Below are 138,445 nucleotides of genomic sequence, written 5' to 3'. Positions count from 1 at the left end.
CCATTACACCATCTGGATTAAGGGAAGCACTAATAAATAGGGTGTTAGCCTCAGAGGTATTGTGTTAAACCAGCAATGGTTGTTGATTGGTTGGTATCCACACCATGTTTCATACCATGTCAGTGAGCCAACTAGCAGACAGGAATTTATAAAGAACATGTTTGATATGTGAACTGCTGTTCGTCATGTTGGTAGACTTGCACTAAAAACTTTAAGTGAAGAAGTTATTTGAATAAAATTGTTCAGTGTTTCATCTTGTGAGAAAAAGGGATGAATGCTGAAAATCATGGATCCCTAAACTTCACCCACACATCATTAGTGTCCACCATCGTACTTTATCACGATTTACTGTAAATTGCCTACGCATTAAAAAGAAGAGGTTTGGTCAAAATGTTTGCTTGCCCACATGATAACACAATGTGACAAAACACACACTTCCTCTGACCCATCTTAGCTCATACACATGCATGTGCACGCCCACATACAGGCACACACAAAAACAACAAAACCATAGTAAATGTTAATGGTTGAGGGAAGTTGTGTTTTTAGTTTCAGTACAAACTTATTTACAAAAGTATACAGTGTTGTTTCTTAAAAACTTCTAAATGAAGAACCTTTTTATTCGGAACAGCTAGAGCTGGATCAGACCTTTAGTCACACAAACCTTGTCAACAGCTAATATGTGGAACAGTAAGACTTGTAATAACAATTGTTGTTACAAACAGGAACATTAGGCACTACACGAGTGCACCTATTCTGTAATATCATTTAGAGGAAACACAAAATGAAACTCATTTTATGTTTTGTTTTTCTGTCCATCATGAGGTTAGACATGTTATTACTCCTGCTAATTACTTTATGCCTTCTCCGGAGGCCAAGACATATATAGATTACACAAATTGCAAACTGGCAATCAGGATGTGAGATGTGGCCTTGCAGCACGTCTCTGCTTCTCCCTCCCGCTCTCTTATCTCACATCAGAGTCATCACCCCTTTCTATCCACAAACTGGGAGTAGCTAAGCAGCAGCTACACATTGACAAATACTAAAAAAAATTCTTTAAGTGAGAGTGGACAGTTACACTCTCACAAATACATGCTTTTTAGTCAAACAGAAATTATTTGGGGAACAGTTTAAAGAGAAAGTTTAAGGGAGACTTTGATCAAAGTTTGTTTGGCATTGAAGCCTCCTGAGCCAGCAGGCACACGTGAGGTTCAAGAGCCATAGATACAACCACTAAGCCAATGTTCGTTTATTCTCTCTTCATTTCATTCACCCTCAGATAAAATCTCACTTGCACAACCAACCTACTGTAAGTGCTTGAATCGAAAGCTGACATCAGTAACAGCACACATGTTGCTGTATGACAGTATGGGGGATGACACAACACAGGTTATTTTGTGAGAGGTTAGATGCAACTGGGGGCCCATACTGTAGACTTTGACACAGTTGTCAAAAATAAAGCCCTTGTATAATAGTAAGGAAGGTTTCCTGTGGCTACGTGGTTGCTGTGTTATTTTGAAACCTGTCCATCAAATGATTCTCATAAGGTGTCAGAATTACGTCACTCTGGAAAGCCAGTTGAGAAAAAGCACACATCATGCAACTTTAAACTTCCCTTTTCTATCTAAATGCCCAACAGAAAGTCCACAAATCAACCGTCAATGCTTAATAATTTGCTAATGCTGGGAAATGCAAAGTGGTCTGGTGCTGCAAAAACAACATGCATCTGTCTGCACTTACCACATTGTCAAGTCACATCCTGTGCCTTGTGGACATGTGACATTTAAAAATGCCATTGTAAATGACAGCACAGTGCATGATGGGTCCCTGAAGGGGAAACATTCCATATACTTTGCATTATTACCAGGCATTTTCCAAAGCAATGAGGAGCACAGAGCTTTTTGAGTATCTACATGTTAAATTACAGCCAATTATGTTTGTAATTTTCTCTGTGTGTGCCTTAGATAAAATGTGCATGTCAGAAACCTTTATATTTTATTTTTCTGTAAGTCTGTAAGCCATAATTTGCACTACATTTGACTTGGTACTACTGAGATGCCTAACCAGAGATATCCAGATAAAACTCAATCAGTGCTGTTCAAGTCAATTTGATTGTCAACAAAATTCAACATATTAGCTTTGCCCAAAAGCCCTAAAAAAATATTTTCATAATCTGCCCTTTACAATAGACATTTAAAACTTTACGTTGAGCAATAAACTGAGAGTTCAGACACTTTCATCACTTTACGTCTTTACTGAAAGACACAGAGTTGCATGACTCTAATTTTCTATAAAGGCAACATTGTAGGAAAAAGTTGTCATGCACACTACCTTTTTTCCAGTTTGAGAATTGCATTTAATTGTATTGCGCATACAATTCACTGTGAGAATTGGGACAGTCTAATAAAATACTTTAAAGTAATTTAAGTGCTCTCTTTAGTAAACAGGGAGTGTTTTCGGACGTATCGTAAGAATCAGAATCTGAAAGTTTTGTTTAGTTTGTTGCCTGTGTTGCCAGGGAGATGCCCCTGTCAATCAACTATGATGTAACCACACCCACACAGTCATGATGAAGCCAGAATAACAGGGCTTAACTCTTGTTTATGTATAACTAAATTGTAAATTTATCTGTGACCTCTGCTTAAAGTATTTAATGTTAAAAAAAAACAGTTTTCTGGTGCTTTAAAACTGGTCAACTGTCTCTGAGACCAGTATTTAGACACCTACTCAACACTTGTTCCATCAATCAGGTAACTGTCAGTGATACCTGAAGTCCAGCACGAGGCCTTCAAATGCTAGAAGATCCCCTGCCAGCTGTGACTGGTTAAGACACACTAAGTCTCTGGATCAGCAAGCTTGGCCTCTTTGTTTGTAGTATGACCGCGGTGGGTTATCATCAGCATTGTAAATCAGCTGTTCCTGCACTAATATACGACATCTGTCAAACAGAACTACAAGGAGACTGACACACAAAACAATTTCTCTGATGTTTTGATTGACATCTGACATTATTTGTACAGCCCTACATCAACCACATGCAAACCAAACATAGGAACACACAATACATTTCTATATATGTCAATAAACAGGCACAACAGGCCTTACTGCTCATACACTGTTCTGCTTGTGAGTAGACATCATGCGATATTCAGTGGGAAATGTGTTTATGCTGATGTGTGCCTAATCAATGCATGGTATGTGGTTCCATAGAGAATCAACAGTTGTATCAATGTGAGTCACTATCTCCTGGAAAGAGAGCGCACCCTGACTCTGCTAAATAATGAGCTGGCAGGAAAGAGCTGCTGTTCGGGCACAAGTTTCAGCTCACAACTCTCACCAAAAACATTGTTGTAACATTTCATTTTCTTCCACTGCAATTTTTTTTTTGGTAATGAATGTATTTTTTCCACATGAAAGCAACTGAAGCGTATAATGTTTGCTTGTTTGCTCTGAAACTCTGATCTCCTATACAAGGAGACAAATGCTGGTTCTAACTCACAGAGAAGGCACACGTGACTGACAGGCTGTTTTGCACTCCTACTCTCCTGTTCCTCTCTTTGACAGCGGATTAAACTGACAGGCCCCCAACCCCCAGCACGCACACACGCACACACACACACACACACACACAGGACAAACAGAGGTTTATGACAAGTCCTGGCAAGTCATCCGTAGTTAACTTAATGAGGGTAGTAGAGACCTCAACACACACACACACATACACATACACACAGACACACATGTACGCACAAGCGCATGCTATCAAACATGATTATCATGCCGTTGAGTGATTACAGCCAAAACATCATATGAGAAGGCTTGCATCAGGTTACCTCAAACTGCTGCCTGAGATCCATAGCTTCACATCAGTGTATCACAACCAAAGAACACAAACATGTTCATGAACATGTTTGTGTGAACATGTTATTTATTATAATCCAGAAACTTAAGTTTTGATATTTCTGTTTATTTGCAGGTAAAAGAGGATTAACTACTAAGCCTTGTACATCCCTAAGTAAGCGCATGTATTTTTACTTCCATACCACAGACACAGAAATCAGACTGGTGCATTGAAAACATTCAAAAAAAATCTAGCGTTAGGAGAAAATAAGAACTAATCACCAACAGTAATGATTGTCTGTGTTGAAAGTGTTAACATGTTAATTTGGAAGCAACACATGCACGTACATAAATAGAGAGCAATAATGTTTGTTTGACTCTCTAATGCATGCTGCTTATGGCAGCAGCCACTTCAGTCTATTTCTGATGCACTTGCTTAAATGGCAAAGCAGTGACACAAACAACAGTGGTTTACCCTGCTGGAAAAACCGGATATATCAAAGAGAAAGGAGATGTAACCCACCATAGGGATCACATTCAAAGCTTCTACCCAATCCAAATTATCCATGGCAGGGTCAGACTTAGGCCCACAAGACTCTGGCTAGAATAACTGAAGTATTGTACAACATTGATTTGAAGAAGAGTAATGGATGGGGGAAGGGAACTGAAAGCATATATGATATAGGAAAAATCTTAAAGAAGTAAAAAACTACACAAAAGAATATCAGTACAGTTCCTAACTTTACCCCCCTGCTGATTCCACTCCCTCCACAGGAGCCTGATGGCTTTCTTCAGTGTTTGTGATGCTGCTGACAAAAGGCTTTTGACTCAGCCTGGCACAAAAACAAGAGGAACCCAGAGGACCAGCAAACAGGAACAGAGAAGCATGAGCAGGACAACAAGTGCACCAAGCTCAGTTGCAATGCCGACTGCTGCAAGCCAGTCAGCAGAGGAAACTCCAGCACAAGCAGAAAAGCTGGTTCCCAGTGCATGTCTGCAATGTGTCTGCTTCCCAAAATGCATGTCTTATGTAAGTTCAATAACATTGTTTCACCAGAGGACTGACTGAAAACAACACACATTTTTTTTGGTTCTGCAGCCTGTTGTATTGCCAAGGCCTCTGGTGACAAAATGACTGGTGAGAAACTGTTAATAAGGGTATCTATAAAAAGGGACTGACTAATAATGCAACATGCCCAACTGTGCCATACCACAAACAGCTTTTGAGGATTGCACTTTTCTGTATCACACCTGCTTTGGTGACACATGATGAGAGCGTGCCTGTGAGGAGTGAGAACGCTTTTTCAAACACCACTAATTTGTTATTTTCTCTTACTTGGACTCTTGGAATATTTCTCAAGTTATCTGGTCCACCCTTCTTCTCCTCCTTCCCTTGCAGATTTGCTGCTGCACATTTCAATCCAGTGAATGCTTTGCTGGCCTGAGTCCACCACTGACTCTCTCTCGGTTTTCCCTTCTCCCCCACTCTGCTGCTCTCTATTTTTTCATGGCTCTCTTTTTTTTCTGGAGTCCTGAGACACAGTGACCCACTTCCAGTTCCTTCCTCTCTGCGAAGCAGAGTGTGTCAATGTTAAAGCTAACGGTTTTTGTTTTTGCAGCATTTTTGCTCCAGAGGCCCCCCCTCTTTCTCCCAAACAATACACCCACCCCCACTCACTGCGCTCTCTTGGCATAACCCAGGGAGGCGTCCTGTTTGCAAGTGGGAGTGGATAGGGATGTTTGCCATGAGTCATTACCAGGGGACCCCTGGCACTCGACTGTACCCCTCCTCTGCATTCATGGAATGCTAGCTAGATGCACTCCAGCCTTAATGAAAGGGGGAACTCATTCGGATGCAGACAGCAGAACTGTATGAAAGTTTGATAGACACCAGGGTGTTGACAAAGAAAAGCAATTTTGAAACGTGAGGATTTTCCAAAAGTAACATGTCCAGCCTGAAGAACAGAAAATTGACGGTCAGGAGTTTTTTTATGAGTTATTTTTCCCTCTTTTTTTCTTTTTTAGGTGTGCACAGCTGCACTTCAGGGCTGTGGAAACATTTGCAGACACACACAGGGCTTTGGCCATCTGACATACTCTGTCATTAAACATGTATGCACGCCATGCAACCTGTGTTAAACCTGTACCTGCACAATCCATTATCACATAAAAACAGAAATGTAAAAAACAAAAAATTGTTTCCAGTCTTTTTTTCTTGTTGTTTCTTTTTACCCCTCTTGACTCCAGCTTCTCCTCCCTCTTGTTTTTCTCCATCATTCCCTTTACCTTCCCCCATTGCTGAGTCTGGCAGGGCCACGGGTTCAAAGACGTGCAAGCACCAGAATGTAGGTCAGCCATCGGTGCTGAGTTACCGATTAGAAACAGCTGTGCGTTTGTGGGCCATTCTCTCTGTCTGCTGAGGCCAGCAGCCATTGCAGAGCCGCACTGAGCTATAACTTCACTGTTCAAAGCCCCCCCTGCTCTGAAACCCCTGCACTTTGTTCCACTTTCCTCCCCTAAAAATGATGAATAAGGGGATTGCGTGAGCACTTTGGTTTTGGTCAGCTCTTATGAAACATGCTCCTGGATTTAAATACAAACAAATCTTGTGGAGCCTGCTCATCACTGCTGTCCTACTGATCTCTGTGCATGCAGCAAAATAAAAATGTCTTCCCAACATGCATGTTTCCTCTCTTGTTGCACTTTCGGTTCCTTCAAAAAAACACCCCTGGAGGTTCATTACCCTCCTCTTCTCCGAACCCTTAGAAACAGCTGGGCATATCTGTGGTTCTGCCTATTGTTTTCGGATGAAAACATTGCTCAACTGCAGAATGTGTTTCCCTCCTGCTACTCTGGACAATTGCTGATGTGTTACATGAATTAACCAGTGAGTGCCTGAGTCAAAGCTGTGGTGGTCCTGAAGGTGACACCAACACTAGCATGTCTGGATTAGCCCTCAATGCCCCTTCCAGACCTGCCCTAATTGCCAGTGCTGGTATCACATACTTATACACATACAACACCTGGGGATAATTACCTACACGGCCCATGGGGACGCCACCTGTCAGGGGCCTCAGTGTGTGTATGGAGAAATGAAAGATGACTTATTTTTGTGGAGAGGAGCTCCTCGCATATCAATCTTCACATTTAGTATTACACAAGTACACACAGAGTCCCCTCCCCAAAGCCAGAGACAAAACCACACAAGGAAAAAAAAAACACAAAACACAGTGGAAGAGTACAGCAGGGAGAGATTCGTGATGACTTTTCACAGTCCGGACCCTTTAACATCCCTCCCTCCACTGCCAGCTCAGCACAGGATATGAGCCAAACCCTGTACCTTGCAGCTGTGGGTCTAAAATGCCAGATGGGCAAAATAATGCACACAGACACCCGAACACACACATCCACACGCAGAACACTCACAATGCAAGTGTGCGTGCAAACCTGCAAAGAGCATAAACAAAGGTTCACATGCATGTCACAAAAACACATGTCGCACTGTATGTATAACTCCTTTAGATGGTAGTAATTACACTGGCGTGTTGTCTCTGACATTTGTCCGTGCCACGCACATGTCAGCTTAGGCTAGACATTTCAGCAATGCAGGTATTCCCACACATAATTATCTTACTTACTTTCCAAGCTAAGAAAATCAGACCCAAAGTTTCTTCAAAATATGGTGTGTAATACTTAAAGGCTCCATTGCGATGAGATGACTGCTTTGTGCGACTGAATTGTCTTGTTGTGATGTTTTATATTTGTAATTTGTTCTCAAGAGGCCTCTCTTGTGGCATATTTAGCTATATTTTGGCAAGACATGACATGACTTAGTAGGCGTAAAGGTTTACAGTTTAAACATAGGTTATGCAGCAGAAGTGGTTCAAGTTTTGTGATCGGTTAATTAAAATAAAAACATTTCTTTGTCACATATACAATAATACACAATATGAAGCTTAGCGAAATGCCTTCTCTGACTTTTACCCATCCTAAGTATTAGGAGCAGCCTAATGACCAACTACCGGAGACTTAACCTAACCTTATTAACCTTTGATGGTGGCGGAAACCAAAGCACCCAGAAGAAAACTATGCCTGGGAATCAAACCTAGGACCTTCTTTCTGTGAGGTGATATTTCTAACCACTGAGACACCGCTTGCTTGCTGGGAATTATATGAGAAGATCCGTACGACTCTCATGTCAGCATTAAGTATGGAGCTGGAGCCAGGAGTTGATTAGCTCATATTAGCATGACGTTTGGATGCAGCAGTGCAGCACATAACTCCCCGTAAAACAATTTGTCATTTTTTTTGTATTTTGGTTTGTGTACAGATTAAACAAAAGAGATACAGTTGTTCATATTTGAGCCATAGGTGTGTTGGTAGGCTTATTTTTTAACTTTGGACAGAGCAACGCAAGCCTTTCCCCTGTTTTCAGTTTTTATGTTATCAATCTTCTCATCTAACCCTCAGCAAGAAAACAATTGAGATAATTTCTAAAATGTCAAAGTATATTATTTATGTTATATCTATGTTTTTTCCTAAAATATGGTAAGGTTTGGAATAATCAACATCCAAGCTGACCACTGCTAGTGTTCTCTATCAGAAAAACAACAAACCTTTAAAGCCACCTTTCAAGCCTACAGGGGGTGATAGTTAAAAGACAGATTTCGGGTGGAGTATCACTTGGACTGAATGTGCGGAACTGCACAGTAAACAAGTCACAAAGGTTGGAAGCAATAGCACACCAGGGATTTGGAAATCCAGACATCCGGACAAGGTCTCTCAGTTGGAAATCAGACTCAAGTCTAAAACCAGGACGGTGGCTTTAGTTCTGCTTCTGGCTTCATCTAAAGAGCGCTTTCATTTTCTAATATTCATCCATTATCAGAAGAGAACCACATCCATTGGTGGGTGGTCTGTCACCACCCTTCTCTGCTGCCCACCCACAAGAGAAGATAGGCCTGGTTTGCATATTTATAGGGAGGATGTTTGTTGTTAGAGACCCGCTGTTTGAGTGTATGAATTAGCTTAAGTTCGCCGGTTGCCATGGCCACGGATATGGTTGTTGTATTTGAGCCCATTCACACACACCCCCGTCCCTCCCATTTCAGTTGCTGTATGGCTTTTTTTACATGATGTTAGTGTCTGTGTTTCAGCCTGGTGGGATTTTTCCTCACTAGTTAACCAGCGCTGACATTGAAATTTAAAGTGAAGCAAAAAATGCATACAATGTTTTTATTAGTGTCGCTGCTTTTCTTTGACAAATTTCCCATGATTTCCACATCCTCAACTGCATATCTGAATGCAGAAGCCCTGTGCATTCATGCTTTAACATCACTTGAGTTCCTGGTCCCATGGAGGACATATGCCACAGCAACATGGTGTTGTCATGTGGCATGTTGAGCACAAGAGAGGATGGAGCAAATGATAGTCGTTCTACTGCAGCACCCATGCCAGGGAAGGCAGGGGAACTGAGGAACCAAGGAGCCTGGAGAGAGTCCAGGTGACCAGTGCCAGACACAGAAAACAGTCCAGGTGCTACTGCCACAAAAAAAGAGAGGTTGGACCACAAGACTGAAACAGCATAGGACGAATAGTTTGCCACCTTTAATGCTCTTGCTGTGCGAACAGCCGTCAGGTCTGTGGGCCACAATGATCGAGAAAACAGGACAGAGGAGGGGATGCAGATGGTAGAATGCGTGGGTGGAAGGGGAGGAAAGAGTGTTTAAGATGGCCTTCATGCAGAACACACTTCTGCCAAATCAGCTATATGCAAATTGCTGGGTCATCATATCAAAAAGGATAAAGAACGGTTAATGAAAGCCAGTAATGTAATGAATATTTACAGTTTTTATGTTTCAAATTGACATGACTGCCAACATATTGAGGCTGGAGTTTGAAAGTTTATTGTCTGTGAAAAATCTATATTTAAAAGTTGATAGCTTTCTCAAGTGACCTGATCTGACAGGGCCCTACCCCAAACACCTTATGTTGCTGCAAAACGTAAACATAAAGTTCAAGCACAACGATTGTGGAGGGAAAACATTTAGATTGGATGCGCAAACGTGGGAGTGCGTGGGAGGAGTGCCCTATACATATGAGATATTCTGGCTGAAAGAAAGAAACGTTTGAAGCCTAGCAACATCAAAGCTTTCAAGTCAGGGTTGACATGAGTCCCAGTTATAGAGATTTCGTGATGTGATGCAAACTGCCAGCTATGCCATGAGAGAGCCCTGCCTTAAAATCATAATGACATGATGCAATAGTATTCTGCAAATGCATACTACCTCTTTGTGCTTGTTGGTGCAGAAAGATTCGTTTGGTTAATTAAAATTGTTAGGAAATTAGGTTGATAAATTGTACATTGTTTTGTACTAACCCTAACCCTAACCCTAACCCTAACCCTTATTCTTTTATTATTTTTTCTTTCTTACTGTTTCTACTGTAACAAACATTGGAACACGTAATATGATGTTACGTTACGTTGTACAGTAGGTGGACACACCCCACCTCGCCCTTTTGTAACATTTCCAGACGGTTAACTCTTATTCTCTGGTTCGTCACCATCTATGACACATGCAGACGCTCCTGAAAAAATGCAATAGGGGAGGGATGGATGATGGGACATGTAATTTCGGTGACTAAGTTATTTGTGTCAGTGTCTATACACAAACCATGTGGTTTATTGCAACAACCTGAAGCTGAATGGAAAATTGTGAATTGCAGGTGTGAAGCCACAAAAGCAGGAGCACATATTTGTCATGGGACATAATTAGTCCAGGGAACAGGAGATGTTGCTTGCGACCAATCAGAGCGTGCTCACACTAATACATTGTTACCTTTGTTCAGTATGGGCATAAACACTGGATTTCTGATCTTGTAATAGGCTTTAACTTTATCAGCTCAGGGTTTTAGCATCTATTTCAATGCAGGCAAAACCTATATGGCTTTCTTCTTTCTGTACTTACACTAGGTCGTAGTGGCATTAACAGGCCCAATCCCGATTACATGTGGGACCAAAATGGCTGAAACTACAGTAACTGACCTATAGCCTAAAGGATGGAGTGGAGCGTGGGAGGTGGAGGGTGCCTGCGAATGGGAGGAAGGTAGTCAGTGTCAACAAGATAACAACTCCTCAACTTTGCAAGGTCTCCTCCCTCGTCTCTCATTAGCTTTCTTGATTTACGATCACACTGGTGTCACATTAGCGCACTGTACCAGAGCTGTGATTTTCCACAAGCATGGACCCAAACAATGTCAGGGTTTAACAATACAGCAGACACTGGAGAAAAAGGGTGTTTAACATTGTTCAGTAAGTAGACTTTTTATTTATTTCATTAAGGTAACCAAGGCACCAGTGTCTTTCTTAAGATGGTGGTGATTAGGATTTGAATTTAAGAGACCGTCCTGGTTAAAGAGGGGTCAAACAATAAAGGAATAAATGACACAAGCTGATAGCAATTTCACTCAGACTTTGCTTGTCTGTCCTGGCTCCAGACTATTTATTGTTGTCTTTAAAGACTAAAAGACTTCGTAACTTCTGAGTCTCCAGAGTATTTATTGTTAAAGAAGGTTTTATGAGCCACAAGCATGACTGTAAAGGCAGACTGACAGAGGAGTCTCATGTAAAAAGGAACTACCCTCCACTCGCATATTGAAAGCATTTGGGTTATTTCCTGAGAACATCACTTTGATTGGGGGATTATCACTTTGAGACTGCCTGCTGTGGCTCAGGAAGCAGAAAACACATGTTGCTGACATTTTGTTCCTCAGTCATGCCTAAAAATGGAAATTGACTGAAGCAGGAGAATGAAACATTTTCATTTCATGAAAATTGATTCCTTTTATGATTGATGACTAATGCATATGGCTGAACTGCATTGATTAATATACTTTAATTATACTATGAATAACTTCAATTCTTACAAATAAAGACCTTAATTTATTAATAGTCTCAGTTTTCTGTGATTGCAAATGAAAGGCATCCGCAGAGTTGCAGCACAGGCCTTGGTGTGAGTATGTACTAAATGTGGCACCACATTTGCCCAGTAATATTCAAGGGAACAAGGGAAAAGGGAAATGAGAAGATTTTGAGGTGGACTTTGTAGCGGCTTATAAGACCACAATAAAGAACCTTGCAGTTTCAGTTAATAACTTAAATAATTTTATCAGTAATGAAACATATAGTCAATGAAACTGACAGTCTCTTAAAAAACACAAATGTTTTATGCTCACAATAAGCATATATTAATATATAGCAGTGGAGTGAAGTGTTTAAAACTGAAAACTACACTACAGAACATGAACTACAAATCCTAACCATCGATATTCAAATTATTATAAAAAGCTCCCTCCATTATGGCCTAAATTTCCAAGAAAGTCATTGCTATTATTACTGTGCATGTTTGGTCACTGATGATCATCAGTACAAACCGTATAGTTGAGGCCAGCTGGTTGCTGGTGGAATCAACAAAGCGAGGTGTTTGGCTAAGATGGACTGATAGATAGAAAGAAACCAAAGAAAGAGTGGAGAGAACAGTCATTTGGCTGACAGGCCTAAGGCAATGAGCAATGCAAGGCCTGAGCCACTATGATCAGAGAGCACGCACATGATAAGTCTATAAATAGAAACATGCAGCGGGAGGGACAAAGGCTATTTTCCTTCATATGATGCAAAAGGATGGTTGAATTTCTGTACTGTAATGAGCACTTTAGAACATGACCTGCTATCATTGCATTTCTTTCCCATGTGGCTCAATGACATAAAACACATGAACACAATGGTATTTTTATATTTAAACAAAATATCACTTTGATTAGATTGCTAAACACATGTCACCAGGCAGGGTTTTGAAATGTTGACACACCAATATTTTTGTCAGTGGTAGAAAATGTGTCTATAAAAAAAAAATAATTCATGCATGCTGCAAACACTACAGCACAACACATACCATTAATGCTAAGTTTATAGGGAAAGATCGGGCATTTTTATGGTTGTGAAAATGCTCCTGCTGATCAAAAGGATTGTGTTGATTTTTTTCTGGGTTTAAAAATTTGTATACATGGCAGTGGTTCAGTTTCCATTTTCAAATATATTTTAAATGTGACACAGGCTGAAATCCTAAAGGTTGAAGTAGATTAACAAAACCAGGTGTTATTTTTTTAATTCTTTTACATTCTTGAAGGAACAGAAAGGGTTGAGTTTTTCTTTCGTGTCAGCTTGATCAGCATTCATTAACCAAACCATCCAATTTTTTATAAGAACTCTCAGCTAAAGCTATCACTGCAACTGTGATGACTGTCAAACCATGTCACTGAATGAGCAAAAGATAGCAGCAAAGAAGCCACTTTAGTAAGAGAGGAAACAGGACTTCTAAAACAGGGTGCCGGGTGAACAAGAGCAACAACCTCAGAAATTATAACATGCACAAATTGATGAATGCTTTCTTACAGAAAAGATCCATGTAGGGTCAGGGTCAGCTTTCTCACAGGCATTTGCTTGATAGTGTCAAACTCCCGTGAGGTCAAATGAATGCTCACACAGCAAAATTTGAAGGGACAAACACACCATGTGGCTCCATAAAGTTCTGGCCTCCTGCAATCTGAAACAAGCTACAGATGTACAAAGTTCAGTGGCAGAGTGAACTGACATCACTGCATACGTTGGCATATCATGATAAGTGTACAGGTGGCATAACTTCTTATAATTACCCCAGGAATAGTCATGAGGAGTAGCCCAGACAATGCATCAGGCTTGACCAGAAAAGCAATAGCTTAGTTGTTGTGAAACACTTGCACTGTACATGCGTCTGGGTTATATTTTCACTATGACTGTACACCGGCTGCACATTAAACAAGGATGTAGTGAGGCTAATTTCGTCTCTTGTTTACTGTGTCTTCACATCACCACAAAGAACGTACATGGAGGCAGCAGAGCAAATAATATACCCCTGTGAAAAGCTATCAAACCTCCTCATAAATAAATCATCATATTCTATCAAGCTTAAACAGTGGTACAAAAATGAAAAAAAATCTCCCCCTTTCTGATCTGTAATATAATATGATTTAAAATTGCATGGGAGGAGAGATCATTAATCATTTCACTGGCAAGCAGCCTAGCCTCGTAAGTGGGTATTAAAAGGGCAAACAAAAGATAGCTAGCACAACATAGAAACCATCCACATGATCTTTGTCTGCTTCTCGGCAACAATGAATTTGTGAGTTACAAAAGAAAACAGTATTATTACGCTGAAATGGATAATACATACATACATGCAAATCGAAGGCAGCCAAAAAACAGGAAATAAAAGCTCTTTATATACATAAATTCATAAACAGTTTCATTTGCAGCTGAATGTGGTTTCTGCTTGGCTTCAGCTGGGAGGACCAAATATAATCACAATTTTTGTAAACGTCAAACCATACACAATCACCTGCATCCTGAAGATCTTGTAAAATTGTGAGTGGACTGAAATTTTTTCTCTATTTTTTTTTTTTTTCTTGACACACAATTAACATTCACTCAGATGCCAGTTCATTAGGTACACCAAGCTGAAGCTAATGCAGTACAATACAGTACTGCAATAAATCCTACTTTTATGACATTGATAATCTTCAGTTTTTGGTGAAACTGTTTTAGTGAGGTGTTGATTCCACTTCATGACATTTTGGGGGCTGCAGTTTGTGGTGCTGATGTGTTGTGTTGTGGTAAGAGCAAGAAGGATTTCTTTTATTTTGCACAACCAATCATCAGTAAGGGTAGACTAAACATTAGAAACACCTCTGAGTATAACACATTCATTTTTTGCTTGATGTAAATGAACTGGCAACTAAGTGTACGTGCAAACAACATACTTCATTCAGTCTTTTCACAATGTGTTGTATACAAATGCATACAGTACCTAAGCACCACCAGTATAGTCTCATTGTGTGTGGCTGCTAGTGGCAATCATACACAACTTGACAGATTTTAGGTAATTTTTTAATTTGCACACCCCTCATGCAAACTTGTTCACATGCACAAAAGCTGACAGCAACTATTTGTGGTGTCTAAAATCTTGCAATCTATGATAAAGTGTTTGTAGAACAGGCCCCGTGAGGATCCCGTGTGACACTTATCACCAAGAAACTGCAAACAAAAACAATGTTTGTGGCTCTAGTCCTCAAGGGCCTTTTTCCTCATCATTCACATTAAGAGTCACTTACCTCATCCTGACGCCTCTGTGATTTCTGCAGAATGTAGTCCAACAATTGGAGGCACAAACATCTGTTAGTGACATCAACTGCCTGCCTGCCATGCAGACCAACCCACACTTATCCTCTGCAAGCACTCCTGCTGAGATATTCATAACTCTTCCATTACATTGAGTGACACTTTGTTCATGCCCACAATTCAGCTGCTTGCATATTACACATGTGAGGGTTCTCTGTGATTATTAATTAAACAACATTAGGCCACATTCTGATGGGATTTGCCCTGTGAAAAAAAGCACTAGTATTGAGTCTGAAGCCTGCTCTCAGCAACCAGAGGTGTACACTCAATTCACGAGTCACACTTCAGTCAGACTTGAGTCATGAATCTGATGACATTAGACGTAATATGACAAAATAAAAACATACTGACAAACAGACTTTGACTGTAACACCAATGAATTACTTCACTTGGAATTTAGCCTTTCCGGAAGCCCATGAACTAAAAATAACAATATTTTTTATATTTTGTCTGTTGTCATTTCCCTAACAATGGATATGACAGCAGGAGGGAAATGGCTTTTTTTGGCATTGCAAACAAGCAGACAGACAACAGGTAAATCCTTGGGTTATCACATTTGAATGTAAAGACTGACAGGTTGACAAAAAACAGACGGCAATGTGCAAAACGGCATCACAATATTCCATTGCCAGAGTTGACTTGTTTTGCTTGACCGACCTATATACATTCACATTTGAGAAGCTGGAAACAGAATGAATTGAAATTGAAATGAATTCTCTGTCAATCATCCCATTAATCAACTAATTGTTTCAGCTCTGTGTCACAGGAATAACATACCAAGGCACACCTAAAAATTTAAATGTTGGGTACATATGACTTGTCTAGGAATCGAAGCACAAAGCTTAAGGACTTGGGCTTCACTTCAAAGCCACAACTTGAGACTTGTTTGTTGTGACCTGCAGAACAATGACTTTATCCCAGCTCTGTCTGTTGTTGTATTAAAAGAACGTTCTCATTACAGCTATGCCACTACCTCTATTCAAACTGCTTTTTAAAATGAAGTGGGTGATCTTTAGACTTTTAAAGGGAAAAAGTTTTACATGTTCACAGTATTTTTTTCAGCACCATGCAAACAGCTCTGCAGCTCATTTTATATCTTCAAAACTCATAAAACAATTCCGTTTCTGCAGCCTCATATAAGACTTTCATAATGACTTGAACAGGAAGTGAACACAGAACACAAACCCTGTGAGTAATTCTGCAGTATCACACTCTTATGGGAAACAGCTGAGGTAGGCTTGTTGACTGAATGGCCGTTGAGTGTCACTTACTTCACAGTCTAAATTAAAAAAGCATACGTTATATTAAATTAAGCAACAAAAACAACATCCCAAGCAAAGCTATAGAAGCTATTTAGGTTCCTTGCCCCAAGTTCAACTACCACACACGACCAGAATTCATCCCAGCCAATCAGAGGCCGCTTGAATACATGTCAAACCAATCAGCTACGGAGGGGGCGGCAACTCGGACTGTTGCTAGGGTATGTCCCTGATGACTTTTACTCCGTAGAGCCAATCAAATCCCACCTCATCGTCTTCAGCCTGCTCATAGGCTAATACATGCACGGAGAGCCCTCCCTTTGGCTTTTCTTATTGGCCAGAGGTCCGATCACTCACTTCCTCGAGTTTTAGTAAGGTGCTGTTGATAGTGTAGTTTGGAGTCACCAAGACTCAGAACTGAGAATAGCAGGCGCACATTCATCGCCCTGAAACAGTTTTTTAACTCTCCATTCCAATATTTCATGATTTGTATATTTGTGTAAATAGATTACTTCTATTTTTATAACGAGACAACAACAAGATGGAACTTAATTCTCTCTTAATTCTGCTGGAGGCTGCAGAGTACTTGGAAAGAAGAGACAGAGGTATTTCAAGCTAAACTGACAAGTTGACAGGATTTCCAGGCTTAATGATTTGTTTGTGAATGGAGCATTAGGACGGCAGCTGGCTTAACTTTATGTCAGATGTGAAGTTTTAACGTGTCCTGCCATAGTGCAGGTATGATGTCACTTTACAGACAATGGGACCAGGCGATGGGTGCAAACTGTACCTGGTAGCCTTAGCTATGTTATTACTAAGTGTGTCATGTATTTATAAACTGTGATCGCAGTGTTTTCTAATACAGGTCATGTGTTGTAGTATATACTCGGGAAACCACTTTGTTTCTGCATTAGCTCTTCGGGAATGAGTAAACAAGAGTGACATTGAAAATATGAGCCAGTATCGTAATGACATGTACTCATAAATGTCCATGTAGCATTCAATGTTTGAAATATAGAGCTTGCTGAAGGCTATACAGTGCTATATGTGTATAGGGGCGATTACATTTATGATCGATCACGTTTTGTTCCTCCTGAAATGACATTTAGGCTCTACAGCTATTTCATGTTTCACCATTTCCCTAAGCGCCTCATTGACAGCTTATTCGTTTTTTAATTCTTGCAGACGTCACAGTAAATTAACAATCTATTTTTGTTTTCTCTCAATAGAGGCAGAACACGGTTATGCGTCTGTTTTACCATACAGTAGCGACTTTTCCAGAAAGAAAACGAAAACCTCGCCTATTTCCAGAAAAACTCAGAACAATAGGTAAATATAAGTCCTGCTTTTTTATGTGTTCATTTGTTTGTGTTATGTGCAAGTTTAAGAAACACAAATAGTGGAGGAGAGCTGTTTTCATGCACACTGCCATCTTTCTGCTGCCTGGGCTGGGCTCTCTTGTTTTGGTCTCTCCCAATAAACACTGCCACGCGTACACTGTCAACTCTGCTGCTCCAACTCTCTCTCTGTTTCACACACACACACACACACACACTTAAAACCCTCCCCAAGCTGAGACAAAACACACCCGACATGCACATAACCTTTCGTTTCTGCACCCTGCCTCAAACGGCTATCGTGCTGTCACTGTGAAATGGCGTTTTTTTCATGTGGTTAGTGTGTTTGGTGTGTGTGTCTGATGTTAAATGAAAGTGGCCTTTACCAAAGGGGTCCCCTGTATGGAACCATGGCCCTCCACTTTCTCCACACACATACACACACAGAGTTCATGAAGACACCATAGATCGAGGCTTCTGATCAGACTATTGATTGCTCTCTCCTCAGGAGCTCACCCCTAGTTTGACCTCATTCACATGCTGTCACAGTCTGCATGCTAACACAGACGCTGCAGTGAGGCCAGAAAATGACACACAATTACATTACATAAGTAATTACATTTTAATTTCAGTTTCGGGTTCTGTCTTGCTCTGTGGCCCGGTGGCCTGCAGGTTAGATGGTCATCTAATCGTTAGCAGGTTAACATTTAAAAGGCCTGTTCAGTGGGAGGGCTGCTAATGTCACAGTTATTTTCTTGAAAAATTCAGTGTTTACCTATAAAATGTCAGAAAATAGGGGAAAATACCCAAATTAATTTCCAATCCCTTGTTGTATCTCTCCATCAATCCACCATAGTGGACCTTCACTGTGTTGGTCTAAAAAGAGGGTGCATATTGATTGGATCAATGTGGGACCCTCCCTTATCAGGAATCCCTTTCCTCTTGATGTCATATGACTCAAATTCACTTCTATGTCCAAGGCTACATGCAAATCAATTTTGGCAGGGATATTTGGCCAAGTGTGCAACAGCGAACTCTTTCATCTGGTAACTAATCACCTGATGATTTGTAGTAAATGTGTTGAACTTCTCCAGAAACATTTGCATGATGTGTCTGTCCAGTGTCATTCCCAAGAGTGCTTGCAAATCAAGATCTGAAAAAGCTCACAACATTTCCTGTTGACTAATATTAGTTTAGGGAAGCACAGCGAGCCCGATTTACGTCACTGCACGCACAGCATGTTGGCCCAGTGGTTCCACTATTGTAATTACAATATTTTAGACGTAGAGTTGTGTAGAGTTGAAAGTGATTTCTGTCACGAATGAGAATGTGTTCCCTTCCACATTCCTTAGATATGTCTTGAAGGTGGAGAAACAGCAATTATTAAGTATATATATGTGTGTGTGTGTGTGTGTGTGAGGGTGTGTATGGGGATGTGGCAGGTGGGTGCGGTGGCTAAAACAGACAACTACACACTGTGACAAACACCAGCCCACTAGACTTCATGCACCAGACTTATTCCCCTCCTTTTTCTTGGGACTGCACTGAGGGCAAATACGCCAATTCCCTTTATACTCCCATACCGTTTTTTTAAGCCTCAACAGGATGCTGGGGGTAGTGAAGTAAAAACATGTTTCATGTTTGAACTTCAACCATATATTCAGTTTAACAGAAGCTGGCTGTTACTTAAAAAGCACAATGCGTTGCTTTGTAGTACCAAAAACTGGTGTTATAGCGTTTGATGTCATAATCAAATGTGCAAATTAAAACCAAAAACATGTTTTGCAATGGTGCAAAATTCAGAGCATGTGGGGAAAAAACAGTAGGCAGTCTATTTCTGCACACAAAACGAAGAAACCCTGGTGGAGTTCTCTTCCTATTTTTCTTTTTTTTTTCTTACACTGTTGTTAAATCAAAACGCTGCTAAAACAAAAGAGGGAGACTTTATTTTTGAGAGTTTTTCTGCTTCACCTCTCTGTTACACTAAAAATTAAAAGTATAAATAGCACAGACGACAAGAAAAATCCTACTTAACTTCTTTTGCATCCTTGAATCCCTTCCTGTGAATGTGGGCAGTTTTACATCCCATAAAAAGAGTGATAGCTGGCTAATTTATAAGCCTTTGATCATCAGGGCCAAGTTCATGACGGCGGATCACAGAGTCGTTTGCATGCCACACCATTCTTTTACATAACATGTAAAGCTGGGTGTTAACCTGCTGTTATTACAGGTCTGTGTGCATTCTCTTCCTCTGCAGTCTTGCGTATGACTTCCTGGTCATGCCCTGTATTTTGACTGGCACGTTTTCCCAACTTGTGCAGGTTTGGCACAATTTCCTCCATGGTGGAAGAAAGCTCTGGGTCGGCCTTTTGGATCAGGTTATTAGCTGCAGTGCAACATCCCGTGCTCCTCTTGGCGTGATTTTGTGCAGACACCACGTTATCCCATTCTTTGAGTGGCATCGCCGCTCAGAAGCCTCAGCCTCTTCGGCACAGCTGTGGGAACCACTGCTTCGTGAACACAAGGGCTCTCAAACAGCGGAAAATCTGAAAAGGCTTGTTGTCAGTCCGGCCCTTTGTCGTTGCTGTTTTTGTTTTTATTGCTGCAGTATCCATGGTGGTCTCATGAAGAGAAGGCCTGTGTCAGATGGACCGCAGTGGCCTTGCTGCTCCCCGGCTGCACATCATGATAGGGGCTCTCCTCAGAATAGCCCACACGCTGAGGAATTCTGGAGCGTCTAGGCCTCCAGACTACTGAGTGTGTTTTTCATCCCATGTCCACGCTGCTTTTCAGCCAGCGCGCAACAACAACTGCAGTGTGTGCATGCTGTTTGTATGTGTGTGAGAGGCGGCGGGCGGGGTTGGTGTATGGGTGTTGTGCAGTGTCACCGATATGGCTCTCTCTCTCTGTCTCAGGGTAATTTTTGCCCTCTGACAGATGTCACACACACACACACACACACACACACACACAGGTCTATTTCCAGAATGTGTGATCAAGCCCTTGCATTGCTTGTTTGTGCCCTTAATTTGACTGCAAATCAGAATGAATGTGCAGCTGAAAAGGCTTGTTCTGGGGTATTATAATATTCTCTGTCTGTGGTTAAAACTTTGTTGCGCCACAACAGACAGAGAAAAAGAAGAATTGAGGCCGTTCTTTGATGCCTGACACATTTTTTTCCTAAGAATGTTTCTCAGATCTGCTGTTTCTTCCAAACATGTCTCACAATCAGATCAAAACATTTTCTAACCAGCCTCTCACCTTGGGATCATTCATTACATCACATTCTAACTTGTTATGTGATTTGTCAGTATTTTAGCGCTTGCTGCCCCGACTCATCCTTGTCTTTTTGTCCTTTCAGATCGTCGCACAACGAGCTGGAGAAACACAGGTAAGGTCACATCTGAGGCTCTTTGCCCCCCCCCATTCCCTCCAACACATCGCTCATGTTTGTCTGATTTGCACGCACGTCTTTGCCCAATACCCTTGACTTCCTAACATACCGAGCGAAGGGATGCTGGCTGCAGGTAAAACGTCAGACATTTTCCGCTCAGTCAAAAGAACCAGATCGGATAAGAGGTCATCTTCAAAGAGATCTAATCAATTCATTCCTCCTGTCTGAAAATGGACAATAAGCTGATTTCAAAGAGCACCTTCATGTTGATTAGATCTGTCTCCGTTTCATGGATGAAACGCGTTACCTTGTATGGAAAGGGAATCCTGTCAGTAATGTGATAATCCTGCCCAGACTGACGCTGTGAGCGGAGGCGGGGTGAATTCCGGGGGGGGGATTTGTTGCTTTTTTTTGCATCAAAGTCACCCAAAAGCTGATTCTTACAAAACTGCAGAGGATTTAGCAAACAGCTGCTGTGACTATCAGCATGTGAGCAGAGGCAGAGATGGGTGTGTTGGGCTGCACGTCACCCGCGTTAAGGGATTGGGGTTTGCCAATCACGTGTCTGTGGAAGTGAGTAATGGATGTGTGTAGAGCGAGAGAGAAACAAGTGCAGACATATTCTTCCCTGAGAGAGAGAGAGAGAGAGAGAGAGAGAGAGAGACTGAGGGCCCTGACCGATTACACTGCAGGTGTTGAGACACAACAGTTACCTCATGTCCGATGATGGGAGTGGTTGGTTACAAATGAAGTGACGTCCACTTAAACTGACAGAATGCCAGTAAAGTGTTCCATAATCAATTTACTCACTTCCCTTATCATCACTGCGGCCACAAGTTTCTAAAAAATCACTTTTACATCCAGTGCAGTGTCATGAACATGTGAGTTCTCCTATTTATTCACCGTTGTGTTGGCCATGATGTAAGCACTCTGACAAATAAATACTAAAAAAATACTTTAAATACTCTGCAAGTCACACTGCACTGTCCCTGGGTGATAAGTGATTCATTAGTTCCTATTTAAAAAGGGCTTTCCTGTTGTCATTTACTTTTATCCACGACTATTTGTACGGAAAGAATTTCAGCCTGCTTTGTAATGACAGGCCCTGCAGTGACGAGGAATCACTGTGAGCCATTGCAACAAAATGCATCCTGATTCAATCCCTGTCTGGACTTGCGGCCTCAAATTACATGGTCATTACTCCAACGTGCATTACAGGTGTTAACCTGTGACTTAAGGCTTTAGTATAATCATCTACAGTGCGTGTGTATGTAGTTTATTATACCTGCTATAATTGTGTAGCTAATACATAGTGCTGAAATTATTAATTGGACAGGTTGCCTACTGGAAAGTAATCGACAACAAGTCATTTATAAAGCAAAAATGCTAAAAATTTGCTAGTTTAAGAGGATTTTCTCACACATATTGGATATCTTTTGATTTTGGGCTATTGGTCGGACAAAACAAGCTCTTTAAGACATCTTACGCTCTTGGACAATAATCAAGAGAGTGATTGAGAGCAAATGCTACTGGAATTCCCAGTGTCCTCTGCTGATCTGTCTGTCTGTTGCTGACTCATAAGAAAACCAAAAGTGTCCAACTGTCCTGTTCAACCAGTTCAATGAGTGTGTGACCAGTTCGGAGCATCCTCCCAGAGCTTCAGCCCTGTCTAATCTTCGGTATCGCTCCCAAAAGCCCTCCCTCACGCCCTCAAACGCCCCTCCGGGGAGGTGCTACTGTTTGAGCCCTGACTCACGGTCTTTGTTTGGTCATGTGTCGGTGTTGACGCTGGTGCAGCACAGAGCCATCCTTGTGCTCAATGTTCACGTGGTAGACAAGGTGACTGATGAATGTCTGGATTAGATGCTGGAGGGCATTAAATGTATTGTGAATAGTGAATTAGTGGTTTATTAATGTTATCTAGCAAGCAGGGCTGACATGCAACTGGAATATCTTGATACCTGATGTTCTGTGGAAAAACCAAGATGAAGGTAGAATGTATTTCTACAAAGCCTATTTTTAAACCAAAGGAGCCAAAGTAAATAACAAAAACATCAACATCAAACATTCAGTACCATCTTTCAATACTTGACTTGACTTTTTGTGCTATTGACACATTTTGGTATGTATGGAAAAAATTATCCAAATCTGTCCATTTTAAGCCAGGGTCAGCATCTAATGTGACAGCTTTTTATTTTTTTTTTGTTTCGCCTAAATTTGTTGCTGTGGACAGCATCAGGCTCACTGGCTGCAGCTTAGTGATCTCATGCGTTCTAGGTGTCTCTGCCTTGGCAGCCGTTCAGGAGGCACCCTGCATATATTTGTGTCCCGTTATCAGAGTGAGACGTCTGGGTAGGTGCCAGCAGTGTCCCACAGGGTCGCCAACCCTTACACAACCTGCTTATCTGCTGCAACCTGAATGTCGCAGTGACAGCTCTGTATAGGCCATCTTGAGGGTGACTTTATTTCTTTCATCATTGCATTGGCGCAGGCCGGGCGCTGCAGAACATCAGCTTGACATTTCCGTGAAACCAAAAGCTACTGTGTGGTCGGCCTCCGCTGGCATTGCTTCCTTCCCATTTCTGACCTCAATAGCTCTTGATCATGGTTATGACGACTCGACCGTGCCGCAGGTTTCCTTTTCTAGAAAGGTTTTGTTTTCCCATGTATCACCTGTTTACAGGAAATCTAACTCCACTTGCGTAAGGCTGGGTATCTGGTGTGTTTGTGCTGCTTCCCTCAATTGCAAAAAGGATTTACAGCTCTATTTTTACCTCTCTAGATACGGACACCGCCCATGGCTGTCAGGTGCTCTTGGTTTCATTTCTGAGATCACTCAGAATGATGCTCCAAGTATTCTCTTACACTATATATCATACCGGAGATAATGAACAACAACTGTGTGCCACCTATTGATCCTAACTTTAAATTTATATGCGCTTCATGGACACAGGAGCAGGCACTCATTTTGTCACGGTCTAATCTTCTCTCTAATTAAATTTACTCTCGCTGTGTCTTCTACTCCCAGCTGTGATGAATGACTTATTTGGCTTTGAGAAACTCTTTCCCCCTGAGTAAAGCTCCTGTGTGTGTGTGTGTGTGTGTGTGTGTGTGTGTCTATGGGCTGGGCCGGGCAGCACCTCTCTCCGAGCAGTTTGAGTTATGGCAGTGTGTCAGTGGGAGGGAGAGCCGCCCACCGCCCTGTTACTTCACCTCATTGCCTTCTACTCTTTGTCTCCTTCGTTCTCCAGAGACCACATCTGTATTCTCTTTTTCTTTCTCCTCCTTATGCTGGCTCTCCTTTTTTCACCCCCTGAAAGTGTCAGCAGAAACCTGAAGTGGAAAGGAGGAGAAATCCAGGGCTCCCTTTTCACAGAGGGCCTTTATCACTCCTTACTGGTCCTCCTGCCAAAACTCATATGAGCCAATTGCTCTTCTTTTGAGGTGTACATCTTCTTTTGTGTCAGTGAGTTTATTTTGAAGGAGGCCAGGCTTTGATGGGCCTGTTAATCCTGTTAATCTGCATTTTAATGATTGTTAACTGCACAGCCATTGTGAATACAACAGAAGTTAAGTTCATATTATGCCCACATCCTGCTTTTTAACAGTTAAATGTCAAATGTTTGTCTCTTAACAAAGCCTTAAGTGTTAAGTCAGAATTCCTTTCAGTTTGGGTTGTAGTGTGGCATTCCCATGCTCACATGATTGCACGTGGCTTTTGTACTTAACTTCCTCAAATGTCCCACTGTCAGTTACATTCCTCGTGTGTGTGACGACCTGGAGTCATTAGCTACAAACCCACAGAAATATATGATGCACTGTACATGGTCTAATTATTAAGCCATGTAGTAATGTACAGCAACAAGTACTGTATATTTAATGTGAAATCAGTGAATGTTGACCTCACATTACTGTGTATTTCAGTGCCACATGGGTAAATGTAATTTTTTTATTGCGATGTAAATATATGTAGGACTGCAGCTAACGATTATTTTCATTATTGATTAATCTGCCAATTATTTTCTTGAGTAATTGTTTTGTTTGTTTAAGGTCCAGTTTGTATTTAGTGGCGTTCTAGCGGTGAGGTTGCAGATTTCAACCAACTGAATACCGCTTGCTTCACCCCTCCCCTCCCAAGCGTGTAGCAGAACCCACGGTGGCCGCGAAACTCGCGAAAAACACGAAAGGTCGTCTCTAGAGCCAGTGCTTGGTTCGAAATATGGCAGTGCAACATGGCGGACTCCGTGGAAGAGGACCCGCTCCCTCTGTAGATATAAAGGGCTCATTCTAAGGTAACGAAAACACAATTCCCATTTTCAGGTGATCATGCACTAATGAAACATCCTTATCAGAATCAGAAGAATCAGAAGGAGCTTTATTGCCAAGTAGTGTTTTATACATACGAGGAATTTGCTGTGGTGATAAGGTCACGTAGACAAACATACATTTGATATAAATAAATGTAGAAATATATAAATATGGAATGGAAGAACAACGTTGCAGATATATACATGTGCATTATTCTGGGTCTGTGCCGTGCAGAAGTAACGTAACAAAATGAATATTATATAATATATAATAATATAATATATTCCATTTCTGCCATATTCCAGATCCCCCTAAATGTTGCACACTGGACCTTTAAGTGTCAGAAAGTAGTGAAAAATATCCATCAAAATGTCCCAGAGCCCAAGCTCACTTTTTCAAATGGATTTTCAGTTCACTATCACATAAGACTTGCAGAAAGAAAATGCAGAAAATCCTCATAATTGAGAAGCTACAACTAGGGAGCGTTTGGCATTTTTTACTTGAAAACTTAAAATTACTTAAATGAGCGATAAACTAAATAGTTGACAATTAATATTTTGTCAATCGACTATTTGTTTCAGCTTTGAACTTATGTAGTAGTTTTTCAATCGAGACCCTTTTGTTAATAAAATAACCAGATTGGAAAAAAAATTAAGGTATTCAGACAAGGGATATCTTTGTTGGTTTTCAACATTTCAGACGGCTGAAACATTTCTGTCCTCTCCTGGTACATTTCATCTTTTGTTCCAGTAGTTTACTGAAGTCAGTGGAGAGTCTGGTTTGTAGCTGTTGTGGACTGTATGTGGACAAAGAATAAGAAACTGGCTACAGCTGGAGGTCAGCAGCAGAGGTCACATGTTGAATTTCTACACCCTGAGGTCACCGGGTGCTGAGAAGCTCTCCGGCTCACTGAGGTCATGATAGCAGAGCAGCTGCGTATACTGTATATCTGCGGACGAGAGTGAATTTGCTTAAGGGCTGTGGAGATATTTGAGTATTGTGAACACGACCGCGGTAGACCTACATTTTCGGTGAGAACGTTCCTGCTCCCTCTCAGGTGTCACCGCTGCAGGGAACACCATGTTTCTGTGTCAGTAAACTTGGGTCACAGCCGCAGAGCAGCTGATGCTTCAGGGTTGCACTTTAAAATGGTGCGTGCATAGCTTTGGGTTAGGTTTCAAGGCCAACGAAAGACATTTAAAGAAAGAAGTGAAAACGTGGAGAGCAGGGGAGGAAAGTGAGTTGAGTGAACCATTCACGGTTTGGTCCCGCAGGCCTGAGGAAGAGGAGGAATCGGGACATTCTTGAGCGTTGCCGAAAGGGAGGGACGGGAGGCAGCGCAGGACGTGGCTGCTTTGTGCGCTGTCGAGCAGCCAGCCTGAAATTCAGGTCAGCAGAGTATGCACACATACGCTGGAATGCAGAGTTAAGTAAGAGAGGCGGTTTGGGGGGGGGGAGTCTGTGGGTGGAAGGGGGTCACGAAACTAGCGGGACGAGTAGAAAGCTCTGCAGCCGCATCCACGTTTAGTGCTGATAATGTTTTTGGCAAGCAATCACAAGCTAATATTTGTTTGATGATGCATTGATAGAGTGGATTAGAGCTGAAGGCAGTTTGTAACTCTTTTGGCTTACGAACCCTAAAATGACTCCTCGGCACATGTGACTCAGTTGACCAATATACTGCAAGTCACAAGAAAAAAGCAAACAACTTGAGGAACAGATTTTTTTTTGTGGTAGAAATGTCTCCTTTTCCGTTTTGCTATCTCACAACCCCTCAGATTTATCTTGCGGCCTTTTATGTGGGCCCAGACCCTTTAAATTGGACCCCACCCCACTGTTCTAAAACCTCCTTTCAGAAGTAAACAGCCGCACTTTTGCAGTAAACATGGGAGCTGAAGTCGTGTCTCATGCCACCAGATTCCTGTGTGTTAAACATTGACAAGGATTCATTATAAAACCAGAGCTCCCCGTGTCAGGGGAATGTGTTTATTGAGCTTGCTGAACTTGTCTCTGCTAGTCCGTCCAACATTTGCAGATGTACTTTTCAATGCACGCAGCAGAAGGCAATTAATGTTCAGGTCTGTCATTTGACATTGTGTTGAAATGATTCAGAGATGCACAGGGAAACGCTTTCATTGGTCCGACCCCCCCATCTCTTTTTGCTCACACGCTCCCCTTTTTGAATTCTATTTGACATCTGTTTTTCTGTTAACACCAGTGTAAGCTGGCTGAGCTGAGGAAGGGATTTTGTAATGATCCACGCTTGCACAGGGGATTGTTTCAGTACAGGAAAAAAAATCAAATGAATCTAATTACCAGGCATTCCCTAGCACGCCCAGTGGAAATTCCAGTTTGTTTTGTGGAAATACTACTACAACACAGAGAACAACAAACTGCCTAATTCTGTAGTTTCCTGTTGTTTAATCACCAGTAAAGCACGCAGAGTTCATTCTTTAGAGTAATTCTACGAGTAGTGAAGTAAGCAGGCCCCTCCCTCTGCACCGCTGTTGTGATTGTTTGCTGCTTGCGTGTGAGAGCAGAGTCATGTGAGAACAAGCTCCATGTTCCTGCTGTCAGGACAACGTGCTTATGGGGGACTTGTTTTCTGTCTGCCTTGCCGTTGTCACTGCACACAGTGGGTGGGTGTGGCGTCCTCGATGACAGAAAACAAATACAGCCCAACCCAGACGATTGACCTTTCATATCAGCTGTGATAAAAGCCTCTCGTGTCTCCCTGCGTGTCTCTCACATCGCTGACGTGGGCAGCGTGGCCAACCACTCTGCAAGTTTCACACGAGCTGCTTCAGCGGCGTAATATTTTTCTACCCCGTTGTTTTTCAGAGACGGCACATCAGCTTTCTCTTAAATGTAAACATGTTCAGGCCAGGGCTGGATGAACAGTGAGACTGATGAATGGCTGCTGAAAGGCCCAGTGCGTGTGTGTGTGTTGTGTTTGTCGGCAGGCCCCTGGGCTGGGTTCCTCACCACCTCAATAATCCCTCCATCTGCCTTGTATTCCCTAGAAACCTGCCAGCCAGATGTGGAGCCACTCCACTGGCAACCCCAAATTCCACCACCCCAACATGATGATCCACACTCACGCAAACACAGCCCCAACTTTCACTGCACATAGCAGCGCTGTAAACACGGGAGCCAGACGAATAAAGGGTTTGTGTCGGAAAAACTTTAGAAAAACACTGATAAACCGATGCTTTGAATAATGTGTTTTGCTGCAAAAAACACTAGTGTTAGTTAGCGAATGGTTAAATTACCCAAACTGACTTCCTGGTTCAACTGACTTCCTGGTTCAACTAAACCCCTGTATTTGGAGGTAAAACTTAAAGTGAGCACTAAACTGTGTGTACAAATACAGCAGGTCAGACCTGTTTTACTGTTAAGAAAGATGGAAGATGATGAAAGATGAACTAAGAAAATAAGATCCAAATTTTAATGAGCTGGAATGATCCCTTAAGACCTTAAAAACACAGTTTAGATCCTCTTTATTTTGGAGACGTTGAATGGCAAATTTAATTGCGTTTTGAGATTAAATTATTGCACTCTTGTACCTGCTTAAAGCTGAGCAGGCCGGGCAGTGAATCCTTCATGCCGATGTCTTATGGGCTCAAAACAACACAAGAGGGCTCGTATCGCATTTTCTTTTCTTTAAAGCCAACAGGGAACAAACCGAGTCAGCCCTGGCAGTGAGAGGAAACATTGCCGCTGTGTTACTGATGACCTTTGACCTTCGTTTAGCAGATTCGGCTCTGTGCCAGACAAGCCACTCAGTCCTGTGTGTATGGGTTGAGGAATGCGCTGGGCTGCAGCAAGCTCATTAAGCAGTGCAGTGAGTGAGGGGTGAGGGCCCGTTGTTTGCACTGGCTTGCCTTCTCAGGCCCTGCAGCTCTTTGTGTGCAGATAGATCTGCGATCCCAGAGCTCTGGATGGTCCTGGGACCTCTTTGGTCCCAGCATACATAACTGTCCTTCATGATGCATCCATCAGACATACAAAGGCTACTGCAGATACACTGCTCGCCTTTGACTTGAGCAGCAAAACAAGATATTTCACAGTTGTTCTCCTTCCAAGGCCCAAAGTGTGAGCACATCCAGCAAGAAATACCTGGTCTGTACCCAGTAACCTTGGAGTGTAAGTCAGCAGTTTAAATAGCTTGTTCCAGTCTGAGCAGCATGCAGCCTTCTGAGCAAAAGTTCCTTTTTCCCCCCTCCTCTGCCCTTGCTTTGTTTTGTCGCTGATAGCAAAGGGAAGAGGTGTGGGAGGGGAGGTCGGAGATCAGACACAAATCATCCTGTGGTGCTTCTGCACGTGAGAATGGTCAGGTGGTCATTTCCCCGCAGACGTGACCTCCGAGCAAATCAAATGCAAGATTTACAATTAAATCCTCAGCTGCAGGGAAATTACTGGCTGGTTTTGTTTTTGTAGTTTCAGCAATTTTCAGTTTTATTAAAGTCACGAACACTTTTCAGTGCTAATACGTTGCTGTTACACCAAAATAATGCAGAGTATCACCTTTTCTCTTTATTTTGCTTTAGAAACAGTAACACTTTGAAATGAGAGGATTTCAATTTTAAAAACACATCATTATTGTGTCCATCATATATTGAAACCTTTACTTTTGGACTTGTTGACACACAAGCCAGAAATCAGCCTTAACTACAAAACCTTATGTGACACCACACCAACAGTCTCACACTGTGACGGTATTCATGACTGAAATATCAAAGACTATTCTATTTTCAACCCAGACAAATTGGAAAATTTTATGTGATTCAGAACCACGTGGGCCAGACTGCGAACTGTCTGCTCTTCAGGCCTTCACGTTCATCTGGTGCCACACTTTGCATGGATGTTTGTAACAATCTGATAAACACTGCATGACCAGGGCTTGGTTTAGAAACAACAAATGTGCGCGAGGGAGGGTCCTAACCTCGCTCCAAATCGGCTGTGCGCTCTTGAAAAGAAATAGCAAGTATGTCTTGCGAGGGGAGACCGTGTGCTGCTGGGAGGGAGCTGTCAGGGACACACTGCCCTGTTTAACCAGATCTTGTCTTTGCATCAGAAACACAAGGCTTTTCTTAGAAATAGTCACAATAAAGACAGAAGGGAGGTGTGTGTAGTATTCAATACATGGCTCAAGACAGAGGCTCAGCCCAAACCTTCTGAAACTTAAGTGACAAAAATGTTAAAGTTGGTCATTACCAACTATGAAAGAAAGAGCCTGTTTGATGTCAATTTAAAAGCAACAACGAGCAGCCGTTTAGTTTAGCTTAGCTAAGCATAAAGACTGAAAACAGGTAACGAATCACACCTCTAAAGCTCACTAATTAATTTGTTGTATGTTGTTTGTTTAATCTGTAAAAATCTAAGTTTAAGGAGGGACAGGAGAGGCTAGCTGTTTCCCCGCTTCCAGTTTTTGGGAAAAACTAAGCTAACCGGCTACTGACAGACAGCTTCATATTTAGGGTGTACCATACAGGTATGAGAGATGATATCAAACTTCTCATCTAACACTTCACACAGTTCATGTAAATAATAGTTCAAATCTTTATCAGAATAGGTCACAATTGGTAAAGCCATTTCTCTTAACTTAGAGAAAATTTAATACCAACATTTTTGCTGTTTTTTTTCTCTTTTCTATATTATGTATAATCTCTTCATTGTTCCCAAGATACATTACAGAACAATTGTAACAAACAAATATTCCATAAAAAATTATTGTTCTTTTATGCAGGTCCAGAAACATTGTTTGCCTTTAGGTCATTAAGGTGGCAAGTTGTCTGCTTTTGATTTAGGGTGTAGCGAAAAGAAATGGTATTTCTGAAGGCTTGAATACCAAACAGTGCAGACATTCATTTTATTTTCATGTGGTAAAAGCAATGGTGAAAGTGCATCTGTGCACATTTCCATCCTCTGCATGCCAGGTAAAATATGTGGTGGGCATATAGGTGGGGCTTGTAATGAATAAGTCAGTAAAAACAAGAGTTTTCTTTTGGGGGGGTAGCAGTCAGGCAGAGTATTCAGGGAACGCCTTGTTTTTGTTTTTCATTACAAGAGAGGGAGAGAAGGAGGAGTGGGATGCAAGATGGTTGCCCATTGGCTCAAGTTACCCTTTGGATGATGTGTATGTAGCGCTGCCCTGTGCAGCTGAGCACACTGCACTGAAAGAAGCCTTTTTTTTAAACCCAAGAGAAAGTCATCCACTAGCTCGGACCCCGCTCCCTTCCAAAAAAACACTCGCCCCCCCCCCCTCTGCTGCAGACCCCAGCTCCTTCCTGCCCGCTTCCCCTGGCTGCAGCCCAAGTGCTTAATGTGGCTCGACTGGGACAGGTTGGAGACGGGCCCCCACCTCTACCCTCAGAAGACACTTGTTTTCCAGTGGGATGAGGGTGTATTGGTGTTGGCAGGGTGGAGCAGAGGAGAGGAGGGGTTCAACTGGTGGGGGGAATTGGCCCCTGGGAGAGGAGGAAATAAAAGAACGAGAGCACTTTCACACGCCCTGTTTTTGGAAACGCCTGCATGCACCTGTAGATAGGTAGAGATGGTTTAAAGGGCACATATATACATTAAAATCCGGTGCATATTTTTTATAGCTACAAACAAATCCCTAGAAATGTAAGATGCAACTATCACTTAGGATTTTGGATTATGTTATGTTTGGCCGTCTCTGGCTGACCTCTAAATGAGACAGATGGGGGTAGTGAGAGGGTCTTACTTTATGTGAATAACACAGGCGACGCCCTTCCTGAAAAAGAAACAGGGAAAGGCCTGTGTGTGTGTGTGTGTAAAGAGTGTGTTCTTGTGTACTAGCTGTGTTCTACCGTGTGTGGGGCTCTGCAGCCGGCCCTAGAGAGCTTCATTTCTCCGATTAGGTTTATTGTGGTTGCAGCGATGGCCAGTGGAGACCTTGCATTGTTGGAGTTTGTTTACCATTCAGACAGAGTTAGCCAAAGGAACGAGAGAAAAGGGGGAAGGCTAGCTCAGAACAAAGAAACGGTTCATGGACAAGCTTGACTAATGGACGATTGAAAGGCCTTTATGAACAATTTTGAATGCACCAAGGACAGACAGGACAGGAGGTAATCTGCTGATAAAAATGTGAATAAAAGCAGTCAATTGAAATAACATTAAAAAAAATCTATGCATCCAGTACATCCGTCCAGTCGGTGTCCACACAGAGATTAACTTTGCCTTCTTGTCAGTATCACTGAAACAAATGTCCAAATGGTAAATCAAGTGAGCTGTTTACTTGTGGATTCAGGGTTGTCGTCCTGCAGGGCTTTGGCAGGGAAGCAGGGCCACAGTTTGTGTCTTCAGTTCAACCAACAGAGTGACGAGAACAGATAACCTCGAACAGAGAAACTCGTCAATGGCAGTCTAGCCACGTTTTACGGACTCTCCCTCAGTTTTAGGGTATAGCAGGGTTTTCATTTGGTCAATCAATCACACGATTTAGTAAAAGTGAAATAGACAGCAGAGATGGACAGTGGTAATGCACCACTACACAGTGCACAGCTAAATTGAGGTCAGTATGTTGCACTGAGGCATTCTGCATATACATTAGTAACAGTGAGTAGTCGCAATTGTGCAGTGCAAGGATGTTTTTGTGAATACACAACCAAACTTAACACATTTTGTCACAGAGGCAGGCAAAAACCCAAAAAACAGTTACATAAATATACTTTTTCTAAAAACAGAAAAGTCTCGAAGCCAAGGGCCTGTTTGTCTCTTTGAATGTGTGTCACATGTGGGTGGGCAGTGAAAACACATCTTATTGATGAGGAACGATGTAAATGTTGTGGTACTTACATGAGCACTGGCTGTATGATAAGAAATCTATAATGATAAATGACCAGACTTTCCCTCCATGATTCTAAAAATAGTTAAATATTGTGTAGCTATATCAGTGTATGACATTTACGTTCTCATTCTGGCATACTTTTTATGGATTAATGAGTTATTCCAGATTACTGGACTGGACTTTGGGAACATTGGTTGGTTGAATATCTGGTTACACGTCGTTGGTTGGTGTAGCTATTCTCAGCTTAATTACATGGGATTCAGACTATTTATTGGAAACGCCAATATAATAATTGAATTTAGATCGGCATTTGGTTTGCCATTATCGGTAAAAGCTCTTACATGAACTGTTCCTGCTTGTTGTTGTGAATGAGGGTGTTTGCATTGCAGATAGACGAGGATGTGATTCCTCACGGGGGACTTGAAAGTGTTTTGCTGGAGCCTCAAGCTCAACCATCTGAACATGTAACTTCTCACAGTCAAGCCCAGAGTCACAACTGAAACCAAACCTGCAGAGCACCAACCCTGATCTCGTAGTATTCAGTCGCCATTCTCACCGCTTTAGTACATGTTTCTCCAGCACAAAAAAAGAACATGACAGTCATACAGGAAGCACAGCGTTTCTGCCCTTCAGGGATGGGCGAATATGCTCTTATCGGTCGGTTTGTGTAGGTGCCTTCTCACTTTTCTGCTGGTGGATGTCTGCTGACTCACCCTGTGCTTGTGTTTGCAGACGTGCCAAACTACGGCTGTACTTGGAGCAGCTGAAGAAGCTGGTGCCTTTAGGTCCAGACAGCACGAGACACACCACACTGAGCTTGCTGAAAAGGGCCAAGATGCACATCAAGGTACTAAAATAAAACAAACATACATGCCATGTTCACATGACTGATGTTTCTCTTTTCATCTGCTTGATAAGTTAGCCTTTCAGAGCTATCATTTAAGTTGTTTGAGAGATCACTGATGACGATTTTGATTATTGTTTGTTATTTATCGAGCAAAAATGCCAAACATTTGCTGACTCCACCTTATCAGATCTTGTTTTCATTGTACATGAAATATCTTTGGTTTCCTAACTGTTCGTCAGACAAAACCAGCAGTTTAAAGAGGTCGCGATGGGCCCTGGTAAATCATGAATGACATGTTTAAACATTTGATTAATCAAAAAATTATCAAGGGTCCAACTAATTGTGAGTTGCAGCTCTGGTGTGGAGGAGACCAAGCTGAACGTCTCCTATGAAAGCCCAGTTTGTCTTCTTCTTGAGCTTCACGAGCACCAAACTCTTGCTCCACTTCTCCTGTTTCTTTTAGCTGTTTGCTTTTCTTCCATGCCTACTTTAAGTACTATATTGTTTTCTAATCTTTCAATCACCACAGTTCAAGTACTCCCAAGACTGAAAGGAAACACAAAATGAGTCAACAAAGTTGAACATACAGGACATTTGGTGGCTGATCTTTAGATACATGAAATGGAGATAATTGGATGTTAGGTTTGTTTAGAGCCAACTCCTCCATCCGTGGTTCATTAACTCGTGCAGCTCACACACACACCATGTAAGATACTTTTCAGAACGGTTTAGGACATGCTGTGCTGATTTTGCTGCTTACAAGCAGCAACAGTGTGGTTGATGGAAAATCCAGACGTAGCGAGTTTTAACCCTTCATTTCCTGTTTACCATGCACGTCCTCTCTGCTCAGACGAATTCCGCTAATTCTCGTCACTTGTGTTCTCGCATCACAGAGGGGCCACATATGTTTTAGACTTTGCTTTGATTCACCACTGAAAACTTTCATATGCAAATGAATGCAAAATCGAATCCCACGTTGAGTCAAATTATTTTACAAGAGTTTATGTTTATTTTTACTTTCTAACCTAAAAACCTCACACAGTCACTTGGCCACTTCCTTATTTCATGATGAATACTCTCCTTTGTAACTTTGGTGGAGGTCTGATTGGCAGGAGATGATAAGAAGAAAAACAGCATCTGCATAGTCAAGCAATATCAAGCTTAATAATTAATTAAAAATAATTATAAAAGCAAGTTATTGAATAGAGTTAAAAAGATTTTTTTACTTTCTTTTCTTTTATTACATAGTATGTGGTGGGCTGGAAATCTTAATTTAAATGTGGTATTATTGTGTGCCTTTTATACAGAGCCCCCAAAAGGTCACAATGGGATTGTTTTTGTCTGAACTACTTTTCTGCGCCCTCACAATAAGTTTTGGTTTCCTATTTCAAAGGTAACACAAAACATATTGCGAGGGAAAGAAAAAATATCCCAGAAAGAAATGTGACCTTTCGAAGGAACCATACATTGTTTCAACGGTACGAAAAAAAAAGAAAACGAAAAGATTACAGCTATACAGTTTTCACAGTACTCAAAGATGGGGATGGGTCCGGCGAACATTATCGTTGATTCTTGGCATTTATGTGTGTCTCTGCAGAAGCTGGAGGAGCAGGACAGAAAGGCTTTAAACGTGAAAGAGCAGCTGCAGAGAGAGCACCGCTACCTCAAACGCCGCCTGGAGCAACTTTCTGTGTCCGGATCAGTTGAGCGCATCCGCACTGACAGCATGGGCTCGACCATCTCCACCGACTCCGAGCAAGGTACATTGGCTTAACAACTTTATAGAGTGGGTAGAAACGTGCGTGCCATATTGTGAAATGCTTTAACTGAAAACGTACATGTCACTCAGAACTTTTCTCAATTGACAATGTGCAGCTCTAGTGCAACGTGTGGGCAGTCCTGGGCATTGTTGTGGTCAGGGCTTTATGTAACTATGACATGTAAGTCACCTCCACATTTGATGCAAATCAATAACAACCCGGTATAGCTCTGGCTGAGGCTGATACATACACTGTACACCCTGAAGCTATAACAATAACTGCTCACAACACCACCATTAGCCCTTTCATCTACATGTGAACCCAGTCAGAGCTACTTTGGCTGTCTGTATTCGTCTCGCTGTCCACTGATGAACTCTGAGCCTCAATGTGGTCCAAGTGAAAAGCCACTCGATGATTAGCCCTGGCCTTGTTTGCAGTCGAGCCCCGGGGTCAAGGGTTAACAAGAAATCTAGGTCTCCTCTTTAGCTACTGATGGTGGGAGATTCCATGTAAAGTGTTCTTCTGTGTGCTGGTGCCAGTTGTAGCAGCTCTACAGCTTTGTCACGTTTCATCTGTCAAAAAAAAGTCGTTGAAATGAGGGGGCCGCTCAGAACAGCTATAAACACTTTTGCCCTTGTCGATGTGGTCGGACAACATGCCGTGTGAACTTCTTTTTTTAAAGGGGCCAATCTGCTGTGTCACCAGCGTCAGAGACTCCCCTGAAATGCTTAGTTTGGACGGTTACAGTATGTTTACTAATCCTGGATGAGGTAAACACACATGCAGTTGTTTATCAATGGATGGGGATTAGCTGTGGGAGCACAAAGATCTGCCTGTTTGCCCAGAGTTAATGGCTGTCTAAATCCGGGTTTAATCCACACGTGCAGCAGGCTCCCTAATAAATATGCCCACAGTTGGGTGTTTTTTTAAACAGTACTGAAAATAACCCGGTGTGTTTTCTCTTTTCGTGCAGAGGTGGACATTGAGGGCGTGGAGTTCACTCCTGTAGAGGCGGACAGCGTGGACAGTATCAGCGACGGCGAGGAGGAAGACCACTACAGCCTCCAGAGCAGCTCCAGCGACACCAGCTACACAGCCACACATTCCCACAGACTGCAGCCGCACCACTGTTAAGACACCATGCGGCCATCCATTTCCCAACCAGCTTCCTCCAACATGCTTCCTTTCCCTCCCCGACCATTCGCGATCATCAACGCCGCCCACTACCTTCATCAGACCAGACAGCAGCGGTACACCCTGAACCTGTTCCTTCTTTTCCTGGCCCTGGCTCTCCAGGAAGCACATGAGGCTGAAATGCCACTCCAGCCTTCCTGACCCCCCTGACCACTGACCCTACCTCACCCTACTGTATCCTGCCTGAACCTGCCCCTCCTGACACGCCCTGCCCTCCCACTGCCCTCACAACCCCTACCTAGTGTTGCCGCAGGCTAAGAGAGAACAGCGCAGTGTGGTGTGGTGGACAGCTTTGACTTGTTAATCAGAATTTTGTGAAGTGCGTGTTTGTGCGGTGTGTGTGAGAGACCAAGCCAGGAAGTTTAAGAGAGGTCAAAAACAAAATATAAGCTTCACGTCATCTCCATGGCCATAACACACAGGCAAGGCGTTGCACTAAGTTTGTGATGTAAAAGGTAAAGACCTTCTCTTTGTTCTGCAATATATGCAATAGAGGGACCTCGAAAGTTATTTACAACATACAGTATCTTCCCTTGACACGTTAAGACTTAGAGGAATAGCTATTGCAGTTCCTTGAAACATTTGACTGCTGAAAAAAGGTCAAAGATTAAAGGAATAGTTTGACATTTTGGGAAAAATAAACAGACATGAGTGGCATAGATCTTCGGATTCCAACTTCCCCAAGCTATTCTTTTAATTGGTCCACTTTTTTTATGTGCAGCAGTGCTTCTGCAACTGCGTGACCTACAATGGGACTTTTTCAGTGGCTACTATCATTACTAAATGTGGCCGATCTTTGGCCAAAAACAAATGAAAAAGTTACAGAGCTGTAGCAGAGAAGAAAGAATGTATATAAATGTACAGTTACTATCCAAACCGTCAAGTCTCCCTCTGGTTGGGTTGCCTAACCACTACTCCACACTACTGACCACTACACTATACCACCCTATGGTGTGGATGGACTACTATGTCGAATAAAAAAAAAAAGGAGTTGCCTCAGAACTAAAACTCTATTACTTAAAGATTGAATAAAATCTTGTGTTTCCTCAGTAGCGAATTGATGTAGCAATAAATACAAGAGGGCTTCCTCTGAGTATTTAAATGATTCTGGTGGAGCATGAGGTGTCACGGGAGACTTTTCTTTTTCCTTTTTACCCTGTAGATGGCAAGTGGGTGCTTACGGAGAGCAGACCTGCAGAAAAAGGGGCAGTTCTCCTTTTTCTGTTTCACTAATGGATCCTTCTTTCTGCTCACGGTGCCATTCACCCAGAATTTTAATTTCTCTACAGCTCTGCTACTTTTTCAAGCAGTGTTCATGCGTGTGTGGATTGTTTTTGTTCTGATTACCAAGTCAAAGCTGCATATGTGGAGAAAAAAATATTAAAAAGGAGGGAAAAAAAGAAGAAAAAAAGAAAAAGAAAAAAAAGGGCCAGCTCTAAAGATTGGTTCTCTATAGAGGCGTTCATTTTAGCTAATTTAGCAAAATAATTACATTTACCTTCTTTCTACTCTGTTGCTTTTTTTCCTGGAGGTTCTAGGCACTGCTGAAGACCGGTGCAGAAGAAATTTCTTCTCTAACCTGTCTGTAACTTATGCACAATAGTCACTATTGACGGAGGAGGCGCTTCTGTCGCTCTCTGACTATTTAATAATCATTAGGCCTCAGTCTATGGCAGTCCTTAGAGCTTGGCGTCCCAACACTTACAAAAATGAGGGCCGGCCCACCGTGGCAGGTCTGACCAAAAAAATTTTAAACTACGAAAGACTCAACGAAAAAAAAACTTGCATACAAAAGAAGCTGTGTCACAAAAAGTGATATTAGTCAGTGTAGTCTATATTTCTTGTATTAAATTTTGTATTATATTTTCCTAAATGTTCTCTTGTAATGAAAAGACAAAAAAAGAGTAAGTATATACAGATATATATAGAGAGAGACATATGAAAGACAGACAGACACGAGGCCAGGCTTGTTGTAGGGAGAGTGGGGGCAGGGGAGCTGATACACTGGCCCCTCTCCCTTTGAGTTACTCTCCTGCTGTCATTCTGTGCCTTGGTGAGCCTTCGACTTCCCTTCTCCTCCTCCTCTTCATCCCATCTCCTCACCCTCGGCCCCTACTCAGGTCACACTCCCCTCCCTCTTCTTGTCCTCTGGCCGGGCTGAAAGCTTTGATTTCAACCCTTACCATGCCAAAACACTTCCATGAGCAAGGGGCACTTGAAGAAAAGACCTCATTTTAAATAAAAAAAAACAAAAACAAACAACAAACAACAAACAACCCCAGCCCCTTTGGTCTCTACTGAGAAGCCGCTGATGTTGTACACCCTGTCGAGGCACTCCCCACCCTCTTGACGCCAGTGCCGCCTCTGTCACAGAAAAATTTAAAGAAAAACCACACACTGGTAAACTCCCATGGCAGCTTCCAGTCACCCCGAATGGTCACCAATGGGGTTCAAAACTTCTGGGCTTGAAGCGTGTTTTTCTTTTTTGTTGTTGTCATTTTACTATTATTAAATGTTGACTATGTGTTTGTTCAGTGGGAGTCACTGGGAGAGGAGCGATAAAAGAATAATCCAATCGATGGCAGCTTAAGGTGTTATCCTCTGCACTCCCAGTGGTCTGTCCCGAAAATAGTGTTATTTGATCAGGGGACCTCGAGACACAGCAATATTACCATCTCGTGCTTTCTGAGGGAGGGTGGGGTGGGCAGGGTTTTTAACACAAGCAGGTGGTTTTGCTTTTGACTCTGTGGTGCATTTTTTTGGTGACCAATTCTATATTTTGTTTTAATGAATTTTACCTCCTATCTGCACTCTCTCCATACACTGCAGGAGGGCAAAAACAAACAATTAACAAGAGGTTTAAAAAAAAACAAAAGGTTTTTGGAAAGAGCTGTTTTTATTCTACTTGTCATTGCGAGTTTACATTCATGTCAAAAGAATTTGTACATGACTGTTGGTAGCAAAAATGTTCTTCAGCTTTCTGGTCAAATGAACAACTTAGACACCATGTTAATGGCATAAAGTTATTCTCTTGCACAGAACCTCCCTGTAGAAGAGTGACAGATAAAAACACGGTGAATGGGATGAGTTTAGGGCCAGATATGAGATTATAATTTTTCAGTGGCGTCATTGAAAAATATACATAGCACACACTCAGAGTGAGTGGTTTTTGAGCAGTTGACTGGTTTGGTAACATTTTGTCTGAATGCTGGATGGACAGTGTTTATGGAAATTCTTTTAATGATGTGCCTTGGAAAAAGTTATTTTCAAAAAAACAAAACAAAAAAACAAGCAGAGATTGTACCATTTAATGAAGACTGTTATATCGGTCACAGTTATTTTTAACCCCTTGGCGGCTTTAGAGCAAGTATAGACAAGGTTTGATATTTGCTTTCATGTTTCTGTTGCACAGAGATTTGTCAGTGTGTTTGGTTTTCTGAGAGCACACAAGTAATAGGGAGAAGTCAGCGGGGGGGGGGGGGGGATCAGGGTGAACCACAGACTGAGGACAGTCACACAGAGCGGGGTCAAGGCAGAGAAGATGAAATTAGAAACGCAGAAGAAAGACACCAACCTGTGCCAGAGACTGCTGAGTAATGGTGCTTGTACAAATCAACACAAGGACTTCCATGAAATATTATTCCTGCCAAATAAATGGTCACTTTTAAACCTTCCGTGCTGAATGATTAGTAAAAGTCCCTTTATGTAATTTCAGATAAATAGCTTTAACTACTTGTAACCTTTAGGTCAACATCCCGCTTTCCAGACCCCAGCCTTTTAACTCTTGTCTCCTTATTTTGCATCTTGATGCATCTGGTGACCCTCTACACAGTGCTCTAAGATGGGTGTCACACCAGCATTATGGTTCATCTCTTGTACCCACAAGAACCTAGAGGCTGTGGAGGAGGGCGGGCTCGCTGGGATTTAGTTGAGATGGAGGACGGTGGGGACTTTGTTTGGGCTGACAACTGTGCAGAGTAGGGAGAGTTCTGTGCCAGAGACCTGTGAATATGTTCCTTTTTAGCGAATGTGTAATATGCATTCAGAAGATGTTATATAAGTTCCTTTTTTTTGTGTGAGTGTGTGTACACGAGTACCTGGTGCTGGCTACATTTGAGCAAACACTTGAAGGTATAGTGTATTCTCTCATTGTAATATAATTAAAATGTTTTATACATAAAGTTGCCGCAGCCTTGTTACTGCCTGTTAAATGATGTATGATACACTGTGCGGATTTACACACCGCTTATTGTGGGGGAAATGGAGCCTTGTGACAACCTTCAACTGAACAAAGCAGCAGGAATATGCAGATAAAGGTGTTCAAATGTTACAGGGCTTCCTGTTTGGTTTGTGCAGCTGTGAAACTGATCTGCAGTTTGGAATATTAACTCGTTTTTTAAAAAGGTCAGAGTTCATGTTTTGTCGTTTAAGCAGAGAAACGTTACCTGGTGAAATCAACAAAGAGGCAAAATTAAATCAATAAATTATCACTTTTTATTAAAGCTTAATTTGACAACAGACACTAGACTTTAACTTGCAGGGTTGGTTAAACATGTTTTGTGGCAAAAAAAACATTCAACTCTGATTAAATGTCCAATGGATCCTGTTTTACATACTTTTTGTTAAAATCTAAACCTGGCTAAAATAAATCTACATACTCCATATTACAAATGCTTAATGCTAAACAATCCTCCATAAATACATCACATTAATTATTTTGAACTATATTTCAAGTCTTACAGCAAAATAAATCCAGACAATTCTATCTAAAAAGGGAATGCAATCAGTGAAATATTTTGACCAGTCATCTTCATCACTACCTCAGCTTCATATCAACAGGCAGACTGAAACTATATACTTTAAAATATGTTCATTGACACACCTCAATGACACAGTCATACTGTTAAAGGCTAATCACATTAGAGAGTAAATCTGAGTCAATCCGACTTTTTTTGATACAAGTCACTTTGGTATTTTGTGACACTTCAATTCCTGCTGAGCTGGCAGTGACTAACCAGTAGCGTTTATACAAAATCTTCATTTGTGTGCAATATTACAAAATAGATTATGTGCTGACACTAGTAACCTATACAGTGTGCTGATGTGTTTCAAAGTGGGAAGTTTCGTACAGATGCAAACCCAGGAAATCTCAAGAAAGAAAGAAATCATGAGGAACCAATATACAACAACTGTTTAAATTAAATGCACACTGAACTATTAAAAGGGTAAGTTTGGTATTTTGCATACTGGAGCCCTATTTTCCCATGTTTGTGTGTCTATGTGACTAGTTGGGTCATCTTTTGAAATTGGTCCAGTATTGTGGTGGACCAGCAACACCTGTGTTTGCTGCAGCCTTGTTTCGTTTGCTGCAGACTGCAGCACGCTCGCTCAATACTGGCCTAATTAGTCATCTAGACACAAGAACATGGGAAAAATAGGGTCATTTGAAACAAAAAAACAAAGTCTTTAAATTATAATCCTTGTCCATCCTTAGGTGAAATTAAAACTTCAGTCACAGTATTATGTTACCAAATCCTAAAGAATAGTATTTTATAACATTTGAAAATGCCATACCAAGTTTTACCATAATATTGAAAGCAAATAAGCATACTAAAACAAATTTGATACATTAAATATATTGCAAGACACGAAAATGTGCATTTACACCTGATGTAGTTTCAGCATTAAAGGGTGCTGCTGGTCAAAATCTGAAAGTTTCCACAAAGGCAACTTGTTTCACAAATAGGCTCAGCACCTGAGGTTTAATGAAAGCGGACAGAGAAGACGGAAAGTTGAGAATAGAGAAAGAAAAAGATTGGGCGTAGTGAACAGAGGTAATCCGACGAAAACACAGATTGCAGCGTTAAGAGAAAAAACAGCAATCAGCTACACCCCAGAAAATATCAGTCAAGTCAAGATGATCAAAAAGGCATTGTGTTGAGTTCATGTCACCTGCAACAGTCCTTCACACACTGTCCTGTCAGACGTACTGCTGGGGTTTCTGTGGGACAGCAGCAGCTGAAGCCAGGCTCTTGGCTGCCTCCTTAGCCTTCTCTGATGCATCCTTCACTGTGTCCCTGAGCAACCGCTGGGGCGTCTCTCCTGTGAGCCCAGAGTGTCGAGAGTGTCGAGAGTGTCGAGAGTGTCGAGAGTGTCGATCGAGAGAGAGAGAGAGAGAGAGAGAGAGATTTCTTAAGGCCTTTTCAGACGTAGAATACATAACTTTGCTGGCTTCACCGAGTTGTTAAAGTGATGCCATTTTGTTGTTCGGACATAAGGTGATGTTTACGTGTTCCTTATGGCTTTGTTCAGACAGGGGCACTTGACCCAACTTTGGTGTATCTATTATTTAATTCTAGTTTCAGATATAGACTATAAAATAGGCAGCAAAATTTTCTGACCGCACACAAACAAGCAGGAAGTTGATTTTGCAGGATATTAATTTATTAATTGATGCTGCTGGTCTGAATGAAAGATCAAAATATGAGACATCTGGTCTGATTATTACTGTGGTAGTACAAAGGTTTTCTAACCTCTTTAGCCCTGATCACAATGGACGGAAAAATTTAAGAGACTGACTAGAGAAGTTTAGTATTTGGCCTTGTGCTGCCTTTACATTAATCTGAATTCAAACTTGTGCCGTGTGTAAAAGTGACCAATATGTCAAGTTACCATCACATGTATGTAAAGAGGTTCATGTCTGAAAGTGACCTGATGTAATAGCACGCAAGATGGAAAGGTGACAAAACATAAATCACACACTCATATCTGTAACGGCCTCACACTGGATTTCCTGTCATTGGCTACCAGAGTCTATTTGAGTCTGACCTCACTGTGAACCTCCAAACTTATAGTAACCTCAGGTGAGAATAACTAGAATCGCACTATGACTGACTAAACTGTGAGAGAGAAAGAAAAGTGTAAACTGCTTACACAGTTGATTTCTACCACGTACATTCTTTTATTTTGATACAAGTGATTCATTGTATTACAGTGTATAAAAATACAAGTGATCTCATGTGGTTCTATAAATATAGTAGCTTTGTATCAATTTTACATAAACTGGTCTGATTAAATCTAAATGTGTGATTTTGGCAATGGATAGTGGAATTAAAAATATTGCGGATTGTTGAGGTACCTTCAGCTCTATAAATGCTAAACAGTTACTAACTTCTTTTGCACAGGGTTTTGTGAAAAGCAGGTACAAGGTTTGTTCTGGCTTTCCCTCTCTAGCTCAGTCTAACGCCTAGAAGTAGAAAATAAGATTCTTTTTTAAGAAGTAAAGGAGGAAGCTGGAGCGTAAACTCCAACAGAACAACATGAGGGAGGTCTGGAGCGGCATGAGGAACATCACTGGCTTCAGACCGACTGGCAGCAGAGGAGCTGAAGGCAGCTTGGACAGGGCCAACCAACTTAATCTGTTCTTTAACAAATCTGACTCAATGGCTCCCGCCCATCCCCCTACTAACTAAGCTGCTGTCTCACCTCTAACTGTGAGACACCAACCCCCCCCCTCCTCTGGCTCTCAGGTTAACAGCTCTCACCAGCCTGATGACTCCTCCTCTCCCCCTCCCCCACCTGTAACCTCTGTGTGCCTCACTGCTGACCAGGTGACCAGACAGATGAGGAGACTCCACTCCAACAAGGCTGCAGGCCCTGACGGTGTCCGTCCCGGGATGCTCAAAACCTGTGCCCCCCCAGCTATGTGGAGTCCTTCACCACATCTTCCACCTGAGTGTCAGTAGGGTCCCTGTGCTGTGGAAGACATCTTGCCTCGTTCCTGTGCCAAAGACGCCACGTCCCAGTGACTCCAAGGACTACAGACCTGCGGCACTGACCTCCCACATCATGAAGACCCTGGAGAGACTGGTTCTGGATCAGCTGCGGACCATGGTCAGCCCTTCTCTGGACCCACTACAGTTCGCCTACCAGCCCCGACTGGGAGTTGAGGACGCCATCATCTTCCTGCTCAACTGCATCTACGCACACCTGGACAAGCCGGCGAGCACTGTGAGGGTCATGTTTTTTGACTTCTCCAGTGCTTTCAACACCATCTGGCCGGCCCTACTGGGTGCGAAGCTGACAGCGATGCAGGTGGATGCCCCCCTCGTGTCCTGGATTGTTGACTACCTGGCAACAATCCAGGACATACTGTGGTCTGCCTAACTGGCAGACCACAGTATGTGCGCCTGCAACACTGTGTGGCAGACAGAGTACAGAGCTGTGGTGGGGGACTTTGTCTCAAAGAGCTGGTTGTGGATCTAAGGAGAGCCAAGGTACCAGTGACCCCTGTTTCCATCCAGGGGGTCCCTGTGGACATTGTGGAGGATTACAAATACCTGGGAGTGCACATGGACAATAAACTGGACTGGGCCAAGAACACGCAAGCCCTCTACAGGAAGAGCCAAAGCCGTCTCTATTTTCTGAGGAGGCTGAAGTCCTTCAGCATCTGCAGGACGATGCTGAGGATATTTTATTAGTCTGTGGTGGCCAGTGCTATCCTGTTTGCTATTGCATGCTTGGGCAGCAGGCTGAGTGTAGCGGACGCTAACAGACTCAACAAACTGATCCACAAGGCCAGTGACGTTGTGGGGGTGGAGAGGAGGATGCTGTCCAAACTACATGTCATCTTGGACAATGTCTCCCACCCACTCCGTCACTTGCTGCTCAAACACAGGAGCACTTTCAGTGCAAGACTCATTCCCCCAAAATGCACCACAGAGCGCCACAGGAAGTCATTCCTGCCTGTGGCCATCAAACTTTATAACTCCTCCCTTTAAGTGTCTGACACTTAGTCAGTTATTAAACTAGACCTCATTATCTAGTTTCTGTCCAATATTACCCGTTTAATAATTAATGTGCAATATTCTCTGCTGCTATTTATTCACTAGTCATTTTTGGTTCACCATAATAATTCTTAATAATGTAAATATTGTACATACCCACACACCTTTATATTTGTCTTTATATTTCATATTTATACTATTATATTTATATACTCTTTATCTATCTACCTTTGACAAGTGTGCAATTGTGACAAAAGAATATCCCCTCGGGGATCAATAAAGTATTTCTGATTCTGATATTTAGTACTGTCATTTTCCTAAAAAAAAAAAAAACTACTTTAAGGGCCTGATTTACTAACACCTGGAATAAAGAGTACTAAATTGCGTGTGCATTCTAAAATTTTACACGTGTAATTGTTGTAAAACCTTGGTTTGTTTCATTCAGTGTGTCAGTGTGTGAAAATCCTATGTACCTGCCCATCCTGCCTAAGATTGCACTAAGTACTTGGGACAGCACACCTGAAAAACTGCTTTGGGAAACCCCAGCAGAAAAAGCTACAGTATGCTGGAATGACCCAGACGCGAGGAAATACCAGCAGATCGTTCCCTCTGGCTGGATGAATTTTACGTGTGATCCATGCACTGCAGCTGGGGGCTCTCCGCAGCGCCACGCAACTTTCTAAATTCTTCCATCTCAGGGAGAAAATAAGTCAAATCGAAATTAAATTTGCTTTATTGGCATGAATGTTAATACAGTTTTGCCAAAGCTTCAAGGAAAATACAAAAAACCCAAACATTTCAATTCATATAGTTTATCGAATAAATAAAATAATTTTATTTCTATATATTGGATATAGAATAATATCTGATATTTTTATTTTCTCTACATCTTCTTTCATTATGGCTGTGTCTCCTTCTTGCACCGATAATGGCAGCCATCTCTGCACAACTTTACATGGCAGACTTACTTCATGTCGTCATCATCTACGTGGGCTGCGTCACCCTATACTTGACATTGATTGGTTTGTAAATGGACATGCATCTGACATCAGCGTGTTGTCAATTCAGCGGTTAGCTTTTACAACAATGTCATGTTATATTTTGTACTCCATGGACTGGACAATTTAAACTATATTGTGCAGCTACCATATAGCACACTTAAATATAAAAAAGCCATAAATATACTGGAAGAATTTAATTTAATTTGAGCTTCTGACAATGAAAGATGTATTTGATTAACTTTATCCTTTGCATTTTTGTTGTTGTAAAGAACTTTGCATAGTTACACTTTGCAGCTAGTTCATGTTCGGCAAGTAAAATTCCTTGTTGTGTGAACATTATATTGCCGCCGCCGGCAGGAAAGGTGGCTGAGCGGGAATTTGCTTCCATAAAGGCCATCTGTTTCACGGGCTATATATAATTGTTTCCTTATTTCAGTGCATTTGTTTGTTTCCGGTTTCGCTGTCACCACCAAACTTCCTGCAAATATTCTTAAAGTCCAAACTATCCAAAAAAAATCCTTTTCACACTAGAAACGAACTGAACCATGGTTCATTTTGATCCAGACCGAGACTACTTCTTTTTGTCAGACCAAAATTCGTCAGTTTAATCCAGACCGCGGTCGCAGGGAGATTTCACACCTGTAATTTTGGTTCGGCTCAAACTGTCCGTAAGTCCAGACCAAACAAGGTAGGTGTAGCCCCCTTATTGTAAGAAAATGCCCATATTCTGATTCATAGTTCCCCTGCGTAAAAGCAAGTTACCATGTAATAATTACCCAGGAGCAGCTTCTCTGAATACATCAGTTAACTGATTTCATAGTTTTGCATCAGCCATTGATGATAGCAGTAATGCTAATTAACTGACAATTTATTCACAGCAAGAGATCAGAAGCAGGCTGCTGAGCTAAATGTTAAAAACAGTGTACGTGGACCTGCGAGATGAATATTGTGTCTGACAAATTTGATCTATAAAAGGCAGAAAATTAAAAACACAAACTTCAGTTTAACATCCAGATCAGCTGACAGTAGTGGCACACAGACCCATAAATCTGTCCCACACATGATGATGCTCTCTCAGACTCTCCCCCTGTCCAAGCTGATTTTTTAAATTTTAAATCTGATAATTAAAAATATTCTGAAAATGAAAATTAATAAAAAATTGCTTTAAGTCATTTAAGCGACAACACTGGAGGCCCTCTCTGCTCCGCATCACTTGTCATTGACTATACTGCCATGCAATGGCAAAATGCAGTAACAGTCACAAAGATTTGCCACTACTGTGTAACATATTTTGTATCTTCATATTTTTCTTTCATCTATCATGTAAATGTCATATGTAACTTTTTTTCCCTCTAAACCCCAATATCAGAGCATCAAAAATCGCATTAAACTGTTTTGCATACATTTTGTAGTATTTACTCCAGTTTTACTTTATTCTGATGTCTATGTAAGCATACTGGTAGCCGCATGTAAAAAATACTAATATTAAAATACTGATCAATGTAGAAGGCAGCCATTCTTATTCAAAAGGTTTTTCAAATATAATTCAGCTGGATTTTAACTAAAAAGATCAACGTTTAGAGATTGTGATTTAAAACAATGTAACTACAGTGGGTGGTAATTACACATGGCCCTTTGTTAGCTGGATATTAGACATCATTAATGACAACGTATTCATTGTTGTATTCGGGGTAAAAAGAAAAATACTGTTATTGCTCATTCTCCTCTTATAAAAAGGTCATGACTAGGGTTCAGTTTTTTATCTCAAATAAGTGTCAACTAAACTACACACTATCTACTTCTATACTTACACTAGATTCACGTTTGAGTCACTTTTCTGCTCTCTGATTTTTCCAAGACAAATACGGTGTGCATCTGCATACACAACACACAAGTGGAGAGAGACACTACCATGGCTACACGGTCTACTGTATTAGCCTCATGTATGGCATCATGTGACAACCCTCGGCAAGGCCGGGGATGGCAGATGGATGCCCCACTGCTAACGTACTTACCACAACGCTCAGCCTGATGCCAATCCCTGCAGTGCCATCAACAAAGGGGAAGTGGGACAGAATCACAACAACGGGACTACGTCCTTTCAGACAACAGTACGCTGCATCAGCAAAACACAGTTTGAAGCGCAACACAAGCCTCACCCGTCAGGGCTCACTTCTCTTTTCAACTAATGCCTTCCTGTGATTCACATTCACCTTTCTGGTGACTTTTCCAACTTTAATGTTTTGTGTTGCATTGATTTGTCTTCTTAAAAAAAAAAACAATTTATTTTTCAGAGTCTGATGAAAGATTAAGGATTTGTGCAAGACAAATACAGGCTTGTGATTAGCGCTGAACACAAGTCATTTCTTTTGGTCAATCTTCTCAAATGGAAATATTTTCTGGTTTTCTTAGTCTTCTATCAGATTAAACTAACTATTGGTTGGTCTATCACTCAAATATTAACTTGGGGATACAGATACGGACTGATATGGACAACGTCACCACTTTTAAGGCTAGACTTAAGACTTTTTTGTTTAATAAAGCTTTTAGTTACGGCTGGATTGAGCAAACTTTAAATGATTAAATCGTTAACATTTTATTTTGCTGATTTTATTGTGATTGCATTTTATCTTGTGTTTTTTTTTTTACATGCATTCTGTATTTTATGGTTTTATTTTATTTAATTTCAGTGCATTTTGTAAAGTGTATTAGGACAATATCTCTTGGTGATTTTGCACTTTAAATAAACTTGATTGATTGATTGGCAGATGTTGCAGTTTTCTACAGCTGCTGTTGCTGCTGAGGACCCATATCTTTTGAAAAACACCTTTAATTCTGTTGTTTATCTTATCTAGCCCAGTGGGTTTCAGAGTGGGGTCTGGGGACTCCCAGGGGTGCTTGACGGGGTTCCCAGCAAAAAGGGGAATACTTTATTTTCGTTATAATTCCATCCATAAGTTACACAATGACAGACTGTATGACTACTTGGGTCATGGGTTTCATACACTTTCTTTAATAAAACATCTAAAAGCAAAAGTCCAGTCAGATGGGGGACCGTGGGACAAACTCTTATCAAGGGGGGGTCAGTGGTCTAATTTGTGTCAGTTTAGGGATCTTTGATGCAAAAAGGTTTGAGAAGCACTGGTCTAGGTTATTGATGTTTTTGCCGTGTTCGTCTCTCTCTCTTTTTTAAAGTGCCTTTCATTTGACCTGCTCTACAGTATTTTGTGTATGTGACACTCACTGCCTAAATTATTTTGGTCTGAGCCTAAATTCAGAAAGCCAAGCTGTTTGTCTCTGTAGTTGTCATGGTTTCATGTCCCACATGGTATTTCTAAGCAACAACAAGGACCTTTAGGCTGCTTGAATTAACCTTTTTTTTTTTTTGGAAAAAATGTGGTCAATACTGAGAGGCTTAACGGAGACAACTTTCCGATAGCAGAGTAATTACTGCTTCAAACTATTTTATGACATTGAGCTGATTTTGCACAGGATTCTTGGGAGGGTAAATATTAAAACTTTATAAAACGTCTGAGGCGAGCCATGTCAATTTTTACTTTTACCGGAAGATGTTTCAAGGATGTTTAACCCTGTGTCCAAACTATACAAAACATATAAATTTTAACAGAAATAAGTTAAATAAATAGTGTACAATGTATCGCGCAATACAATGTTTTGAGGAAGGAAATCCCTACTTCTAGTATGAGTTCTCTCATTGCCAGAAGTGGCAGCAGTTTAAAATAAACTGTTTTGTTCCCCTCTTCTCTTTCCCTTGCACTTTCCCTCCCGTTTCTGCTGGTGAAGGGTACATACCCTGTAGGTTAGACAGTGCGTATTCCAGCCCTTTCATGGCCTTCACCTGGTTGCTCTTGAAGCGGGCCAATCCAAACTCCTGGGAAAAAGTCAGAACAGGAAATGGCTTTACATGGAGGACATCTGAAAAACAACACTTTGCTCACATTCCTCTCCTTCCTTTTCTCTGGGGATATTGTAGCAAGCCTGGCATCTTCCACATCTAATAATAACAATTTTAGGTTGACATATTTTTGGCACCGTTTTCACTTCTCCCCTTAAATAAGCAACTTCTTTATTTTGGCACTTGCAAACAGCCTCCCACGCCTCATACTATGACCTACAAATTAAACTAAGGCATTGAAAATAGTATTCTGTATGTTACCCCCTGGGTTAAAAACAAATGTATATACTTGAACTGAAGCGCAAATATATATTCTACACTGTAGGACAGCTAAAAGTAAGTGATTATAAATAAATACTATTCCTATCTTACTACTATTACACCTCTGTTCATATCCGACTCATGTAACAGAGCATAATGGCTCTTTCTAGCTGAAATCAGAAAACTTTTCAAAGGGAGAAAAAAAAAATAAATAAATAAATATATGAATATGATGAAAATGTCTCATCTAATTAATTACACTCAGAATAGCTTAACATTTTGATTTAAGCATGTGCAATTACTTACTGCACAAAGAGGTTAAAAGTACCTGAATAGGTCTGGAGAATCCATAAACACTTGAGGATATCCACGCTTCCCGTTTCAGCTGGGTGGTGGATGGCTGCTCCACAGAGTCTTGAAAAACACAACGCTCCTCAACCGACTAACATGGGAGAGAGAGAAAGGTCACAGCGTGTTAAAGTAAAGGACAAAGCTGTGGAACGATTTCACATATTTTTTTTTTTTATGTACAATTTCGACATACAGGTCCTCGAGAGCTGACTTGCATACGCTACACCACTTTATATAAGTGTTGACAACACAAACTGAATTCTTCTCTTTAAGGTTTAGCTTTAATTTATGTGAGAGGAATAATATAGCAAAGCAATCAATTATAGCCAGAAATATTTGGGAATGTTAGTTTGATTTGGAATAGGATGGCCATGACTGGATTCATAATAAAATCTGCCACCACATTTAGTTTTGTTTGTATTAAGTGATGCCACCCTTGGTCTCAAAGCTGTAGCAGACTACCAGTTTAGTGTTTCAAATGTTACCTTAACACTGTATTCTCCCAGACTCTTCTTGTCTATATTTGTCAATGCTTTGATCAGATCAGCTCTTTGACCACAACCAGTTAATTAGATTAACTTCCGGTTACGTTTTACACTGCAGTAGATTAAAAACATGAGTAGTTTACATTCAACGTGCATTAGTATATAGTGCACAGCAGTACAGCAGAATGTGAAAATAGCACACCTAAGAGCTGCAAATTTACAAGTCATGTCAAGGTCCTTCTTCCCTGGGAGATTATTACATCTGAACTGCGTTCAAACACTCGTCTCCTTTGAAGATCAGGCTGGTTGCATTAATAATACCCTTCCTGGGATTAGCAGCTACATGTGACTGCAGTTTGCAGCCATGGTACAGAGTACAGTCTCTTGTACTTCAACATACCAACATAGTGTACAGTATCAAGCGAGGAGAAACCGCAACACTAAGGAATAAGAACACATGTTTTGAATTTGCGAATTGCTTTTGAACTGTAGAAAATAGGAACCTCCAGGTATGAGATATTGCACCCGTAATGACACTTAACAGTGATGTCAGAATATAGTACTCTCCTATATCGCAGACCCAAGGGGATAACTAACCACTGGAGATTTCTTTTGGTCTCTACCATCCCCTGAGGGAAATATCTGGCTCTTTATCTGTTAAATGCTCTACCATGTTAACCAGCTAGTCGCTAACTGTTTCTGTCTGCAGTTTGGTGCTGACCAGTTAGCGTACAGTGTGTTTTTAAGAGCTTTTCTGCTGAAAACAGCAACATGCTGTAGCCAAAAATGACCCTATGAAAAAGTTAAGTTGTAGGCTGAATGGCTAAACAATGAGCTCAAACTTGATAGAAAGCTCCGTTAAGCTGAAAATAGCTGCAGAATCAAGTGATAATTCACACTCTCATTGGATATACAACTATCACAAAAAAAAAACATTATGTATTACAGCTGCCTTAAGAAACTCAGGCAGCTGAGAAAACTTATGGGAAATTGGCGGCAAAAAAGGTTCATAACAATGAAATGGGAATGTTACACTAAAAGCAACAAACCACAGAGAATCAGACACCTCACCATGAGAGTTGTGTGGTTGAGGTTCCAGGTGTAGGTGGTCAGGCTCCTGTTGACAGGGTCTACAATAGAGTCCTCAACGATGTACACACAGCGAGACATGCCGGCGGGGAAGAGCCGATCTGCCCAGCGAGGCATTCGATTGGTTTTCTTCAGGAGGCGTCTGGAGAGAAGTCGATGGTCCGCAGTCACCTCCCGGTACACAACGTCCTCTGTGAGAACATGGGTGCTAATAGATACAAAATCATACAGCCCTGTCAGCTACATAGCTACTGGGCACCGTTAAAGAACGCAATCACATTTTTTAAATCTAGCTTAAAACAACGGTCAGATGCCCAATTATACTCTGAAACAGTTATTACTTGCTGTAATCATTCCTTCTGTTCACACTGGCCATTAAGAGGTGTAAGTGATGGCAGACAAAATACATTCCAAAGTTTATTCATTTAATATAAAAAGACTATTTTTCATCTGTAGTCCCTGGACAGTTGTTACATAGTCAACCTAAAAAACAAATATGAAATTAATTTAACAATCATTTAATTTTAAGTGAAGGTGATGCTTCAGCAGTCTGGATTAGACATATCAAGCAGATGTCTTCTAAAGCCTAGTTCACTCTACACGATTTTTAGCCCGATTTGCCGCTCGGCAAAGCTCGGTAAATCAGCGGTCAATCGGCGGTCGCCAGTAGTTATGTGTGAAATACACGACGACGCATCGAAGCGGCTGCCCAATACATTTCTGACACATCGCTAGCGTCTGCCAGATATCTAGCATGGCAAATATCTGGAAGAGTCGCCGACTCGACATCCACATCCAGCCAATGAGAGCAGGCAGCTACTTTTTCCACCGCAAAACACTTTTTACTCACCTCCAGTTCTCTCTGTAGCACAGACGATCCCTGCCACCTGCTTGTGCTAATCCATTCGTTCACCCATATTTTTTGTTGTCTTTATAATTGCTATCTTTATAATAACAAACAACAGCTGTTTCATGTGTAGGTTCATGTCATTTCACATTTCACCTGTGTTATCTTGACAAAACGTGGTTTGGAGACCAGCGTGGGGTGACACAGCCGCTGTCAGCTTGTGTAGTGTGTGACCCCCTGTCACCGATCAGCCACGTAGTGTGAACGCCACAACGACTTCAAGACTCCCTTCACAAGTCGGCCAACGCTGAAAATCGTGTAGTCTGCACAAGGAATAAGTTACAGTCTGTTTAAGTACCAGTGCACCTTTTTGCTATACATTCACTACAGCTCAGCAAGGAAACACTCTCTGTGTAAACAAAAAGAAGAAACTCTGTACTAAAAAGACTAACTTCAGAGGAAACTCTCTACTTTGACTAACTCAAAGTTCAACATTGGAATACATTTTTGAACAGTGGATTTTGTCGTCCCCCCCCATCCCCCCCCATTCCTATCTTTTCCACTGGAAAAATATTAAGAAAGGATCTCTTCATGGCCAGTATGAATATTAGGAATGATTACAGCAAGCAAAAACAGTGTCAAAGTATATATAGGCATGTGAATGTTGTTTTAAGACAGACCATAATAAATGGGAACTTCTCCTTTAACTTTCAGGTTTCATATCAGTTTGTGATTTATTTCAGCTATGTTTGAAACAGCGATCTACTTTCAAACAGTCAATGTCCGGCGCAACTTTTAAGCACAAAATGCAACTGTGATATTTGTGAGAATAGAACAAAGACCTCTCAAGATTCTGATGTTGTTAGGTCAAGTCATGGACACCAATAAAAAAAGAGACTGAAATTGTAATTCTGAAAATGCTAAACCTAGTTTTACTTCTCTGAAATGTTTTCTCAGTTCTCTATCCTAATCATGACTAAGTGCTATTTTTAGTTGTAGGTTCACAAATGCAAAACAATGTACATAAGGGTCAAATATCCTCTATTGAGTTGAACTTTTGTAAATGCAATGGGGGTTTAATAATATTTAAATCATAATGATGGGATTTGTCGTCTGAATCACATAGTGAAAGTGTTATATTGTGACCCCTAATCCATCAATACTGATCTACAAATGTAAACAATTCGTATCAATTTATGATGAAGTTGGTTGCAAATTACAGTAGCCTTTGAAATACCACATTAAAAAGCAAAGGTTTACAATTTTGTCTTCTGTTTTTCTGGTCACCTATATCTAGACAAAGTTGAGTGAGTACGATTGTGTGTCCTTGCTCTAATTTCAGGCACAGAATGACTTAAGAAAATAGACTATCTCAAAGGCTGTGTTGGCTTTTGACACCCACCACATTTAGGATGAGCAAAATGATAAAATACCGACCACTGAAACATTACAATACCTGAATGGGTTAGGGTACCTCTGCCAAAATGCAGAGACAACATGGTCCCAAGTACTCCTGATGTCAATGTTATTGCAGAAATACTTGACCATTTTTCTCTTGCTGATGTACAGGATGGCCTGAATCCTGAACCCTGAGGTCTCTTGCTGCAACTACACAAGACAATGAAAACTTGTGTGCCGACTCCATCCAAATTCTGGCACAGTCCTGCAAAGGCGAAGAGAAAGAGCTTTACCAAATCTGTCTGGTTATTTTATCCATACAAAGCTTTTCAACTGATCTTTATCTTTATCGCCGTATCTGCCAATATCACAATTTTAAATTATTTGTACCTTGACAGAAGGATTTTAATAATCACCCACCAGTGTTAACCTATTACATTACCAATACAATAGTTATTTCAGCATTCACTACACTGCCCTACAGTCTTGTACTAACTGTATATACAGTAAGTTACTACTAGCCATACCACAACACTGTATATACTGCTATTTTCATATGCACTTGCCTGCACATAATAACTATATTTATGCTTGTCTTTATTGTCCTGTCTTCATTTATACCTTTAGGATTGGTCTTGGCACTGTGTTAGCTACTGAAAACCAGAATCAAATTTCTTGTAACATATACATAAGTAGTATGTAAGATGTAATGCATAGTTTGTCATCTTCACAACAAATCCTATAATATACGTTCATGGAAGTCTTACTTCTTCCAACACCTATGTAACGTTACACACATCAATTCGATTTATGGCTTGTCACTATGCTATAACTTAGCTGAGCTTATGGCTTGTCCTTACTTAGCTCGGTGGCTAATGTCACTGCTAGCGGTATATTATACTTCCCTGGACAGCTAACATTTACCTAGCTTCTTAAAACGGACTTGGCATAAATTACTCAATTAATTTAACAGTCTGACATCTAACGGTGAGACTGAGTGACAACCGGTACCGTTAACTTAACGTTACACTCTTTACTTTAAAGGAAGCTAGCTAGCTTACCATAAATCAAATCAACTGTTAGCTATGTTTATTAAGTTTAGCTAGACTTAACGCTAAGTGGAGAGTAACTGGACTTTCAAAAGCCCGTTGGTATCATGAAACAGGACAAGCCTTACCTGAATTCACTGCTAATGTGCCTCTACCCCACAGATTGACTAACGTTACATGTGACTGACAGGACGTTTTCAGTCGTTGAACAGTAGATGCGTTTGACTTCACGTGATCAATGCTGGAATAAGGCATGCTGGTTAGAAATTGTGCCCGACTTTCGCCGGCGCCAGAGCCCTTCAAGGAGAGAGTCGCGTCATCTCCGTTCACTCCAATGGACCAGTTTTTCACAGCAATGGCGGATCATGGAGCGTCTTTCCGAATAGTTCCCGGAAGTAAGCATCAAATGCTAGCAGCGCAGCAGAGCTGCAATAGAAAATGCTATTTGGGATGCACGTTTAAAAGGTAAGAGCCCTAACACAAAAAGTAGTACACTGACATTATAAAAACAAGCTTCTTCTTCTTCTTTGTGTTCATTCTCTGGTCGCAAACTAACTTTAAGGTGCATACCGCCACCTTCTGTATCGGAGTGTGTAGATTCATTTACTTACTGTGTATCAACTGAATTCAACAAAATGAAGAGAGAAAAAACTAAAACAAACAAAACAAACACTTTAAACCCTATTACCCAACCTTGTCTGAATTATATAATCTATTAATCCCTAATTTCCCTGAAATTCTGTCCTGAGCTCAAAACTGATTTTAAACTCCATTCCTGCCCTGCCTCATGCACTATATTCTTTCATGGCTCCCTCTCTGAATCGTATTTCCAGCACTGCATGATAATGTGCTCTACGTCTTCTAGAGTGTTACACCATTGACACCTATATGTTGTACTTTTCCCATCATTAAATGTTATGGTGACCTCCTCTCTCCTGTTACGATATCACTAACTTGTTTAGTATGAACTGACTTCTGTATTTTATAATAGTGTCTCTCTTTGTTGTCTGAATCATATTCCTTCTGCCAATAGTTATTTATAGCTGTTCTAATTAGTGATTTTGCTTCTCCTCTACCGTAAGCTACTTTTATTCCTTTGCTGTTGTTTACTTCTTTCTTTGTCAACGTATCTGCTTTTTCATTTCCTTTAACACCCATATGAGCAGGGACCCAACAAAACTGCACTGTTATACCCATTCTTTGTATTCTTAGCAACATAATATGCATTTCTGTCATTAGATCTTCTCTGACTGTTTGTCAAACCTCTGAGAGCTGCTGCTGAATCTGAACAAATGACTGTTTTCAATGGCTATACCTGCACAATCCACTGAAGCCCAAAAATTACTAAAATATGGATAATTAAGAGTCAATCTGTGATGTATGTTTACATTAAATTCTGGGATATAAATCCCAACTCCAACATGCCCATTTTCAGGATTCTTCGAACCATCTGTATATACTGTTACGAAACTATAGAATTGTTTTTGAATATGTTCTTTAACTGTTTGATTAATGTTATCTGTTATTGACCAGTTTTCCTTTTCTTCTAACAGCTGTAGATCAACAAAAGCATCTGGTAGAATCCATGGAGGAACATTACTTACCGTAACAGATGGACTGTAATTTACCTCTTTCAAACACATCTTTTCTGCGATGTTAACAATATTACATCCAAATCCTCCATTATTAGGCTTAGTATACTCCTAGCATTCACTTAAAACCTCAGTGGTAGGGTGTTCCCTTCCAAATCCTTTTAATCGAACCCAGTACGCTGCTGATATTTTCACTCATCTAAGATGTAATGGCAGCTCACCAGCTTCTACTAATAGAGCGTTTATTGGCGTTGTTCTCATTGCCCCTAAACATAGCCTCAATGCTCTGTTCTGAACCCTGTCTAATCTTTGTAAACTTGTTTTACTTGCTTTCCCATAAACTATACATCCATAATCAATAGTGGATCTTATTAATGCCCGGTATATGTTTAAGTGATATTTTAACAGTCCCCCAGTCATAACCACATAAATTCCTCATGAGATTTAACACTTTAACGCATTTTGTTCTTTATATGAAAATTCCATGTGTTCTTCCCATCAAACCACAGCCCAAAATTTTTAAATTCTGACTCTCTCTCTAAAGGTTGTCTGTATAGGGAAAGATTAATGTTTATTGGTGCTTTCTTTCGTGTAGATAACATAAAGCATGAATTAGTCACTGATATCTTGAAACCCCAGTTATATGACCACCTTTCCACAATCTGTAAAGCACCTTGCATATTCTTAATCACATGATTAATGTTTCTCCCTCTTTTCCAGATTGCCCCGTCATCTGCATATAATGCAGCATTTATATCTATATCTATATCACTGAATATATCATTTATCATAATAACAAGATGGGACTAATCGCACTTCCTTGATTCCATTTTCTGTTTTAAACTCACTAGACATATCTGATCCTACTTTAACCCTGAATGTACGATTTGATAAAAAATCTAGTATCCAGTTATACATCTTTCCCCCAATACCAAGCTTACTCATTTTAATTAATAGTCCTTCTTTCCACATGTAGTCATATGCTTTTTCAATATTTAAGAAAATGACTGCCATGACTTCTTTCATATGCAGAGTTTTTTCAACTTCATTGCTCATCTTCACTAAGGCATCTATGGTGGATCTTCCTCTACGAAAACCACTTTGACCTGGGTTTATCAATCCTTTATTCTCTAGAAAATAATCTAGTCTTTTCACAATCATCTTTTCCATTAATTTACATAAGTGTGATGTTAATGCTATAGGTGTGTAGTTGCCTGTATTATCTGGAGCCTTACCTGGTTTAACAAATGTCAGAATCAGAGCACTTTTCCACCATACAGCTTTTAATTGGATTTCCCCTCCTATGCTTGAACAAAATTGCCTCCATGCATTTCTCTTTGTCGATTTAATAACTTTCCTAACCTTAGCTCTCTTTTTTTTTTTAAAAGCTCGATTTCGTTCTTACTACACTCATCATTCCACCAAGGTACAATTTTCCTTTTACCACTTATTTTACTTATTGGAATATACATCGATGCGGTAATTGTATCGGTGTATTCATCTATATCACCTTCCATATTTTTACTCCTTTCAAATTCTGAATAGCATTCCTTAAGTTTATCTGTGTAACTGCTTCCCCATAAATTGTTGTGTGCATTAAAGTCTCCACACCGTATTTCTCTTTTACTATTTTCTCCTGCTATTTCATGGAACATTTCAAAAGTTAGAGGCTTACATGGATTATAGAAGTTAACCAGCGTAATATTTGTTCTGCATATTTCAGTAATTGCACATTCATATTTATTTGGACAAGATTATTTCCGGAATGCCATTCCATCCTTAATGAAAGTTGAACATCCTCCACCTTGTTTAATGTTTCTATCACATCTTGCTGAAGTGTATCTAGGTATTATAAAGTCTAATTGAGGTTTTAGCCAGGTTTCTTGAATGCAAATTGCATCTGGTGTAACATCTAGTTCATAAACAAACCTTTTAAACTCCTGACCATTTGAGATTATACTTCTTGCATTCCACTGTAAAATGTGGATTACCATTATGATATTTATTACTGTCTTAGTAGTTATCATCACAGTTTAGGGGATTAAGCATTTCATGTATTGGATCTCCCTCAGTGCTTGTGATCCCTAAATAATTCCTTGCTGCATCAACAATTGTATCAAGCCTAGTCCTTCCATCTTCCTGTTGTAGAGCTATGACACTAAATGCAACAAAGTTAACAGTTAAATCAACAAGTAAAGTCCCCTGCTTTACTTTGCACCTATGAGAACATGATTCGTGCACAGTGTCGGTTCTCTTTACTGTGGGAGGTTCCCTTTCTTCATTCGTTTGACTAAGGTTGTCATTTCGGCGTTCTGTCAGTTCCTTGTTCATTCTTCCTGCACTTATGCCTACCTTCTTTAATGCTTCAGCATATGAGACCTGATTCATAATTTTGTATCTTTGAACTTCTCTTGCTTGCCTTTGCACAACACAGCCTTGAAAAGCGGCTCTATGTTTTCCTCCACAGTTGCAGCACTTTACTCTCATTTCCCGTATGCATGATTCACTCCGCACCGTGCACCTTTCCTTTCCTTTACATTGTCCTGCAACATGACCCATACGCTGACACTTGAAGCATCTAAGATGTGGCAGAATATATATTCTCTCTCTGGGTAACTGAACATACCCATCAATACTTTCTTCTGTAATATTTCCTCAAAGTGAAGTAGTATTGATAAGCTCTCACTCTTCTCACCTCCTTTTTTACTGAACATTCTTTTGGTTTCCGTAACTTTTACTCCGTTCTCTTTAAGTTCTGACACAATTTCCTCAACTGATATCGCTAGAGGAACACCAGATATCACACTCCTCAATTTGGCAACTGCACCTGGTATGTGTGACTTGACTTTTTCTCCACCAATTTTGTTTAATATCATTCTCTGCTGTTCTTCATCTTTTGCAAAGATTAGCAGCCTTCTGTTGTTTAAGTATTTTGCAAACTTAACTTTTCCAATCTCCTTTTCAATTATCTTTGTGTTTTTAATTGGATTGAAGAGATTGCCAACTTTGTTACACTCAATGATTACTATCCATTCATTTTGATTTACGTTATTTCTAGTCACATCATTAATTGCAGGCCTGCTATTTGAGGCCTTGTCTGTGGTTTTTATCCTTTTAAAGGTATCCTCAGATCTCTTAGAGTTACAGATCTCTCATAATTAGCCCTTTTCCTCCTTTTCTGGTAGTGGACCTGTTTCCAGTCCATTCCACTATAATCCCATTCTTCATCTAAATTTTCCACCATGATTTCTACATTCACGATACGGTTGTTGCAAATCCGCCAAACCTTTTAAATGAGCTTATCCTCTGTTCTCCAACTCGCCTACAAAAACAATCTTCATAGTAAACATTAATTATATTAGAGCAATAGACTATGCGTGGCCTGCGATGGACTGGCGACCTGTCCAGGGTGTACCCTGTCTTGCACCTGATGTCAGCTGGGATTGGCTCCAGCCCCCCCGCGACTGTACGCAGGATAAGCGGTTGATGATGGATGGATGGACTCTGCGTGGTGGAGGAGCAGTGATGCTAAAGAGTACTGAGTGGACCATACACAATAAACCCTGCTGTAGACTACTGTAAGACAGTACACAGGCACAAACCACTTAACATGCTGTTTTCTGAGATTTATTAAATTAATACATGACAATCATTGATAGTCACCTATTTGTTCTATCTGAAGTCATAGAGATTACATTAGTCATTAAATTCAATTAACCCCGGTACCATGGGATTACCAAAAGTAATGTTAGAAAGGTAAATCTGATCTGAATTTTAAAACATTGTGTTTTCAAGAGGAACACATTTTCCAATGTAAGGTTAGCCAAAAAATGTTGTCGTCTTCTTTTTCTTCTTTGAGTTTTTAAGGCAGCTGGCATCCATTGAGTTGCATTACTGCCACCTTTACCCTCAGCTTTCATTCATATTAAATCCACCTATCTAATCCAGTTGCCCTCAAAAAAACAAATATCCTTTTCCTACCTTCCACACTTTCTCCACATTCCAATAAACTTTTGACAGTATTATCTACCCGCCCTATTTATTGTAACTGTGTTATCATTTCTTGTCTCTCCTGAATAAATTTCCATGTTGTAACAATATGTTCTACTGTTTCTGCCTCATGTAATTGTTCACACATTCCTGTTGGATGTTTTCCTATAATTAAAATTGTGCTGTTAAGATTGCTATGTCCAATTCGCAGCCTGCTTATTACCACTTGCTCTTTCCGCTTTGCTCCTCTACTTCTTGATATGCCTACTCTGTTTTGGATTGCATGTAAGCCTAAATGTCTACCTTTTGTTGCATTATCCCAGTTCTGTTGCCATTGTTGATTTAGACTTCACACTATTTCTTTCCCCTCTGATTTTGATAATTTAATATTGACTTCAACATCTCTCAACATTTTTTAACTGCTTCTTTTGCCAACTTGTCTGCTTTCTCATTTCCCTGAATTCCCGAATGTGCGGGGACCCACATGAATATGGCATTTTCCCCCTGTCTAGCTATTCTTGAGTTCATAAATAAAACTTCATACACCAGGTCCAGGTGACTTCTGGCTGTACCTGTCTTCATGCTTATAAGAGCTGACACAGAGTCACTACATGTTAATATTTCCCTATAACTAATTTGTTCCATCCATTCCAATACGATCAATACGGCGAACATTTCAACTGTAAACCCACTCAAGACAATCAGATGTTCTTTTGCTAAGTTCCACTTACCTGGGAAAAACAACTGCATACCTTCTTGCGTCTGTTTGCGTGTCCTTTGACCCATCTGGGAAAATCTGAATACTTTCCTTATACTTACTGTCCCTATAGCTATAATATACACTAGTTAAATCAGCAGTCTTATTATTGTCTTTAATCTTAAGTAATTTCAAATCTACACATGGTGTTTCTAATTCCCAGACAGGTCTGATAGGCAACACCACGTTTGCGCCAAACTCTTTATCATATACTCCTGCTTCCTTTGCCATTTGATCCCCTGTCCACCCAAAACTTGTTTTTTGTGTTGTGTCCTTCTCCCAGAATGTCTGCAGCATCCTTTTTGCTGGATGACCATCTCCATGCCCTCTTAAATTGACCCAGTAATTAGCCCCTCAACCACAGTGGCATTTCCCCAGACTCTTCTTCTTCTTCTTCTTCGTGTAACAAGTACAAACATTTGTGAAAGGTGCATACCATCACCTACTGTACCGGAGTGTGAACATCATGACTTCATGAAGACTTTCTAATGTCATTATTATTGGCAGTGGAGTAGGCTACTAACCAAGATTAGTAAACTGACAGTTACATGGAAAGTTGGTGGTGCCCCTTTAAATGGCCTGTTTCTCATGAAAATGTACAACTTGTCATCCTCCAACTTGTTTTTGCCACCTAGTGGATAAAACTGGGCACTAAGACCAAAAATATTAAGATGGTGTTAAATGCTGGGGAAGTGTGACTCACATCTGTAAAATATTGTATATGTCATAAACCAAAAACTCTGATGCAACCAATTGCTTGTTGTAATCAAACCTGCTGCTCTCAGAATGGTCTGACTTATAATTATAAACATTATTATTATTGTTGTTGTTGTTGTTGTTGTTGTTATTAGCATTACAAATAGGAGAATAAAATAATAAATAAACATGTCGTTTTACACATCATCTTCCGGTCCAGAAGGTGTCGCACTAGAATTTGTCGAGCTGTTCAATCTGTGTCGCGTTTCCGCTTCTTCTTCTTCTTTGGTGTACTTGCCTGCAAAGGGAAGTGTCCTCCATGGTGTCATTGTAGACTACTTGAGGTTGAATATCCAGAAATAAACAATGTCTGGGTACACACCAGACGAGAAGCTCCGTTTCGAGCAGCTTTCAAAGCTCCGGAGGCAGTGGCTGAAGGACCAGGAGCTCAGCCCGAGGGAGCCCGTGGTGCAAGCTAAACCTGCCGGCGCCGTCACCAAGTTCTGGGCTGGCTTTCTGGAGCCCAAGAGCCTGTGGAGACTTTACGTGAGTGCTGATACAGAGCTAACGCTAGCTAGCACAACAACCACCGGTGATAACAGTGAACATGCTAAATATCTATAAAGAAAGTTATTTACATAGAGAGTTTACAAAGTGTAACTACTGTTTATTTTTATTTTTTTATTAAAGCTAACGTATTTAAAGCTACAGCGCAGCTTTACTCGCCTCTTCCAACGTGGTGAAACATCCAATTTAACCCAGTTTAATTCTTTATTTAATTTTCGTCCTTGTTTGGTTGCATCATAGTCAAATCTGTAAAGTATAAAGACTCAGAATTGTAATTTTACCCTTCTGTTGAAATAATAACTCGTGCATAATGTACTACATTTATTATTTGACTACATGGGAGCAAGTGGAAAATAAGTTCAGACACCAGCCAAATGCTGGTAAAATGTGCAAATGGATGGTAGATTTACTTCACTCTGATATCGGCTGACCGATTAATCGATCACTAATCCTATGGCTCTCGGTTCAAGTTATTTATCATGATATAATACCAAATATTCTCTTGATTCCAATTTTTCAAATGTGGGGATTTTCATTGTAAATGAAATACTGTTGACTTGTGGACTGTTGGCTTGACAAAAATGACGAATAGGCCTTTCAAAATGACATGTTACTGCAGGAAACAGGCCACAGGTATAAATAATAAAATGAATGATGGCTTTTCCATTTAGCTGCTTCGGATTCAGGGTCCTGGTATTGTGCATGCTGGCTCACTGTCACACTGTTGTGGCTTACTGGGACACCTTAGGAAAATATATCCAGCATTAATATTAACACCTGTACTTTCCCTACTATGACAAGTCACAATGTATGCTTTTCCTTAAGTTTCTGATAAAAATTTTTCACTATCTCCTTACATCTTATACTGATACTGTCGTTAATAGAGTAAATCAAAACTTGGCAGATTAATCTATTAAAAACAACTATTAGCTGCAGCTCTATTGAGATTTGACTTTTACTTGAGAGTACAAACTAGTGAGGGAGGTTTTAAACCAACATGCCTGCTGAAATGTTTATATTGCAAAAATGGTGTTATATACCTTTTACACATGGTGATTTTCGCTATGAAACTGTAATAGCCCTACTTTATCTTACTTGATTGTCCATTTGAGACTTCTCTGATTTACTTGGGTCTTCTTCATGTTTCAACATCTACACAAGTCCTCAAGGCAGCACCTGTTTCCATTTTGATTTCCTAATTCAAGTTCTCCCTCCCTTTTTAAAAACGCTTTATTTGTGAATATTTTACATGCATACACTTCCCGCTTACTGAGAGTGAAAGAGCAAGCTCCACCTTATGTTGAAGTATGCAGGATCTGTTCGGAGCAACAAATTAACCCTGTGATTCACTGTGTACTTCTTTTCTATTAATATTTTCCTGCGTCTGATGTGTATCATCTCCTTACAGACCTACAAAGCATACAGAGGTGGCGTTTTCACATTAACACGGCTGCTGATACCTGCTTGGATTGTTCACTACTACGTGAAATACCATGTTGCTGTAAGTCAACAGAAATGTTAGACATTATTTGTGATATTAGTAAACAAATTAGGAGTAAAGAGAATAAAGACCTATTACATGTTAATGGTGTGGTACATATATCTGGTGAACAGAATTTTATGACTTGATAAGCAGAACTCCTGGATGTTACACCTTCAGTTTGTGTGAATGTTTGTGAACAGCCTGTGATTCACTGATGTTATACTGATGAGCTTTTAGAGAACCATAATACAGAGTTCAACACACATGTTTAAGTATGTAAAGTGTAAAATTTCATGCTTCAGGTAGCATACAAATACGGAAGTTACAAAGAAAATAGGAGCTCTTGAGAATGATGGATATGCAGCGTTGACTTTATTCCATGTTCTTTCATTCTCTCTTGCATTTGACAAAGAAGGGTGCTATACATTACACAATTCATTCAGGTGTCAGCTTCAGGTTATGAATTCAGTCATTTTACAGTGTTGTAAACTGATACATTGATCAGTCAGCATAATCACTAACAGTGTAATTGTCTTCCACAGCAAAGGCCATATGGCATTGTGGAATTAAAACCCAAGCTGTTCCCAGTAAGTATGACTTGTTTATTAATTCTAACATTGTACCTTTTTTGTTTTTCCTGTAATAACTATAATTGTTCTTTTTATTTTTTGTATGTGCAACATATTAGCTTGCTTTACCAGCCATAGGAAGGTCTGATTGTTCCTCAGTCTGATTCCTTGCAAACACACTGTCCTGAGATGCTCTAAAAATAGCCTAGATAAATGGCTCTTTGAGATGTCTTTGCCGGGTGGACAATTTCAAATGTTTTTATCCTTGTTTTTTGTGTATAGGGTGACACCATTCTGGAGACAGGTGAAGTTGTTCCAGATCTCCCTGACACCCATGGTCATCACTGAAGTTGAAATATTTCAATAATTTTCATTTCTGTTGTAAAAACTGTGTATATGGCAATAAAATATTACAAAGTAATTTACGAGTATTAATGATTTTTACAGATTCATGTAAATAGTGACATATTACAGTGTATGTTTTTGATGCTTTCACTTGTAGGAGGCTGTAGTATCTCTTGCTTTTTGCTATCAGATCAGTTTAAAGAAAATTTGTTGTAAACTCAGCCACAGTAGTGAAGCGGCTATCTGTAAATTACAATGCAATTCAATTATGTTACTCCATGCATTTCATTTTGGAGAAGGATACTGTGGTTGGACTAAATGCAAGGAAAAGGCAAATGCTTTATAGCAACTCTGGTACACCACTGAAGATGCACTGGATTTCCAGATAGTAAATGAACATAAAAAAAAAAAATAAAATGTTAAAAATTTAGACTTTGAAGTTAATTTAATGCTACTTTTAACTGGCCTTATAAATAACTATACATGTACAGAATGTGTTATCATGTAAGAAAAACAAGGCCTTAATAGCTGTTATTTTTGTCTTAGGGCCGGTTTTCTGACGATAAATGCTGCCTCGTCGAAAAATGCTAGCGTAGCGCAAACTGATAGCAGAGTCTATCGAGTCGCTCTGCCCTATTGAAACATGCAATCTTATGTGTCCCCTTTTCCAATCCCATAAAGTTATAACTGTCACAGTATTATGACATCTTGTGTTTTTTGATTATATTATAATAACATATCAGGGGTAGCGTATAGACTAATATCCCCTATCAAATAATGATCCCACTACAGAATCATTTTATATTGCACCACTACTCACTCCATGTGTACTGTAAGGAGATGGGGAGCATGTTAAAGTACTATATTGTGCCATTTTTATTTAAGATATCAGGGGTAGCTATTCTGATTGATCATTTTTTGATGTTGCTGACGATCAGCCACTGTCCCCTGTGCTTCATGCGCGTCACAGTCAGTCATTGTTACAGTACATTGTAGAAGTATTAGTTGTGTAGAACAGGTATTATCACTAAAAATAATTTTATCTTGATGATTTTTTATATACAATAAATGGTGGTGTGTTTAAAAATATATTGGTGGTGGTCGTTTTTCCAAACATGGAGACTGCGCTTTTACTCTGAAGGGCGGTAGTGGCTTGTAGCTTTATGAATAAAAAAACGGCAGACGGCGATGGAAGGAGAAGCAAGGCTGTTGGTTTTGTAAGTTAAACAGTTTCTCCAGAGTGACATTTGTGTAGAAATGAATGAGTTTCTACAAGACGGGACGGGCTAATAAGTTACCAACTGTATAGGCGGTTGAGGAAATCAAAGGTAAGGACTGCACTACTTTTCTGTAACGTCCTAACTAACGTTAGCCCTAGCTTATGTAGCGAAGATAGCTGGAACGCCCTAGCCTAGTTAGCTAGCTTGCTAACTTTAGCTAACCAAGTTCATCAGTTCGCGAACTGCAGTTCGCAGGGCCAGTGTACTTCTGACACGATTGCTTGTTTAAACTCTAGAATTGTTAAGATAATGAGCACTTAAATCCAATGTACAGTGTTTTTCCCGACAGTAACGTTAACGTTAGTAATTTATGTGAGGAAACCCTACAAACAGGGCGCTAGGCAAAGATCCAGCCTAACATGCTAAGCTAACTAACCGAAAACAACAACACAGTCGAAGGTGAGGAAGGACAAAAACGAGGGTTGGTGAATTACTAGTGTTATCATATTATGTTCTTTTCAGTGGTGACATACCTTTCAAGGTTTAATATGCAGCGCAAATAAGACCTAGATCACGGACTGTCATAACGTTACTATGTAACACTTACGTTATCTATGGTCTATTCGGGTTAAGCACCCGTTGCTGTTATTTATTCTTATGGTTTGTTACTTCTAGTTACTTTCATATGTCAAATCGTTTGTGTATGTATAGAGTAGGGAGGTATGGTTCTTGAATTTATGTAAGGCAATTTCTCTATACGTGCACGTATATTTCTGTTCTCTATACTTTCGGAGGGAGACATGTTCATGTTCTTATAACAAGAAAAGCTTGTATGTCATAAGTTAACGAAAATAGATCATGTGAACTCATAGCTAAATGTTTTGATTATGATGTGAATATGGTCATTATAACAAACGGTCAAGAACACCTGGATGAACCGTGTTTAGTGCAGATGTAGGGTTAATTGTAAAATTCCTCTTTAAGTTTATAGGTCAGATTGTAGACTTAACTGCAGCACCTCAGTAGGACTTTACAGGTTACTGTATGTCTGCTTTACCCATCTTATTTGGTGGTTTTGAGACTTTCCTATTTCAAAATAACTTTAACCTAATATGTCTCATGTCAGATCATGTCAGCAATCAAGATTGCCCTGCAGCAGAGCCAGAAGAGTGGCAGAAGGAAAGCCTCTGGAGCAATGTCTGCAGAGGCGTCACCAGACTCCAAGTGTCCCATCTGTTTGGACATATTTAACAACATTTCTTACCTGGACCTCTGCCTGCATAAGTTCTGTTTCCGCTGTATTCATGAGTGGTCCAAGAACAAAGCAGAATGTCCTCTATGCAAACAGCCTTTTAATTCAATCTATCACAGTATAAAATCAGAGCAAGACTTTAAGAAGTTTGACCTACAGCCACTGGATAATGGCTCTTTTGGGACTTTTGGGGGAGTGCGGTTTAGATACCGCACAACTCTTACCGGAGTCCATCGACAGATGCGGGGAAGGACTTCTCCACCTCCAGACAATGGAGTGATGTTTGAAGCCTCAACAGGTCCTCCGCGACAGCCTCAGGACCGCTACATTCGGCGCATGATGATGAGGTTGGCAGCCAAGAGGAGAGCTGCAAGTGAAGGGAGGGTGGTGAACAACGTCAGGGAGCAGGAAATGGTCAACTTCAGAAGGGAACTGTACCGACGTGGGGTGAAGGTTCGGAGTGTTCGCGATGGTGGCCGCTCCCGAGACACTTCAGCTGAGTTCTTCCGAAGAAATCCTGCCTGCCTCCATAGACTGATCCCCTGGCTAAAAAGAGAACTCATTGTGCTATATGGAGCCCACGGCTCTTTGGTCAACATAGTTCAACACATCATCATGTCGCGCATTACACGGTATGACATGGAGGATGGAGCTATTCAGGAAGAGCTCAGGCCGTTCCTCCAGGCACGCACAGAGCACTTTCTGCATGAGTTCATCAGCTTTGCAAAGTCCCCCTTCAATATGGAGGCCTATGACCAGCATGCTGTCTACGACTGCCCAGCTACTTCTTCAAATGAAGACAGCAGCTCCAACTCGTCTGTAATAGCTATCTCAGAGGATGAGGAACTTGAGGTGGAGCTGGGCCCCCCGGGAGACTCCACGTCTACACTGAGCCGTTCTGTGTGGGATGATGAGACGCCTGGCCCATCGTATTCTACGACAGCGGAGCAGAGCAGGGCAGAATGTCTGTCAGTCCTTGACTCAGACTCGGACAGCAGTTTAGAGGAGGAGAGGCGGGAGTTTAGGGCTTCTCCACAGCAAATGAGTCCTCATAACCAAACAGACATGACTCTGGGTGAAGTTAACAATGAAGAGTTTTTGTCTGACGACAGTGATGACTGTGTCATTGTAGGTTTTGTTAAGCCAACGGCAGAGAGGACTCCTGAGCTGGTTCAACTTTCCTCTAACTCTGATGAGTCTGCCAGTGAAGATACTAAAGAAGTGCCTCTTCTGCCTCAGCACATCCGCTTCTCCAGTCTCAGTCCTATAGCTTCACAGAGTAGTGATCCAAGTGGCACTGGACAGTCAGAAAATGTAGAAACAGACCACTATCATCAGTTGGATTCAAAAGATAGAAGCAGCTCTTTAAAATCCGGCAGACACAAGACATCCAGTAAGTCAGACAGAAAAGACACATATAGAAGATTTGACAGTAATGATAGATCTAAGGAGGGGCACTGGTCAAAGGATAGAGACCATAGGAGAAGGAGGAAGTCAAGAAGTGGAGAGCATGGGCACTCTAGCAGGTACCCGGTGATCTCCCACAGCAGTGTCCGCACTCTGTCAAGAGAAAGAGGGTATTGTTACACGAGTGGCAGAGACCTCTACTCAAAATGTGACAATAACTGTAAAAGGAGGGACGACGATCACAGCTATCGGTCATATAGGCATTACAACCAAGAGAGAAATGATAGTGGGGTGCATTACACAGAGAGGCGCTCTTATTCTTACAGTAGCTGCAAGTACTCAGATCGGCACTCTCGCTCCAGGAGCCACAGCAGGGACTCACGGAGACGGGACAGGAGGCATTCTCGATCTAGGACTTATTCCAGCAGTCGTTCCCCTTCAGTGAAAAGGAGAGCACACCACGACAAGCCGGGCGGAAAGAGGAAATACAAAACAAGACATTTGGAGGAGCCGTCTGAAGACACACACACTCACAACTTATATGCTGAGGGCGACTCTGCCACGCTGTTGACAAAGCACAAAAAAAAGAGCAAAGAGAAGCATCGTAAAAAATCCAAAGAGAGGTCAAGAAAGACTAGCAGGAGTCTCAGTGTGGAGCTCGTCATCGAGGAAAACTCTTGTGAGCGAAGCAGGCGTCACCATAAGAAAAAAAAGAAACACAAGAAGAAAAGCAAAAGGCACAAGGGTAATGAGCGCACAGAGAAGTGCTCACCCAGTGTCATTACCATTGATAGTGACAGTGATTATTTTGCAAATGACAGTGTGACCCAGGCCAGCAGCACTAACAAGGACACTCCCATCGACAATACCACAGATGACGCCGCAGACCCTGCCCCTCCCCTCTCTCATGTGTAGTTGAATGGAAGCTCAGATTCCTGCTGCGTGTGGTGGGAACTGATGTATTCACCCTCAGTTGCTAATGCCTGCCAGCAGTATTTTAGATCAGAACGATGTTCTGTATGTTGAAGGTCACCAGACCTTGAAGGATATAGGATAGGATGAATTCATGTGCCCCTTTTTTAAATGCCGCCACAAGTGTGCTGATTACATGACAGACCCAGAACTAGAGTGGTGTTCATTCACATCATAAATGTCCATTTTAGCGAGGTCACATCAACGTACACACCTAAAACAATCCTATTTTCTGTGCAAAATGCCACTCTGAACAAAGTAGAATGGGGGAAAAAATATTGTCAATTCTTATTCTGGAAATTAATTTTCTTTAATGGATCAATTTTATTTCTAACGCGCTCTCAGGGATCATGTTGATTACAGTGATGTTCTGCTATATTCTCAAGTCAAAACAATTTCTACCTGCTTATTATATGCAGATGGTGTTTGGATTTTAGGATGGGCTCTTTTGTATTAAATTGTATTTAAAAATAAATTGCAGTCAGCAACTGTGTGTGCTTTTTTGTTAATGTTGGTTTATTTCATGCAGGATCAGACTGAGTATGTTGGGTTCATTTGATTAATAGCTGGGCCATACATTTGCCAACTTTCTTAGTGTGACTTCAGCTAGACTGAGGCTTTATTATCCGAGTGTGTTTTGTAAAAAGCTAAAATGATGTAGTCAGACTTGTTACATAAGAGGCAGTGCTACATTGATAGCCATTATAATTGATAGTTGGTGTTTCTCTTATGCACACAGATCAGAGTCATGTGGTAAACAGACATTTTGCTATTAAACCCAGAAGTAGATAGATGGTTTTCATAGGGAATAGAGAAAAGAGAAGAAGAGATTGAGTTAAAACACTTGATCCAAGCTAAGAGAATTACGAACAATGTAGTGTGTTGAGTACCCAAAACCCCTTTACTAGTTTACATCTTGTTTTAGAGCTTCAGATTAGACCACTGGTGTAAAATACAGTGAAGGGAAGAGGTGGATGAAGCTAAAAGCTTTAAATGACTGAACATGTGTTTGCATAGATAAGTAGTGTGATGGTCTAGCTCTGTAACAATAGCACATGTGAGAGAAAATAACTATTTAACAAATGTGTATGAGACTGACATAGAAACGTACCAGACAACACTAACACAATACTAAATAAATATACAGAAATTGTAAACCCAACGTAATGCAAGGTGGTGCCAGGGAAGAGGGAGCCTTCCCCCTACCGGGATCGGGCAGTTCCTACATCACCTGGAGATAGTGCCCAGCAGCCTCCAGTTCCAACCAACCTGCATCACTGAAAAACAACACATACCAGCCCTGGCATATTGCCCTGGAGCTGTAACAGTGGCCTTACAAACAGAAGTAGTCGTAAATTTGCTTCCAAATTCAGCTAACTCAAACCTCCATCTGGTTCTTATACCTCCTTAAGATAAACAGCAGTGGCTATACAGTATAGTTAAGTTTCTATTTCATGAGACAGACCTTTTACTCTAGATTGACTATTGATTGGTCTTTGGACACCTAAGCATGGCTCTGAAGAAAATATTACCTTTATTTAGCTGACGCTTTTATCCAAAGCAACTTATAATTGCTAGACATCTCAGAGGTCGCACAGCTCTGGAGCAACTAGGGGGTTAAGTGTCTTTCTCAGGGACACAATGGTGGATGTCTCACAGTGGGAATTGAACCCAGGTCTCCCACACCAAAGGCAAGCATCTATGCGCCACCACCACCAAGAGAATATAATTCACTTTTTTCTAAATTGTTGATGTCAAGGCCCATTCAGGAACGTTCAAATAAAATGACAATACCATTTTGTTTGCACATTTTAGTCTATTAATACAAATGACATACAACATACTTCAGAGGACTGCAGACCATTTAAAAAGCACATTGTTGTTTTTGTTTATGTGCTCTTTTTTTCCTACTTTCCAGCATCCATTAAAAAAAGTATAATGATCAGTTAGTATATCAACTTGGTTTAGACAGGTAATGAGGAAAGAGTATACAGTTATGAAAGTATTGTAGTCGTGTGGTATATAATGTTTAAGGTTCAGAAAAAGCTGAAAAGTCTTCACTTTATTAACTAGCTACAAAAATACAAACAACTACAACTTAACACCAAAACATTATCTTACTGATTAGACTATAGGTGATATGTTTTACATTTTAACACATACTAACCACCATGCATTTTCACTATATTAATCATGTGCTGTATATACTGTATATAGGCATCCATACACTGTACATAATCAATCCATTTATATATTTGCTGCACATATTTATATATCCACTTGTTTTTTCACGTGTGTACATAATAGTCCTGTCTATTCTTTTACCTTTATTTGTTGTCATTGTTCTGAGTTGTTATGTCTATTTCTGTGAAATTACATTGAGAGCAATGGTAAAATTCCTTGAATGTGTACCATAGACTGCATAAAAGTCTATATTGTACCTATGATGCTTACACATAAAGCTGATTCTGAACTAAAGCAGACAGGACGTTTCAAACATCGAGTAGACTTTAGTATTGTAGTCAACTGCAACCTGCAATGTAAGTAAAAATGTAAATAAATGCTTTGCTTTGAAAAACGGTCAGCAGTGAAATAGATAAGATGATTAGCCTAAAACAACAAGTAAATGTAGGTTTAACGCCAAGCTTTAATTTTGAAGGCATGCAAATCAAACAGGAAGCGGGATGGTGTCCGTTGAAGTGACGGTAGTTGCTAGCGGTTGCGGCTATAAAGCGTCTTCTTCAACACTTACTACTTGATCGGATCTTCACTTTTACAGGCAAGAATCTTGTCGTCATGGGTTCTACGGCGCCCATTAAGGTAATAACCTAAAATTGAATGTCACTTTGAAATTCTTAGTAACGGAATATTGTGTGTTTGAACACGGTGCCAGAGAGAAATCAATGGGAAAGCACAGCTAAGGTAACGTTAACGTGTCATGCCAGATGTGCAGTTACGACCGCATGGGAATGACTAATGAAGTGCGGGAAAAGCTCTTTACCTAGATGTTAGCACCGTATTCGCAAAGCTGTAACGTTACTTAAGTTATATCAAATAACTTATAGTAAACGGTCATGGCTAAATAACACAAGCATGCTAACTGCATGAAGAAGTGTTAAAACAGCTAAAGGTAAACCATCTTAAGTACAGTTGCTTTGGCATGTGGCCAGAGTGCACCCCGCAGCTTTGACCCGCAGCACCGTGACAGCTGTCAGCAGGTAGTTCAACAGGGGTTGGAAGAAGTAACGTTATCCTTACCTTGTAGGTAAAAGTAGCAATATACCACGCTGAGAACTTTACATAACTGTACGTATTATCAGCTAAATATGCTTAAGAAGTTACTGAAGTTGATTATACAGGCAGTTTGGCCTTTGCCAGTGTTATGGTTGTTTTTAATCAATTATATTTGTTAGCTTTTTAACATAATATCCGACATTACAGATACTTGAAGGACCGAACAAACATTCAGACAATGGACCAAATAATGTGCACTTAAGAACATTCACATCAAAGCGCCATATAATTATACTTCACTTTTGCAGAGCTAAACTACAAAACATTTCTAAGTGCAAAAATATGTTTAAGTGTAAGAGAATGATAGACCCCTCAGTATGTCATTTGCTTTGTTTTACAATCCGCACGAAAACGTCTGGGGATACATGGCATACTGACGACCATACACATGTAACATAAGATACTAAGTTATCATTTTATATGCTCTAATTTTGGAGTATTGTTATTGTAAGCAGCATTTCAATGTTGCAGCTGCTTCAAAGTGGAACCCATTTTAACATACTGTTTTTAATCTCCATCATTTATAAGTTCTTAATCTATGACTATGTATCAAATTTTAGAATCTGATCATATGTTATGTAATATATTAATTTGTACTAGTAACCAATACAGTGGAGTAAAAAAGTACTAATTTGCCTCTGAAATGTAATAAAGTTACAGTAAAGTACAGTACTTGAGTAAATGTTTACCTTTGAGCACTGCTGTTTACCAACTATAAACAGTAAAGTAAATATGTAGCAAAGCTTGAATAGCGGTACAGTAGTTGAGTAAATATATATTTACCTTCGGGCACCGCTGTTAACTGACAGTATGTTTGTATGTACAAACAGCTTTCTCCCTTAGAGGGAAATAGTAGCATCATGACTTGTCATTGGGGTCTTAGTGACTTATTTGAATGTGTGGTCATACAGTTTTAAACACCACTTTTTTATTTGTTGCTATTTCTTTCTTTTCATTTCCTAATTTCCCTGCACTGTATGTGAGACCCATTATGAAAAGTTTTATTGACTGCTCTGATTTATACCGCTGTTGACTCCTTGCACCAACGGCCGGTAGTTGCGCAGTATTGACCATTTTACAATATTTGTTAAGACATAGCAAAAGGCCTTTTTGGCTCTTAGCTAGGCTGACAACAAGGCTTACCTAGTCGGTGGGAGGCCACGTTGTGGCCCAAAAACTAACAACCATAGCAAAGTTTGGTCTAATGTTGAACCTGAGCATCTGCAGATAAATTCCATACTAGATATGTTATTATCCACTATGCATGATGAGATAAATAAAACCACATTTTTATTATCTTAGTCATCATCTTGACTGTAAGGGTACCGCTACACAGACAATTGTGGCTGAGAATGGCTAGGAAAGCATCCTGGCTTGCAAACTGGAAAATGCTATCGAAAACAGATGGGACATTTTAGTATTTCTTGCATACTATTTTTGACATACTATGTATGAGACATACTACATCTTTTTTTTCTAGCATACTAAAAACTGTCGAAACCGGTTACAGTGATCAACTGCTTATATGGGTCAAAAATCTTAGGACAGAATAATTCCTATGAATGTATAATTCCACTGTTAAATAATTAGCTTTTAGTGACCAAGTAGGAAACCTGGGAAACAAATCTCAATATTTACTTAATAAGTTTGTTTTCGAACTCTGCTACCAGGTCGGCATTGACGCCCTACATTCAGGCCTGTTGAACATTTAACAATGCACTGAAACAACCCCGAGCTGAGGCCTATTTGCACTACTAATGTTACTGTGTTTGTAATTCGCACAATACTGTTTTAGGCTATGGTCCAATTTTAATTTGCACTACTAAGCTATATTTTATATACTGTACTGCATTACCGTGTGCTGTACTTGAATTGTAGCAATTTAATTGTTTAAAATAGGGCTGCAGCTAACGATGATTTTGGTATTCGAAGCTTTGATAGATTATTTCAACGATTCATCGATGCGTCGTTTAAGAAGTACTTGTGTTTGGCGGCTTGGCTGTTACTGTTAACTTGTCTGTGGTCCGCTGGCGGAACACCGGGGCTTTTTGTTCAGCTGCCGTAGTGCTGTTGCAAAGGCGACGTAAGTTTCGTTTTACGGTGGATGGACGGTAACATTACAGAGTTGTTGTTTTCTTTAACTTGAAATAATCCCATACTTTGGACACTTTCTTCTTTGTCCCTTGCTATTCTCTATTCTCTCTCTTCCTCCACTTTGCAAACAGCTCTATTATAATCACGTCGTGTTCACAGCGTAAGTGCGATGTGCGACAGTAATAAATGTCCGTGCGAAACACTGTGCTGTAACGTTATAGTTAAATGGATTAAACGAAGCATCGATGCAAAGAATTTGTGTCGATGCATTTTATTAATCGATTTTAACCGATGAATCGTTTCAGCCCTAGTTTGAAACTGCTGGACTGTAATAGATGGTGTATTTTAATTATAGATGGTGCAGCAAGTTAATTTTTGTTTGAAACCGTTGGACTGTATTACTGTATGTTACACTGCATGTATATGGTTGCATGTCTATATTTAATATAGACACCAAATTTTATGTTTTTAAATCCTGTGTATATAATGCTGTGAGTGAATGTCTTGCTGCAGTGAAGAAAACAAAACAAACTGCCAATATTGAAATGAAAAAATTATTTGCTAGATATTTTAATAATACAATAATGGATAGATATTTTTCATGCATATAATATATTTAATGTAGACATCTACACAAGACTTTAAATTTTATTTAATTCTGTGCTGGGCCTTAATGTTAGATGTAAATCTCTTTCTCTACACAAACAATTGCGCAATCAAAATTTGTGTGTGTGTGTTTAATGTTGTTGTCTGTTGACTTTCTCAAAATGTTTGTTTAGATTGGAATAATTGGTGGTTCAGGCCTTGATGATCCAGATATCTTGGAGGGAAGGACTGAGCGTTATGTTGACACACCGTATGGAAAGGTTAGTTGTGTTTTTGTTAATTCGTGGTCCAAAGATGTTTTTATTTTTTTTTGTCAAATAGAACAATGTTTATCATAAACTCTGCCGTTCTGTTCTATTTTGCAAATTTAATGATTCCTTACAGTAATCTTAGTATTTGAATTGATTATTCTGCTCTTCTTGAACAGCCATCAGATGCTCTGATACTGGGAAAGATAAAAAACGTGGAATGTGTGCTCCTTGCAAGGTGAGAAACGGTGATGTGTTCTCTATTAGCCCCATCTAGTGGAAAAAGCTTTCACTTGTAATATGTATTGTCTGCATCTCTTTCATATTTCAATCCAGCTAATGATGAGGCGCATTTTAAATCCAAGTTTATATTTTAATGTTTTTGACATTGATCTAAAAATGCTTTTTCTTCTGCTTAGACATGGGAGGCAACACACTATAATGCCGTCCAATGTGAACTACCAGGCCAACATCTGGGCACTGAAAGAAGAGGGCTGTACACATTTGTTGGTTACCACAGCTTGTGGCTCACTCCGAGAGGAGATTCAGCCAGGAGACATTGTCATCATAGATCAGTTCATTGACAGGTGAGTGGGATTTGACCACAACAGCAAGTTGGTTCAGATATTTAGTTTTTTCTTTCCACATACTTTCTTGACTTATAGGAAACAGAGAATGTCAGAGCATATAAGTTGTATTCTTGATGTGTTTTTAAAGTAATTGTGGCTATCAGAGAACTTGAAAAAGGTTTTCAGGCTAAAAGCCTGTTATTAATGAGGTAAATTATTGTATAAAGTGGTTCAGAGTAATAACATGAAGTAGCTGCAAGAGCTCAAATGGACAGGCTATAAAAAATAATCAATTGCATTTACAAGTAGCACACAAATACTAGCTGTGTGAGCTTAATGCTCAAACATGAGTGGGAATAGTAATCTCTCCTGGCAATTTTTCAGAACCTAATCCCAATTTCACTCCCACTCCTACTGTCTGTTCTGTGTAAGTAGAGATGAAATGGTATGAAATTTCAAATCACCATTAGGGTTGTTTGTCGATTGGATCGCTTATCGACGATTGAAGGGATGATCAGAAAAAATATCCCGAAATAGGCCATTTCATATCCCAATAACGAGTTTTTTATATATATATATATATATATATATATATATATATATATATATATATATATATATATATATATATATATATATATATATATATATATATATATATATATATATATATATATATATATATATATATATTTTTTTTTTTTGTAAATTCAATGAAATATGGCATTTCCAACTGTTACTCTGTATATTTCTCTGCATTATAAAAGAGGGGTAAGTGAGAACTTAAAAGGGAGAAATCCAACACCATGACAAATATCATGATAGAGTGAACAACGACACAGCAAGTAATGTAACTATCACTGACTAACATTTGGTTGTGGATTACCAAACTGATGCTACTTAATGCTGCAAAGCTAACATGAGAGGACGAGACTGTCCCAGAGCAGCACAGCAGCTCTAGACAACGATATTCACAGCTCTCCAGCTACTACAACTAACATCACAACAACGGCATGTCTTGGTGAACCATAAAGTAAGCTGGATCTCCGTGGGCAAGTCATTTAACGTTACATGACTAACACATCATGGCTGGCACCGCTGGATGGTGTTGTGTGGCTCGTCCATTATATTGATTGCAATTTCTTCTTTGCAGCCCCGCCACATGTAGAAGAACAGACCGCGGTGAAATTAGTTCAAAGTTGGATATTAGTTTTACGTTGGACGATGATGTCGAATTCCAACGTAAAGCTAACTTCACCCCGGTGCAAACTGCTGTTCCCTTACCAAAATATTTCGGTAAAGTGTGGAATTTGCGACACAACGATATAAACAATGGCGCATAATTGTAAACGATAGACGTTTTTTGATCGTCAAACATCAGATATTGTCATATCGTACAGCCCTACAATGACTGCATGCACAATTAACATAAATAAAAATGTGTCTTACATACTGATAGTAATTGCAGAACAAAGGAGTCTTTTGTAGGAGTCTATTTGGTTTCTCCTGTTGGAACACTTTTACAACCAATTCGGCAACTGTCTGTCGGGAGACTAAACTACATAACGTGTTACCATATGCATTGGGCGAGTATGCAGACACACGATGCATACAGCAGCAGAACAACGTGTAGTGTTTTCACAACAGTAACACTGAGAGCTTCAGTTTACAAGCTAGAAAGACAAACCGTGACATTTTCCCTCATTCCAAAGTTCCCATGTCATGCATTGAGCTAAAAGTTAACTTACCCTGCATTCTCTATAAAGCAATTTTCTTCCATTAAAGTCCCTCAGCACTCCTATAAAAACCACAATACGACCAGACTTCAGACGGGCTGAAAAATCTCTGGAGAGCTGTCACTGCCTTCCGCCATGTTTTCACCAACCCAAAACAAACCCACGTTGCATGCTACACATGCGTGCCTGCGTTTAACTTTGGTTGATACTGGACCGTATTTACCATGAGTCTTTCAAAGTGTGGTTATCGAAACACAGTTTTCATGATATTGAAATTTTTAAATGGTCAGGACACCCATGCCCAGCAGCCCCCCGTGAATCCCGCGTGCGAGGTCGGGCAAATGAGAGAGAGCAAACGGAACAACACGACAGCGAAAGCCAGCGGAGAGAGACACCAGCAGCAAGCCCCAGCCCGGCAGCAAACGCGCCGCACAGGTCACCGTGCACCCGCCAATAAAAGTCCACCGTCCCCCCAACTGCCGGAAAAAACTAAGGCCGCCGGCGCCAGCCGACATCCCCCATGCCCAGCGCGCCCCCCGGCCGCCATGCAACACCAGCCAAACCAGCAACGAGGCAAAATCAACTAGCTCAGCTGCATGCCACCAACAACCCACCCATCCATCAAGGGCCGAGAACTCCAGGCACAAACCCAGAACAAACCGGAGCACAGCCCTGCCCCGCACCCACACTGCACATCCCGAAAACTAACTATATACCTCAGTATCCAGAGGGGTCCAACAACTGGCCGACAGAGAAATGGGCAAGCACAGATCCGAGGCCAACGAAGCAAAACAGGAACGCAAACAGGTCCCTCCAAGCCAACGAGGAGATGCCTCCCCCGGACTCCAACGCACAAACTAAACGCCCAGCAGCCATCCAGAGACCCTGCCCAGGGAAAAAGTATAATACATCAAGATGCATCGATAATCGTCCCACAATCCCACCGCAGACCCCCACCCCCCTCTGTTTTGTCACGGAAGATTTATAATTGTGTCCTTATATCAGTGTATTTCTCTGTGCATTTGTTTATTTCCAGTTTTACTCTGGAACCACCGAACTTCCTGTAAATGCTCTGAAAGTCCATACCGTCCAAAAAATGCTTTTACACTAAAAACCAACCGAACGATGGTCCGCGGGAGGTTTCACACCTGTAATTTTGTTTTGGCTCAAACTTCGTCTGAAAGTCTGAAAGTCCAGACCAAATGAGGTAGGTGAAGGCCCCCTTTAGATTCAAATTCAAGTTAGCTTTATTGGCATGAATGTATAACAACAATATTGCCAAAGCATCATACAAACTACATAAGAACAATCAACCCCGTACATTTCATTAAACGAGTAATTAAAGCGTAAAGTAGTGTGTGTGTGTGTGTGTGTGTGTGTGTGTGTGTGTGTGTGTGTGGAAATCAGTATCAGATGTGAAATTTAAAAACAAAACAATTGCTAAAATATCAAACAATCAAAATAATAATTTGAAAATTTGTACAATTATCAGTCTGAGTTTCCACTGCTTGTCCTCACTTCATGGCATGAGGAGACATCTCCCAGAAAATAGGGGAGTTTCTGTGTGTCTTATATAAATTTGAATTCAGGGTATATTTGGGAAATGTTTGCAAAGTGTTTTTGTCTTAGTGTTTTATATTTAGGGCATGAGGTTAGAAAGTGCAGCTCTGTCTCTACCTGTCCTGTGTCACACTGGGAGCAGAGTCTCTCTTCTTGTGGTAGCCAGCTCTGTCTGTGGCGACCCTTTTCTATGACCAGGCTGTGTTCACTCAGTCTGTATGTTGTCAACATTTTTCTATGTTTAGGACATTTTATTGTGCTCAGGTAACTTGCCAGTGTGAATTCTCTTTTTAGGGTCAGATAACATCGTAATTTACTTTGTGCTTTGGTTGTTTCTTTCCAGTATTCAATATATTTTTCTTTCTGCTTGTTGATAATTTGGGTTTGGTCTGCTTGAGTTGGTGTTGCTGTCCTGAGGCTGCTGGGGACTTGTTACTGCAGAGAGCCTCAGGACCAGCTGGCTGAGGGGACTCTTCTCTGGTTTCAACTCCTGGTATGTTAGGGCTTTGTGATGGTATGTCTGGGGGTTAACTGATTTCAAGTGATTGTAAAATTTTATTGATCTCTTATGTATTTGTAGTAAGAGGGGTATTGGCCGAGCTCTGCTCTGCACAGGTTAGTTGGTGTTTTTCTCTGCACCTGCAGGATGCTCTTAGAGAATTCAGTATGGAAAGATTCTATGATTGTTTTGTCCCATTTGTCAAATTAATTATTTAGTTTTGGTCCCCAAATTTTGCTGCCATATAGAATTATTGGTTCTAGTACAAAATTATTACCTTAGATTGAGCCATTTCTATATACATACACCGCAGATCCTCTTACATGGGAGTCGCCTTGTTGCGCCGCCATGTTTCTACAGTAGCCAAAATGGATGAACCGCTCTACAGAGTGCGTTTCATCACTATATTGAATAGTACGAAGAAGAAGAGGAAGTAGTTCAAGCATCTTCCCACACATCTCACTGACAGGATTCGTGTTACTGTATGACAAGGGTGTCCAGGTAGCTGAGTGAAAAAGGGGGACGGACTTGACAACACATTTAACACATTTGTCACAAGTCAATATTTTTTTTATTAGGTTGTTCAGTGGGAAGACTTAAGTGAGAATTTAACACTGGATCGTCTGTAACACAGAAGTCTTCAGTTGCAACAAAACCTGTATTTCCGGGTTTCAGTCACTAGAAATCCACAATCTGAGTTAAATACACTTGCTGGTAAACCTGACCATATCTTTCATAATCATTAACATGGGAAAGCATATTGTCTCAGCTGTGTTTGACCTCAAGGCATATACATTGTGGTGCATGATTGCACATATTACATTATAAGTGCCACGTTAAGCAGGATGGCTTATTTGTTACCGGTGAACTTGAATTCAGCTCATTTAATTGAGATGAATTGTAAACTACTTCCCCATAGTCGTGTCATTGTGTTCCCCTGTACACTTGTATACAACTGCACCACGTTGCCTGTGGCTTCGCTTGTCCGTGTCAGTGAAGCAGATGAATAGCTCAGTTTCCAGTATCAAGCACAGACAAGATCTGTTTTGCAGAAATGAGGAAGTTGCTTGTTTGGACTTGTTCAGACTTGTCCCACGGCATGTGACTGCATGTTTCTCTAGGCTTTACTTTATTGACAGTTGTTATGTCACAACTGCTTAGTTGATCTCTATGACTACTCCAAACTGAACACCGTGCACTGCAGAAAATATACCTCAGAAAGAAAGTACATGATAGAGGGAATGAAAAGGGCAGGGCGAACAGGAGCAGGTTTAAAGGTGTGTGTGTGTGCGTGTGCGTGCGCGCGTGTGTGCGTGTGTGTGTGTGTAGGGGGGGCGGCTTGACAAGGCAGGAAGTGTCTAGTCAGCTTTCTTTAAGGGAGCAGAATTCATAGGGAAAATCTGACAGTCCAGACACTGTACAAGTATTGCTTGATAAACCGGAAAGACTTAATGTAGTAAAATACTTATTTGCACATTCTCATTTAAAAAAAACAAACTCTGGATATGCCAGAGATGTTCACAAGTCTGAGTCCAAGTCAAGTCTCAAGTCTCTCGTGGTTATAATGAATGCTGTATCACTTGCTGCGTTCCATCCAGGCTGCTTAGAACACTGCATAACTGTAAGGGGATATAAGGGATTCTTTAACTATAACCTGTTTTTCATTTACAGAGCACAACCATGTAAACTAAACTACTGTAAGTCAACACATTCCCCAGACTCTCAAACCAGTGTAACATGTTGCCATATAATGGCATGCACCCATACTGGATGGTTATACAATCTGAATAGTGCTGTCATTTCCCAAAGCTTTAGATCTTTAAAGTGACAAGCTGTACTTCAGACCTGATGTGATGGAACTGTGTTGGAAGTTGGTGCTGGAGGAGGATTTGTGGTATATTTCTAATTTAGCATTTTAGGATTAATAAATTAATTAATAATAATAACTTTATATAGCACCTTTCACAAGAACCAAGGACGCTTTACACATAATTGCAGAGACAGAGCAACAAAAAGTCATTCAGGGTTGAATGGCTTTGTGAAGAGATGAGTTTTTTGAAGGTGTCCAGAGAGGGAGTATGTCGGATCTCTGTGGGGATGGAGTTCCAGAGGGTGGGGGCTGCGACGCTGAAGGCTCTGTCTCCAAAAGTCCATAGTCTGGTGTGAGGGACAGAGAGCAGGCCCTTGTCGGTGGACCGCAGGTTCTGTGAGGGGGAGTAGGGGTGGAGAAGGTCCAGTAGGTACTGGGGGGCAATGGCATGGAGAGATTTATAGGTGAGGAGTAGGATTTTGTAGGTGATGCGGAATTTGACCTGGAGTCGGTGAAGCTGAGTGAGGATTGGGGTGGTGTGTGTGTGTGTGTGTGTGTGTGTGTGTGTGTGTGAACCCTGGCAGCCGAGTTCTGGACATATTGTAGCCTGTCCAGGACCTTGCTGGGTACCATTTTATATATAACTTAAACGTGTATTTTAGTCTTTTCTTTTCTTTATCTTGTATTGTTTTTTGGGTATTATTACACTTGTTAAAGCACTTTGTAACTTGTTTTTGAAAAGTACTCTACAAATAAAGATTATTATTATTACCCCATACAGGACACCATTACAGTAGTCCAGGCGGGAGGTGATGAAAGCATGGATGAGAGACTCTGCCACAGAGTGATGGTCGAAGTCTGGAGATGTTTTTGAGGTGGTAGAAAGCAGATTTAGTAATAAGTTGATAACATGTGACTGGAAAGATAGGGTGGAGTTCAAGATGACTCCAAGATTGCGGACTTCTTGGGATGGAGAGATGGAGCAACCATCCACTTTGAGGAGTAGATCACCTACCCTCAGGAGCAGCGGCTTGGGAGCCACTACCATTAGCTCCATTTTGCCATTAGCTCCGTTTTTTTAATTTGAATATCTGGTAATAATAGGCTGTGAGAGCCATTCTTTGCAACAATGACTCTGAAATGAAATGCCAAGCCAAGATAACTTAATTTCTACTCAGCTCATAGTTTATCCCACACACTGCTGTTATTTATTTTTTCAGCAGGGTGGAGCTGCAGCTGGCTCATTCTATTTAAGCATTGACTTGAGTTCTTCCCATGCCAAGGTAATGAGCAAGAGATAGGGCTGGGCATTAACTTAGGATTACTGCAGACCGAGACATTCATATTTTGGATGTCTGAAATATTTGTGTTTTGACCAAACCTATGGCATTATCTATACACACTGATAGAACAGAACACTAGAATTACAAGCTGATGCAGCGAGACACAAAATCCTGGGTGTTTTCAGGGCACTGGGCTAATTGAGTCAGTGTCTTGTGGTCTCCCGGCCCATCTCCATACAGAGCTAAAGGGAGGCAGGCTGGCACCGTGCCTGGTGGAACTCCGCTGACTCAGCAGAACTGTGACTTGTACAAGCATTGTTGGCTTGGTGCGAGAGACCAGGTCACTACTGTTCTCTGTTAATGCTTTTATAGTCCTGGGCTGTATATAACATGTTTAATGATGGAAACAATTCAATCACTCTGATAAACTTGTAGTTTATCATTAAACTGTGGCTGCTCTAGAAGATTTCAAACGGAAGATTTGTTAGATTATGACTCTGGCAAAATAACTTCTAATATGCTGCTTGGTTCTTGATTAATGTTCGTGTTGACAGTGTTTCTGAGAATTGTTTTTTTTCTACTCGGTCATTGCTCTTTTTAGTGTTTTGTATGTTGATGTCTGGTTTCTGTCTTATGTTTTTTTGTTTGTTTGTTTTTTTTCAACTTTCATTTGCATTCATTTTCATTGCCAATCTGACATAAATAAAGTGAAAATGAATTGTCTATGATTTATTTCTACAATAGCATAACTTTTGAAATTTGCTAATCTAATCAAACCAAGTCATTTGATCAAGGATTTTGTTAATTTAAAACAATTGAACCTTACAATGGTGTGTGTAATTTCCTGGTTTGCTTTAGGATTGAATAACTTTCCATACTTCCTGTCTGCTTCCTTTTGCCAGGACTACCAAAAGAGCTCAGACTCTGTATGACGGCCAGCCCACTAGTCCTCCAGGTGTCTGTCACATCCCCATGGCTGAGCCTTTCTGCAACAGAACCAGAGAGGTGAGTTCTCAAATACCTGTACATATATTGTACATCATACATGTAATTCCTTGAGCTTTTGTGCCATAATTTGTTTCACAAAATTATTCTCAAATCAAACTTAACTTAATTTTAATTGTGTGTAAACATTACATTTGTACAACATTCATATCAAATTCAATTATTTGAGTTGTCCCGACCAAAATAGACTTGAAGGTGTGTATTGGTGGATCGAGAGACGAAATAAAGCACAGTTCACATGCCTTTGGACACTGAAACACTGAGCAAAATAGTTGACAGCTGAACCTCATCATGGACATGACAAGTGGTGAATATTTTAGAAATGACTTGATTATGGACGTTAATTTGATAATATTTAAACACATGAAAAACTTTGTAGCAAAACTATGTGTCACTGGAACTTAACAGTGTAAAAAAAACAGTATGTGATCAATTATTAATTTTTACTCAAATCTCATATTCAGGATTTAGATATAGATAGTTCATTTTTAAGTTGAACTTTGAGTTCAAGTTTTAGGTAGGCCTAACTTCTGTCTTTCAAGCAAGCAAATTGTAACAGCATCCTTAATCCATAATGTTGCTAATTATTTGCAAATTATTGTTAGAAAATGGAAGAAGTAGTTTAGAGAATGAGAGGATAAGCTATTGAAACTATGTCAACAGTTCCCACCTACTCTCGTATTGACTTAATGGAGACTGTTACTAACTCTCTATCCTGGTGCAGGTGTTGGTGGAGGTGGCGCGGAGCCTGGGGGTCAAGTGCCATGTACGAGGGACTATGCTGACTATTGAGGGGCCCCGCTTTTCCTCGCGGGCCGAGAGCCTGATGTTCCGCCAGTGGGGCGCTGACGTCATCAATATGACCACTGTGCCAGAGGTGGTCCTCGCCAAGGAGGCCGGCTTGTGCTATGCCAGCATCGCCATGGCAACAGACTACGACTGTTGGAAGGAACACGAGGAGGCGGTGAGTGGCAGGCTGGATGTCCTGACCACCGTTTTTATGGCCTTGATGTCTCTTGATCGTGTATTGTGCGAGTCAGTAGTTGTCAGCAAAGGGCGAACGGTTGATGTATTTTGTGTGACATCACTTCCTTCCTATTCTATTTAAATGTTACTTGCTTTTAGGTGTCTTTATTATTTATTAGAGGTGCTCCGATCAGGATTTTTTGGACCGATTGCTGAAAGCAGTATTGTCTCTGTCTTAGAGACTTAAATCATAGCAGCCTTTGCATGGTTACTAGGAACATATTATAGTGTAACAAATGTAGCTTTCCTGTAGAATAAACAGTGAGGAGTCAAAACTGGCATCAATGAGACTTGGGGGGAAAGTAAATAACTAAAAGTACAATGTTAATTCCATATTATACTGTTAGTATATTGTTAATATTACTTATAGTTACTTTACTCATTATAATTTCATATAGTTTAACACTAGGATAGGCCTAATATTATTTCAGTGGGTTGTTTTCTTCTATTAAATCCTTGTCTACAGTCTGCATCTTTTACATAAGCCTTTTGCCACCGGCTTTACCAGAGGCGAGAGAAGCAAGCACTTTAAATAGGCCAGCAAATTTTTATTTGATTTTGGGAGAATCACGGGGAAAACGGGAGAGTTGACATGAGAGGAGTAGAGAGAGGAGTGGGGTAATGTGAGGCTACATCCACACTACGATGGTTTTTATAAACCGTTTTATAACGAATACGATCTTCTCCGTCCACAGCAGCGTTTTAGTTGTGTATCAGAGTTAATCTCTGTCCATATTAAAACGACTGAAAACACACATCTATTGGCTGTTTACGTACACTGGGCATGCACGTGCCAGTGTAAACATGAAGCAGATGGTCTACTCGGCAGTTGCAGAAGATTTGGCGAAAGAAGAAAGTAATACAGACGAAGAACCACACCAAGTATTATTATTTTTATTTTTTTTTGCATTGACCGACAACGAAGTGGATCTGTTACTGAAAGCAACACTGGAATACAAACTGTGGCGGCGGGAAACAGTCTGGGAGTCGTCACAAAGTAAATATGGCGAAATGCACAGTAGGCCTACGTGTTATTTACACAGTACAAAATATTTTAATAAAAGTACTTAAACTAAAACTCTGTCAGTTGCGTCATTGTTTTGCTTTGCATGACTGATAAGACCGAATCAGAAAGCCAAATGTGAGTGTCTGTGTCATCGTTTAATACGGTCCTCCGTTTTTGCCCACGGGGTCAGCTGCGTTTTCAAACAAACATCTTCGGATTCGCCGTTTTGATCCAGACAGGAGGCGAAACAAAAGGTCTCCGTTTAAAGACAAAAACGGGGAGAGAGAGAGGCAGTCAGCTGATTGAGAGGCTCCTCTCTTTGCATCAAGAAACTCTCACAGAAGGATCAGTCTCTCTCTGCCTGATGCGCTGTGGGTCAAGACAATTAAACTCTGGTAGCGGGCTGCGTGTGTGTGAGAGGAGCGCGACAGTTTACATGATCGCTCCTGCTTGTTGCTCCGCTTGTCTGATTGCTGCTCAACACTCATTGTAAATGACTAACTGAGCGCATCAGTCGCTTCCTGTCTGAAGGACTTTGGTGCTAGCTAGCTTTGAAAACTGCTCAGACCGCGTAGCGTTTAGCTGCCGTTGGAAATTTGTCTAGCGAGTATTGCGTCATCTGATCAGCTTTTCTGATCGGCCTTTTTAGAGACCACCAATCAAACTAGTTAATGCCATTATTAGCTACACGTTTTACTAAGCTGTGTTGATGGCAGATGGATTACAGTTTTGTGTTTCTTTTTGCTAACTTTTCTTGCTAGCTGAGCTTGATTACAGCTGTTAGTTAAACTTGGTGGTTTCGTTCTTTCGCCACCTATAATCACGTCCCCATTAACTTATTCTCTTACATAATAGGATCAGGAACTCTACTTTGACACCTGACCCACATCCAGCATCGCTTATTGCTAGCTTATAGGCCAAGGTGCTACACTAGCTCATTAATTCCTCTACTAATTACAAATTCTTTCTGGGATTTTCCTCTCCTTATTTCCCCCATTCCTTCTAATCAGGCAGCTGATTTTCTAAAAGGGGTGTACAGCATTGGCCAGGTCACTTTAGACCAGTGATTCAGAGAGTAGGGTCCAGCACCCCCTGAGGGTCTATTCCACATAACCATTTTCTCTGCAAAACAATTTGTTGAGGTAAAATTGCTGCGCCATAAAAATGCACATGTGTGGAACACTTGTGCCACCAGATGCAATAAAACAATTATTGCACAATTATATCCAGTCCTCCCACATTAGCTTTGAGCTTTGGACTTTAGTGCTTTGACACATACTAGCTTGTTTTTCTCCTCAGTGTCTTTGACTGGAAGGTTTTCTGAGTTGTGCTTGTAACAGAAGGACCTTGGCTACTGTAAACCACAGTGATCATTGTCATCTTGTTGCAGGAAACAGCGTTTGGGTTCATGAGGTCCTCCTCACTTTTTGACACAGAGCATGCTAATGTTTGATCACTTGAACTGTATTATATATACATAGTTACATGTTGTTTGGGTACACATTCAGTGTCTCACCATTTGGGGAAAAAAGTTAAGAGCAAACATAATTTGTAAGTTGTTTGTTCATAAACAATTTCTTTTTTTAGTAATAGCTCTGTCGCTTTTAAGGCAGTCCTGTCCGAAGAACTTTTCTTCCTTTCTGGAGCTGATATGCAGAGAAGTGTTGTAGGTGGCAACAAAAGAGCAAGTCTCTGAAGTAATTCTCTTCAAATAAGTCTTTATTAAAGCATACTTTCTACAGTTAGCACATCACTAAAGCATTACATTATTAAGGAGAAACTAATGGTTTTTAGATCCCTTTTTTTTTTTTTAGTATGATGGGTTCTCAACAAAGGTTTTCGCTATCTGTGCTCCATTTGCAGACTAGACTAGACTATCTGTGGCGTCTTATGGCTTCCAAGTGACCTACTCTCTGTCAGACACTCTGGATAATGCAGTTGATATACTGCGTGTGGGCGAGTTTTGGCTTATTTGTCACTGATCCAGCCCAACTCGACTTCCGAGTTCCTGCAGCTGACCTCTTCCCCCTCCTGTTGCAGGAGGCTCGCCACATCCTTCCGCCCCTCCACCCCCCCCAGCCAGCCTCATACTACCTCCTGGCCTCCCCCTCCTTACACCCCCCACCCACCTCCCTAGTTGGCTTGCCTGCCAGCCTCCGGTGGAAGCCCTGCCAGAGGAGGTTGAGTCACACTGAGTCATCAGCTTCAGTCTTCATCCTGGCAAACACCACAAAAACATGAACCTAGTCATTGAATGTGACATGAAAACAATGCACTCAAGGGAGGGTTTAATGAAGGTTACAGGAGGTAAACACCAGCACTTACTGTGCACCGAACATCTGGCTGAGTAATGTTGATATTGTCACATACTTTCATACAGATATACTTAAACATTTTATGTTGACCTGAGGCCTCCTTTTTTCAGCAGATAGCATGCACAACATATTGCACTGTTTTGATTTTTATTCGCCATTCCTATTGTAGGGAAGTCAGTTGTGAATAATGTGATGATTACCAGTGTCATAGACATGGCAGGTGAAATGGCTCAAGGCTCGTTAATACCACAAAATGAGTCATTGGAATACAGGGTACAGCTGGCTGCTAGAAAAACAATGTGCTGATCTTCACATCTGCAAGGATGTGAATAGTTTCTTGTATTGACTGTGGCTGAGGTCCTTTTGTGGCAGTGATTTGAATAAACTCAAGAACTTTCACCAGCTCACCTTGCTGTCCTGGATTGATTATCATAGTTTATGGACTTCAGTGGGGTGAATTATGACTGTTACTGTTGTACAAAACTCTATTGTCCAAGTTACAATTCCCAAAAAATTATTATAAAGTTATTAGGTGTGAAGAGTTAACAGTGTAATAAAGTTCAGATTTCATTAAAACATTTGTAATAATTGATTTTGTTTGTCAAAATAAATTTGCCACATCTTGATATATTATATACAGTATATTAATGTTAAACACTTTCAACCATTATCCCCCTATTTTCGGCAGTTCCATTAATAAATACGCATAAAGGTCTTTATAATCAGCTTCTCAACTGAAAGTTTTATCCTTTTCTGGAATTCCACATATGATCTCCATTTGAAATAATTGAGAGAAATGCTGTGTGTTGAAAATGAAACATCAGATATAACTGCCGCTCTGATTTTACATGATAGTGTCTTCCCTCACGTCACACATCAGTACACTGTTATTCACAGTGCAATCATCGTCTTTAGCGTCAGTAAAGATACATGTGAAATTACCTTTTTGGGAAAAACAAACTGACTCTGACACTTTTTTTTAGAGGAGGTTGAAGTTCGCATTGCTGCATGTGATTCTTATCGCACAGTGGCTGTTTTTCTTCCCTTGTCCCAGGTCTGTGTTGACAACGTAATGAAGACTATGAAGGAGAACGCCAACAAAGCCAGCAGTATTCTGCTAACTGCAATACCACAGATTAGTCAGATGGACTGGGCTCAGACAATGAAGACCTTGAAAGTAAGTTGTTGACTGTATGATGATTCATTTCCATTCAGTAAGTCTTTGGAGAAGTTGTGAAAGGGGGGTCTGTTTACCTTTTTTTTAACTTTTTTTTATTATTTTTTTTTAAGCTGGCTATCTTGAGCTGAGATCTGTCTCTTTTTTTTTTCTCACCAAAACTACCTCTTTAAACTGTGGTTCAAGAGAATAGTCAAACCATCTGGAGCATGACCACTCTGAAAACACTACACTTTTATGAGGGTGATTATTACTGTGAGGCTGTGAGAGTTACTTCCATCTGAGAGGCTGACTCAGACATCATGATTCTGTGTCGCACCCTTATTATAGTGTTTTAAAAAAAAAAATCAGCAGGTTTGAGTGGAAATTGGTATTGACAACATGAGCATAAAAAGAGACCACAACTGCAACACATAGTACAGTCTTAACCCAATATATGTGGTAATAAAAATATCAAATGTGTATATGTTTTATATTAATTGCACTTCAGAGAACCACATTATGAACAATGTTATTAAACTTTGTAGATAATTTTTAATGAACACGTTTCATGCTTGAAAAAGGTTGGTAAGGTAAGGAGTTACATTTCTGTTCAAAACCCATGTTTGTTTGTTTAGTGGAAACGCTTACACTTTTGGAAAAAGTACAGCATTAAAGCTTCCTAATATTTAATTTATTTTATTAGAATTGGTAATAATGACTGGCAGGTGCGTTTAAATAAAATATTTTTAAAAATATATATCAATTTTTATTTTTTTTTAAATTATGTCCTCTGTCTTCTCTCGACAGTAACTACTATAATTGTTGCTGTTTACCTGTGAGACATATTTGGAAAATAAACTCTTTTCTTCCTTCCTTTACAGTCAATGGCACAATCTTCAGTAATGTTACCAAAACACTAAGAAAACAGTGAAGTAGAAAAGGATCCGGACCCCAGAAAGGACATGGACAACAGACTCTGCCTGTGGATTTGTTATTAGTGAAACAAGAAAGTGCCTCACATAAATAATGCATGTGCTCTGTCTTCAGCTGAAGTTCAGTGTTTTTTCTTTGACTCAAAATAAACATAACACCCCCTCCCCCCTGATTCACAGCTCACTCTTTTTCTCTGGAACTCTTATCAGTATCATAAGTTTTCTTTCACATGTTTCGGTACAATCATGTGAAAAAATTGTAAGTCTTCTTAAGATTCTACTCATTTTGTGTGTGTGTGTGTGTGTGTGTGTGTGTGTGTGTATATATAGATAGATAGATCTCTATATCTATCTATATCTATATATATATATATCTATATCTATATAGATAGATAGATAGATATATAATTTTAGAGAGAGATCTATCTATCTCTCTCTAAAATTATATCTATCTATCTATCTATCTATCTATCTATCTATCTATCTACATATATACACACACACAAAAATGAGTAGAATCTTAAGAAGACTTGACACATGATTGTAACGAAACATGAAACTTTTTTTTTTTTTTGTCTCTGTAAGCATTCGTAATTTGTTTGTTGCCTGTAAACCATTAGTGTCTTTATTGCAGGTAATGCAGGAGATAATAAAAATGCTTTGCAAGTTTAGCACATTGAGATTTTGTTACTGCCTTAGTTATGATGAACTATGATAATGTTTTTAAAGTTGAATCTGATGTCTTAAACATTTGTTGGATTTACTCAAGTAAAATATTTTACATGTCTGTACACATTTCAGCAACATTTAGGATAATATATGATTCATGGAATACTTTCATTTAATTTGCTCTTCATGATGGTTTTTGTGTTTCCCGAATCAAAACAACCAACAGCATTTAATTTATATATTGGATACTGCACTGTACATGCAAACTGTTTTCCAGCTATCATTAAATTAGCTAATTGGAGAACTTTTGAGAAACCTGTACTGACTGCATTTATTGACACTGACAGAGAGGAAAGACATATTCTTTTGCAACTAAAAGGTTTGCTATACTGTAGAGTTCATCATCTAATGCAATTAGCATTTTTTTTTTTATCACACAGCAGTTTTAAAAAGATTTAGTCTCTTGTATTTCCTCTTCCTGTTGCCTTGTCTCACCAATATGAATGCATTATGCAGCATACATTATAGCTCAATAGGATTTGAGGTCATGCTCAAGTTGTTAGTAAAAGAAAATTAAGGCAAATTGAACTGATTAAAATGTATCTTATGGTACCATACAGTGTTATTTAACATGCTCAATGTGCGCTGCAATGCAACCCAACGATTTCGTAGAATAATTTAAATCGAAAATCATTCTATTGTTTGAAATATGATAAGCAGAATGTATTATTGTTAAAATAAAATCGGTTTGCCACATTACTGTAAAATAATCAATCCTGTAAGGCTGCATATTTCACCCATGCCTGGACGTTAAACTCCATTTCATAACAGACAAAACAATGCTATTTATGCCCTCCGTGGTTTGGGAGACTTTGGCTGTGTGTTGCCTAAAGCCATAAAAACTTCTAGGCCTAAATGAAAGTAGGCTAATCTCTCGAAATGTAGATGCATAGCCCTTTTTTTATGACTGTTTATTCACAATGATTGTTACTCTTCGAACTGCAAGGCATCAATGCGGTATTAATATAAGAATAGAAACCCATTCAGAGTTCAATAAGCTAACGTCCTTTATACAGACAAATCTCTTTTTTTTTTTTAAAGTTTAGTGGAGCATATCTGTCAATGCAAAGGATTTGCGTGACATATGCACGCAAAAATTGGAGTTTGGCGTACCCACTGCACGCAATTGGAAAGTGTAAAGTCGTGTTAATAGTACCCACAATGATGAGAAGGGGTTGAAATTGAAAATTGCCTGAACATGTTGAAAATTAATGATTGCATCAGCCTGTGAATTCACCTGAGATGATCACGAGCCTGTATATTTACCGTGCAGTGTTTGGAAAGGCATTCGGGTTGTATCTGGTCTATTTGTCAATATGCCTGAAAACCTGTTTAACAAAAGCAAATCCAAGGATAAGTCAGTAAACTAATAAAGTTGAAATGTTCGCCCTGCTGTGATATATTGCTCGTTTGGAATTCATTGTTCTTCAAACTCAACTCAAATGCATAGCCAAATAAGGATTTTTTGAAGTTTTTATTCTCTGGTAGGCCCACCTATCAGTAATATATCCTTCAGACAATGTTTACATTGCACCATTTTGCTTCCATCCATCCATCCATCGTCAACCGCTTATCCTGCGTACAGGGGCGCGGGGGGCTGGAGCCAATCCCAGCTGACATCGGGCGAAAGGCAGGGTACACACTGGACAGGTCGCAGTCCATCGCAGACAATTTTGCTTCCTACATTAAAATGCTATCTTCTTGCATTTTAATAAATTGCATAGGCCTAATAAGATCTGAATATAATTTGTACAAACATGAAATGGGACTTCCAAGTGTCTTCAGAATAAAGATAATACTTACAGAAGATTCATCAGTTGGCCACTATAATGTTCAAATGTGCAAAACATTTTAAATGGCTTTCGTGTTATTTGGTTAAATATTTGACATGGAAACTGTCAAAATCCGGTCATGTCATTAGGTTTATAACGAAAACCAAAGACAGTCCTATTTAAAAATACATTAAACTATACAAATACTATAGGCTTATAGTAAAACTGTACACTAGCTTATAACAGTCTGATTTTTATAGGCTTATCTGAATATTTCAGTAATCCAACGAAGTTAAAATTGCAACAAATTGTGTTCTAGTTGAGTAAAACTACGCTGAACAGCCCGGCGTTAAATCATTAGCCTATAACAATATTGTTCTGCTGTTATTTACCATTACAGCGACCCTACGCCTATAGATAGTCCTGATTTCGTTAAGAATAAAATAATGATGCCTAAAAACAAAACAGACAAATAAATAAAAATACATTTTACAGCAAAACAGTCTAAATGCATAATTCAGGCTGCAGGCCTCTTAAGGCCCCGTTTCCAGGAGTCCGAAGTCCCCATTCAAAACAAACAGCAGGAAACAAAAAGATCACAGCGGAGGCTTTAGAGACTCCAGAAAAGCAACCACATCGGTATTCCCCTCGTTTCTGGCCAAATCAACGGCCAGACACTTTGCATTGTCTCTGGCCCAAGGATCAGCCTGCTTCTCCACCAGCAGCCGCACAGTGTCCAGAAAGCCCGTCCTGGCGGCGTCATGCAGCGGGGTGGCCCCCGTGCTTCTGTCCGCCACGTTGGGATCAGCTCCGTGCTCCAGTAACACCTGAGCCACCGGCGTGCTCGCCATCATCATCACCTAAAGAATATAATCGTCAGTTAGAATCTAATCTAATTTGATTAGGCGTAGCCTTAGGCTATAAAACACTTGTAAAAAATCAATTAATTTATATTCGAACCCTTAATAATACAGAAGAGAATTACGGATTGGTTTGACCTGCAATTTAATAATAGCCTATCACACTGATCAAATAATGATATTATATTATTGCACATTTGGAAATAGCCTATGTGGCTAAACACATTACACGGACCTCGCCATGAAGAGTTTTACAGACGCTCGGGATACTAAGCTTGTAAAGAGATAGGCTATATGAACGTAGGCCTATAGCCTATTGTCCCACATGGACTAGAGTTTACTTTATCTGAAGAAATATGTTTGAGTGGAAATAGGAGAACGATGAAGCACTAGGCTACTGTTTCAAACAAAACAATGCGAACATGAAATCCCGTCTGGAATGACCGGCGCGGCGCCTTTTTGAAAGCTCCTTGCACATTTAGTTTCGTTTTCTTTAGCGTAATCGTTAAGAGAAATTATATTCTGTTAAGAGGACTTGAGAGGTAAGGATAGTTTTTTCCTCCCCCCGATATTTAGTGGGCTACAGCCTCGATCACTGCACATTTGATAGCCTACAAAGTCTGCATTTTGAAATGCGCCTAAGTAGGAGCCTAAACTTAAAACCATATTTCTGGTTTAAGATTGCCGTGGGAAATATCCTACTGACTGTCAATGGAAGCTGTTGTCATGTTAATTCTGCTCATTTGTTGCAGTAGTGTATCAGAGAAATACCAGAATAATCCAACATGGATGAGACACATTTTCTGTTGTTAGTTATGAGGACGTGGACGCGTTATTGTGATAATATCTAATAATTTTCATGGATCTCAAAGCAAAGGTGATCCTCATCTGTAGGCTACACTATTTAAATGTCTCGCTTAGCCCGATTAAAAACAATGCAGCACGAAAATGAATCATCCAAATCAGCCTAACAGCATTCAAGGCTGTGTTTGGTTTGAACTCATGCAGCCATACAAACTTCATAGTTTCGTTTCATTTAGCTGGATGGGAAATTCATTTACTTTACCATAAATAGGGGAAAACAGCATAGTGTTCTTCCTCAATACAAATAAGCCGAGGTTTGATCACTCCACAAAGACCACACAACTGCGCGTCATTTTTTATGTGCGTCGCTTTTTAATATAAAAAGATCTTCCCTATGGAAGAGTAAAGTAACCTCTGTCATTTGAAGAGGTCAATGGTGTTAACTCTGTCAATGAAACATATTTAAGTGCGAAAATAGTTTGGTGGGGGTTTTTTTTCGTCGGCTGAAGACGCATCTGGTGACACTGACCTGTAGTGCGGTTCGTCCAAAACGGTTCACCCCGTTAACTTGAGCTCCTGCCTGCAGGAGATTCTTCACTTCTGCCGCTTGTCCATTCGCTGCGGCAGTTGTCAGCGCATCCTGGAGAGTCATTGTCAAGTTCACAAATCTGTAGCGATAACCTCTGTGACAGATTGCGTTGACAGGTAGCCAGATGATGCCTACTTGAGGAACAACAGCTGAAAACACACACGCACACACGCCAGAGAGCGAATGTCGAATAACTACGGCTCGGTGTTGATATGTGACGGCTGGTCTTCCACCGTCCGAGGCTCGTCAGTTTGTCCCGACCACCGGCTATCTGGGTCGAATAAGCAGCCTAAACCGTACATCGCCTGTACAGCGATCGGTCGGTGTGTGTCTGGACTAGCCTGTGTTGAATGGGTGACGTAATTGTCTGTTGCTGCGTTGCTGCAGTGGCGCGATCGTGCGCATGCGCTGCTGCAACTGGTTTTTGACAGCAGGAGCGCCACAGTTTGCTTCCTTGTGTTCCTCCTCGATCCTGCTGCGCTGCGAGATGATGGAAACCAACTCTTCCAGACAAAATGGGACAGAATCCCGACAAAATCAAATTTTTCTGTTCTTCCTCGATTTTTTATTAGAAAACGCAGCTGCACGTGTAGGTATGTACGATTCTGCAACTACTTTTGAGGCTTAAAGTTCAACATTGACCCTGGAAACAGACGCTGACTTTACAGTTTCACCTATGGTGCATTTATTTATATTTATCACCTCTGCAGCTTTCACTCCCATCTCAAGATCTTCATCAAGAGATGGAGTTTGCACAGTTAAACTGTAGGCTAGACGTTCACATTTACATTTTATTTGCTAAACTTTAATCAGACATCTACAAGAAATCCCTAAAGTGCTCCCAAAGTAGTGGGAATTTGAGTATCAAAAGTTTCAAGGCGATTGTTAGCATACTCCCATCAGCTGATCAAGATCATGTGATATGATTAAAAGCCCCAGAACAGCTACTAAGTAGACCCTGAGGTGAGATAGTTTTGTCAACTGTAACCGATTTGTTTGTAAAGTCAATGAAGTGTGACAGCTAACTGTAAGGGGGATCAGTAATGGATAAACAGGCAAAAGGGCAAAAGGACAAACAGCACTCCTCATGGCTGGATTAAAAGAAGACTGAACTGCTGGGCTCATATAAGGCCACTAACCGTTCAGACCGCAAACAGCACTGATTAAAAAGAAAAAAACGAATAAAAAAACAAAGTGCAAGAGCTTGCATCGATGTGTTTTGTTGTGCTGGTGTTGATATTGACCCACTGTTCTTGTTTCTATGTTGTTTTTTTAAAATCTTTTAGTATCTGTAGGCTATTATTAGTGTGCATTGTCCCTGCTCAATAAACCTGAAATAAAATAAATCAATAAATGGTAGATGGTACTGGTGATGAAATATGACCAAGGAAGGTCAGTTTAAGTAGTACATCTGTGAGGTTTATCAGACTCAAAAACAGTTTATTAGGACCCCCAAGGGGTCATGCAGGAGAAAAGAATGCTGAATTGATGAATTGAGTTGATTCATTAAAACACAGCACTGTTTAGGGGACACTTTTGTTAAATCTAAAAGAAAAATTCAATTTCATTTTTTAAAACATCTGGTGTCACAAAGTCAGAAGCCTTATGGTTGGGTGACCCATGTCCATTCAAAATCCCATAAGCCCCTGGTCATGTCAGCTGTGCATTAGTAGTGCATATTCACAAACAAACTTTAATTTAAATGAGTAAAAAACTGTTTTCACATTTAAAGCTTGGAGCTTTTGGGCCCCTGGAGTTTTGGGACTTTGGGGCTAGTTGGCTGGCTTGCCTGGTTGGTAATCCAGATTCGGTGTCTGCTCTAAATTATACCAACAGCAAAAAAGGTCATCTGTGACTAACTGATACAAACAACCCAAAAAATTTGGGTCAGTTTTTGCTGAGCGGCCTAAAATAGATTTTTAGCGGTGCCATCATGACAGCTGTGTTGTGTTGACAGAGTTGTGAACCAAATGTATCATCTCAATAGAGACCTTTCACAAAATGATTGGAATGCCTTTCTGTCTCCACGGAGGAAGAGACAGCAGCTACTGTGTGTAAATCAGTGGTTGCTGCAATTGTTAATGTCTAATACATATGTGAGTTAGAGTTTTATGTGTCTTAATAATGTAAACTGTCAACAAGTCATACTGAAACTGCAGTGTCACGCTTCTCCATTGTTTAACCTGCTCAACCACCACCGTGAATTTCCGGTAATTACACACGGCCATGAAGGAGGAGAGACAGCCACACAAACACTGCGTGCAAGGCCTCTGTAAGGAATGTGACCTATAATTGATCAGTTAATGGAATGTGTGTTGTGTGAGGTGAGGATGGATAGACCGGTTGTTTTTCATAGATGGAATAATGGCTGCCTCTGTATCAAAATAAAATACATCACGTTTGCCATCAGGTTGAGTGTTAGGGAGAGTCTGGGCTTGGAATGAGGAAGTTTAGTCTTGAGAAGTGATTCATGGCAACATTTTACTTTATAATTAAACAGGATTAGAAAATTGGTTCAGGATAAATTTGAGACAAATATTTCAGTACCCTGCTTTATTTAAACCTAAGTAAATGCAAGCACTGGCCTGCAGGTGTAGCTATCCTGTATGCACTCAGCGTCAGCTGCTCCTGCTGTTAAGGGTCAGGCCATTTATCATCTTATTTTTGTCATTACAGAGTGCACTGAGACAAAATGTACTGCAAGCTGACAAAGTCTTCAGCCTGTGTAGGTTATTGCACACAACAAGTTTTATGTTAGCGTGTATGATTTGTTTTAAGATGTTGATTATTCAGCATGGTTGCGGGCAGCTGAGTAGTTCCTGATTTCATTCTTTGTATGAATAATGTCGAGCGATGTCTCATTCACTGTGACACACAAATTAAAACAGAAAATGTAAGGTGATAATTCACCCATCATTCAAACGCTTAATTCTTTAGTGTAATCAGGTCAATAAAATATAAAGCTGAAAATAAATAATTTGAAAACAAAACAGGTTTCAGCAAACACTGTAGTGCATTGACACACACACACACACACACACACACACACACACACACACACACAAAAAGCATCTCTTGGAAAAGTCAGAGAAGCCCACCTTAAGGTGTAGAAGCAACTATCTAGTGTTGACAACAGATGTTAATCAGTGGTGGAAGCAGCAATTAACATCCTTTACTTGAGTAAAAGTAGTCGGTTCTGCATTCAAAATTAAAAAAGTTATCAAACCAGAATTTTTTTACAATTTAATTTAGTTGTCATGCAGCAGAATGGCCTCTGTCAGAGTAATGTTATTAAATATTATCTTATTGAATTATTCTTACTGATGCATTACTGTATGAACAGCATGTTAATGTTGTAACTGGTCAATGTGGAGCTACTTTCAAGTACTCTACACATTTTTGTATATGCTGGCTAGTTCATACTATATACGTGTAAGTTGTACTTTTACAAGATGGTCATATGTTTTAAATGAGTTTTATCCGCAGAGTAATTATAGCTGTCAATAAATGTAGAGGTCTTTTTTCTCTGGAATGTGTAAAGTAGCATAAAATGGAAATGCTTATGTAAGTGAGTGTGTGGGAGAGCAATGCAATGATGCAAATTATTATTGATCATCACATGACTTCCCAACTCATCATCAGCGTGTTGACTCCATGTAACAGTAATTGCTATTGTAGTTGCAGCTGCATGAGTCTTTGGTCATACAATCTTTGGTTACATCGCAAGTCAGCATTAACGAAGTGTGTGTGTGTGTCAATAGTCCTAATTCTCAGTTTATCTGTGTATATGTGAGCAGACCTGTGTGGAATGTGTGTGTTCGTCTCAGGGTTCACAGCCTGTATAGCATTGGAGGTTGAGTGTGGGTGGAGGTGTGTTGGTCTGGAAGTCCCCTGGGTGCGCACGCATGTGTGTCTCTGTCTGCTTGTATGAATGTGTGTGTTTGGTGTGAGAAAAAAGTGCACTGTGAATGATTACAGACTTTATGGCTTGTGTCTTTTATGTTCTGTTTAAAGTATGGAAGAATAAACAGATAACATTTTTTTACATAGTGTAAAAAAAAAAACGGGGACTTTGTAAGGGACAATTAAAGCTTGCTTTTAATAACAACCAAGGCCATCATCAAACATGTCTTAGACAGTGGTTTTTCTTTGTAGGGCTTGACTTCATGACATCAGTGCATTTGGAACGCTCTTTTGGTCAGGAAAATACTTTAGGAAGAAAGTCCTCCTCTTTATTGCTAAATTTAGCAGCTTAGTTTGGAGAAAAGCGGTCAATAGTGATGTGGGCATCATTGTAATCTGTCAGTTATAGTTTTTCTCACAGAACCTCTGAGCCCTCTTGGTATTTTGATTTTACAGCCTCTGGCTTCTGAGGATTAATGAATGCAAACGTTTACTCTGATTTGGTACTTCAGTTTTTTTTGTTTGTTTTATTTCTTATCATTCACATTTCGCTCCTCACCGAACCATGCTCTGCATACTAACATGGCTGCGCAATCCAAACCACTGTCCTCGACAGCCGAGGAGGGGAATACCTATGCTCTGATTCCCGGCGAATGAAATCACCTCCTGCTGACTGTTCATTTGAAATCCCCCTTTTATTACTCGTTGTAAATGGTGTTGGTGTCTGCGCTTTTGATTGTTGAAAGCTGACTGTGCTGATGAATTTAACAGTTAGCACTTCAGGGATTTACACAAATATAGTTATCGTTGTAATGGCACTCAATCTAGACTTGGACCTAAGTTTAAAATGCCTGTAACATGCCATTTTTTCTTTCTAGTTCTGTTTACTCTCTCTCTGTCATTTCCACATCAAAGAGTGGGCTTGTGCATACAGAAGAAAATGCCATTTTTGTAAAGCACAGTTGGTAGCTCGAGTCAAATAGTACAATATAAGCTGAAATGTTATATTTCAGCCTCTTCCGAGTAGCCTTATGTAAACAGTTAATTTAACAAATATATGTGAAGTATGCCTGTAAGTGTCACCTTGGTTTTGCCTCCACCCAGTGGTATCAGCAGACACAATGGCTCACTTTGGGGCTCACTCAATGGGGCTCACTTTCTATAAGCCATGCAAAGGCACACATCTATTGATAGCTTCTCGTTGCTGCTAAGCAATTCTACACAATATGTGGTATTTCACCGTGCTGTGATGAGTAGAGGCTCTGCCCTACTTACGCACTTTTTTTTTATTGCATCTGCCTGATGTTATTTGTTTCTTAACCTGCTCTGGCACTTCCCAGAGAATTAAAATGATTTAGACAAACTGGTTTTAGACCTGTGGTGTGGTGATCTTCACGCCGGGGTTATATTGCACAAAAGTTCAATGACGTTCTCTGTTGTGGTTCAGTTTGACTCATGTATCCTGATATGACCTTAGACACTGATCTAGCCCCTCCTCCACTATTTGCACCGCTCATTACATCAAAGGCACATCACAAACCATGACTTAGGTTAAACACACACGAAAAAGTATAATGTATTGCTGATAAAGCCTTTGTTATGTTGGTATTTTTTTTGCTTTGAAGTCCTCTTGTCAGAACACATTCCATCAGCGGAGGGATAACAGCCAGAAAGAGGGAGGGTTTAGTTTTATACTTGAGGTTACTTTTTAATACCAGCATAATTGATCCATTCATTCAGTCATAATATGCAGTTAGTCTTAAATTCTTTCGTCTTTACAAAGGTTACAAAGCTGTGCTGCAATTCTCATTCATCTATTAGTTGTAGTAGGATGGAAACAGTTCATCTCAGAGGAAGTGGCCTCATACGCGTAGATCAGGGAATGCTTTGTCTCACTTTTCTGAGGCCAGTTTGACCTTGGCATGGCTTTTTGAACAAAAAGTGTACTTCTGATTTTAAAATTTTTGGCAAACGTGCGACATTTCTGCTAGATACTGGATCAGAGAGGGCTCATACTAAATATAGTTTTATGTAAAAGACAAAGGAATTTACAAACAGAAGCAATCTCCCAATAACAATCAGCATATATGATATTGAAAGGCCCTCGTGGCAAATCAGTCTCTAACTGGACTTTGGCTCATTCCGTGAAAATATCCAAATATTTTATCTGGTTATGTACCCGCACTGTGATATTTGGTGTTTGTGACGCATTACATTTTAATTTAGACTGTTACAATCTAAATAGGAGAGTCATCCCATGCAAGACAATTTAGAGAAACACTCCAATACTTAAATAAAATCAGTGTATGATCAGTGTAAATGACAGTGACACATTTAATATTCACTGGAGGTTTGTGCGATTATTGTTACGTTTTAATATACATTTTCCAGCTTCTATTGAGGTGTTCATTTAGGCACCAAATGTCAAGCACGGTGGAAAGGTCATTTGGCCTCTTGGGTGAATGCTGAATCATACTCTGTAGCTGAAACGGTTTCACTGTTCTGTAAACATCTTCCATTTAACATGTTCTCACTCATTTGGTGTAAGGCGATGGCGTGACTTCTTAATGTCACCGATGGTTGGCTGGAAATGTGTTTTCACTTCTAACAAAAATAAGCCTGTTATTATCGTGTTCGCTAAAGCTGAGAGCTTTTAGTGGTGTCTTTTGAAATGGCTTCTGGTCTTGTTCTTCTTAAACATAAAAAATGTATTGACAGATTTTTACATATATTAATTCATAGTCTTTGACACCTATATGTGTGGCAAGCCCAGTAAATCCTGGTTGAGCAGGACACTGTGTATAGTAGCTGCTGAGTGTAATGTGTGTGCCACCCTTGGTCTCATTGCATCGCATGCACACACGCGCACACACACACACACACACGCACGCAGGGGTACACACACGCACGCACGCACACACACACACACACACACACACACAATATCAGTAAGTTGTTTGTGAGTGTGTCAGAGGCATATAAGGCCACAGATTTTCTAGGACTTTGCTGCAGATGGGGCGCAGTGGGTGGAGGGAGGGAGGTATCTGAGGGCACTCAGCTTTTGCTTCCTGCCGTTTGCTTGTTGTGCCAGTCACATGCACATAGAGCAGCCACCGCCCACATATGTATGACTGTCTCGAGCCACTGGGCCACCTCAATAGTAATGCTGCAATAGACAGACATTGAAAGAATGAGACTGCAAAATGGGAAAGAATTCAGAGAGCTAACATATAGTTTTTACAACAGTTGACCTATAGGTTGCTCTAACAAGCAGTCTATTGTGCATTGACACAGAATGTCTGCCGGTGGTCAGAGTCAGGGCACACGCTTATATTGAGCGGATTTTAGTTCCTTTATTCTCTCTGGAGATATTAAAACATGCTGTATAGTCAGTTTACAGTTGTTTATTTTTCAAGAATGTGAACATTTTTACAGTGATGAAACAACAGCCTGGGCAATAAAGGCATCATTTGAGTAATTGATGGTTGGATAATGATTAACAAGGATGTGACATCATTCCTCCTTGTTATGACAATGATTACTGGCAGCACCTTAAGATTAACTTACACAAACAAAATATAAAATGTTTATACCCGAGTGGGAGCACTTAGAGTATTTTCCGTATTTTGTCAATATACTGGATGTATAAAAGGCAAGGCAAGGCAAGTTTATTTGTATAGCACATTTTAACAACAAGGTAATTAAAAGTGCTTTACATAAAACATAAAAGCAACAGAGAAATATGTAAAAGTTTAAAAGCAACATAAAATATAATAAAAGTTACAGTGTTACAATCAGGGTTAAAAGAGTTAAATGGAAAATAAAAACAGACTGAGGGGTTGAGCAAATAATTGAGTTACAATTATTTTGAAAAGAGAATAAACAGAGAAGTACACTTAATCCACTCTCTCTAGCTGGTCTGTACTCGGGTCCACAGCAATCTTTGGGTCCACTGAAACTCCAAAAACCCTCGGACACTACAGAGAACACAGGACATGTCTGTCATCAGGCCACTTTGATCCAGTTATTCTCTAGACCCACCTGCGTGTTTACAGGTGGACAGAGGTTCCTGCAAATCACTCGGGCGCGAGATTCAGAGTGTTCTTCTTTTGTATTTTATTTGTGATAATACAACAAGCCTGAATGATTTTTCACAGGGCGTCTAGTTGTTTCAGAGTTGTCAGGTAGTGGCCTTGCTTAAGCAATGCAATCGGGTTGTTAAGCAGGATAACCTCACAGAGAGGTCAGTAAAGGAAAAAAAGCAATGAGAGACTGAGCACAACATTTGTCTCACTTATCATGAAGCCTTGATGTCATTGTTTCATACATTTTCTAGCTCACTGTTCTTCAGTAAGACTTCTTTATAATATTCAATTCAGTAAGACTTTATTATAACTGACTTGATTTTTTAAACCTATATTCAACACAGCAAAGTTGAAAACCTAGTTTTCCTAATCTATGCCGCCAGTTCTCCACATTGAACGCCTTTAATGTGACAATAGATGGAATAAGCGTTTTCTTCCACAGTCCCACGGATGTAAAACTATATTGAGGGTTTTCAGTATGCTGTTATATCAGATCAACTCTTCCCTTCAATAAGTTCCAGCTTGAGCTAGTCATGTCCGCTCTCAGAGCTGTGTGGGTGGCCAAAATGCTTTCACGTTTGACTTTAACATCACTGGAGGATTTGTTAAAAATTCTTAAGGTCCATTTTTTCATGAAATCAAGTTTTGGGAGGAATATGATTCAGCATTTTGTAGTAGCCGTGTTTTCTGGCAGCATTTGTACTCCCACCTCTTATTAGAGATAAATTAACACCCAGTGTATTTTTGTATTTACAGAACAGAGTTTGGAGAGACAATATGCAGCTCTTATTCAGCAGAAGTGTTTGCTCTGTACTGAGGGTGTGGTCAGTTGTCCTGCTGTTTTTCTTGCCATCAGAATAAGGGACTCTGCTCTTAGACTTAGACTGATTGTGAAGTTGGTGAGGTAAATATTAAAGTTTCCATTTTACTCTCTGTGAATGATGTCCACATTAAACCATTTTCCTCTGAGAAATCCATTTGTGCTCACACTGCTGTGTACTGACTTCCTGTGTGTTTACCATTGGTTGAGGGGGCGCGGGGGCGTTTACTGAATGGATGTGAGACGATTACTCAGCGGAGATACTGTGTGGTCTGATCCAGACAGACCTATCGTTCTAAAAAACGTTATTGGACGCAGAGGGAGTGTGGACAAGAGATTTATAAAGATGCTGACATACACCGAAAATAAACATTTTCCACTCACCCAAACATTGCTTAAAACATTTAACTCCAAACTCAGTACGCTGATAAAAGCCACAAGGCAGAGGCCGAAAGCTCAGGAAGAAATAATTTGAGAGTTTTACAGAATTATTTGTCAAATATTTCACTGAAAATGTGTTTTTAATGCTAAAAATAATAATAATAATAGTAGTAGTTCTGTCTTTTTCTTCTTCTTTACCTTTATTACTATTTTATAAGAAGTAGACGAGTGATAGAAGTAGTGGGTGGTAGTAGTCCTGATCTTGTTCCTGTTAAGTTTTTGGCCTACAAGATGAACAGAAAGAGAAACCTACCAGTCAGCACAGAATAACATCACATGATAAACCAATGCTGAGTCCAATAATTAAAGGTACTTTGACTCATAAGTTTCATGCCATGGTGACAGCTCATATCTTTACTGACTGACCTTTGTTTTTGGAAAAGCATTTTGATTAGCGTAGAATGCCCTTACAACAGCCATTACGTTGTAAATCATTATGTTCATTATTATCTTTATTATGATTATTATTTTACCATCAGCAAAGCTTATCTTGACTTTTGTAAATGCATTTTTACTGTATTTGTTGAGTTTGATCACGTCACCACCAGGGGGCAGAATTGGATTTAAATGAAACCAGGCCATCCGATTGATTTGTAGAAAGAGCACATTATGGTATACTCACAGTTCTGTTGGAAGTATAGGTGTGGTTATGAACTAATTATAATGTGTTAAATAGACGGACTGGGGATTTTAATCATAAAAAATAATCTGCAGCTGAATATATTTGTGAGACAAGTAACACTGACAAATAGCACTTGGAGCATAAAGGTTTGCCACACTTAATATAATCCTATAATCCAAAGCCTTAAAAAAAAACTATAATTGAACATGATATCTGACGGTAACATTTTTATCTCTCAGCACCGCTTCTTCACTCATTTAGTTTTAGTGAATAATGCAGTTATTGCCTACAAAAATTAGCAATTGCCAGTACCCAGTGGACAAAAGAAACGTTATTGGGAGTTATTGGGGCCAAATGTTAGATGTTGAAGTCAGCAGAGAGGAGATAGAGGCTGCGGCCGTGCGGTTTGAGCTGCTCTCAGACAGATAATGTGTGTAGTCACCCGCCCTTTGCCTCCCCCCCTCTGCCTCCCACATCAACACCATCCCTCCGGGCAATATGAGACGTCTGGGAGAGCAGAGGGGTGAAACTGGAGAGATGGCGCAGTCACTGGCCCATGTAATAGAACGATAGAGGAGTGTGCCGGTGAGTACACACACACACACACACACACACACACACACACACACACACACATTTGTAAGTTACATGTGAATATGCTGAGCGGTAGGAGTGTTTAGACAGCAGTCCAGCATTCATTTTGGAAGTGGTTCTGTCTTTAAGTTCTTACAGTGCTTTGTTCTTTGCCAGAAATGATTAAATTTTAGGGTTTAAATGTAATAAAATAAGCTTTCAAGAAGTGTATAAAATAAAGTGTATAAAGTGCTTGAAACAATGCAGATTTGATTTATTTAATCTTGAAATGATAGTGAAAAATCGCAATTTCTCAGAGCCAGAAATTGGTTGTTTTGTCAACCAACAGTCCACAACCTGAAGATATTCAATTTATAACCATGTAAATGAGAGAAAACAAACAAACCCTCACATTTTAGAAGCTGGAACCAGGAAATATTTCTCGACAAGTGAACTCACCAAATAATCACTTATCCAAATTGCTGGCATTTGAATAATCCCCACTGCACACAAATTCTATAGTCAGTTAGCAAATAACATTATCATTGCTGAAGTGGGAAAAAGTAAGAAAACACTATCGGAATTTAGTTAAATTAGTACACTATACCAAAAATTAATGCTTAGATAAATTGTGTTTAAACTACACTTTGCACTACTTTTTGTCTGAACAAACTGTGTAACATTAGCTCTGTAACGTCTGTGTTCTGTATCAGATAGTTGAAATTAAGCTATTTCTGAGGGAGTGTATAAGGTGTGGTAGAACTGTATTTGGATACAGATACAATAGAAAGGCTCAAACTAAATTTGCCATCTTTACCTTTATAAAACACTTTTTAATTAAAAATGTAATTAAAATCTGTTGAGTATTATTTTGTTTACCTCAGCATGAAACAAACATAATTTTACTCATAGTCTTTATCGAAATAATAACTTCTGTGAACATACGTCTGTAGTTTTGCAGGCAGACTGCTTAAAGCTGCACAACCATGTAAATGCAGGGAGGGAATAGATCCCTGCCCCGAGGATGGTAATTTCTCTGTCTTAGTACTATTAGCCCAGCAGCTTTAGCCGCTTCCTGTCATGTGCTCTGGCTGTCTCCAAGTGGTCTGGACTGAACACCTGTTGTCACTAAGCAGGTTAAGACGTCTCAGATCTGTCATTATGAACTTGAGCATTACTATAGAAAACACAAGCATGAACGCAGGCAGATGGACATACAGTACAAAGGCACTGACTGCCTGTCTGTTGCCTTTATGTGTCCCTGCCTGTCTGCCTAACAACCCAATGAAAATAAGTGTTCACCACTTTCCATCAGCTCATCCAAACTATTTACCAGGATCTTATTTTTTTAAATTGACAAAAATCTATTCTAAAATATTTTAAGTCAGGTGGCTGACAGTGCAACATTCATGTGACGAAAATCAAAACAAATGCCTCATTGTCTGGCAGCGCATGTGACAGCAACACTGCGCACTGTTTGAGAAGCAAACAATCACAGGAGAGATTCCACTTGCAGATGGTGAAGAATATGTCATAAATCATTGTTAACTTCTAATTTGATCCCCATTCATTCCACAACTGTCCACCTGATGGGGAGGATTTCTAAATACAACCCTACACCACTAGATGGCACTGTGCCGTCAGCGATTTCCTCCTCTCAGAGCACACTGACCTTATTCCCTATCTATCTAATTACACATTAGACCTGTAATATGCCATTCCACATCCATGGGTCTCAGATGAATGGTTTCCCCCTCCCTTCCTCTTCTCATCTCTCTCTCCTCCTATCCTTTCCTTTTTTCCTCCCCCCTCTTCACACTGTTCCGGCCAGCTTCCCTCAATTACTGTCAGGGGCAGGCCACAACATCGGGGGAGGCTCTGCATGTGGACTGGAGGGTGGGGAGGTAGGGGAGGGAAAGAGGAGGGGTGTATGGATGTGATGAGAGGAAGAGACAGTTGCTGACATACCAGCGCACGATATATGTTTACAGGTGTGTTTGCATGTGTGTGGGCATGCGTGGCTGTTTCCTTGTCTGTGGGTTTGTGTGCTTGTGTGATATGCCCATGGGGCAATTGCTTGCCACACACCATGGCTGTTGTAGCAACGACACTGTGACGACAACAGTTTGACATTTGTGAAGGATAAATATATTCCACTTAGAATGAAGCTATTACCTTCTACTAGTTGTTGTGAAAATAAAAAAAAGCTATAAAAAAAATATGACACCATCTGCAATGACGGTGGACATTAGATTATATGTTCAGCCATATTCCCTTTGCTGCATTCAGTGTTAAAATCAGGTGGACCACCATTAGTTTAATGTGCTTTTTCTCATACCATGTACTATGCAGTAAACAGATGAATACTTAGTTATACATACGGTTTTAACACAACGTATCGTGCAAAGTTTTTTACACCTTACTCATATGTTTCATTATGATTTCTTTCATAATTTATTTGCTTTTGGCATACAATTTGCATTTACATTTGTCTTCTTAAACACAGTTTTCAGACTGACAGATGTTAAAGTATCTTGACATTATATTGTATGATACATTGTGACGCTTTGCAATTTTATTACAGACTATTTAGAAAGGCAGATCTTTGAAAGGTAGATCTCAAATAAATGTCAGCATCATGAGATATAAAACATAGATTTTAGACCTCCAATAAATAATAATTATATAGTAAATCTGTCTTTTCACTATTATAAAGGATGCAGAAATGCCTAAAAATACTCAGCTGTGGCATTTATTCCTTTTTTGGTAGACAGGAAGACAGGAAATCAAACCAGTGATTTTGACATTACATAGTACCCAAGAACACTTTCCCACCAAAATGCCTCTATCTATCCATTGTATCCATAGTAGATTTATTAGTTTAATTATTTATTTATGTATCTTTTTTGGCATAATGTAGTGATGTGTATTTTGGGTAACATGTCTAAATGTATGTCTGTAAACTCTGAGCCAGTCCATCGCAGGGCCACACATAGACAACCACTCACACCTAAGGACAATTTTGGAGACACCAATTAACCTAGCGTGCATGTCTAGGTGGGAGGAAGTCAGAGCACCTGGAAAGAACCCACAGAGACACGGGGAGAACATGCAACAGAACAGAAAGGCCGGGGCAACCGTGGTTTGAACCCACGACCTTCTTGCTGTGAGGTGACAGTGCTAACCACTGCACCACTGTGCCACCCCCCAGCATTCACCCATTTAGTTTAATTAGTCTCAGTAGTTTAAATCTGAGCCTGAATTTGGAGACAGTGTTAATGCTGATATACTAATTAAAAGCTTATTATTTAATGTCAGCATCAAAGTCACCAAATCTTCCATTTCTCTCTTTGTATTTGTTTTTTCCCCACCACTTGGTTTGTTGGCAGTTGCCTCTGTCACTACAGTGGCAAGAAATTTAATATAAGATGTACGATGAGATGTATGGACACGTAAATTGGACCCGAGAATCAAATAGTTTTTGTTGTAACAAAAGAGGGAGTTTTTTAAAAAAAGTTTAAAAAAATAAATTTTACTTTACATTGAATTCGTATAAGTTTTATTCTTGTCTGGATACCAACTCCTGAGACATTTACCTTTGCCCAAGATCATTCCTGTGTTTGTGTTTGTCCTGTGTTTGTAAACGCCTCTTGAAGGTCTACAGGTCAGGTTGAAATAATTCTCCCATTCCCTAGTTATCTTCATTATAAACTCAGGCAGGCTTGCTTCATTAAGAAGCCTGTTCATGCCTCGTGCCCCTGCAAAATACTTCATACATAAAATCCCTAATTTCCTGTCTGGGTGAGTGTAATTAATTGAATCATTTGACACTGAAGAGAGATATGTATCATTCAGTTGGGGGTGTCGTCACTCTGCAAGGCTGTGGCCACAGATGTTACAGTGTATCTACAGTACGGCGTGGGATTTTGACTCTATTTGTTTTTGTGTTTTTTAGGGAATTCACCAGGCCTAACATCTGTCATTTGTAAAGTGGATTGTGTTAAATGTTAGAAGACAATAGATTCAAGTCAAGTCACTTTTATTTGTATAGCCCAATATCACAAATCAATCAATCTGTGCAGCATATATGACCACACATTATTCATTCCAAATACTTACTCTTTGCCTGAAAGTTTATAACTTATTACACTGTTACACACCGTTTCTCCATATTGAAATTCCGTTACTGCTAATTTTAATTATTCTGTACCTGCGGCACCTATTCCACTTGTCCCTAGTCCTGGGAGAGGAATCTCTCCTTTGTGTCTCTTCCAGAGGATTCTCCCATTTAATTTTAGCTATGGCGGCATGTAGATCTGTTAGTCCACCCATTTGGAGGATTAAGCCTATTATCTTTGGTGATTCCCTGATTTTTCTAGTCGTGCCACTATGAGCTTCACATTTGTGGTATTATATCTCGCCATTGGATTCATGGAAATCTATCGAATAGTTGTTGCTAAGGATGAATTGTATTAATTTTAGTGATCCCATGGTTTTTTATCAAGCGCCATCATCATGTTGAAATTTCAGTTTGTCTAATACATTTGGTTTGTGACCAAATATTTGCAAAACATATGGCTTTCACATCAGCCTCAGTTACATGTTGTGTTTATAATTAGCAAATGTTTACATAATAAACTTAGCATTATACTTGCTAAACATCAGCTTGTTAACATTGTGAGAATGTTAGCAAAGCTCAAAGCACCACCTCACAGAGCCACTAGCATGGCTGGAGACTCAACTGCACATGCAGCCATAGTCCAGGCAATAATCATATGCACAGCATTAACCACCACAACCAGGCAAAGCTGCTGCAGCTGTGCACACAGCCAGTGGCTATAATTAGCATTAATTGCTAATATAAAGTGTTATGCCATCTTTCCTTTTTATAGTATTTTTATATTAGCGTGTCCCTAAACTGGCAGTGTATTATAACTGGACCAACACTCTTAATTGTTCCAAATCTTAATGTGAAATAATGCAAAAGCTATTATGAGGGAACGTAAAAGTATTTCAGAAAAAGCAGGGCAAACCTGACCCAACATAGCAGGTGCCCAAGACATACCACTTTGCACTTCTTGCTGAACTTGCCCTAATTTTGCTCCCTGTTAAAGAGAACTTTCCAGATTGAGTTTCTACGTACAGATGGTGTCTTATGTGGCTCAGCTTGTATATGACTCTGAGAAAAGTTATTGCTGTAGGCACAAATTGATTTGACCTGAAAAATGAGTTTACTTTGCTAAGGTATACAGAGGGACAGTCTAATAGTAGCTAATGTGACTAGCAGGCTCGGTGATGTTGGACTAACATTGTAATCCTGAGGGACAGTCGAGAGAAACTGTGAACGGTAAGCCTCATTTGAAGCTCACTAACTAACGAGCGTAGTGTGCCGGATGCCTGCAGCTGTTTTTCCATGTTGCTTTCTGTGGAAATGTTGTTATAACCTAACTACAGCGCAGTGGTTAGTGTACAGCATATTCTTCTCCACACCTGCTCTGTGTGTGTGCGTTGCTGCTGTATGTAAATTGACTTGATAGCCCTGAAGGTGACAATAGAGCTAACGTTATGTATGAAAAAGACACGGTCAAACTACAAAAATGAGTTTGCTTGGCAATGTTGTTGACTAGCACCCAGCAGCTAGCTTGCTCTGACCATAAAGCTGCTGTTAGCGGCTCGCTGTGCAGTGAGGTGACAGACACAGACACTCTTACTATGCTATATGCCAACAAATTACTTAATTGATGAATAAGGCGATAATACTGCATACCGCGGTGTTGAGCCCCAACATACTACCGGGGGGAGAGTTACTTCACCGCGACAGCCCTAGTATCAGTGTTGATGTGTACTCCGCAATAGACTTTAGGAAGTCTTTGATTGTACCTTCTGAAAGGTTTACTTGTTCTGGTAATGTAAGAGCTGGGCAGAGTGAGGAAGCAAAGTGAGCTGCTAAGTAGCACCACAGTCCGTCAGCCACTAAGCTGCTCCATCAGAGCAGCTGGGGGTTAAGTGCCTTGCAGGAAGACAAAATGATGGCACTGTAGTTGCAGACACTTTCTCATTTTCATCACCCTGCCCAGATTTTGCCAACTAGTCCAGGTACTAAAACTGGTGAGAAATTGGGTACGAGCTCATTTGTCTTCAAGCTTTTGCGCTGCCGGCATATCAAGGCTTCAGTTACCCTTGTGCAAATACAGTGTGACCGCAAACATGAGACCTCTTCATTAAGTCATAATCATGCACAGTGAGAAATGTGAAAAAAGACATTTTTCTCCTGCAGCTCAGATAGAGAAGCATATTTGGTGATGATTTTATTGTAACAATGTAACCTTTTGCTGTCAATGATGATGGTATAAATATTATTTTTTAATAATACTTTTTTCATTTTAACATCATGTAATGGCAGCTTTTTTGGACAAACTAGCTCTAGTTTGCTTCTTTCGAATTTACTGAAAATCATTCCTGTGTTCTCAACAATTACCTGAGCCCGTCTAAACCGCTGTTGCTGCAAAAAAGGGATTCTTAGGGCTAAAGGGGGAGGGGGTGAAAGGGTGAAGATTGGGGTGAATCTGTGGTGCATTGTGGGTGCACATTAATTGAATGGGCTCGGGTCCTGAATCCCTAATTAGGGACAATGGATGTGACATGGGCAGCGCAGAAGCAGAGAGCTCTTCTGAGAGGTAAGTGGGGAGTTGAAGGACAGCCACGGGAAAGTACCTCACACACTGCTCTCATACGGCGTCCTCCAAAAGCCTTAAGAGACTATTGTGCAAGTGTACCAGCGCGCACACACACACACACACACACACACACACACACACAAATGAAATGAGGTGGGGTAGAGTAGAGGGTAGAAGAGAGATGGCGCTCCAGCAGCCTCTTCTCGTCTCTTCCTTCTTCCAGCTCATTGACTAATGTCATAGGGAGAGACTGAGTGGGGTGGGGACGGACTGACGTGAGAGTGCAACCCACGTCAAGAGCAGAAAATAAACACCTTGGTAAGCCCATCAGGCTGTGGTGGTGTGTTTATGTGTGTGAATGTTTGCAGATGTACATACACAGCATGAAGTTGTTCTGTGTTAATGCGAGTGTCACATTCTGCTGTTGTCAAATAAGAGTCTTTGTGCCATATTGCAGCTTAACGACTTCACTTGGAAATACGTCTTTGTGACGGACTAACAAAACAGTGTGCCAAGAGAGTGTTAAAAGTTAAATGTTGGTTCAATTACATTTAAATCACCAATTTCAACCCATTTTTATTCTACTGGACATTGTAATTGTTTAAGAAGTTCAATTGCAACACGATTAAAGTCACATTAATCAGAATTTCTGTGTTTGGTGCCCCCGAGTGGTAATATCAAAGACGATACTGTGGCCGAAAGCAACTGTCAAGATTGTCTCCTTTCTCTACAAACAAAAACATATGCCTTCAGATTAATTTGGAAATTCATAGGCCTCAAGTATAAAATGGTATTATGATTGAAATCCTTCTTAAGCTGAAACGGTTGCTCAGGCTTGGTGTATACTTGATGCCAGGAGTAAACAGATACCTAGGTACTATGTCATAGGTTTTCGATTTATATGAGAGAATCAGATTTCAGCTGATGATAACATTACCGAAACACTAGATGGATGTATCCTACATAATCAGCACCTATTGTGCTTTAATTATATTGCCCTGTGCTTTCATTCTCTTATCAACTTTGTATTATTGAGCACCAGTGGTCTACCCATGTACTTACAGAGTATTGTTGTTTTATTTACTCTGATGGAGAACAGTGCTCGCGGTCAGCAGAAGGTTTGCAGTGGAAATACTTCGCTAGATGTATGTTATTGAAAAAGAGACAATAAATGCAACTTTTTAAAACTTGCAGTCTCCACTATCAACATTCTCCACTGCAATTTGAGAAAACACTTCAATTCAGTCCTCCACATGGTCTCTCTGTAGTCGGTGTAGCCCCACCATGTATTAGCTAGTGATTTTTAAGTGCCCTTAGTCAAGTTAATGCTATATATCAGGTGTGCTTCATAGTAAATTACAGTTAATAAAACAACTGTACGCAACTTTTTTTGTCGTATCTTTAAAAATAAAATGTAAGCATGGAAACTGTGATTTTGTTCAATCATTAGAGGGATACTCTATATGTTACAAGTCTGTTGACAGGTTTTGAGGAGTACTACTGCATACGTGGAATAAATTGTACAAACCTTTTTTGTCTGATAAATTATCTTAAAGGTTCAGTGTATAAGCTTTAGTGGCATCTAGTGGTGTGGGTTGTGAATTGCAACCAGCGGCTCACGGTGCATTCACATTCTCCTTGGATGGTCCCATTTCCCGAGTTGTGAAGTCGTTCTTCCGACTTCAGTGTATGTTCATGTGCTCTTAAGTTGGAATGTGGAATCAACATGGGTGCTGCTACAAAGATGTGGTGGATTAACATTATAAGAGCATATACAACACGCAGACATCTAGTTCACTCTGCATGGACAGCAAACTAACCGTTGTTATTGCATGTTTGCAATATATGTATGTGCAATATGTGATTTTGCATAAATCAAAGTTCTGTATACTTCTTTATGTACCATACACTCTTTTTGGAATAAAGATTTAAGAAGGAAATAAAGATTCTGATTATTTTGACACCACATGAATGCACCATCACCGCTCACCCCTCTTGTTCTAAATAATACCTGTGCTCCTTCCTTTGTCCAAATTTCTCTTCTTTTCTTACTTCTCATAACATGACAACTTCTACTACTACTACTAACGTTACTTGTTCTTGTTCTTGTTCTTTGTATGTATTTAAAGTAATGACAAATCGTGCTCTGTTGCACGGTTTGTCCATTTCGGCTACTGTAGAAACATGGCGGCGCAACATGGCAACGTCCAGAGGATCAGTGGTGTATGTAGATAGAAATGGAAATTGCAATGTGGGTAATGTAGGCACCAGGTTTTGACAAGGAAGAAGAATGTATAGAATAAATGCATTTTGATCCTTTTTTAACTGCCATCTTCTGACAATATCATAGAAGTACAATACTAAATATTTTATTCTATTTTTTAATATTAAGTTTTGATTCTGTGCCTGCGCCACAGAGACAATGAAGTGAGCACGGTCCAAAGTGCTGTGTGAAAAAAAAAGGCATAGTGGCATAGATGTTGGCTTAGCATGAAGGTGAAACAGCTTTCATGTTTCAACTAACACACTTAAAAGAGGCAGATTAAGCTGAGCTTATTCATTTTAATCAACATGAAAAAAAATTAACAAACAAGTCGCTCCATTCTCCTTATGGCTTCTTTATGGCATCAAGAAGATGTACCAGATATACTTCCAGACATTTATATGATTAGAAAGAAATAATATGAACCCAGGCTACTGGGGAAAATCAAGTTACGTTGAGCAATGTGAACACCTTAACTGAACTTATAACTTTTTTGTTATGTGCATGAGATGTGCGAGTGTAAAGTGTGGAGTATTTAGACTATGTCTAAGTTAACAATGTCCGCTGTGTGTTGTAACGTATGTGAGACATGACAGGATTAACAAACCACTGGGGAAAATCAAACGTTGGCCAGAACCAATTCATCTTTCCCAGCAGCTAGTGTATGTGTGTTTAGCCCGATCAATCAATACTGTCTCCAATACTGTCTGCTGTCCTCCAGGTGTGGTGTAGCAAAATGGCTGTAGAACAGCAGCGGCAGTGTCCTACAGCGAGACGCAGCTGGATCTTCCAGGCCAGTGGTGTCAGCCAACCAGCCAGCTCTGTCCTCCCTCCCCTCCCTCCTACAAGCCTCATTATGAGAGGGAGAAAGCTCAAGGATACCCTCTCCTCCCCCAACTCCCACTGCACCATGGCCGTGGAGAGAGAGAGAGGTGGGAAAAAAAACGAGTCAGGTGCTAAATGTGAACGTGGATTAGTTTCTATGCCAACGGCGGGAGGACGCACTCACGCAACCAGCCAGCCAGGGTCCCTGCAAGACACTTGTTTTTGTCCCTCTTGTTTTCTCTCCTCGCCTGCCCTCCCCTCCTCTTCCCTCCCCTCTCCTCTCCGTGCTCTCTCTATCAGTAGGGGAGATAAGACTGGGCCCTGTGCCTGGTATTAAACCTTATCTCTCCAGCTGGGGCTAAGGCCTGCTGGATTTGGCTACACGGGCGCTCCAGTTCAACTCAAACATGCCTTGTTTTAATGGCCACCCATTAGCGTCACTTGCCACCAGGAGGCTTGACGTGATCTAAAATGGTCTGTTGAGTTTTTAGTTTCCATCCTGTGCAGGTTGTGGCTGGTTACCAAGTCTTAAAATGTGTATAACCTTTCTCTGAACTTTTATATGCAAACAGATAAATATTTTAATTGATGTACAAGACTTTTCCCCATGCTGTTCACGCTGCCTTTCCATTGGAACTACAGCCAACATTTTCTTTGTGTGATATTTCCTCCTGATGCTGCTGCCCCTCTCTCTATAAGGGCTGAGAGAGATGGAGAGACGCTGGGTGGGAGGGAGGGAGGTAGGTTGGGTGGGGAGCGATAGACAGGAAAGAGGAGAGAGACAGACAAGCGAGAGAGAGACAGGGGCAAAGAAAGCTAGGGGAGAAATCAGGAGAAGGAGACAGAGGAGAGGAGATGGGAGGGGAGGGGAGGAAGGTGCACACACATACACTCAGGCAGGCAGGCAGAAAAGCAAGCAGGAAAGGGTTAAGGTGAAAACAATAACAAGGGGAGCGGGGAGCGTGCGTCTGTGTGCGCCTCCCTGGAAGTGTCAGGCTCTCTGTTCATTGACAGTGTCGTGCACCCGCCGCCCCGAGAGCGCCGGCAGCCTCACAAAGACAGACAGCTCGAATTAATCCCACGGGGGGAGTGCGTGACAGTTTGGCAGAGCGGAGAATTGAAAGGGAGGAGGATGCCGAGAATGGGGAAGGCGCGAGCATTTGTCAAATCATAATTAAATGATGAATCACTATTCCGTTATTAACGATATGCCCACCCGAACCTTCCTTGTAACAAAAAAAAGAAAGAAAAAAAAGATGGAAATGGAGAAATGAACGACCATCGGCACTGTGGCCACTGAAAAATAGAGGATTTATTGCTGGCTGCTCTTACTTTACAGGGTTGTGGTTACACACAAAGTACTAGTTTGTTGTTAAAGGTTTGCAGTCTTTTCTATACACAAAATCATGACAGTTTGAAAACATATAATTAGAGCAAATATCTTTAAAATGTCTTTGAAATCATCATCAACAAACACAGTGATTAGATATAAGAAACATATAAGAAAAAAAATCATATCTTTGCAGCTTTACAGCATTACTTTGTCAAAGCAAAGTATTTTGCGGTGTGGCAACAAGACTGATGTCTAAAATCTCTTGTTTAAATAGAATTGTGCCTCCTTACACAGTGTGGACTTATTTTTCCAGTTAGCTGATATTTCTAACTGGAATTGTGCGGGGCACAGGGAGTGCAGGGCTGTGTCCAGTGTCTATGCATGAAATTAGTGGAATGAAGACTTTTTTGCTATAGTATGTAAGTGTTCTCATTATATGTAAGCAAAGTCTTTCATAAAGTGTTTTGAACAGTGTAGCCTAAGTTTTCTTTAAGATGCATAGAATAGTGTTGACTAATGGTATTGGAACAAAGTGTCCTGGGTTTGTCTAACTGTATAAACAAGGTAACAAAACAATAAACAGGATATCCAAACTTATGAATTTGAATCTTGTTATTTAATTAGAACATTTTGTTGTAACACGCCACACAAAATAAAACCCCTCCCCTCTCCCCTAACTCTACAACCCTTACCAAACAAAGAAGAGTTGAATCTCACTCAATTGTGCCTCCAGGGTCCCTTACAGTCAAGATGGCGGCAAAGATAACAAAAACGGGGATTTGATCATGTCGTAGCATGCATAACTTTAGTGGATCATTACATATCAGGTATAAAAACAATAATCTGCAGATGCTGCAGTTCAAGATGTAACCCAACCTTTCTGTGGCTTTGAGCTATGACAAAGGCCAAAATGTGGCCTGCAACAGACTAGGTAAGCCTTATTTTTAGCCAAGTAGATTGCTGGAAATGCCTTTTGCTATGTTGTGATGCACATTGTAAAATGGCAAATACTATGAAAGTATAAGCTTTACTATGGACTCAGTAAATAAAATTTTTCCAGAAATTGTGGAGCAACGCAACCATGAGAGTTGCTTGAGCTACAGTATGTGCACAAAAATATAAGGGCAGTGTTCAGTAGTATGTAAAATAAGCTGTTGACACATACTCACACATGACCAAATGCATGATCCCCTCCAGGCTCTGACTGGCAGAGATAATTAACAGTGTCTACTTTTACTAAGTGGGCATTCACACTTAATATAACAACCGTTTAAAACATACCCAAGCATCCACTGTTACTACAAGAAAGATAAAATACAATGCAGGAAATTTTGTTTGACTTATTCATCGGATAAGGTGCACAGTAGTTTAAAACATTATGAGGAAGGATATTACAACTCTGACAAGTTATTAAAGCTACATTCATTTTATCACCAATCTTGTCAATCATGAGGTAAATAGTAGTATTATGACATTCAGTTAACAAATCTACCTGGAATGTGTACTTGCACATGTTTGATTGTAAATGGCTTTATGGGTGCTGGACCCTGAGTTGTGAACACCACTGTACAGTGGCTTCATTGAAATGACGTGTTTTTTGATCTTGACTTCTAATTAAACTTCTTGTTAATCAATGGGATGGGATAAGCTATGAAACAGCTTTCTTTGAAAAAAGCAGTTCATAACTCCAGTGTCACGCTTTATTCAAAATTCAACTACCATTCACATGTGAAGAATGTGTGTAATGATCCAACCAAAGGTTATCCAAAAATTCACAGTGCCATACCGGAGGGATGTTTATAAAATTCACTGTCACTGATCAGTTGCATGTCCACTGTTGAAAAATGAGAAACTAGTGAGGCATGCTGAATAAATAATCATGGCACCAAACCATCTGAGAAGTAATGTGTGGAAGCATTTTTGAGTCAACATTACAGAGGGAAATGTTTTGGATTACGGTAAGACTGTTTGTGAACTTAAAAAAAAAAAATTACAGTAACAAGTTACCTGTTGGCTTGTCACTCAAGCGAGGCAGTGGAGGCACAGTGAATGAATGGAATACTCAAATGTACAGTATGTTAGTTTAGTACACATATTCTCATTTGTTCAAACTTGATTTTTTACTAGTTCAGAGTTGGGTACAGTCTGCTGTTACTTTAAATGTAATACTATCTGCTGGAATGTCATGCTAATCCACGTAAAATTGGAGACACACCAATGCAGAGCTGTGTGATTTCAGCAGGAAGCGACAGTGAAGATGAGAGATCCCACAGTACAAGTGAGTGTACTGCTTTCGTACCCAAACGTGATCACCTTGTGGCAGTTTCATTATGTTTTTCTAAATAATGTGACTAAATGACTGAAAATGTCTACATTAAACAAACAAACATTTATTTAGTAATGATTAAAGATTGATTGCTGCGATCAAAGAGCAGATATAAAGTATAGCTGTAAAATTCAACTCATTATAATGAGATACAGACAGAACAATGTTTCCTGTGTTTGCTTGTTTAGACATTTGTATTGTCCAACTTTTTTTCTTTTCCTCCTGCATTCTATTTGTTTTGTTTCTGAATACTTTTCAAGCTTTTCAATGACTAAAGTTCACCCATATTGCCTTAAGAGGACTGATAAACTTCCTTCATCAGGATAAGTCCAATTGTCTGTAAATTCAATTAGTTTACTCATTTATTAATGTTGCTATGCTAATATGAAGGCTTGTACAGAGTGAATTGCTTGATAAATGGAAAGTCATGTTATTTTTCAAATTCTCCTTTTGCTTAGATTTTGATGGAAATGAATGAGAAAACCATGTATAAGTAGTTATTTATAAAACCTTGCCTTGACGTGGAAATTACCTTATGTTTTAAACTTCACTGACACTTTAAGCAGACAGACAGAATATCGAACAACAAAATGATATATCATAATAGGGCTTCACCTTCAACTACATGTGCATCACAGTTCTTGAATTTTGATATGGCTGGGTGCTAAAAGTGTTCCAATATATGTAGAAACAACACATGCAAAATATTTTTCCAGTACATGATGATTTAGGGGTGCCACCGCACATCTGTTTTTGTTGGATAAAGTGGTTAACAGTGCTCAATCGTCGCCATGGAGATCTGAGGTAAACAATACTACAGCTCAAGAAAAATGAGGTGATCTTTCTTTTTGAGGTGATCTTTCTGTGTTGGGTATGTATTATTACATATTACTATCATATCTGTAGTTGTGTCTTTGTATACTTATTTATCATAAGTCATTTAAGTCGTATTTATAGGTATTTGGTGCTCATTACACCTAGTCAATGCTAACAACAAGCTGTGGAAAACGTCTTCATTCTACATGACATCCTTAGCCGACCAAGTGTCGTGTCACTGGCTACAAGGTTGAAGATGTCACCAATGCAACAGGCTGCCTTCACGCGTGGCCTTGTTGCAGAGTCAGGCGGTGAATGTACACATCTCTCTACATCTTACGCAACAGCTGACCGAGCAAGACGCTGGAGATCAGTGAGGAACAGCACAAGCAGTGGACACCACCTCCATTGTGCACCCTACACTGGGACAGGAAGTTAACACCGATGCTCAGCAATGTGCGCCAGTTGGAGGAGCGTCTTACAGTGGTGGTTGGAGATGCAGAGCGGCTGAAACTGATTGGTGTCCCAGCGTATAAGAAGCAGACCAATGAGGCATGTGGAGTGATCATTGCCCGGTTGACATGCAAGTTGCGGCAGGACTGGTGCTTCGCTGAACAGGTTGTCAACATGGCATTTGACACCACTGCGTCAAACACCAGCCATCTCACAGCAGCCTGCATTGCCATGCAGCTCTCACTGGGCCGACCACTGCTTTGGTCTGGGTGCCCGCACCACATTGGTGAGATCCTCCTGAACCAGGTTTTCACAGACCTGAAGGTGGAGTCATCACGCTCGCTAGAGGTTACCTTGTTCACATGTCTGAGAGAGAAATGGAACCTGTTGCCACAAGAATCAAGTAGCCAATGGTCCCGCTACATTCCTGGCAACACCGAGTAACCACTCCTGGGCAATTTACGTGCTGAACTTATCAGGTGCGCAAAAGAAGTCACTGACCACAAGCGAGGTGACTACCATGAGTTTATGCAGCTGTGTCTTGTGTTTCTGGATGCAGATGGTGAAGAGCAGACTGCAGTGACCTTCCAACGACCGGGAGCGCTCCACAAGGCACGATGGATGGCCAAGCTGCTCTATACTCTCAAGCTGGCTTTGATGGAGCAGCACATCGGATGCTGCCTGGAATCACCTGACACTCTACCACCACCTGCAGGTATACAAGGCTGTAGATGAGGGCATTGCAGCATCAGCGATCAAGGCGCTGGAGAGGCATCGGGACAGGTGAGATGCTACCCCTGGCTCTCTTCAGCAGCAAGGTGCCCAATAATGACAAACGTGCACTTGCCAGAGCGATCTTGGAGCACAAGCCCGCTGATCTCCCACTGCACGTCCCCGAGCAGCGCTTTGTCACTGGCTAGCCGAAGTTCCCCACCCTCTTGCCAACCACCAGCTTGGCTGACCTCACCAATAAGGATTGCTGGTTTGGGATGCACCAGCTGCACATTGATCCAGAATTTATGTCTCTCGATGTGAAGGAATTGGCGACCAATGCTGCGTTCAAAAAAAGCGAGGTCAATGTACGTGCAATGAACGTGGTCAATGACCGTGCCGAGCGTGGCGTCAAGCTCACATCCAACTTACATCCAAAGGCAGTTGAACATCACTGCAACCAACAGCCAAACCTTCGCCACTGCAAACGCAAGCCAATTCCTGAATAGGACGGTTACTCTTGGGTGGACATATCTGGGGGGAGATGCACTGGCTAGGTTCAGAGTTCAGGTTCCATTTCCTCTCTCTTTTTTCCCTGGTGATGTTGCTCAGTAGAGCAGACTCTGGCACAGACTGAGCAATTAAGTTTGAAGTTTAGTTAATGTCAGCTCTTACCATTAGGCCCCGTAAGTTGCCAGTGAGTTAGCCACTAGAGAGGGTTTGTTCTTTTAAGTGTGTCAGTATCGGCCCTTGTGTTTAACAATAAAGTCCATTAAACTTTATATGTGTGTCCGACATCCATCACTGCTGCACAAAATTCAGCGTAAGGCCACGTGAACATGTGCCATTGACCTCCATTCATTTTGTCTTTAGGACAAATGAATGGAGAATCTTGAAAGTTGAATTCTGAGAAATGTCCAAGTTGCCCAAAGGGCAAACAATCAACTTTTACTTTGATAACCCTATAGAACATGTTACTGTAAAAGTTCACTGTACTCAACATTTCCAGGTCAACCTTTTGGCAATTAGACTAAAGATTGCACATTTTTTAAAATTTCGCCAAAGTTCATGTGTTAGGTGGCACCCCTAAATCTCTATGGAATTCCTCAAAACTTTGCAAAAGTCAGTTTTATGTTAATTGGAACAAAATGCAATGCCAGCCAAATTGATATTTTGAAATAAAAATTTCGCATTCAAATTTGATGCACAATAGCAGTAGTACAGGTATCAATTATAATATGTACAAATATAAAAATACAGAAAATAAATAAATATATGAGGACAATAATAGAAGGAGTAACTTAACAGAAAAAGTAGGCAACAGGATCATATTCAAAGTTCTATTAAAAAGACTAATTGTATGGACACATTCTTTATTGTTTGTACATTGAATAGACTCAAAGTATGTTCTAAATTCTATTCTAAAATTTTCAAATGATGGATGGGACATCAAGAACTTAGCTTCCTGGATGTGCTTTATGTCCCTAATAAAATTAATAACATTTTCATCACAATAGACAAGCATATGAATTTTCTGGTTTTAAACTCAGCAAAAAAAGAACCGTCCCTTCACTTTCAGCTGATTTTATTTTAAGCACATTCAACATGTGCAAATATTTGTATGAACATAAAAAAGATTCAACAACTAACTAAAACTGAATTAAGTTTCACAGACATGTGACTAACATAAATGGGTACCTGAATAAAAGGAGGTCAAAATCAAAAGTAACATTCAGTATCTGGTGTGGCTACCAGCTGCGGTGTATTTCTTCCTCATCAACTGCACCAGATTTGCCAGTTCTTGCTGCGAGACGTTACCTCACTCTTTCACCAAGGCACATGCAAGTTCCCGGACATTTCTGGGGAGAATTGCCCTCACCCTCCGATCCAACAGGTCCCAGACGTGCCCAATGGGATTGAGATGCAGCCTTTTCGCTGACCATGGCAGAACACTGACATTCCTGTCTCGCAGGAAATCACACACAGAACGAGCAGTGTGGATGGTGGCACTGTCATGCTGGAGGTTCATGTCAGGATGAGCCTGCAGGAAGGGTACCACATGAGGGAGGAGGATGTCTTCTCTGTAACTCACATCATTGCGATTGCCTGCAATGACAACAAGCTCAGTCCAATGATGCTGTGACACACTGCCCTAGACCATGATGGACCGTCCACCTCCAAATTGATCCCACTCCAGAGTACAGGCCTCCATGTAAAGCTCATTCTTTCGACAATAAATGCGAGTCTGATCATCACCCCTGGTGAGACAAAACCGTCAGTCTTCAGTGAAGAGCACTTTTGCCAGTTCTATCAGGTCCAACGAAGGCGAGTTTGTGCCCATAGGAGACGTTGTTGCCAGTGATGTCTGTCAAGGACCTGCCTTACAACAGGCCAACAAGTCCTTAGTCCAGCTTCTCTCAGCCCATTGTGGACAGTCTGAGCACTGATACAGTGATTGTGCGCAGTTGTTGTTGCCATCCTTTACCTGTCCCCCAGGTGTGATGTTCGGATCTACTGATCCTGTGCAGGTGTTCTTACACGTGTTCTGCCACTGTGAGGACAATGAGCTGTTCCTGTTCCTGTCTCCCTTTAGCGCTTGTTTTGGCGTCTCACAGTACAGACATTGCTATTTATTGCCTTGGCCACATGTGCAGTCCTCATGCCTTGTTGCAGCATGTCTAAGGCATGTCCTCGCAGATTCTTTTGGTGTTTGGAGTCAGTTGAGAGGTGTCTTTAGTGTCAGTTAGTGTCTAAGTTTCTATACCTGGGACCTTAATTGTCTACCGTCTGTTTGCTGTTAGTGTCTTAACAACAGTCCCACAGGTGCATGTTCATTGATTATGGTTCATTAAACAAGCATGAAAAGCATTGTTTACACCCTTTACAATAAAGTTTCCTAAAGAAAAAATGTACTAGGATGATTACAGAATTATCTTTGAAATACAGTGTCCTGAAAAAGGCACACTTCTTTTATTGGTGAGTTTATTTTCATAGTATAGTATAACAAACGATCTTATCTCTAAGCGAAGTCTAGACTGGATTGACTTGAGTGACTTTTCTGGTTATGTATGGGTACTACTGTATGGCTGACATGTGCGCCCAAACCTGTAGTGATATTTGCAGCAGTTTTATGTGATTGGAATTATCAGTTAATAAAGGTGTGAGGAATTAATTGCCAGACACCAGGTGTTTAGTTAGTTAGTGTGTCAAATTAGAAAGATGTAACGATGGCTGTTCTTACATTATTTAAACTTTTTGGAGATCAGAAGCCCCAGGTTTACAGCAGCTTAACATTTTCATGATAGGTTACTCTAAACCAAATTAAATTTTGTCATTTCTCAAAGGTTGTCACACTTATGTCAAATATAAACACTGTGAACAAATGCTGCAAACAAATGCGACAATAGTTGTGTATCCATAAAACTCGGATGAAAACTTATCACTCTTAGTTGCACAGAGCATTAGAGGAAGAAACCCGAAGATGCAAGCCATAGCCATGGATGCCTCACATCAATGGTGACAAACTCAACTGGAATGCTGGGAATAATGTAATCTGTAATGGCTTTTACTGTTTTACAGATTTCACAGCTTTGGTAGTGCCATCTGAAAAAGTACTGCAGAAACCTTACAGCCACAATGCTAGTAGTGACACAGCCAAAGTTATTTCCTATCAGTGTGACTTTCGTACACCCAGAACCACCACTGACGTTTTTCCAAAGGTTTCTAATTGATAGCTGCACAGCTTGCCTGTTTTTTTTTGTAGTTTGCATATAAAGACAGGTAAACAGACACATTAAAGTTTAAAATATGTACATGAGTGTGTTCTCTTCTTATTCCAGACGCACAATCACTTCTTCTCAGTACAAGTATAAAAAAAATGTAATGGTGACTATACTAGAAATAGCTTGCGGCAAATAAAATATCCTTGATCAACTTGGAATACAGATCAGTATAAATTAGTTGTGTCTGTCCAGATTATGATGGAGCCCTTCACGTGTCTGATCACTCACTGAGCTTGTTTGCAGCAGTTGTATACACCAGATACCTCAAGCCTCTACTTAAGTGATTTCCAATATATCTCCACATAGCAGTCGATACCAGAAGAGGAGGGTGAATCGTGCTGCTATGGTGCTGCAAAACCTGTAGATTAGCATGTTATGTGACATTTTGCCCTGATATGTTTCTCATAATTACATTTTTGGTTGATTATTGCTTACACTTTTGTTGTGTCTCTTATAGTATCCTTTTAATACCAGAAAATCTTTGTTATAGTTTTTTTGTTGCTGTTATTGTTGTGTTTGATTCTATGGAGGTAGTAGTTTCGAGTCTGCGCTGGTGATAGATGACCACCATGCCCTGCATGCTTCTCCCTGCTCTCTGCTTTATGACAGCAATGAACCTCCAGATAAGATAAACTTTGCGGTAAAAAACACAACAAAGGGCCTGCTGCATATTCCCTCCAAACATGGGCATAGATACAGGATTCCTACTGGCTAGAGGCTGAGCTTTTGCAAAATCAGTTCAGTGTGTGTCTGCATTTGTGTGGAAATATATGAGTCTGTGAACCACAAGTTCTCACCGCTCTGACATAAGGGCATACCTGACAAAGAGGAGCCATGCCACGCCATATAAACTGCTTATTTCCTACACTGTGAAGAACAGGAGTAGAAATCCTGGAAGCTTAGAGAGGATGTCTGAGCAATTAAAGAGCCATTAGCAGCACCTATCTAAAAAAGCCATTAATCAAGAAGCAGCAGTGCCGCTCACAATGGCAAGCACAATGTACACCAAGGAGAATGAACGACGGATGATTAAATGAAAGATATCTCTATTTGTAAAGTGTCTCTCTGGGCTAGATACACATGAAGCACTATAAAGTCTAGTGCTTTCTCAGATTTGGACAAATGGACTCAAACCTGCTTTCCAAAGCATTTGTTGGGATGTATGGACTGTGAAGACAAAAAGCTGGAGATAAAAATGGAAGGTTTTCTTACTGGAGCTGTTCTTAAGTCAGTGTTTAATGTTGTTGGTAGATAGAACCTGTCTAGAAATACACCAACATTTCAGCCACTCATTGCTTATTTAAAGAATAAGGCTGGTGATAAACTGTATTTATACTGTAGTCAACAAATCCCATGAAAAGACAGAAAACAACAATGTTTTAGTCTCTTTCTCAATAGTTTCTGACTTGGCACTCAATCCCACTGTACATTTGTATTTGGAAAAAAGGCTAAATTATTTTGTAAAATGCACACTGTAGTTTTATGCTAATGTCAGAAGTAGATTGAAGTAAATTGTGAATTAGCTGGGAGCTATTTTACCTGTGGATTTGATAAACATAAAGTGCTCTCGTGAGTATTTAAGGCAGCAGCCTTGTGTATGTGGGAATGACTCAAAATAATAATAATAATAATAATAATAACTACAGTTAATTGTAATGAAGGAACATGTTACCCAGTGCAATGGTGTGCCTCATTTATGTCATTTCTATGGTTTTTGGTAGCATAGAGGTATAAGTAAACAAGCTAAGACTTGAGCTAAACAGACAATATTTGTTAGCAGGATCAATTTTGATTTTGGTCTCTTAATGTGATTTGTTAAAGATAAGAAAAATATAGAATACCACCATACTTATCCTTTAACTTTGCCACAACTACTGAAGTGGTAAGTACATGCACATTTTAAGGGAAAGGGATATAGAATATGAATACTGATTTTATCGATTGGCTTACTCAGCCATATTGTATAAATACTGTCAAAAATATGGCAGCTGCACATTAATTAGGAGTATTGATAAAACATCAGGGACTCATGCTGGTTCAGCAGGCCACACATTATTAGGGAAAGGTTAAGTGCCCGGCCGACATTTAATTTCCTTACTCCATCTCTCTCTCCACATCGCTCTTCCCTTGTCTTTCCTTTTCTTCTCTTCCACCTCTTTGGTCTTCTTATTCTACATTTTTCCTACCTCTTTCTTGTCCTCCTTCCTTGTTACATAAACATCGGATCATAATTCCTTATATGAGATTTTAAAGAGGGCTAAGTTGAACTGGGATAAAAAGTTGGTTTCCCATTGGTTCTCCACAGTCATTTTATGCATGCACACACACACACACACACACACACACACCAGCCCTCACTGTCATTTAGCAGCATCCTCTTCAGCAACACGCTTGCAAGATGGATGCCCTCTCACACGCATTTATCCGCCAGCACCGTGGTGCTTTATTATCTAATTTTGACAGCCTGGTCCCGCCCATCGTGCTGCTGTACTGCTGCCGATGTTTCCCCCAGGGACAGTCTGGGCGAGGCCTCTGCTGAACCCAATCGCAAAGTGCTAAATGTGCGGTGCAGCTCGAATGCTAATTTACTGTAACCAACACGCTGGAAGACCTCCTGTCAACTACCCCTTCAGCCCTGTCTTGGCTGTCTCCATTGCAGCTCCCACCAGAAAACACACACAAAACACACAAAGAGTCACACAAAGACACATGCACACAAACAAACAGACCAGGTTCTCTCAGCTGGACTGATTTTTTTTATTTTTCTCTAGTCCATAAAATCTGCATCTTCAATGCTGTCTAGGGTCCAAGGTTTACTGGGGCTGATAAAAATGATGATTTTGAGGGAGGTGTCTGCGCCTGAGGGGGAGATGACAAGACAAGATTGAAATGTGTGTGGAGCTCTCCCTGTCGGCTTTGAGGGATGGCTGTCCGCTATGTCTGAGGTCTGAGTGGATGAAACATTAAGCCACCTTAGGATAACTGATGTTGGGTTGATGAATGGACGTAGTTAGCATCATCGTCATTCATCACAGCACGGAGAATGATTGTGATTCATCACATTCACTGGTTTGCATTAGGATTAGTTTATGCTTGTTTGTCACGTCATCCAAACTGTGAGGCTTGTCATCAAGGTGTGACGGCCGGCCTCATCAGCCTGTCATACTTTGCCTTGGCAGGTAATGACAAGTGACAAAAATGTATTATAGGTTTTGGTCTTGGTGCGTCTAACAACTCTACAGTCTGCAAGAGCTGATTTTAAGGTATTTAATTCCAAGCATGTATCAATGTAAAGACATTTAATCTGAGCCAAAAATTGCAAACACGTCTGTGATCTTCTTTCTCCAATAATTGGCAAGAAAGACTATACTTAGATGGGGTTACACATGTGTGATTTAAGCATTTTTCCTTTCTGGTTTTATACTAAACCAAAGTGAGACAGAACACTCTGAAATGGACTGTCAGCCCAGAGCCATACATTCCAACTCCATGATGGAGTGGGAAATCAGGTATTTTCGCTGAATACCTTCTCCACTGTTTCAAATGGCACAGGGGCGGAGTTTTCCTCAAGGCATGTATGACCCATGGTACTGTATATTACATCTCTTTGCGTGGAATTGTATCCAGCGTTTTTAACACTGTAAAATCGGCATTTATCATTTTTTTCCCATCTTGCCCCCGCCTGTTTCCATAATTTTTTGAATTGTGGAAACTCTTTGGTAATGTAGGGAGGCAGTGTATGAAATCAGCTCTGTCTTTGTTTTGTATTTCTTCCTGAAATGAGCAAATGTCATCAGCCAGAGACATATTTTTTCTCTGCCTACTCACTTCTCGGTAACAGTTCTACTACAATGATACACTCGCTGTGATTTGAAGATGACTAAGATGCTTAAAGAACATTATTCTCACCAAAACAATGAGTAGGTTTGGCAAAAAAATCTATTTTGGTTTAGACAATTGTCAAAGCAAATTTGTGGGCGTTAATTCTTGCCGACTTGGGACTCTTTATGGGACTTTTCGCCCCCTCCTAAAATCAGATAATCCTCATCTTATGTCCATGGTTTGCCACTGTCGTGCGTTGCTTCAGTCACTGAATTGGTAATTTCATTCCAATCCCCCCAAAGGCTTTCCTTGCAGTCCTAACCGCCCCCTCCTCCCCTTCGCAATCCTTACATGCAGGCCCTGCATTTGGTCAAATTGCCTAAACCCTGAGCGATTGTAATTTCTGAAGAGGCTGCCGAGTGGTGCTTTGAAGCAGGAGAGGAAGGAGGAGGGCAGAGCAAAAAAAAAGGGGAGGCAGTGATGGCGATGGCATTGGGCATACAGGAGCTAGAAGCTAGGTGAGAGGAGGGAGGAGTGTGGAGGATGGATGGATGGGGAGGCGGTGTTAAGTGCTTTCGCGGAGGAGTCGAGCCCTCCCTCTCACTGGTCGCAGCCTCGCTCTCGGCGGTCTGATCCCTTTTGAAGCAATTACCCTTTCCCCTGGACAAGCTCATCACAGAATCACTCCGGTCACCGCCACCACACCACCACCACCTTCAATCCAACAATGCAGGACTCCAACCAAGACTGCAAAATGCTGGACTGAAGAGGATATAGTAGACAAAGTTATGCACAAATAAAAAGAAAAATATAGCCTCCAAAAGGACCATGGAGTTGAGCCATCACCTCTCAGTGCAAAAAATAAACATGAGTGAAATACTTACAGTTTATTACAAATTAACTGTTTTTTTTCTTGCTCTGGCCATCCATTCTATCAGTCATGATAAAAATGTATTCACCACAGCAACTGCTAAGATCATGGAATGCAAAAAGGCGAAACAGGGCAACAATTACATGCAGTCAGACACTCATAAAGGTTGAATTTATTTGGAGGCGAAAACAAAGGCAAACAGTTAGATTACAACCCTAACAGTCCATTAAACATCCACCACAGCTTACAAGCCAACATCCTAGTTGAGTTCACTCAACTAGTTGTGCGCACTCTTGCTTTTCCTGAAATGATGGATTACTACACAGTAAAGACCACTAGGTCCAAATTATTCAATGTAGAAATATATAAACATTGTCTATTCCATATTTATATATTTCTACATTTATTTATGTCAACTGAATGTTTGTCTACGTGTAGCACCTTATCACCAAAACAAATGTGTACAACACTACTTGGCAATAAAGCTCCTTCTGATTCTTCTGATTCTGATTTGATTCAGTTTGGTTCAATATAGCACACTGTACTTGGTAAACATATGACATTCAAAACGCAAAGGTTACACATATTATCAATAAGCAGTATGTTTAAAAAGAGAGTATAATTAGAGAAGATTATAACAGTTCACAACCATACCATTTAGTTTGGGTAAATAACCCCAGTAATATTAAAAATAACACCAACACTGGATCAAAAAAACAACAACACATCGTCTTGGCTGGTTTTCTGATGGTGAAGTTAACTCAGTATCGTGTAAGTGCAACATTGCAATACGCTTTCGATTTGACCTCTAAATAAAGTTGTAGCCAATCAGGGAAACCGTGAGCTCTTTTTGACCTGTATGACGGCACATGTTGCCCTGTTGGAACTATTTTCAGTGATGTCCTTGTTACAACCAATAGATCTGATGGTCACAATTGCTAAACTATTACCAAACTAGTGAGAAACCTCAGTTTCCCATTAAAAAGCCTCACAAAGGTAAAATACTGTACATTGCAGGAACATTTTATTGGATGGCATTAAACTGTACAGGTGTGTCTGTTTATATCTTTATATGTATGCTCTACCCTTAACTAACTCCACTGCATGCATTTCAGCAGACCAAGTAGTAAACAGGCAGCACTGGAAGCCCTTGTTTTTGATAGGAAGCATAAGATAATTCTGAACACAGTGTTGAATATTGGCTCAACCATTTAACAGTGGATTCTTTTTCACAAACAGACAAAAGGTTGGATTGTATAAATAAAAAAGAAGATTTCCAACTGTTGAGGTTTGAGGTCTAAGCATGTGTTTTTCTTGTTGTCTTTTTTGTCCAGTGAGGGGTAAGAACAAAAAGCAGAGCGGCCTCAGTTTGCCTTGTTCCAACGTCATGAAGATGCACAAAAGCTTTCCTCTTGGAATGTGTGAGTATATACAGTATGAATATATATATATGTGTGCGTGTGTGCATGTTTGTGTGCCTGACTATGTGCATAAGTGCGTGCCCGTCTGTCTACAATTTGGGCTCACACATCGTCCTGTCAGGGGTCTGTGCAGCTAATCTTTATGCACTCTGTGACCTCCTCACTGCAAACCCTGCTAAATATATTATTCCCCTGGGCCTTTCATTGCTGCTTGGTGTCAGAAATCAATATGTATGAGGCGCGTAGATGGGAATTTCTAATAGATCTCTGCGGCCCTGCGCTGCTCTTCAATATCTGCCTTGGACTATTAGTGCCGGCTCAGTGGCGGTGAAATAACCGAGATAATCTTTTAAGGTACCTTTCTTAAGGTGGAACGGCAACTCCTGCTTTGCATCCTCCTGCGTACACCTGACAGCTAAGGATGGATTTATTGTTTGGGGATGTTTATCAAAAGTGGTACGCACGCTCTCTGTGATTTGAACTGCCTTATTTAAAGGCTTTTTACAGCTGTAGTTATGTTTGATGTGAGTGCTGTTGTAAAATATCAATGAAAGCTAAAAATCCAGTGATAATTTTTGCCATCATATCATGTAGAAACTCAAAATATAATAAAATATAAGTGTTACTTCACAAGTGGCCACATACCCTTCTCACATAAAACAGATCCACATAGATGTTTTTTTAACATCTGGTTGCTGATATGGAGAGTCATATTTTTGTTAGTGCATGTGTGCATGTGCACGTGTGCGCGGGCGTGTAGACGTGAGTGTGTCTGGAGGGATGTGCCACAGTGCTAATTGCCCATATTCCTAATGCGGGGATGATTTGCTGCAGCACTTAGCTGCAGCAGCACAGGAACCTGACTATAGCTTCTGTCTCTCTCCCTTCCACCACCTACAGCCCCCCCACAACCACCTCCCCGCCTCTCTCCCCACTACGTTGAGGAGGAGAAGAAGAGACATCCGGCATCAGCAGGCAGTTAGGGGATTGGCGGGAGAGGTGGAGGGAAGGAAGCGAAGTGGGGGTGGAGGGGTAGTGGTGGTTTGCTCAGACAGCGTGTGGTCTCGAGGGAGGGAGAGAGGCTGAAATTATTCTACGGTCACAGGCTTTTTTCCCCCCTCTCCATCTCCCTGGCGAGGACCTCGGTGTATAATCCTTGGCGCTCGCCCGGCTCGTATATCTGCCGTCCCTGAGACAAAGGTTATATCTCTCTCCGTCAGGACCACTGACCGAAGACCACAAACCTGCTCTATTATCACCACATCATCAGCCCCTGTGGAGAAAAATTAATCACACCAATGACCTTAAGTTTTCAAAGATTTATCATGTGTATGGATTCAATCTGGAGACCTACGATAACATAGCGATAGGTCGTGTTAAGACAAGCCTACCTGGGGTGTCTAATGTGGTCATTAACATTAGTTGAGCCATGTTCCTCGGGCATCACAGTATTTGCTTCCTTTGTTGACCCTTTGGCCCAGAAATGAGTGGAATTCCACTTATTCAAAAACGGTTCACATCTCTTCCCTCGTTCGCTCGAGAAGCATCATAAACCCACGTCCCTGACTCTGAGCACCCATAAGATGAGAATAATCACTAGTCTCTTATTCCCTTTCTGCCATTTCAGTCTCTCCTTGGCTCAGGCATTACCTAATCTTGGTGAAGCCACTTGATGCCAATTCATAAGGGTAGGATAAGAGATAGTTAGATGTAATGCAACTCGTGCCAACCTGTGTCATTTGGAGTGTGGTGGAGATTCATTAAACTTGATTGGTGAGTCAAATGTTGAAACCTCAAAGCCCTGTGGAAGGAGGCGTAATAGAACAGCTCATTTAATGGCACAATTCAGGTGGAATTTTCAAATAAAGGAATGATGGAGAGAGGGGTTCAGAGTAGGTTGAAACAGAAATTAATGGAATGAGGGACAAAAGAAAAGGAACAACACTTTAAGTCAGAAAGAGGCTGAAATGACCTAAAAAAGAAATGAAGGAAATATAAACACAAATCTCCTCATGCTTAGCGTGGTGAACAACCCTGACGGGCCACATCTAAGTTTGGGCATTCAGATACACAACATGGTCATGATACCTCCTTTCCACACACACACACGCACACACACACACACACACACACACACACACACACACACACACACACACTAGTCCCTCCTCCCTCATGCTGCTCATCTCGATAATTACCTCCCCTAGGTACTAGTACACAGGAATACACCACGTACGTGCTGCCACCGGGGGCACTGCGCCAGGGAGAGCAGACGGCAGCCATTCAGGGGCCAGTGAGGAGAAAACGAGGTTGGAGGCGTGATGATGATGATGATGATGATGATGATGATGAGGTGTGTGTGCTGGGGGGGGGGGGGGGGGGCTTGGCTTCTGATAGACAGGCGTCATGGCAGGCGGTTGGTCTCCTAATTACACGAGGTCTCCCACCTCCAAAAGAAGCTGTCAGCAACATGAGGGGACGTAAGCTGCCAGAGAACAGGAGTCCACCGCAGTCCACCACAGTCTGTGTGTGCATGTCTGTGTGTCTGTGTGTATACAGTGTGCAAGCTGCGCAAGCCTTTTTTGGTTTGTTTCTTTCAGTGTTTTGAACTGTAGGAGACACTGCACATATTTGCCATGTACAGAGCTGTTGGGTAGTGACATTATTATATTACTATTATTAAACTTTTCAGAAATGTAGTTGCGAGGAAGTGCTTGTGAGTTGAGGTCTAGTTTGTGCTTGAAAACTCAGTTTTGGAGGTTTGTATATTCAGGTCGGTGCTTGGAAGATTATTTTTTCATTATCGCCAAAATAGATTAATGTCTAATCCTGTGAAAGCTTGGTTTAATACCACCCCCCTCCCCTTTTTTTGGTATGTTGTTTTGTCTTTGTGTATTTTAGTAAACTTAACAAAGTAAATTTCCTTTTTCAGATTAATATTGTTAAATAAGATAAAAATAATACATTGGTCCCGAGTATCAAATTCCTTAACATTTCAACCCCCCACCCCGGAAAAAGCCATGCAGCGATGGTCATCGTTAAAGCCAATCTAAGCCACCACATTAAATTACTTCCATACATCCTCCAGTTAGTTGTATAGCAGTTTGCGCCATAACCTCAAAATGTATCATTATTATCACAAACAAGCCCCTGGTACAAACATTGCACTCTTGACTGGTGCTGAGGTCAGTGTACGTGTCATGTCTCTTCCTATGTGCCTGGCATTTAGTTGACTTGATGAAGGCTGTTGGGCTTTGTCCCATCTGATATTCTATCACAGCTGGGATGGGGTGAAGTTAACCAACCTGGCAATATGCCAGGAGAGTTTCTAGGTCTGCTCCTACTGTACTCTAAACCCATGCATCTGTTCACAGAATCCACAAAAAAACATGTAAAGGGAGCTGGCACACATTGCACCAACGCACCATGCTGTATCTCAAAATAAGAAAAGTACTTAAAATATTCATATAACATATAACAAGAAAGACTACAATTGCCAGGCTGTGAATGTACGCTGGGATAAATAAACTGCAACAAATTGTACTTTTATTATGGAACACTGGACCTTTACTAATCAATAAACTTGTTTTCATGTATGTTGTTAGAGGAAACAATGCAATCACTTAATTTATCATCAATCATCATCGAATGGAGCTTCTACTGACTTAAGCATGCTGCTGCTATCCAACCAGCATCCAACTTTATATCAAATAACAAATTTAACAAAGCAACAACAATATGCAGACTTGTCCGGTTTAATTGTTAAAAGTAAACCATGATGTTTTAATGGATGCCCTGCAGTCAGATAATTTACTGATCAAACGATAAACACAGTTTACATTAGTTCTGTATTGGACTTAAGGCTTTGCCAAGACACCAGTTAGATGAAAAATGTTAGTGGTTTTCTAAAATGCCCCTAACAATACTGAAATCAAGTAATGCAACAACAATTTAACAGCTTTCACTGAAGCAAAAAGAATGAACTAAAACTGCTAGAATTACTATCACTTATCTCAGTTAAAGGGATTGTTTTAAAAGACATTTTCACGGGACCATTTTTTTACGGAAGGTTTATTTTTTAGTAATTTTGTAGCACTTCAAAGGTCCTCCATTGGATAGCATTGAAACTGTCACAAATATACTTTCTGTGCAATGTGTCATGCAGTCAATGAGTCAGTAAGACCCATACACAGTGACACACCTTGCCTGTCTGCGTCCATTTCTATGATTGGTGGTTTATTTTTTAACTGGGGTGGTAATGTCAGTCAGTCAGTCCACCATTTTTGTGCAGGCTGAAATATCTCCCTGACTCTTGACTGAAATGATATGAAATTTTTATGTGACAGTTGTTCGTGATCCCCACAGGATGAATCCTACGTTGACCAAATACATGCAGAAACGATGACAATCCCGTCAGCCTTAGTAGTACTTTGTGTGAAGTGCTAATGGATTTGTTAAGTGGGAGAAGCTATTTCAGTTGACCCTGGTTCTGTAAATGCTTTAAAATTTCCATAAAATTCCCCCCTGACAGAGTTGGGGAAAAACAGTTAGAGCACTTCTATGTCCTAGATTGACATAAAACTTTACCAGCTCATTCATTTGTATAAAAGATGGGCATCTGTAGTATCTAATACTTATGCATTTGACTCATAACAGTTCAAAATAGCACTGTAGCAGCAAGACAGAGGGTCAGTGACCTTCTACGGGGAGAGCGGTGATTGGTGGTTATGGAGGGACTTCTATGGAATTTGACCTCTAACCCCTTGTTTTGTTACCTCAGAATAGTACTTTACCCTTCTATGGGTTTGATCTTTTATTTTGCAGACTCAAACCCCTCTATGGTACCTAACAGATACCTAAACATATCCTATATAAGCTATGTTTGAAGTACAGAGAGACAGAGTGGCCATCGGGCTGGGTCACTCTCCAAGCTGCTGCAGAGCTTGTAATTGATGCTGAACTCTTTGATTTAATAAACTTTTATGATCAAGAACAGTGTCTTCTCAACACATCATTGCGGCATTATTGTTCGGACACCACACATCTGTGTTAGACAGTTTCTCGGTCTTTGTTAAAAAGTTGACAGACGTAAAGTAAGAAGCTAATTATGTTGCATTTTGGCTGGAAATGTCTGACCACAGAGCTTGAAATTGTGTTAATTGTGCTGCTGCACAGCAGGTGAAAGCAAAAGATTGCGGGAGTTGAAAAAACTGACAAGACAATCTGCAGATTAAATGAATTCTGTTTCATTTTGAATTTTAATTTGGCAACTGACTGGCATCTACAGTAACCGTTGGTATGTTCATGGGTATTGTAATATTTAGAGCCATTATCCGGGAAACATTTCATTGTGACGTAACATTGAGAATATCATAAAAAGAAAACCCTGAAATTGCAATCTAGAATGGGGAATTACAATTATGGAACAAGTGGCTCTGGCCTCTTTGCAACTATGTTAAGAAATGTTAGTATGCTAAAAACGCTAAACTAAGAGGGTAACCAGATTGTTCTCATCTCAGAGCGTCAAATACCAACGCTTTCAGAAAAAGGGACAAAACATAGTTATTTGATTCAAAAGGTACCCTTCAGCATCTGTGTGAGACGCCGGGGCAGCCAGGGTTAGCCTCATTTGTGTTGCTGTGACGTAGCAAGCTGCAGCGATTCATAGCCTACAGATAATAACGCTTTGTCACGCTGTCTAAAAGCATCGGTAATTACCAGTGTTGGGCATAATATTACTTT

At 40.4% G+C, this 138,445-nt stretch overlaps 6 protein-coding genes and 1 long non-coding RNA gene across 8 annotated transcripts; 5 read left to right on the top strand and 2 right to left on the bottom strand.

Moving 5' to 3' along the window:
* Positions 1-16,761: 16,761 nt before the first annotated feature.
* On the top strand, positions 16,762-41,360 carry mxd4 (MAX dimerization protein 4). The gene is made up of 6 exons (XM_038713284.1): positions 16,762-16,979; positions 17,604-17,703; positions 21,073-21,102; positions 33,962-34,076; positions 35,674-35,836; positions 36,810-41,360. Exons 1-6 carry the CDS (start codon positions 16,916-16,918, stop codon positions 36,968-36,970), a joined length of 633 nt encoding a protein of 210 aa, XP_038569212.1. The 5' UTR covers positions 16,762-16,915; the 3' UTR covers positions 36,971-41,360.
* A 141-nt stretch (positions 41,361-41,501) lies between these two features.
* Positions 41,502-56,726, bottom strand: LOC119898943 (PRELI domain-containing protein 1, mitochondrial-like). 2 transcript variants are annotated; one of them, XM_038713283.1, is made up of 7 exons: positions 56,342-56,726; positions 55,223-55,429; positions 52,902-53,127; positions 51,323-51,436; positions 50,631-50,709; positions 42,983-43,132; positions 41,502-42,785 (listed from the first exon to the last, which is right to left on the bottom strand). In XM_038713283.1, exons 2-6 carry the CDS (start codon positions 55,312-55,314, stop codon positions 43,011-43,013), a joined length of 633 nt encoding a protein of 210 aa, XP_038569211.1. In that variant the 5' UTR covers positions 55,315-55,429; positions 56,342-56,726; the 3' UTR covers positions 41,502-42,785; positions 42,983-43,010. The 2 variants fall into 2 exon arrangements, with proteins under 2 accessions (XP_038569211.1, XP_038569210.1); XM_038713282.1 differs by having other exon boundaries at positions 41,507-43,132; positions 56,342-56,725.
* Positions 56,727-63,525: 6,799 nt separating this feature from the next.
* Positions 63,526-66,288, top strand: ndufb6 (NADH:ubiquinone oxidoreductase subunit B). The gene is made up of 4 exons (XM_038713285.1): positions 63,526-63,794; positions 65,224-65,316; positions 65,841-65,885; positions 66,150-66,288. The coding sequence occupies exons 1-4, from the start codon at positions 63,615-63,617 to the stop codon at positions 66,213-66,215; spliced, it is 384 nt and encodes a 127-aa protein (XP_038569213.1). The 5' UTR covers positions 63,526-63,614; the 3' UTR covers positions 66,216-66,288.
* A 1,087-nt stretch (positions 66,289-67,375) lies between these two features.
* Positions 67,376-71,556, top strand: toporsa (topoisomerase I binding, arginine/serine-rich a). Its single transcript, XM_038713281.1, has 2 exons — positions 67,376-67,540; positions 68,559-71,556. Exon 2 carries the CDS (start codon positions 68,562-68,564, stop codon positions 71,004-71,006), a length of 2,445 nt encoding a protein of 814 aa, XP_038569209.1. The 5' UTR covers positions 67,376-67,540; positions 68,559-68,561; the 3' UTR covers positions 71,007-71,556.
* Positions 71,557-73,736: 2,180 nt separating this feature from the next.
* LOC119898941 (methylthioadenosine phosphorylase) lies at positions 73,737-92,378 on the top strand. Its single transcript, XM_038713280.1, has 8 exons — positions 73,737-73,883; positions 77,231-77,317; positions 77,485-77,543; positions 77,725-77,892; positions 85,665-85,767; positions 86,492-86,731; positions 91,169-91,291; positions 92,155-92,378. The coding sequence occupies exons 1-8, from the start codon at positions 73,860-73,862 to the stop codon at positions 92,191-92,193; spliced, it is 843 nt and encodes a 280-aa protein (XP_038569208.1). The 5' UTR covers positions 73,737-73,859; the 3' UTR covers positions 92,194-92,378.
* A 2,011-nt stretch (positions 92,379-94,389) lies between these two features.
* Positions 94,390-97,292, bottom strand: cdkn2a/b (cyclin-dependent kinase inhibitor 2A/B (p15, inhibits CDK4)). Its single transcript, XM_038713279.1, has 2 exons — positions 96,900-97,292; positions 94,390-95,566 (listed from the first exon to the last, which is right to left on the bottom strand). Exons 1-2 carry the CDS (start codon positions 97,020-97,022, stop codon positions 95,303-95,305), a joined length of 387 nt encoding a protein of 128 aa, XP_038569207.1. The 5' UTR covers positions 97,023-97,292; the 3' UTR covers positions 94,390-95,302.
* Positions 97,293-97,428: 136 nt separating this feature from the next.
* LOC119898940 lies at positions 97,429-118,664 on the top strand. Its single transcript, XR_005443661.1, has 2 exons — positions 97,429-97,552; positions 117,065-118,664. It is a non-coding gene; the product is annotated as an uncharacterized LOC119898940 (long non-coding RNA).
* Positions 118,665-138,445: the final 19,781 nt, after the last annotated feature.

This window comes from Micropterus salmoides, unplaced genomic scaffold (assembly GCF_014851395.1).
Source record: "Micropterus salmoides isolate LMB-PRFRI ecotype aquatic unplaced genomic scaffold, ASM1485139v1 Ms_hic_scaffold_12, whole genome shotgun sequence".
Taxonomy (NCBI): Eukaryota; Metazoa; Chordata; class Actinopteri; order Centrarchiformes; family Centrarchidae; genus Micropterus; species Micropterus salmoides.
This window is presented reverse-complemented; position numbering and strand designations above follow the sequence as displayed.

Coding starts and splice junctions, on each gene's coding strand:
- ndufb6 (XM_038713285.1), top strand. CDS start 63,615: ATGTCTGGGTACACACCAGACGAGAAGCTCCGTTTCGAGCAGCTTTCA. Junction 63,795..65,223: donor AGAGCCTGTGGAGACTTTAC/GTGAGTGCTGAT, acceptor ATCTCCTTACAG/ACCTACAAAGCATACAGAGG. Junction 65,317..65,840: donor ACGTGAAATACCATGTTGCT/GTAAGTCAACAG, acceptor TGTCTTCCACAG/CAAAGGCCATATGGCATTGT.
- mxd4 (XM_038713284.1), top strand. CDS start 16,916: ATGGAACTTAATTCTCTCTTAATTCTGCTGGAGGCTGCAGAGTACTTG. Junction 34,077..35,673: donor GGGCCAAGATGCACATCAAG/GTACTAAAATAA, acceptor GTGTCTCTGCAG/AAGCTGGAGGAGCAGGACAG. Junction 35,837..36,809: donor CTCCACCGACTCCGAGCAAG/GTACATTGGCTT, acceptor CTTTTCGTGCAG/AGGTGGACATTGAGGGCGTG.
- toporsa (XM_038713281.1), top strand. CDS start 68,562: ATGTCAGCAATCAAGATTGCCCTGCAGCAGAGCCAGAAGAGTGGCAGA.
- cdkn2a/b (XM_038713279.1), bottom strand. CDS start 97,022: ATGACTCTCCAGGATGCGCTGACAACTGCCGCAGCGAATGGACAAGCG. Junction 95,567..96,899: donor TTGGACGAACCGCACTACAG/GTCAGTGTCACC, acceptor TATATTCTTTAG/GTGATGATGATGGCGAGCAC.
- LOC119898943 (XM_038713283.1), bottom strand. CDS start 55,314: ATGGTCAAGTATTTCTGCAATAACATTGACATCAGGAGTACTTGGGAC. Junction 51,437..52,901: donor TCAACCACACAACTCTCATG/GTGAGGTGTCTG, acceptor CTCCCATGTTAG/TCGGTTGAGGAGCGTTGTGT. Junction 50,710..51,322: donor GATTCTCCAGACCTATTCAG/GTACTTTTAACC, acceptor ACTTTTTCCCAG/GAGTTTGGATTGGCCCGCTT.
- LOC119898941 (XM_038713280.1), top strand. CDS start 73,860: ATGGGTTCTACGGCGCCCATTAAG. Junction 77,318..77,484: donor TTGACACACCGTATGGAAAG/GTTAGTTGTGTT, acceptor CTTCTTGAACAG/CCATCAGATGCTCTGATACT. Junction 77,893..85,664: donor ATAGATCAGTTCATTGACAG/GTGAGTGGGATT, acceptor TCCTTTTGCCAG/GACTACCAAAAGAGCTCAGA.